Below are 144,179 nucleotides of genomic sequence, written 5' to 3'. Positions count from 1 at the left end.
AAGGTGTCACATTAGCATGGAGACCTCTGTCTTGAGCCTATGTGACATAGGCTCTTTTATGTCAACAGCATGGCCTGTGTTCCAAGTCAGGAGTCAGGCAAAGAGCTGGGAGCCACTAAGCCTCAGTTGTGTGCCCGATGAATCTCTGGGTCTCAACATGTTGTACCTTACCAAACTTCCTGGCATGGAGTTACATCCCATATATACATTTCTCTTTGACTATAACCCTACATTCTATTTTTTTTTCTTGGCAGATGTTTCTCTCCCAGTCTCTTGCTAGGTATTTAACTTCTGTAGTTATTCAGATTATAGCATATACACTGAAAATCTATCATTTGCATGTAAGAAAAACAAAAAAAAATATTTGTAATTTTGCATTTGGGTTACTTCACTCGGGATAATTTTTTAAAGCTCTATTTATCTACATATTTCATTATTTCATTTTTCTTTGCAGTTGAATGTTTTATTTCATAAATATAGCATATTTTCATTGTCTACTCATTAGTTGATGAATATCTAAGTTGTATCCAATTTCTTGTTATTAGGAATGAGTAACAATAATCACGGATAATCATGTGTCTGTTAGTAGAATACAGAGACCTTTTGGTATATGCTGAATAATGAGATAAATTGATTTTGAGTTTCTTGGGTGGCAGTATCACTCTGATTTCTCTAGTGGCTATACAAGTTTATACTTCAACCAAGTTGAGTGTTTCTTTTAATGACAATCCTCTTCAGCATGTACTGTTATTTGTTTAATTAACCCTAGCCATTCTGACTAGTATAAAATAAAATTCCAAAGTAATTTAAATTGATTTTCCATGATGGCTGATACTGAACATTTTAAGTGTTTCTCAGACATTTGCATTTCATCTTTTAAAAAGTCCATGCTCAGTACTACATTCTGTTTAAAATTGGATTTTGCTGTTGTTCCATTTTGAACATTACTTTTCTTATATTTTGGCATTAAATTACTAGAATGCCACCATCTTTAGAAGACTTAATCCCCAGCTATCTTCATGTTCATGCTTCTCAGTTTTGCAGGTCATAATAAGCATTGCTGATATTATATCTGGGTCTTTCTGTCTTCTTCCCTTTATCGTCTTTCTAGACTTGACCTCATCTTTTTCTGATTCTATTTTTTATTTTAGCTGGGATTGTATCTAAAGGGTACAACACATGTCCACCATCCAACAAATCTTGAGTTTAATTCTTAGTACTACAAAAAAATTATAACATTTCATTTATGGAGCTGCTTCTGGATTGCAGACATGTCATCGTATTTTATGTCCTGAACCTATACACACACCGCCAAGTTGTACCTGTCCCTGCCTTATGTTTTGTTAATTATAATTTATTCATAACCACACAGGTCAGGATCTATATTTCAAGCAAACTTTTATTGCAATATAACTAGCCTATAAACATTATAATTACTGAGGGTATAACTAAATGTATTTGTATATGCATACATCCAAAAGCACACAACCATGATATCCACAATCTAGATGAGGTAATAGAAAATTCCCTGTATTCTAGAAACATCCTTTATGCACTCTTGGTCACTGTATTGCTCCCAAAAGATTAACCACAAGCTTAGATAGTTTGTGCTTAGTTCTTATTTTTGTATGTAAATATATAAACTTATAAAACTTGCATGAAGAGAATGTGTATGTGAAGTTTCAGAGCCTCTACTGTCATTGGTCATCATTTTGACTTTAATTACCCTCCTCAGCTATTAACCTCTAAAATTCTAGGAGCTTCGTCTTCTTCCCCAGGACCGGCTTCCTTATTACTCCCACAAGTCTCAGTAACCAAGGCAAGTCTTCTGCCTTGGTTGCCCCATCACTCAGAATCTACCCTGCCCCATGCAAGGTAATAAAAAAGAAGTTGAAAAAAAGAGAAAATCATATCTGTAACATTTTTTATTTTAGGTACTGAAATATTCTGGATATGTGTGCATGTACATATAGATATTTTTCAAAATAATTTTGTATCTGTTAGTGAAAAATTCGAATTTGCTATTGATTTTAAACATATTACAAGTTCAAGTCCATGTTGGGTTCCTTGGATACCTGCTACAGCTGTGCTTATGATTATATTTTTTATTTTCTCTTAGTGTTATCTCTGGAGAAGGGTGGGGATTCCAAACATTTTTTAAAGGAATAGCAGATTTCTAATTATTCAGGAAAGGCTTATCTTGTGGATATAAGTCTATGTGTGATAAGCTCTTAATTCAGTAAATTCATTTAGGTTATTATTTACAGTGAGATGTGCAGACACACTGCATTAAACCTGGAATTGCCCTGACAGACCCAAAGCTTGTGAATACAGCTCTGAAGGCACTGGTTTGTAAGGTTGTAAAAACTTGCTGGCAGAAATTACAGGGGTGGGAATTGAAAGTTCGACCCATGTCTCATCTCAGTTAGTCTGTGTTACTTTGGTGAACACACAAGCACAATGATAGTCATGCATTTTTTTCTTTTTTTACTGCTGCTACCTGAGAACTGCAGCAATATTTTTCTAGTCTTGATGGATCTAAGATTATTACCAGCTTATTTTTTAATAGTTATCCCTGAAGTTACTCTGTCAGTACTTTTCCCCCTCAGATCAACAAGAAAAATAATTAAGACAGTAATAAAGCACCAATGTGGGACTAAGGCAGATGGAGGTTGATGACTATTCCAGTTTTTTCTGGTGCCTCTGTATGAAATCATGGGGAATTTACCCAAGTTCTACCACCTTGAAGTTCTCTGAGCTACAATTTATCATTCACAGCACAACAATGCTGGTGGCTCTGATCCTCTTGGCCCCCAACCATCATTTTCCTTCTATTTTTAACCTTTGCTTCTTTTATATTTTGAAGTATTATAAACACATAAAATGACACCTAGAGAGATAAAGATGAACAACCACATTTTCAGTTACCCAAAACTTTAACAAGAAATAAAACATGCATTGGAAAGTTTGTATAATTATTTCACTGTTTTACCAAAGATAACATTATCTGAATTGTATATTCATATCTATATATTTACCATAATTACCCAAGTAATGTGTATCTCTATTTTTAAATGTTTAATATAGGCCATGGTGTAAAATTCCAACATAGTTTTTTTATAAAGCCTCAATGAAATCTAACATATGGCTGATGTTATACATAGGATAACATACCCAAAATAGATAACAAAGCAAACTCATCAGTTTCATATTAACATGTTACTTTCCAAGGTAACAAGCTCTCATTAGAGACATTTGTTCATCTACCTGATTCATTTATAGTGTACAGTTATAAATGTCACAAAATTTAATAAGTGTTGATTCTGTTTTCTATCTACCATCATCAAATACATTTATTTTGATCATGATTTTGGACCACACTAATAAAAACCATTGCCCCTCTCTCTAGCATTGGTGGCAATCCAATCCAGGACTGCTTATTCCTTTGTTTTATTCTGTATTTACTTATGTTGTCCAGGTTTATTTGAACTCCTAAACTTATAGATTAGTCGAGGCTCAGTCTCCCCAATGCTGAGCGTACAAATTTGTGCTCTGTAGTTCCCAACAAAATTTTACATCACCAGAAACTTCATATGTTCCCCATGTTAGTTTAGATTCGAAGAAGTAGCAAAGATTTCTATAGTCAACTCTGGTTATCTCTGAACACAAAAACTCACACCTTTTCTTGAACCTATCAGAGTAAAGACACTAAAAAGAGTTTGAGTAACTAAGATAACCTATTTCTGCTTCTGAACTTTATGTTACCTGGACCATAGAACCTCATTACAACAGACAAAACAGGAATCTTCAAAATATTTTCTTCCAAAACACTTAAAATAATAGTAACTGTTGGTTTTAAGTATTAGGAAATCTTTGTAACAATATAAACACTAAATAGAATTAAAATTTTTTTTTACAATTTTGTTTAAAGAAGAGATACATGTACAGATTTTTTAAAAGCATTTTGGCAATTCTTTTAGAGGTTTGATACCATGCATTGAAATCCCACTAGTTACCAGAAGGATAAAGTACATGTAGAACAGAACAGAACATGGAAACAGTCAGAGTTTTCTTAGTGTGTACATCATGATACTTGAATACCAAAAATTACCACAAGTCTATATTCCTAGCTCTTGGATTATTAGTGATTTAAGGTTGAAATAAATTGAATTGTTACAAAGTAGATGTTGATTCATATTGGAAATACAAAAGAATATAAGAAGAAGAAACAAATAATAAATAAAATAAAATAAAATAAAATAAATAGAATGTTATGCTGAGAGAGAAAAATGGTAGTAAATACCTGAAATCCCTGGGTTAGGAAGGCTGAGACAAAAGGATGATGAATTTGAAAATGAACTTGGGGACCACAATTAGGGTGCTAAAGAAAGAGCCTAAGGAGCTAAAAAGGGTTGCAACCTCATGGGAAGACCAAATTATCAACCAATCAAACCCTCCAAAACTACCATGGACGAAAACACCAACCTTTGTGCACCCTTTGAGAGACCCATTGATCCAGATGCATACGTAGCTAAAGATAGTAGTTTTTGGCATCAATGTAAGAAGAGGCTTTTTTTCCAGGGAGGCCATGTTTTCCCAATGTAGGGCAATGCCAAGGCAATGGGGTGGAGAGAGTGATATGAAGACAGTTCACCTTTGTGAAGGCAACTGAATGGGGATGGGAGATGGGAACAGGGCAGAGTAAAGGGATAACCTCTCAAATGTAAATACAGAGTATCTAATAAAAAAATTAAAAAGAAAATGACTTGAAAATAAGAAATAACACATTTATTCCTTGAAATTTTTCAGCAAATAGAAAAGGATAAAAGAAAAAGTGACAGAGAAAAAGAAGGGAACATGATCAGGTATTTGGTGGGAGCACAGGGCTGAAACCCTTAGGGCCAGCATAAAGAATGGAAACAGCCAACAGGAGGTAGGAAGTAGAGGGACACTATAGAATCTACCATAGAGATGCTTAGGCCAAGAGTGGGACCTTAGAGGAAATGCCCTACAATGGGGAGAGGGAACTTCTAGAGACTACTTCCAGTGAAAAAACAAGTCATCAAGTAGAGGAATGAGTTTGCAATCCCACAATCAAAAAAATTGACCCAGTATTGTTCCTGTATAAAAGGAACAAAAATGGAGCAAAGTCTGAGGCAAAGGAGTTCCAGTTACAGGCCCAAATTGAGATCCAGCTCAGGGGTAGGTCCCAAGGCCTGAAAGTATTGTTAATGCTATGGTGTGCTTACAAACAGAGGCCTATCATGATCACCCACAAAATGGCCCAATAAGCAACTAAAAGACTCAGATGCAGATATTCATACCCGACAATTGGACAGAAGCTGATGAACCCTATGGTTGAATTAGAAAAACACTGGAAAAAACTCAGAATGAAGGCAAACAGATACAAAGACCACCAGTCTAAATCTGGACCTCCAATCAGACAGCATACACCAGCATATATGAGGGCCCCAACACATATACAGCAGAGGCCCACTGGGTCTGGACTCAGTCAGAGAAGATGGGCCTAATACTTGGCAGACTTGAGGCCCTAGGAATGGGGATGTCTGGTGGGGTAAAGAGTGTGAGGACATCCTCTTGGAGATGGGATGGGGTAGGGAGAGGAGGTGTGAGATGTGGAAAAGTCAGAGGGTTGACTGGAAAGGGAATAAAGTCTGAACTTCAGAAATAAAAAAGATGATTAAAGAATAAAAAATGGAAAAAAGAAAAAAAACTAAATATAAATCACTGAAGACAATCAGTAAATATTTTTGACTGGCTAAAAATGAGGATACAGAATAGAAAATGTGTGTGACACAGGTGAGGGAGTTGTGTGAAGAATGTGCACAGCCTTAACAGCTTACTTATATGGGCAGGGCACGGTGACACAGGGCACAGTGACACATGCTTTGATTCCCAGAGTTTGGGAGGCAGGTGTTGGTGAATGTCTGTGAAGAACTAAATTGTTCTACATAGGGAGTTCTAGACAAGCGAGAGATATACAGTAAGACTCTGTCTCAAAACAAAAACAAAACAAAATAAAAGGTTATTCCGATATGCAAATTTGTAGTACATGCCTAAAATCCATGGGTTAAGAAGGCTGAGACAAAAGAATAACAAGTTTAAAAATGAATTGAAACTAAGAAATAACACAAGTGTTCCTTAAAATTTTTTAGTAATTTGGAAAGGTAAAATGAAAAACAAAACAAAAGCATCTCCCTAAATAACATTTATATTTTGTTGTTATACTAACACTGAAATCTAGAAAGACAGGAAAAGAAAATACCAAATGTAAATATGACAGCAGTAAATAAAATTTACCATCACACACACACACACACACACACACACACACACACACACACACACACACACCACAGAGTTTTACTGAAACCCAAACTGAGAAAGACAGGAAGAAAAAATGCCAAATATTTTCCACAATAATGGATATGTCATTGTCCTCAATATGATATTATAAAATGAAATTCACAGCCCACACACACAAAGAGGGAGGTAGGGGGAGGGAGAAGGAGAGAGAGAGAGACCTTAGAACACAGAGCTCTAAACTGGATGTCTCCATCAAATTTCTTCACACAGAGTTTGGGACACCAAGCAAGAAGAAACAAAAATAGTAAAGTATAGGAGCTATATAGGGCATGGAAGATACCAGAAGATAAAGGCTCACTAAGTCAAATAAGCAAATCTTATATGAATGAGACTGAAGCATGAAGCACAGGGCTTATATGGGTCTACACCTGGTACTATGTGTGTTTGTGTGTGTGTGTGTGTGTGTGTGTGTGTTTGTATATGTTTAGACATACGTTTATGAGGCTATATACATTTATGTATACACATACATACTATATATTATAAAACTTTTTATTTTAGTGGTTTTATTTCTGAATGTGAAAACAAGTAGGTCTCTGGATTTGTGCCTGCTTAGGGGCTCTTTTCCTTCTGTTAGATTGTTTAGTCCAACCAGTATGTAGTAGTTTTTGTTTTATCTTATTAATTTTTATTTTGTTATGCTTTGCTGTCATCTCTTAGAAAATGACTGGACAGCTCTCATGCTAGCAATCTTCTAAGCACTCCTGAAAGATCTAGAAAAAAATTAAGCACCTCCAAGAGAAATAGAGAATAAGAAATAATCCAACTGAGGGCTGAAATCAAGAAAGCAGAACCAAATAGAACAGTACAAAGCCTCAATAAATCAAGAGTTGAATGTTTGGGAAAATTGACAAGATAGATAAACACTTAGCCAAACTAATTAAAAGACAGAGAAAGAATATCCAAAATAACAAATTCAAAGATGAATAGGGAAACACAACAGCATAAATGGAGAATATTCAAAGAATCATTACGTCTTATTTCAGAAACCTGTATTTCACAAAATTAGGAAATCCAAATGAAATAGTTTCTTTATAAATAACACTTACCAAAGTTAAATCAATATTAGGTAAATAAGTCAAATAGGCCTATAACTCTGAGTGAAATAAAAGCATTCATTAAGCCTTCCAATAAAGATAGCAGAGGGCCAGAAAGTTTTAGCATGGAATTCTACAAGGCTTTCAAAGAAGAGTTAATACCAATACTCCTCAAATTACTCCACAAAATAGAAAGGGAAGGAACATTGTCAAACTTATTACATGAGGCCACAGTAACCTCTATACATAATAATATAAAGACTCAAAAAATAGAGTTCAGACCAATTTCTGTTACAAACAGGCAAAAATTTTCAATAAAATATAGAAACCAAATCCAAAAACACACCAAGAAAATAATCCATTATGAACAAATAGGTTTCATTCTAGATATGCGGGATGGTTTAATGGATGAAAATCAGTAAATGTTCTGAACTACATAACAAATAAAGAAACTAAACACACACACACACACACACACACACACACACACACACACACACACACACATGCTTATCTCATTAAATCTAGAAAGGCCCCTTGACAAAATCCAACACCCTTTATGGAGATATTGGAGTTGCAAGCGTCATACCTCAACATATTAAAGGCAACTTACAGCAAGCCTATAACCAACATCAGATTAAATGGAGTGAAACTAAAGCAATTTCACTAAAATCAGGAATAAGTAAAGGCTTCCTCTATCTATTCCAGAGAGTACTTAAAAATTTAGCTAGCATAATAAGCCAACTAAATGAAATAAAGGGGATAAAAATTGGAAAAAAAGTCAAAGTATCCTTGTTTATAGATGATATAATAGCATACATAGGTGATCAGAAAAATTTTGTCAGGGAACATTAACAGTTATAAATCCTTTCAACTACATCGTTAGGAACACAACTTACTCAGAAAAACCAGTAGCCATCCTATATTCAAACAAGTAACACACTAAGAATGAAGTAAGAAAAACACCACCTTTCACAATAGCCTTAAATAATATAAATTGCAGTCCCAGACATAAATTTTCACACCTATAAAAAACTAGTTACCACAATGGAAAAATGAAAGCATCTTCAACAAGTGATGCTGGTCTAATTGGATATCTGCATGCAGAAGGATGCAAATAAATCTATCAACCTGCATGAAACTAAAGTACAATCAGATCAAGGACTTAAACAAATACTAGTTACACTCAACCTGATAGAAGTGGAGGATAATCTTGAACACATTGAAATGTGAGATCACTTACTAAACAGAACACCAATAGTGCAGGATGTAAGGTCAACAATTAGTAAGTGAGGACTCATGAAACTGAAAAGTTTCTGTAAGACGTAAGACAAAGTTCAAAATTCCAGAATAGGAAGAAGGTTTTTTGTTTTGGTTTGGATTGCTTTCTTTTCTTTTCTTTTTTTTTTTCTTTCTTTCCTTTTTATTATCAAATCCATGCACAATAGCAGACTGATATCTAAAATATGTAAAGAACTCAGGATATCAAGAACAAATGATCTAATTAAAAATGCTTATGGACCTAAATCGAGAATTCTCAGTAGCATAATCTCAACCAAATGGCTGAAAGATATTTTCTTAAAAAAAAATTCAACATCTTTATCATCAGGGAAATGCAAATGAAAACTACTGTGAGATTCTATCTCACATCTGTGAGGATGGCTACGATCAATAACAGAAGTGACAGCTATGTTGGTGAGGGTGTAAAGCAAGGGGATTTTCCTTAATTGCTCATGGGAGTGAATTTTGTACAGCCACTATGGAAATCAATAAGGTGGTTTCTCAGAAAATTGGGAATTGATCTACTTCAAGACCTAGCTATAACACTACTAGGTGTATATACCCAAAGGATTCTTTACCCCATCACAGGGTGAATTGCTGAACCACTTTCATTTAGCTTTATTCGGAATATTCAGAAACTGGGAACTAAGATGTCCCTCAAAAAAGAATGGTTAAAAAGAGGTGGTATATTTATACAATGGAATATTACTCAGCTTTAGAAAAAAACACTATGAAATTTGCAGGCAAATAGAAATAGATTAAATTACCTTGAATGGGATAATCCAGATACAGAAAAACAAGTGTGGTACTTAATCACTTCTAAGGGAACATTAGGTATTACATAGATGATGACCAGGCTACAGTAACAATTCCAGAGAAGTTTGGTGGTGAGTAGGGAACTAGGGGGTAATACAAGGCTTTATCTTGGAATGAAAACTAGAATAGAATATTTCTTAATAGTGTGCTATACTCATATTTTAATGCCTTGTTTAGAGATCATCAGAGAGGCTCGCTCAGGCAGCTGATGGGATCATATACAGAGACTCAGTATGAGAGAAAGTGATTCTTCTCTCTTCATGTGGCAAGAGTCTAAATTGGAGGTCTCTACTGGGTATTTCCCTTTGGAGATCTGGGAATATGTTAGAAGAGGGGGCAAGAATATTATAAAAGTCAGAGAGGATGGAGGAGTTCAGAAGTACATGGCCTATTGAATCAACTAAGCAGGGTGCATATATGCTCCCAGAGACAAAAGTAGCAAACACAGAGACTGCAAAGGCCTTTACCAGGTCCTCTGTGTATGTGTAATAGTTGATAGCTTATTTTTTGTGAGGTTCCTAATTGTGGGATTGGGTATGTCTTTGACATTTTGCCTTCTCTTAAGACATTTTTTTCCCTCCCATTGGGTTTCCTTGTCAAAATTTGGTTTGAGGGTTTTGTCTTGCCTTATTGTATTTTGTTTTTGGCATGTTTAATGTTGTCTCTTGTTGGCTTACTCTTTTCCATTTTTCATTGGAGACAGATCCATGGGACATTGGAGGTGGGAGGATCTTGGAGGAGTGGAGGGAGGAAAATTGATGGAAATATATCCTATGAGAGAAGAATCTATTTTTTAATCAAAATATTTTATCAAAAAGTAAAATTGATAAATTTGACTGGAGATCTGACAAAGTTGATTGAGACATGTGCTATCAAGCTTGGATTTCTGAGTTCAGTCTCTGGGAACTACATAAAGAATGAGAGATTTTACTCTAACAAGCTGTTCTGAAACTCAAACTTGTTATTTGTTATACAAATAAACTATTCCTGCATTTTGGCTGTATATGCTATGAAAGAAATTCCTGGAAAGAAGTTGTGTGGGCCAAGAAAACGTTGACTATTTCCAGGTTGCATCTTGTTTTACATGTACTTTATGTTCATTGTTACTGGTGGGATCTTTATCACATTATCCAACCTTAAAAAAAAAAGGTACTGACAAAAATGTATTGTATAATTTTATGTAAAAAATGCTTAAAATCTGTACATTGATCTTTGTTTTGTAAAATAAAGTTGTTAAAAAAATTCAGATGACATCAGATTCTGTTGAGGATGCAGAGAAAGAGGAACACTTCTCCAGTGCTGGTGGGGTTGTAAACTGGTACATCCACTTCTGGAATCAGTCTGGCGATTCCTCAGAAAATTGGACATAGTACTCCCTGAAGATTCAGTTATTCCACTTCTGGGCATATACCCCAGAGAAGCTCCAACATACAGCAAAGACACATGCACATAATGTTCATAGCTGCCATATTTATAATAGCTAGAAGCTGGAAAGAACTCAGATGTCCTTTAGATGAATGGACATATAAATTGTGGTATATTTACACAATGGAGTACTACTCACCTATCAGAAACATTTACTTTATGAAATTCTTAAGAAAATGGATACATCTAGGGAATATCATACTAAGTGAGGTAACCCAGTCACAAAAGAACAGACATGATATGCAGTCACTGATAATTGGATACTAACCCCAGGAAGCTCTGATCACCCCAGAAACAACTCACATACTATATGAAGTTCAAGAAAAATAAAGAAAAAATAAAATGAAAAACCATTATGCTTAATCTTTACACACCAAGAAAACTTTGACTAACTCCAGGTTACATCTTGTTTTACATGTACTTTATGTTCATTGTAACTAGTAAGATCTTCATACACACTATCAAACCTTTAAAAAAAAAACCAAGTACTGACAAAAATGTATTCATATACTTTTATGTATAAATGCTTAAAATCTGTACATTTATCTTTGTTTACAAAATAAAGTTGTTCAATTTAAAAAAAATAAAATAAAATCAAGATAAAAAAAAGAGGTTGTGAAGTTGTGTGGAAAAGCTGATAGACTGATTAAAACATCAATGAATGCAGTAGGTTTGGAATGCTGCTGTTTCTGAGCCTAATTTTACAGTTTATTTAAGGGTGATCTTTAGCCTACTAAACAACCAACTATTATTCACAACTGTGTCATAGCTAACATTTTGATCAACAGAGAAAAATATCAAAATATGTTAGCTTAGCCCTCTAAAATCCACCAATGGAATAGCTGAGAATGGTATCATTTAACCCCTGACCACCTGGCTCTCACCTGCTTCTCTGATGTACCCCCCCAATGTACTGGAAATTTGCCTTGATTTACAGCCCTCTCTGTTGTTACTAGAGAACTTAATAAAGTTGCTTGTTTACTCATCATAGAACCTAGGGTAACCCAGATTCATCTTTCAAGGCCTTTCCACTCCTGTTTGGTTCTAGAATAACCTAAACTTTTTATTCAAGTGAGAGATATGTTTTCTTACTTCTAGAATATACTTATTACTCCTTACCTATCTAGGATGTTTTTATTACTTTTGTTTATGTATAAATGGCATTATCTATTAATAACTGTTGCAATTATATTCATTATAGGTTCTTACAAAATATAAATAGAATATAAGTTAAAAATATCTAAAATATATAATACATTAAATACTTTCGCCATAATTAGTTTTTTTAAAATTTATTTAAATTAATATTATCTAATGGGTTTGAAGTCTTCATACACAGTACATTATTACATATGGTATGCAAATTCATTATTTATATTATTAATTGTAAAGATTAAGGTAAATTCTTTTAGTGGTTATTAATATTCATAAATATTTTTCTCTTATGTATATTATAATGATAAATTATTTTAATATAGATTCCTCTATTTGACCAACCTCACATCTTGTATTTAATTGTGCATTAGAGTTTTATCTTGCTAGTGAAGATTACTAATGTATTATTAATACACTATGGATCTGTAGTCTTTTAAAAAATTAGCCATTGAGTTCCTTGAACAATATACATGATTTATTATGATAATTATTCTTGATTTATATATTAAATTGAGAAGGGATTTGTTGTTGTGTGGAATACAGACAGTTTTAGAGTACTTGAACATTTGGTATTATAACACTTTTTTAGAACCTGCAGCTCTCAGGTCCCAGAACATTAAGAGATATTTTAAAAATTTCTCAGGTTCTTTATTTTTTTTAATTGAACAACTTCATTTTTTAAGACAAAGATAAATGTACAGATGTTAAAAGCATTTTTACATAACAGTGCGTGAATACATTTTTGTCAGTACTTGATTTTTTTAAAGGTTTGATAGTATGCCTTAAAATCTTACTAGTTACAATGAGCATGAAGTACATGTAAAACAAGATGTAACCTGGAAATAGTCAAAGTTTTCTTGGTGTGTAAAGATTAAGCATAATGATTTTTCTTTTTTTTTTTTTTTGGCCTTTGTTTTTCTTGAACTTTGTATAGTCTGTGAGTTGTTTCTGGGGTGTTCAGAGCTTTTTGGGGTTAGTATCCAATTATCAGTGACTGCATATTATGTCTGTTATTTTGTGACTGGGTTACTAACACTTGTTTGTTGAGAATAAGTTGGAAGAAGAAAACTTCACCGTGTGTACATGATCCAGTACTGTTAATGTTTCTGTAGAGTATTTTGCTTGAAAGGGTCTTCTATATTTGCATCACCTTGCAACTGTAGGAATTGGACACTTTTAATTTTCTAAATTTTATATGATTTTGTTATACATATACATATAAAAATGGCTGTTTTAATATAAATTAGAAACATTAGCTTTCCCAATTATTTATCTTTTTATCAGTTTTGCAATGTATTGCTTTCTATAATCATGTTTAATATTTATCTGAAGTTTTTCTTTTAAGAGAGTTATTATTGATAATTTTATTTCCTTTTCTTTAATAACTAAAGTATTTGAACTCATAAGTATTTTTCTTAAGACCAAATTTATTCCCTGTACATTTTCATAAGTGCTTATTATTGTGATTGGCATTAGTATCTGACTAATTCATTTTGATCCTTGAGCTCTTTGGTATTTGATTTTATTTCCATTTTTCACTTCAGTTTAATTGTAGCAACATGATTTAGAATTATCCTTTTATGACTTTCTTCTTTATTGTTGAGTAACTTAAGTTTCCTCCCTACTAAGATTTATGTCATTTGCTTTGCTATTATTAGATTACAACATGAGATTCATCCATTGACATCTTCAGCAGGTGGGCATATCCCCTTTTGTCACCCAATGGGTTAATCTAGAAGCCAGATTTCTAATTTGTGACTTAAATATCAACCTAAAAACATTTGATAGAATGTGTGCATGTTTTCAGTAGATTTTTCTTTTAATTTGTAGTCTAAGTGCCAAATGAAATTCTATAAATTACCATTAGTTTTCTCTAAAAAATATGGACAAAGTTATAGGAGATATACATGTAGTAATATTAGATAGAGAGAAATAGGGAGAGAGGCAGAAATAGAGATAAACATCAAGATAGATTGTTCTCTTTTCTGTACAAAAGCAAAACACAATTCCACCAACTTTTTAAAGTAAACCATTTGTGCTAAGATTAATTATTTGGTTATTGTAAAGAATAAATTGCTCCTCATAAGAGTTCCATTCTTCATCCTTTAAAATAAGAAAATGGCAGGAAGGCATTGAAACATAGCAGAGAGGGCTAGAACATTATTATACAGGAAAATCCATGGTTTACAGTACCTTTTAACTAGTTTTTTTTTTTTTTTTTTTTTTTGACCTTCCAGTAAAAGCTCATGTTTACCATGAGTAAGAGTTGGAAGAGCTATACCAATCTCTTGTTAGCAAACACTTCTTGGCATCAGCAAAGTACATTATGTACATTGTACATACATTTTAAAATTTTATTTCATGTACATTTATAATGTACATAAAATAAAATAACCAACAAAAAGAAACAAACAAACAAAAAGAGTTGGAATAGTATTTTCATGCTAGCTGCCATCAGGATTCCCATGGGTGCATCTGAAAGAAATCTAATTCCCTTTAAAATTGTACCTTCTAATGAGAAGATACTGGTGCTTTTTATTAGATACACAAGAAGAAAGTGATCCAAATTTCCAGAAGCTCGAGCCTCAAAATACAGCTTCAGTTTATTGAATGAGTCTCACCAAATCCTCACACTACAATCTTCATTCTAAAAGTCTTTATAATGTCTTGTATTTGTTGCAAGTAGCCATCACTGAATGAGGTAATCAGCTATTCAGTGATGGTGTTTAAAGTTAGGACTCTCTCTGAACAGTTCCTTTACTACTGATGTGATTAAAAACCCCAAGAGTGGGGCAAGTTATTCAGAAAAGCACGTAATTTGCACTCTTGGTTTCATGGAGTTAGACTGGATGATAGAAGAACAAACAGATGAGAATAGGAACAGCTGAGAGTTCAGAGCTTATACTGAAAGTAGGAGGCAGTAAGACATAACTGGACACATAACATTTCAAAGGCCAAATAACACCCCTACTAAGAATGTCCTCAAAGGAGGTCAGATCTCCTAACCTTTTCCAAACAACTCTATCAAGTGGCAACCAAGTATTCAAGCATGTAGACAGTGGGGATATTTTCAGTCAAATTATGGTAGTCACTCTCTTGATTTGTGAGTGCATCCCCACACATCTAGATAAAGGCAGTTCTTGCTCTTAGGTTCTACAGCAATTGCATTTTAATGAACAGCCATTTTTCTCATTATTTATTAGATATTCTGTATTTACATTTGAGATGTTATCCCTCCCTCCCCCTGCCGCCCTGCTCCCATCTCATCCCCGATCCTCCTCCATTTGACTTCAAAAAATGTGCACTTCCTCTTAATCACCCTCTCCACTCCATTGCCTTGGCATTTCTCCTATATTGTGAAAACATGCCCTCCCTGGAACAAAAGCCTCTTCTCACTTTGTTACCTGACACTGGTATTTTCAGTTACATATGCAACTGGATCAATAGGTCTCTCAATGTGTGCACAGAGGTTGATGTTTTAGTCCATGGGAGTTTTGGAGGGTTTGGTTAGTTGATAATGTTGTTCTTCCCATGAGGTTGCAACCTTTTTCAACTCCTTCAGCCCTTTCTTTAAAACCCTCATCAGAATCTCTGAGTTCAGTCTGATGGTTAGCTGCAAGCATGACTCTAACATAGTCCCTGAGGAGGCATCTCTATCTGGTTCCTGCCAGAATGTACTTCTTGGCACCAGCTATAGTGCTTGAATTTGGTGACTGCATATGTGGTGGCTCCCCAGGTGAGGCAACTTCTGAATGATTTTTTTTTAATCCCTGCTCCTCTATTTGTCCTTGTACTTACTCCCATGAACCTTTTGTTCTCCAGTCTAAGAAGGACTGAAGCATCCCCATTTTGGCCTTACTTCTTTTTGAGCTTCATAATGTCTGTGAATTTTTTCTTGGGTATTCAGAGCATTTGGAGGCTATTATCCACTTATCAATGAGTCATGTCATGTGTGTTCTTTTGTGACTGGGTTACCTCACTCAGTCTCTAGTTCCATCTATGTGCCTATGCATTTCATGAAGTCATTGTTCCTAATAGCTGAGTAGTACTCCATTGATTAAATTTACCACATTTTCTGTATTGATTCCTCTTTTGAAGGACATCTGGGTTCTTTCCAGCTTCTGGCTATTATAAATAAGGCTGCTATAAATGTGGTGGAGCATGTATCCTTGTTATATGTTGGAGCATCTTTGGGGTATATGCCCAGGAGTGAAATAGCTCAGTTTTCAGGTAGTACTACATCCAATTTTCTGAGGAACCACTGCCAGACTGATTTCCAGAGTGGTTGTACCAGCTTACAACCCCACAATGGAGGAGTAATGAACAGCTATTTATTCGATCTACATCAGAAGAGAACATACATAACTACTCCCAGTTTCCATATAACTTCATTAGAATAGAACCAGCAATTATTATATTGTCCTCCATCCTACAGGTACAATGTAGGAATATGACATTCATGCTTCTAGAAAAAGATTCAGAACTGAAATCTATGTGTCCTGTATTTTGTTTTGTGTGCTTTCTTGTCTAACATTTGTAATATAAGCCACCAAGTCAGACTATATGATTTATAAAAGAGGAGTTAAATTGAAATACATATGATAGAACTGAATCCTGCTTGTTCAACCCCCTTATCTATTTCTATTCTTATATCTCACAGTATCACAATTTGAAAACAACTGCTATGAGTGAAGCAAATATACAAACAAAGCAGTACTGTACATAAATGAGTAACTGCAAGCACAAAGGAGGGAAGATATCCTGGGATGGGCATAAATATTATAAACAGCTTAGTAAAGGCAAACATCACAAAATGACACACATTTATTTGTTTGTTTACTTTTTAATAGTAGATGATGGAGAAATATCATAAGAACACCATGATAGACAAAGTTCGTGTCAAGGAACATCCCAAATTCTGGACTTGTCATGAATACAGTGACAAGATACTGGGAGAATTATGAAGAGAGTGTTTCCCCTACTAACCCTCTGTTCCATGTATGCAGCCTTATTGAGTCTTAGAGCAGAAATTATAGTCAAACGTTTTAATACCAACTTCTTGATATGCAATTCATTTCTAACCTTGCCATTTAAGTAAAACTTACCAAACTTTAATTTTCATAAATATATTTTGTTTCTGTTTATATATCTATCAATAGTGAAAAATCCAATGAGCTTGTTCTAAACAATAGTGTGAATAGCTACTGTATATAAGCACTTTAGAATGTATTCCGGGAAGGCACCTACCACAATAAAGTCATAAAGCTTACTGAGAAGACACCTGACATGCATGTGGATCAGACCATAAACAAACATTAGTATTGTCTCTAGCGGTGCTGTCTTTATAATCTTCCTCATTGTTTTTGCAGGCTGAGAATTAGTATAATTCATTTAGCCAAAATTTGGGGAGTCCTTTTTCTTTCTTCTTGATTAAGGATTCATAAAACTATCCCTTATTCCACAAAGTGTTTTAGTCTTTTCCAAATGTCTACTGCTCCTTCATTAACCTAGTAATCTTCCAATAGTGTCTGATTATTTTAGAGAGTTTTTTACAGTAACCTTTATTATAGTCTATCTTGAAAATTATGGTTTACTTACATATAACTATCTCATGTATAGTTACTTTCCAATAGCCTCTTTTGTGAAGAGCAGACTCTATCCCTTTTCCTCTTTACTCTTCATTATTTCTCATTGTTCTCTTGCTCTTCTGTAGCACATGCAAAATTCACCACCAATATGTTTATCTGTGAATCTTTTCTACCCCATTGTGATATTCTTCAGGACAGATAACAAATAATTGATTAATTTTTGATTCGACATGCTCAAAGCAATGACTTTTATTCTCCACTCCAACTTTTAGGAGGAGGGTGTTGCAAGTCAACCAAATATTAGACAAGTACTTTCCAAGTGAGCCACATTGATACTCAATTTACTTTTAACTAGCATTGTGAGGTACTTCTGTAAACGTAGCACTCAAGGAGATTAGGAAAAAAAAGAACCACAAGTTCAAGGATATCATGTGTTACATAGCAAGTTCCAGGACAAATCTCCTAACTAATAAGAAAGCATTTTTTTCATTATTGTCAGTATCTATTAGTTTTGCACATCAGTGGATCTCACTGTGACTGATACTTATATGTTTATTATGTGCTTTCCTCATGGTCATTCTGTGTTACCCTTCCCCTCATCTCATCTCTATTTATTTCTTAACAAATTGACATATAACAAGTGGACAAATGTTGAACTAGTTTAGTTACATTATTCATGCTTACATTATCTAAACATGCAAATTGTATAACGTGGGGAAGATTTATATGTTGGAGATTAAGAAATGGAAAGTGTGTAGCTAGAGAAATGGCTTCTCTTCCACACTCAGTTCTATTCATGGCACCAACATTGAAGCACAGAAACAACTCTAAACTCAATTTCATAAAATCGAACACCCCCTTTTCCTTTCTATATGCATGAGTCAGAAAGGCATGCATTCAACAGAAGGTTTACACATACACAGAAAAATGAATAGAAAAATCGCTGAAATCATATAATTAAATTATGAGATTATTTATTGAATTTAAAATTAATTAATATGAAAAATGTACTTTGATATTGCACAACATGAAGTAAATTTGCAGAAAATATTTTTATTGTATTAGTACTAAAACTTCGAAATATTTTATTCTATTATGGCTGAAAATAAAATAATATTTTCTATCTAAGGACATGAAATTAGTCTTATCAAAATTCATCAATTTATTTAATCTTTTTACCACAATTTAATTCAGAAGCAGGCATATACTAGACATAAAGGACCCAGATCTCTGTTTTTATAAAGCTTGTCTTCCTGTAGTAAATAGAAATTTTTTTTTGTTAACATTTAATAGAGAAGAAGCTATGGTGCGGGTGAAATATGAGTTTTAGAAGTGGTCTTGAATGTAATACATATGGTCTGGAAAAAGGCTGCTTTATTTTTAGAGTATTCATTATTTGTTTTTATTTCTCTTCTATTTATTATCTTATTATAAAATTCACATTTATGTTGGTGGACAAAAGCAAACAAGTGCACTAAGTAGAGTTTTGTGACACAGTGAGCTCAATTGGATTTCATAAGTTGCATAGATCAAGGCCATTTACAAGACCATGGGTAATTCCAGAACAGATAGATCTCTGAAAAGTTCTATCCCAGCATGGGAAATGCCTTGAAAAACACTGTAACAATGGAATTCTATCCAGTGAATCATCTACCTCCTATGCTATAATTCTTTCTAAGGCCATGGTGCAAGTAATCATGATTTCATAGGCTGATCAAGTTGGATAAAATAGAATGACTATCCTTCAAAAGAGAATCAAAGGATCTTATCCCTATTCCTTCTATGAGATGTTGTTGATATGCTCAATGCTGTAGTCATAGGAACTTAGAGTTAAGATGCTACTAGTCAAGTCACATCTGGGCAGTGTACAACCCTCCAAGTTCCACCAGCTCATTGCAGGGTATATTACTCCTCTCCTATAATGTTCTCTGAGTCTAGCAAAAATTACTTTCTTCTATTTAGGACTTAGTAGTCTGATCTGACATAGAAAATGTCATTTTTTTCTAATGTTTTGACCCATTATGTCTGCCTGAAATGAGTGCTACTTTCTCCAAAAGGAAGCCTCATCGACCAAAGTCAGCAATAATCTACAGTTATAAAAACAAATAATGAAAAGTGAATGTTTCAGGGGCATTTTATTTCTTTTTCCCTTTCTTTTTCTATCATTTCTTTCTTCTTTTTCCTTTTAAAAGACAGAACAATGGCTTGAAGTTCCTTGTGCAGTAGGAAACAATCTTGAATAACATATATCCTCTTGCCAACATATCCCAGGTACTATATCATGCATAACTAGATGGCTATTTTAACACTCTGTTTCCATACATTTAACAAGAACAACAACAAAAAAATGGTAACACTTCCACTGAAATCCTATAGTCTCTTTTTGCCACATTTTTTTCCCTTGCAGTACCAACCCTGAGTTCCTTCCTGTAGAGCCAGTTCTATGTCCAATCAGACCAAAGGTGACCATAAACATAACAGTCATGTCACTGTTAAGTCAGCGAGCCTATCTTGCCTGAAGCTGATCAAAATGATTGGTGATATTCAGCATAGCAACTTTTGGTACTTAGAAACAACAACCAAAAAAATCTGAAACACCCATCTTGGTTCCTGTTTAATTTCTCTGGATCTTCAGTCAGAGACTTTGGTATCTTCAAATATTGGGGTCTGAACATCTAGTTCAAGCTATATCAATACCAGAAACACCAGTATCAGTAGCCTGTATTATAAGTGGAGCCTTGATGGTACCCTGAACAAAAATTTATAGGAAGGTAACCCACCTCTGATTTTTATTAAATAACATCATTCATAACAATGTACTCCTCTGTTTACATAGATTATCTTCTACTACCCTGTGTTGTTTTAACATTTAAAGGCATACAGGCTATTATGACGTTTTTTTCTAACACCTGTGTATCATCTGTGCCAGATTCAACCATACATATTTCAAGAATTTCACAGCTGTTCCTGTCCTTGTACCTTATACAATCAATTTTCATCCTTACTCATGTGGGTATACTTGCACAACTTCCAGATGCTATTCTTATTCTAAAATACTCAGAAGTTTGAATTATATAATTTGTATAAATGGAAAGAAATTAAGAATGAGTGGGCACTTCTCTGATGGCTTATCTACTGGAAGCAAGTGCCACTTAAATTTAGATCCAGTACAAGAAGAGATGTCAACAGCAGGGAAAAGAAAGGGGGAAGAAGATTCAAATGAAAGAACAAGACTCAATACATCATAAAATGATGTCATTTTTTGTATCAACTATTTCATCAAATGTGAGATGCTGTATAGAGTTAATGTGACTGGGTGATACTACCATACTTAGTGCTCTGTAATGACAGCCATCCTCAGTGTGACATTCTTTTTGCATATCTCCTGGCAATGCCATGAGGCCTCTCTCTGCATCTCCCCACCATAACAGGAGTTTTGCAAACCAGTTTGCATTGATCATCCTGACCTGTGTCCCAGTGTGACAGAAGCTATGTCTTTGCCCCACTTTCCCTTGTTAGCTATACAATAGAACACGTCAAATTTGTTGCTTTCTTTCCATTGGTTACATCTGGTTCCAGAAAGAGTCTGGGGTACCCAGACTGTTGAGAATCTCCATCTACAGTGAAGTTTCTTGCATGGGAGAAAAATACACAGCCTAATTTGGGGAGGGCTGTAATTGATCATCCTCAGAAGAAACTTAGTCTCCTCTGTCTGTCTCTCTCTGTCGCTGTCTCTCTCTCTTTCTCTAACTGTCTATTGTCTGTCTGTCTCTCACCTTGTCAGTTGTTCTGACATTCTATGAAATGCCGTCCCCGTTGTTAAAACTTTGGATAGGATCACTAATATTGAATTTGGTTTAGTTCCAATTTACTCCTTCAAACTCTACCTTGACACTAATTTTGACAAATTTGTTTTTGAGAAACCTAGGAAAGACTATTTGCCATTTAAACTCACCTTCATTTCTCAAATCTACTTTACCAGTTTAAGGCACCCAGATTCTCTATAGTCTCTTGCATTTCATAAAGTATCACAAACCATCATGGAGCTCAGCAAACATCATCACAGAGCTTACCAAACAAATAGTAATATTGACATCTCTGCTAAACTCATTTATTATTAGCAGCTTTCCTAACTTATGGGTGAGCCCAAAACTATTGGGTTATTGAACCAACCACAGACCACCTTTTTCCTATCCGATTATTTTACTAAAATTTCTATCTTGTTCATCTTTACTTTATCATGAGCTCTACTTTTTTCTTATTGAATGGCATGAGTAGACACAGGTGTAATTTGAACTGTTTTCTCCTTCCATCCACCTATAGCCATAAAAAAGCCAATACTTACAACTTACTACTCATCTCTTTTTTCTGCAACTTACCTACAAAAGTGTGGATAAGGCCACTTACAGGCTCACAGGTCTTTTTGTTATTGTAATTATTTCTTGGCTGAGTTCTTTTTGGATAGAATTCTGAGAATTGGTTGTATTTCTTGTCACCAATAATGGGAGAATTCCAACACAGAAAGCATACTATTCCATAGCTCATCATGAAGAACAGCCATATCAGAATTCATGCCATAGATGTTCCACCTTTGCCTTCAGTTGAATGTTGTACCATGTACAGTGGGGTTATATAGCTGATCCCAAATTTATCTTTGGTTCTTTTATACCCTCTTTGATGTACCAAGTGATGTAGGCTAAAAGTTATGATCAGACATCTATTTTTTATACATTAGGGCATCAACAATAGAGAAAAAAATCAATTTGATTCAAATTAGTTATGGTGAACTAATGAGTTCTTTGGTTTGCATACTAGAGTGTCTGAGAGGAATTAGGTACTGAAGCCTGGGTGGCCCTAAAGGCGTTACATCACCAAAAAGTCCCACACTGGTGTGGTATTCTCCCAATAACTGCATAGCTTTGAAGTTGCATCCTAAGTTAGCTCTCTACCTTCTATTTATTCTACCCCCTTCTAGACCATGTGCAGCTAAGGTAGGATTATGTGTAGTTGAAGGTTTGGGGAATCACTATAATTCCACAAAATAGTCTGATGATTGTTCACAATTCCTTCTGTTTAAGAATGTTAATAGGGCCAATCCTGTGAGCATCTCATGAGTACAGGTACATCTGCTCTGATTTCAAGATGGCAGCAACCATAGCCATGTTGTACCCAGAGGACAGAGTTCCACAACAGTGTACTAATTGGAGAGGTGGCCTTTGCACTTTTTAAAAGAATGCAGACCTCATAAGAGACTTCAGTTACACAGGGTTCCTATGACCCAGAAGCCCCTGAGCAATAGGCTCAGAAAAAGCCACTTAAATAGCTTAGCAAACCCAGAAAACATTCCTTGGAGCATTTGTTAAGTTCTTTCAGTAAAATTAGCCTGCAGAAATGACATCCATAAAATATTCTAATAGCATAGCCATCTCCAAGATGAATCTGGCCTGTGCCTTTTAAGAGATAGCAAAAAATATTTCCATCACCACAGTGCTTTGCAAATATTTTTAAAGATCAAGGAAATTGACCAATTTGCAAATGTTCAAAACAGAACACTTTTATATCACCTTGTATATTACCTATCCTTTAGCAATGCATTTTGTGCTTGTAGCAGGGGTACAGCTCTGACCCTTCCACCTCATGGGATGAACAAGCTGAATAAATGAGGTTGGTAAAACGCCCAGTGATGATTCACAAGTTCCCTGGAGGTTGCTGTGCTTAAGATAGGCTGATGTTCTCTTACTTTGCCAGCTCCTATCAGTTTTTGCCACTTGGAGAAAATTGACTTGGGCAGAACTATCATTATTATTACTATTATTTTATTCTCGCCAGAAACTGCCATTTCAAAGTGTTCCTTTCTGGATTGAAAAACAAAATAATGAGCCTGTACTTTTATTTCCTGGGAGGCCACATTCATTTCCATTCACTTACTGTTTAGACTCCCCAGGTTTAATAATTTCCATAGTGCTTCTAGAAACAGCCATATAATCACAGCAGAAGAAAAGAAGGTCCCTGAAGTCTAGAGTTTTCTGGCTGTCTAAGTTGTGCTCAAGTTGGCTGAGGGGTCTCATGCCTTATGTTCTACAAACACACACACAAGCACTTGGGCATTTGCAAACATACACATACACACACACAAATATGTATGTATGTATAATGTGTGTGTGTGTGTGTGTGTGTGTGTGTGTGTGTGTGTGTGTGTGTGTGTGTATGTGTGAGTGTACTTACTGAGACAAGGATAAAAATTGGATTTTAGTGTGTTGTGCTGAGTTTCTCAGGTATCTGTGTCTGAAAGATGATAAGACTCTTGTAGAGACCAAGCACTCTAAGTGGTTTCTGCTGGAAGCACCAGTAAAAACCCGTTTGTTTTCTATTTCTCTTGTGAAATGTTAATATACTAACACCAACATCCTTACTGGAATGGCTGGGTCTTTTACTCTATCCATGTGTTCTCAAGTATCATTTGTCCTGTGTAAAAAAATCCACTTTATTTCTTCTTACACTGTGGACAGTATCATGACTCGACCTGTTCCTTAGAGGCTCAGCTCTAAAAGGCATTCATAAAGGTTCCATGAGCTTCATAAGTCTTAGGTTCAGAACTGGCTGAGTGTCATTTCTAACATATTATGTTTCATGTAGGTCACACAAAGACATTAGCTCAGGAACACAATGTCAGGGATAGGTTAAGGCTGGTAAGGGGCTCTTGAGACAAACCTTAGTGGGCACATTAGTGGATTTTGCATGGTATGTCTCATCATGCCTCATCTAGTTCAGATTCTTTAGAATAACAACAAAAAGACAACCACAAAACCCAGACACTATTGCTGATTCCAGAAAGTGCATACTGACAGTAGCCTGATAATAGCTGTCTGGTGAGAGGCTGCCAGAGCCTGACAAATGCAGAGACAGATGCTTACAGCCAACCATTGAACTGAGAACAGGATCCCCAACGGAGGAGTTAGAGAAAGGATTGAAGGAGCTGAAGGAGTTTGCAACCCCATAAAAATAACACTATCAACCATTCCGCCCCCCCCCCGAGCTCCCAGGGTCTAAACCACTATCCAAAGAGTACAGATGGACAGATCCATGTCTAGCTTCATATATAGCAGAGGATGGCCATGTAGGGCATCAATGAGAGCAGCCCTTGGTACTATCAAGACTTGATGCCCCAGTGTAGGGGAATGCCAATGGGAGGCTGGAGGAGGTATGTGGGTAGGGGAGCACCCTTATAGAAGCAGGAGGAGGGGAGATGGGATAGCGGGTTGCTGGAATGTGAAACTGGGAAAGGGGATAACATTTGAAATGTAAATAAAAAATACCTAATAAAAGAAAAGGAAAAGGTGCATAATTGTGAAAGATAGGATTAATTGGTCCCCAACAAGGAAAAGAATGCTCCAGTCCTTCTTCAATTTAATCATGATTTACATATTTTCAAGGTAGAAGATGTACTCAATGTCTATTATACAGGGTTAAAATATTACGGCCACAAGTGTCATGCTGATTCTATTCACATGTGAGTGTCGTGTGGGCAGAAATGTATGTACAGTTTCTGAGGTTACTATGATACACAAATTCATAGCAGACTTTCTTATGAACTGACTCTTGCAATCTTTCCATCCTTTTTTCTACAGTTTTCTTTGCATCTTGGGTGCAAGAGTTCTTGTAGTTGTATTAAGTGGTCCAGGTTTCACAAGTCTACCTTGTGGATTGTTTTGGTTTACTCTTGTCTCCATAGCAAAAAAAAAAAAAAAAAAAAAAAAAAAAAAAAAAAAAATTCCTGGGTTAAGCCTGAAGTCAACACTTACCAGTGAGTATTAACAAAAATGTTTATACATTCTGGTTAAGGATTATGTTACTTTGGTAAATTAGAGGATGTTTTGTCTCCTTCAAAAGCCATGATGATTTTACTAGCATCATCTAAACTTATTTGCAAACATATATATTAGTAATGTTATACAGATTTAAATAGGTTTTAATAAAGAATAAATATTATATTATGAATGTATATGATATTATGAATACACATGTATATATATTCAGTAACAATTAGTGAAACACAGTGGGCATAAAATTCAAGGAGATCAGGCAGTTCTTTGAGGGAGGAAAGGAAATGGGGAAGATGTAGTTATAATATCAAAAGAATAAACTTGCAAATGAACAAAAAAAGGTTCCAGTATAGCCACCTCTTATCTCTATGCTAGATGAAAAACCCACACTGTTGTTTTATAAACCAGACTCAGACACGAGTGAGAATGTACGTGTGCTATTCTTCAGAGTTAATTAACTGAGTCCACATTTACTTCTCCTAAGACATTTAACCTGGTCCCGTGTACCTGCAGTTGTAACAGTTACTTAGACATGGTAGTTGGATGTCTTTAGAGAATGTATATATCCAAAAAGGAAAAAAAAATATCTGTGAACTGATTTGTCTTTAGTCTGCTTCCTTAACTGCTAGTTTTTCCTTCTACATTGTCCTTTCTTTAAAACATGCAAATGACCAATATTTGTACCCAAGGAGTAGTGGTCTTCTTTGTCAATTGTTATATAAAAGTTTTGTCATTGGGAAGTAGTCTGGTCACTTAAACCTGTCACTAATGTTTCTATCAGAATTATATCAATATATCTATAAGTCATATCAGTATTTTGTGGATAAAAGTTCTGTCTCCAGAAATTTCAAGATACACAATCATACTTCATTTTCGTCTAGTAGGAAATAATATTCCTACAATTTTTTCTTCTACTGGCTTTTAAAATAATTTTAATTGGATATTCTTTGCATTTACATTTCAGATGTTATCCCCTTGCCCCAATTTCATCTCTCCTTTACCTCCCATTGCCTATATACGGGTGATCCTTCTCTCAACCACCCGCTCTCACTTCAGTACTGTTCTTACAATTCTTACACACCTCCTTGTGTTATTGAACACACACACACACACACACACACACACATTAAATATTTCAAATTAAGCTCTTCTGGTGCTTACTAAGCACCACATGGTTCAATTTCTGTTTCGATTTTGATTCTGGGCCATCTTCATTGACAAACCTGAATCTGATTCTTATCTGTTTTCATCTCTTTCTTTGACCATCATTAGTGTGAAGGAAACTGAGAGAAATAGCAGCTTAGCTTTCTAACACAACATATTACAATTTGAGCATTTTTCTTTGTATTTTACCCAAAGTTAAACAATGTATTATTTAGCCCACCCTCTCAGAATGAAATGAAGGTGGAACAATACAGCTCTTGAAAATCTCCTTATTTGTCTAGACACAGTGGGCAAGTCTATGTCCCAGGTGACAACATTGCTGAATGTCCTTCCACAATGCAACATGACTTGTTTCTTCAGGCTCTTTATAATCCTAGCACCGGATTCAGGCTATTATTACCAACACATTTCTCTGTTTTCCACTGAAATGCATACCAGTATGTATTAGGTATTTGTTATGACATTACACTCATTTCGAGGTGCTGATTCAGTCTGTGCTCTCCATTACTGCAAAACCAAAAAGTTTAACACGATTTAGAGAATCACCATTTTATTTTATCTAGTCCTGTAAGCCAGAACTTGGCACATCTTCATAGCATGTTCACTCCATATGGCTTTGAATCAAAAATTCGCTTTTTTCATCTGGTGTATAGAATGAATAAACTATACAAGAAGACTTCATTTACATGTCTCCCTCAGTACTCCATTGTACCGTTCCATTTTCTTTGGGGATAGCCTATGCTTCCTGATGCATTTATGACATTAGAATAGTCATACCCTGGCCAGAATGCCTATTTTATAAGGAGGGTTATCCTAGAAATGTAAGGGGGTTATGGTATTCTCTAACGGAACCATTCTGAAAAGTCACCTAGCACTGCTTCAAATGTATTCTTTTGGCAAAGCAAGCCATAAATTCTGCATGCACTCTCATGAATCACTTGATCTTAGAGCTACTGATGTAACAAGTTATATATTGATCATGCCAGTTTCTTTCACAAATCCCTCCTCTGTAATAAAAGCTGGTCCCATCATGACTTGCAACTTACTTTACAATATTCTAGATTAGAACCTAGTGCTTCACTATGCCTTTAGTAATTCTCTACCATATATACCCCAAAGATGGCTACCATTGTCTAAACTCTAGCTTTAATGTTCTGTGAAAAAGCTAATAAATTACATCTTAATTTTATTTACTGATGCTGAGATTTTGTTTCTTTAATATTGATTTTTGTGTGTTTTTTTTCTTTTCTTTTCTTTTTTATTTTTTTTTGTCTCTAATTGTCAAGAATTAGGGGTTTGTGAAAATTAAGTCAGCTGATTTGAGAAAAGCAAATCTCCAAATCTCCTAAATTGCTTCCCACAGAGAAGATTTTAAATGCCCAGTATGATGATACTTAACAAATGCATTCACAAGCTACATCCTTGTCCAATTATTCTGAAGAACTTTGGCATCACTCTTTTACAAAGGCTTGCAACATGCATCCTTGCAGTTCTGTCCTCTATCAGTAGTTTTCATCTACAGGGGGGCTTGGATATTCTGTACTACCAAGAAATTAGTTTTGTCTCATATAGAATTTCATGTTTCATAAAATTGTGGCATGTTGCTTCTGTAAATCATAATCATTTGAAATCCATCTGTATGTTTCCGTGCATTTCTAGCCAACTCCTTAGCAATTTCAAGCAGCATTTGATTGTACAAATAAATACAAATTTGTGTGTTGATGAACTGACTGGTGAATACTCATTACATTTTCTAGTTTTGGACTGTTGTGAATTAAATATGTTCAGACAGTATCATCTCAATTTTTTTCATTTCTTTTGGATAAATACCTAGAAGGGCAAGAACTGCTCAGGTAATGGTAAATATTTTATCATTTCCATTTTCAATAGTGTTTGAGTATTATATTTGTTCTAGACCCTTATAAAATAGTACTATGATAAATCTTTTTAATTGCAGTCATTATAAAAATGGCAGCATGGTAAACCCTTATGGCATTAATCTGAAAGCTTATAATGGTAAAGAATGTTCAATATATATGTATGTACAAATTAATCCTTTGTGATTATTATTAATTCTTTGTTTTAATGAAATTTTATAAATGAGTACTATATTGACATCATTTACACTTCTTGTTTTCCCTCACTTTCTTCTGCATATCCTCTTCTCCTTTATTAAATATAATATGTAATATATAATGTATAATACTATTACACACACACACATGCAGAGAGAGAGAGAGAGAGAGAGAGAGAGAGAGAGAGAGAGAGAGAGAGAGAGAGAGAAAGAGAGAGAATATCCATTTATGCTCATATAATCACTTGCTATCAGCTAATTTCTCAGAAGTCATTGATTTCATGTAGCTCTTCATCTAAGGGTGATACCTGAAGAAATTTTCGCTATTTGATTCATCATTTTAGTTACTGTGGTCATTATGAACATCTTATTTATTCAACAATACTGTTGAAATTTTATATATGCAGCATCCTTTTCATGTCTTAAAGATAGAAGTAAGTTTTTTGTTCTCTGGTTCTTAATAAATATCTGCCTCCTCTTTCATGGAGTTTTTGGAGCCTTAGGTGAAAATACCATATTACAAACAAACTAAATGTGGCTGGGTTTCTCATAGTCACTAATTCTATGTAGTTTTACTACTTGTGGATGACTCTGTAGCAGCCTCTGTCTACTGAAAACTACACGTCTTTGGTAAGTATTTAAACTATACTTACATAGAGTTAACAAGATACAAATTTAGATTACAATCAGAAACTATACAAAACTATTGAAATGGCAGTACTAGGTACTGGGTCCTTAACTCCTCTATCCATGTATAGTTGGCTATGTTTAAAGTGCCAGTTTGAATTCCTACCTATAGAATGGACCTTGAGTTCAATTAGGCAATTGGTTACTCCCAGGATAATGGTGCCACTATTTCACCACTGTCAATATATTCACTGGCCAGTGAATATGGTGCTCCACAGGCTTTAAAGCAGGAAAGTCCACTGACAGATTTTTTTCCTCTTGGCAATTTGCATAGCAACAGTACTATTAAAGTTAGATTTTAGGAAGGAGGATACCAGCCCTTAAGAGCTCAATTCCTCCAAGTCAGCTGGCCAAAGTATAAGGTGCCTTCAGCAATAGGGTCTTATCTTGAGGAAAAAGGCAAAAGCAATGGAAATAGCCTATATTGTTTTTATATAATCTTGCATTGTCACCATAAAGAACAGTTAAATGGAAATATTTCCCTTGTCTGTATTTGTGGTTTTACTGGATTCTATGAAGCTTGCATGACCATTGTCATCACTTGTGGTATAACTCCATCTAACACTCCCTCTCTCAAAACACACACACAAACACACCAACACACACACACTGTCACACACACACTCACACATACACAATCACACATACACACAATCACACACATACACACCACACACACACACTCACTCACACACACACACACAATCACACATACACACTTAATCACACATAAACAATCACACATACACTCACACACACAATCACACATACACACACACTTCTCTTCCGTCGCAATCTTAAATATCTTTATTTATATCCCTCCTTCTCCTCTCCCTCTGTACTGCCTTCTCACCCCTTTTTCCAGTTAGTTCCTCTTTATTTCCTGCTTATTCCCCCATAGGCACTGTGTTTATGGGGAAAGGGGTAGAAATAGGGATTCCTGAAAATGGGACAGTAGAACAAGAGTGCTATTTATTCTTCAAAAAAGCCACTTAAATGGGTCAGTGTGTGAAAGCATTTACTGCCAAGCCTACCCATGTGAAGTCAATCACTGAATCCTCTTTAGTAGGAGGAGAAAATCAATTCCCAGGTACCAACAGATCACAGTGGACTTTTAAGATTATGTTAAGGGCTTTTGATTTTATCCTGAGTTTTATTTCACTCAAGGACCATTTTGATACCTTAATGAAAGTGATTTGATATGACTTATATCCCCAAACAATTACCCATTAGTAATATTCTAAAACGGTTATTCAGTGTTAGTAGTCAACTCCAGGGTACAAAGGACATAAACATAAGCTGTTTTTATTTCTTCCAAGATAAATGAGCATGGTTTCTTGCCCCAGTGAAACTTTATAAAGTTTTAAAACTGGAATTAAACACCACGATGTGATAACCTAATATTTTGTATGTAACTCCCATCAAAGTTGATCAGTGAATGAGTTCTTCTATGGTTAACACTCAGACATGGCATGATCTGTTGATGTGCACGTCAGCATGGGCAACATCTATCACTATTTGTCATGACCTAATATTGGCAAACATTCACACCATTTTTATACTTGGGATGCCAATTCCCATCACTACCTTAGATTCTTTTAATCATAAACATTTTAATAAAATGACATTATGGTTATATTCACATTTTCTCAATTTCAAGATGAAAAATTTAGGCACATTTTCTGGAGTTCTGGACAGCCATTTGCAATAAACTCCTTTAGTGCCCTCATTGTTGACCCATCTTTAAACCCATCATGAGCTAGCTACTGGGCATCCAATTGGCTAGCCAAATTATGCAAAGGTGGTCAAAGGGCGCCCCCTAGTGAAAGTAGGTGAGGCAATTTCTGAAAGCATTCCACAGGTCCCCTTATAGAACATATAGATAAAAGACAACTTATTTCCCATAGCACGTAGTTTTCTTCTCACCTTGGTGCTTGATAGTGTTCAAATCATCAGCTTAGGAATCCAACAACTTCTTTGCTGCCCTGTGGATTATTGCTTCACATATAGTTTATTGAAGACTTGAAATAAACATAGAGCCATTTGAAGTATTCAATATGTACAACCTATATATTAGATATTGAAGAGTAATTAAAAGTAAGAAAGTAAAATTGTTTTCTTAACTTTATTAATGACATTCTCTATCTACTTACCTATCTACCTACCTATCTATCTATCTATCTATCTATCTATCTATCTATCTATTCAAACTTACCAATTAAAGGATTTCTAGTTCTTACTTTCTTAATAAGTCTATGATGTATCCTATACTTCTTTAGTTTATCGCTGAGATGGAATCCTAATTTGTGTTTTGTGAATTAATAACACATGGAATGTGTATGAATATTTTCTCAAATATCTGTTTACTATTTTGAATGTTCTATGCTTGAAATTTTTTTCCCAGACAGATGTTCATTATAGCAAACTTCCTCTGCATGTTTGAGATTTTTTGTACATTCAAAGCATCCTCTAGCCATTACAAGTCTTCTACATAATTATTGATACCTAGCATTTGTGCTCTGAACTACAGTAAACTGTTATTGGAAACTACATTGGATATACATATGGGACCAAAAGTTTAGACTTGCCTGAAGCCACATCAGAAACTATTTTTTCTCACTATCTGTCATATTGCCCACTTGACTACATGTTCATCTTTAGAATATGAGCAAAATATAACAGTTCAATGGCAAGCTTTATCCCAGGGTCAACTCCTGGAGAACTTGCAAAGGCACTAAGTAATTTTCTTTATAGGCCATCTTGGACCAGTTGTTGACTTTATGTCTCTGAGAGTTATGGAATCTATAGAAACCTCTAACTTGAGAGCTCTGGTTAATAACACTATGTTTAAATTATGAGACATAGCAAGTATATGCATTACAGAAGGGCAACATCAGTTGTAACAGACCCCTTCTTTAGCTACTGAGAAAAGTAAGTTTTCTTTTACAGAGAAACCAACTTGATCTTGAAGAATCTCCTTTGGTTTACAGGAGATTTGGTTTGGACTATCTATCTCTGAATTTTATACAATACTGGAGATTGTCATGTTGAGAAAAAAAGAAAGACCAGACTCAGAAAATAAAAATCTTATTTATTTTCTTTTATATAAACTAGGGACAAAAAGCATGTCTTACTCATTTTTCTATTGTTCTGGTAGGAGATCATGACCAAGGTTACTTATAGAAGTAAAAGTTTAATGGGGTTAGCGATTTCAGAGGGTCATGACCATCCTCAGCCGATACTATGACAGCAGGAAGGTTGCCATGACACTGAAGCATTAGCAGAAAGCTCTCATCTTGAGATAATAAACATAAGGCAGACAGAACTAACTGGAAATTGTGTGGGATTTCAGAATTTCAAAGCTCATTCTAGTGACATACCTTCTTCAAAATTACACATCCAAGCCCTTATCAGACAGTTCCATCAACAAGAGACCAACCATTAAAATATGTGAACCTACTGAAGACATTCTCATTAAAATACCATTAAAACATGAAAGCAAAATGATGTAAGGTGAAAAGGAACAAAATTAGGTAATACAAAAGATAAGCACTAGATTAAAATGCTCAAGATACACTTATTTCACTGTGAAGTCAACGTAAGCTAAGGAAACTGGAGGAATGCCATGTGTAGATGTATATGTAAAATGTATGGAATAGATGGTCTCTCCTTATCTTACTGGCCATGTGTAGTATGACTTCCCAAGACTATCTCTCTTCCAATCTCTCTCTATAATATTTGTTATTTTTCGTTTTTGATTTCAATTTTATTAGATATTCTCTGTATTTACATTTCAAATGTTATCCCCTTCCCCCCAATCCCATCTCGTATCTCCCTCCCCTTGCTTCCATTAAGATGCTCCCTCTCTGAAAAAACCTTTGCACCTCAGTATCTTGGCATTCCCCTACACTGGGAAAAGTGTCTTCTCTGGACTAAAGGTCTCGTCTACTATTGATATCAGACAATACTATCCTTTTTTACACTTACAACTGGAGCCATGTGTCTCTCCATGTTTACTCACTGCTTGGTGTTTTAGTTACTGGGAACTCTGGAGAATTTAGATGGTTGATAATATTGTACATCCTGTGAGGTTGCAAACCCTTTCAGCTCTTTCAATCCTTTCTCTAGCTCATTCATTGGGGTCTTCATGTTCAGTTTGATGGTTAGCTGCAAGCACCCTTACTGTATCTGTATGACTCGGGAAGAGCCTCTGCGAGGGCATTTATATCTGGCTACTGCCAGTACTCACTTTCTGGCATCAGTAATAGTGCTTGAGTTTGGTGGCTGTATATGAGGTGGATCTCCAGATGAGGCAGTCTCTGAGTGATCTTTTCTTCAATCCCTGATCCTATATTTTTCCCTGTATATCCTCATATGTGTGTTTTGTTATCCCTTATAAGAGGGACTGAGGCATCCACATTCTGGCCTTCCTTCTTTTTGAGTTAAGAAATGGAAACTCATACAACCTGGCAACTTCAGAAACCAGTTCTCCCAACACAGTGAGTAGTGGATATCCCACCTCACCAGAGAAACAAGATTTAGTCTTAAAATCATACTTCATGATGATGATGAAGATTCTTAAGAAGCACATAAATAAGCCAATTAAAGAAATACAGAAAAGCCAGGAGAACACACTCAAACAAGTTGAAGCCCTTAAAAAAGGAAACACAAAAACAACAAAGATCACTTAAAGAGATAAAGGGATGCACAAATAAACAGGTGAAGGAACTAAAAACAGAAATAGAATCACTGAAGAAATCACAAATGAGACAACCCTGAATTTGGAAAACCTAGAAAAGGCATCAGGAGACACAGACATCAACAACAGAATACAAGAAATGGAAGAGACAATCTCAGGAACAGAATATGCCATAAAAATCGTTGAAATAACAGCCAGAGAAAATACATAAATTAACATTATTCCAAACTACAGCATCCAAGAAATCTAGAACACAATGAGAAGCCCAAACCTAAGGATAATAGGTGTAGAAGAGAGTGAAGAATCCCAACTAAAAGGCCTAGTAAATATCTTCAACAGAATTGTAGAAGAAGACTTCCTAAACCTAAAGAAATTGATGACCACTAACATACACGAAGGTATAGACCTCCAAATAGATTAGACCAGAAACAAAATTCTGCCTGACACATAACAGTCAAAACAACAAATGTTCAAAACAAAGGAAGAATGCTAAAAGCAGTAAGGGAAAAATGACATGTAACATATAAAGGCAGACTGATCAGAATTGCTCCAGACTTTTCAACATAGCATATAAAAGCTAGGAGATCCTGGACTAGTGTAACACAGACCCTAAGAAAACAGAAATGCCAGCCCAGGTTACTATATCCAGCAAAACACTCAATTACCATAATGGAAAAACCAAGATATTCCAGGACAAAAGCAAATTTACACAATATCTGTCTACAAATGCAGCACTACAAAGAATAATAGATGGAAAACTTCACCACTAAGAGGAAAAGTTCACCCTAGAAAAATCAAGAAACTAATCTTGCAACAAACACCAAAGAAGAAAAACACACAAACAATTCTACCTCTAGCAACAAACATAGCAAGAAAAAAATCACTATTCCTTAATATTTCTTAGCATCAATAAACTAAATTTTCTAATAAAAAAGACAGACTATCAGACTGGATACATAAACAGAATCCAGCATTTTGTTGCATACAGGAAACTCATCTCAGCAACAAGGACAGGTACTACCTCAGAGTAAAATTTTGAAAAAAAAAAAAAAAAAATCCAAGCAAATGGTACCAACTAACAAGCTGGAGTAGCTATCCTAATATCAAATAAAATAGATTTTCAACCAAAGGTCATCAAAAAGGACAAGAAAGAACATTTTTTACTCAGCAAAGAAAAAGATCCATCAAGATAAACTCTCCAACCTGAACATCTATGCTCCAAACACAAGAGAACCCACATTCATAAAAGAAACTCTACTAAAGCGCCAAGCATATATTGTACCACATACAATAATAGAGGGAGACTTCAACACCCCACTCTCATCAATGTACAGATCATGGAGTCAAAAACTGAACAGAGAGAGACAGTGAAAGTAACAGGTGTTATGAACCTAATGAATTTAGCAGACAACTATAGATCATTTCATCCAAAAACAAAAGAATATACATTTTTCTCAGGCACTTCTTCCAAAATTGACCACACAGTCAGCCACAAAACAGGCTTCAACAGATACAAGAACAAGAAAGTAATCCTATGCATCTTACCAGATCACCATGGACTAAGGCTGGACTTCAACAAGAACAACAACAACAACAAACCCACATACACATGAAAGTTAATCAATATTCTACTCAATGAACACTTGGCCAAGGAAGAAATTAAGAAAGAAATCAAAGATTGTTTTAATGAAAATGAAGGCACAACATACCCAAAATAATGCAATAAAATGAAAGGAGTGCTAAGGGGAAAACTAATAGTTCTGAGGTCTTCCAAAAACAAACAAACAAAAAAAAAAAAAAAAAAAAAAAAACAAAGAACAAAAAACAAACTGCAGAGAGCTTACACTAACAGCTTGACTTTATATCTGAAAGCTCTAGAATGAAAAGAAGCAGATACCCAAGAGGAGTAGATGGCATGAAGTAATCAAACTCAGAGCTGAAATTAACCAAATAGAAAACAAAAAGATAAAGAACTATACAAAAAATCAACAAAACCAAGAACTGTTTTTTTTTTTTTTTTTGAGAAAAATAAACAAGATCAATAAACCTTTTGGCAGTTTAAATAAAGGGTGCAGGGAGAGTATCCAGCTTAACAAAACAGAAATGAAAGGAAAGACATAACAACAGAAACTGAGGAAATTCAAGAAATCATCAGATCCAATTACAAAAGCCTATACTCAACAAAACTAGAAAATCTAGAGAAAATGGACAAATTTTAGAAAGATACCAGGTAGCAAATTAAATCAGGATCAGATAAACTACCTAAACAGTCCCATAACTCCTAAAGAAATAGAGGCAGTAATCAAAAGCCTCTCAACCAGAAATAGCCCAGGACTAGTGCAAAATTGTGTCAGACCTTCATAGATGATCTAATACCAATACTCTCCGAACTGTTCCAAAAGAATAGAAACAGAGAGATTACTATACAACTCATTCTTCGAATCCACAATTACTCTCATTTCTAAACCACACAATGACCCTACAAAGAAAAAGAACTTTAGACCAATAACCCTCATGAACATCGAGGCAAAAATACTCAATAAATTTCTTCCAAACCAAAGTCAAGAACACATAAAAATGATCTTTCATGATGATCAAGTAGGCTTTATCCAAGGGATGCAAGGATGGTTCAATATATAGAAATCCATCAATGTCATCCACTATATAAACAAATTCAGAGAAAAAATACCCCAAACAACCATCTCTCTAGATGCTGAGAAAGTATTTGGTAAAATGCAATACCTCTTCATGTTAAAAGTTTTGCAAAGTTCATGAACTTAAAACTCATACTTAAATTAAGTAAAAGCTATATACAGCAAACAAGTAGCCAACATCAAACTACATGGTAAGAAACTTCAAAGAACAAACTAAAACCAGGGACTAGACAAGGCTGCCCATTTTCTCCAGACCTATTCAATATCTTACAGCAATTACTAGCTAGAGCAATTAGACAGCAAAAAGAGGTCAAAGAAATACAAATTCAAAAGGAAGAAGTCAAAATATTACTATTTGCAGATGATATGATAGTATATATACTTAAGCGACCTCAAACATGCCACCAGAAAATTTTACAGCTGATAAACAACTTCAGCAAAGTAGCTAGATATAAACTTAACTCAAAAAATCAGAAGTCTTCCTATACTCAAAAGATAAACATGCAGGGAAAGAAATTAGAGAATTGACACCCTTCACAATAGTCACAAAGACTATAACATACCTTGGTGTTGACCATAAACTAGCAAGTGAAGGATCTTTATGACAAGAACTTTAACACTCTGAAGAAGGAAATTGAAGATCTCATTAGATAAAAAGATCTCCTATGCTCATGGATTGGAAGGATCAACATAGTAAAAATGGATATTTGCCTAACACAATCTACAAATTCAATACAATAGCCATCAAAATTCCAACTTAATTCTTCATAGAGTTAGAAAAACCAGTTTGCACATTCATCTGGAATAATAAAAATCCAGAATAGCAAAAACCATTCTCAACAATAAATTCTAGGGGAAATCATCATTCCTGACCTCAAGCTGTATTACAAGTTAATTGTGATAAAGCCAGCATGGTATTGGTACAGTGCCCGGCAGGTAGATCAATGGAAGAGAATCAAAGAACCAGAAATGAACCCACACACCTATAGCCACTTGATCTTTGACAAAGGAGCAAAAACATTCAATGGAAAAAAAAAAAAAAAAAAAAAACAGCATATTCAACAAGTGGTGTTGGTTAAACTGGCAGTCAACATGCAGAATAATGCAAATCTATCCTTTCTTAATTCCTTGTACAAAGCTCAAGTGCAAGTGGATCAAAGATCTACACATAAAACCAGGTACAGTGAAACTAATTGAACAGAAAGAGGATAAAAGCTTAGATAACATAGTCACAGGGGAAATTTTCCTGAACAGTACACCAAAGGTTTATTCTCTAAGATCAATAATCAGAAAAAGGAACATCATAAAATCACTAAGCTTTTTTAAGGCAAAGGACACTGTGAAAGGACAAAATGGAAACCAACAGATTGGGAAAAGATCCTTACCATTCCGACATCTAATAGAGAACTAGTATCTAATATATACAAAGAACTCAAGAAGTTAGACTCTAGAGAATCAGATAATACTATTAAAAATGGGGTACAGAGATAAACAAAGAATTCTCAACTGAGGACTATCAAACGGTTGAGAAGCACCTAAAGATATCTCAACATCCCTAGTCATCAAGAAAATGCAAATCAAAACAACCCTAAGATTCCACCTCACACCAGTCTAAATGGCCAAGATAAAAAATTCAGGTGATAGAAGATGCTGGTGAAGATGCTCACAAAGAGAAACACTCCTCCACTCTTGGTGGGATTGTAAACTAATATAACCACTCTGGAAATCAGTCTGGAAGTTCCTCAGAATATTGCATATAGTACTACCTGCTAACCCAACCATACCCCTTCTTGGCATAATTCCAAAAGTATCACCAATATCTCTCAATGACACATGTTCCACTATGATCATAGCAATCTTATTTATAATATTCAGATACTGTAAAGAACCCAGATGCCCTTCAACAGAGGGATGGATACAGAAATTGTGATACATTTACACTATGAAGTACTACTAAGCTATCAAAAACAATGACTTCATGAAATTCCTAGACAAATGGATGGAACTTGAAGCTATCATCCTGAGTGAGGTAAGGCAGTCACAAAATTTTCATAGCAGCCCTATTTATAGTAGCCAGAAGCTGGAAAAACCCAGATGTCCTGCAGTAGATGAATGGATACAAAAATGTGGTATATTTTCACAATGGAATAGTACTCAGCTATTACAAACAATGACTTTATGAAATTCCTAGGAAAGTGGATGCATATAGAGAATATTATCCTGAGTGAGGTAACCCAGCCACAAAAGAGAAGACATAATATGCAATCACTGATAATTGGATACTGACCCCAAAAATCTCTGAATACCCCAAGAAACAACTTGCAGGTCATATGAAGTTCAAGAATAACAAAGGCCAAATAGTGAAAGCCTCAGTGCTTCTAAGGAAAAAAAAAATAAGTGTATAGTATCCTTTCAGTGTGGTACACCTAGACCTTAAATCATTAATAATCTAAGAGCTAGGAATATAGCCTTGTGTCAATCTTTGGTATTCAAAGATCATTATGTTTAATCTATACACACCAAGAAATTTCTGACTGTTTCCACATTACATTCTGTTCTACAAGTACTTTATGCTTATGGTTACTAGTGGGATTTCAATGCATGCTATCAAAACTCTAAAAGAATTGCCAAAATGCTTTAAAATATCTGTACATGTATCTCTCTTTTTAAAATAAAGTTGTAAGGAAAAAAAAAGAAAATATCATCCAGTTGTAAAAGAACACATATTTTATGTACTCACTGATAAGAGAATATAAGTCCAAAAGCTCAGAATACCCAAGATACAATCCACAGACCGCATGAACTTCAAGAAGAAGAAAGACTAAAGCATGGATGTTTCAGTCCTTCTTAGAAGAGGGAACAAAGTTCTCAAGGGAGGGAATACAAAGACAAAGTGTGCAGCAGAAACTGAGAGAGGCCATCCACAGACTGCCCTACGTGGAGATCCATCCCACACAGTCACCAAACTCAGACACTATTGCTGATGCCAAGAAGTGCATACTGACAGAAACCTGTCTCCTGAGAGGCTCTTCTAAAGTCTGACAAACACAGAGGCCAATCTTTACAGCCAACCATTAGACTGAGAATGGGGTCCCTAATGGAAGAGTTAAGGAAAAAAAACTGAAGGAGCAGAAGAGGTTTGCAACTCCATAAGAAGAACAACAATATCAACCAACCAGAACCCCCAGACCTCCCAGGGACTAAAGTACTATCCAAAGAGTACAAATGGAGGAACCTATAGTTCCACCCTCATATGTAGCAAAGAATGGCCTTTTTGGACATCATTAAGAGGAGAGGCCCTTGGTCCTGGGAATGACAGGGTGGAAAGACAGGAGGGAATGGGTAAGTGGGTGGGGGAGTACCCTCCTACAAGCAGAAGAAGGGAGGATGGGATAGGAGTTTTCTGGAGGGGAAACTGGGAAAAGAGATAACATTTGAAGTTTTAAAAATTATTTAATAAAAGAAAAAAAAAGAATTTACTACCTCCAAAAGAAAAACAAGAACACTCATGGTCTATAAAAACCCAGATAGTAACCCAAAATATCTCAGAGTACTGAAGAAACCATCCTCAGAGCTTATAAAGCTCAAAGAGAAGAAAGGCCAGAAAGTGAATGCCTTGGTCTTTCATAGAAGGAAGAACAAAGCATTCATGGGAGGAAATAGAGGAGCAGAGATTGCAGAAATGATCATCCACAGACTGTCTTACCTGGGGATACAGCTCATACACACCCAATAAGTCCAAGCACTATTGCTGATGACAAATGGTGCTCACTCGCAAGAATTTGATATGGATGCCTTCTCAGAGGCTCTGACAGAGCCATACTGATACAAAGGAGGATGCTAGCAGCTAACCATCAGACTGAACACAAGAATCCCAATAAAGGATCTAGAAAAAGGACTGAAAGAGTTGAAAAGTTCTGCAACACCATGGAAAGAAGAAAATGATCAACTAGCCAAACCCATCAAAGCTCCCAGGGACTGAACACCAATGAGTCTGAATGGAAAGAGCCATGTCCCCATGTGCATAAGCATCAGAGGATAGCACTTTCTGACATCAGTGGGAGGAGAGGCTTTTGGTCCAGTGAAGGCTTGTTTTCTCAGTATAGGGAAATGCCAAAGTTCTGAGGAGGAGGAAGGTCTTTGAGAGAGGTAGCAGCTTCTTGTAGACAAAGGGAGGGAGAGGGGAATGTTATTATGGGAAGGGGATAACATCTGAAATGTAAAAGCAGAGAATATTCAATAAAATTTTTAAATTATAATAAAAGATATATAATATATTATAATTCCTGGTATAAAAAAAGAGTAAAACTTATTATCTGTCCTAAAGAATATTATTTGTTAGTTTAGTATCATAAGAAAACTTTTGTTCCTTTTCAGTTTAAGTGGATATTTCACCTGTGAATATTGTCCAGATTTCTTTGTTTCCCAACGTTGCCTTCAAATCACTTTCCACTTTTTAAGTATGGTTACACCAGAGCCAGAGCATCTGATGTTTAAAAATAACTAAGAAGCAACAGGAAAAACATATCGGCAACACCAGAAAATATCTGGGACGTTGCTTCCTTCTGTACACACAGCTGACACATTGGAATGACAGGAGAGGTTGAGTTTGCTCTGACTTACAGAAAGCTTAGGGTATTGTAGCTGGAACTGAAGAAATAGGCGAATATGTTTGCCTGAAAATGAAAAATTCCTTTTTTATAACAGCAAATATTTGCTTTCAGTTGAGAGCAAATCGATGTCACTACTCTCTGAAGTGGCTCTGCTTGTATCAAAAATGGAGACCCTGGGACGCTGTCTGCTCATTCTTCAGTTTGGTAACAGTGCACATCAGAAGAACACTTGTCCCTTGGGAATCTGTGAGCTCTGAGAATGAGGGGTGGTGACTTAAGGGTAGATACAGAGATTAAAATCAAACATCTAGATGAGTAGAAAGGTGTTAGCCAGCGATGGAAACAAGAGGCTTTTTCCAGGGAATGGATTCATTTAATTCATGGTAAGGTTGCCGTCTGTTAAACTCTCCCAGTTTATCTCACAAAGTTATTTGTTTGTTTGTTTGTTTTCCCAATGTGTGAAGGTAAGATGCTCAGTGCAGCTGAGTTTGCATCTCTAAAATCAATAGAAGTTTTCTGCCATTCTTTCTATAGCATCACAACCTACCCTGCTTCCTGCATTGCCCTCACTCGTTTGCCATAAAGGACAGGCTAACTTTAATTATTCTTAAGTGCTCATCATCATAATATAGCAACATACTGCATGTCTATGCTCTTGCAATAGAGCTCAGATTTGACGTAAAATAGTGGTTTCATCATTGATACTTTATAAGGCATACTTATTTGCTCAATATAACTATAGGTATAAAAATAATACCAGGATCCAGCTACATGTCCCATTGGGTATAGACACTTGCTGACAAGCTTGAAAACATGAGTCAATCTCCAGGATCCTCATCATGAAAGTACACAATTGACTCCTACAAGTTGCCTTTTAACCACCGGTATCAACCTTGCATACATGAATCTGAAATAACATTTAAATATTCTTATGAGATGTTATAGATATGCAATAGATACCTAATATTTTAATTGGAGTAGCAACATCATTTCTAGGTGCAATCGTTTTACTTGATAGTAAATAAATTAAATGGCCAAAGTTTAGTTTAGCTGGGCATATACTATGTTAACAGTTAATAGTTAATTAAAAGTATTTATTTTCATGCTTTATGTAAAGGTCTTTTGTATGTATGCTTGTACTGCATATACTCACAGTGCCTGTGGAGGCAAAAGAAAGGTTGTTGGATCCTCTAGAATTGAAATCACTGTTCTTAGCTACTCTTTGGGTGGCTCGAATCTCAACGTGGTTCCTGTTCAAAAGCAAAAACTTGCTCTGTATTGCTGAGCCATCTCTCTAGCCCAATGTGTTCATTTTAAATAATTTTGCTTGAGCATAGTTATAAAATCCTCATATTTCTCTCTTCTAGCCTTAAGCAAAGAATCAATAAAATTTCACTTTGACTTCACAATTCAAGTACTATCTTTATAGATCTTAATTATATTACCATCCCAGCAGCCACTGTGGAAAGGAAAATGTTTGCCTATACAGTAAAATATTCAAGAATTCTATATAAAGCTTCTCTGTGGCTTTTTCTTTGGTCTGTGAAGGTGTGTGTGTGTGTGTGTGTGTGTGTGTGTGTGTGTGTGTGTCTTATTTGTAGCTCCATTGGTTAGCTATTGTGAGTTGGGAAAGCAGATAAGAGAAACTATAAATTCTAGAGATACGAAAATATAAAAAATGCTGCCATTCTTATATTCCTTCTTATTTATTTTTTAACACCGCAAAGTAAATCATACCTTTTGAAATTTGTTTTCTTCATCTTAGAGTGGCTATAAGTGGACTTGCCTAACCAGGTTTATAGTATGACATGCAAATGTGGGAACCATAAGTGTTTATGAACGGCTTCTCCCTTTGTGTTTATATTACTGTGGACTTAATGTCTTTTGCTTTAAAAGTCTGAGAGAGCAAAAAAAAAAAAAAAAAAAAGCACACTAAAAGAAAAGAATTGAAACATTCGTGCATGCATGAAAGGAAGGCACCACTGCGGTGCTTCTATTTACTGAATTCTTGATTCTAGTTGGGGTGCATGGTTAAATTAATGACCACTCCTGGAAAGGAATTTCTAAATAGATGAGTTTTTCCATTCCCATGTAAGAGACATTGATCTCCTGGTTTAAGAAACAACACATGTATTTTTGAGCCAAAGGCAAATGCAGTCTCAGGTGAGACAGACTCATTTTGGTGTATGAATAGAAAAGGGTAAACTCACAGACTATATGAAGTTAAAGAAAGGAAAAAAAAAACAGAAAATGAAATAAAAAACCATTATGCTGAATCTTTACACACAAAGAAAACTTTTGCTATTTCCAGGTTACATCTTATTTTACATATATTTTATACTCATTGTAACTAGTAAGACTTTTTTTCTTCCTTTATTTGAAAAACTTTATTTTAAAAAATAGAGATAAATAACAATTTTAAGAATTTTTGCGTGAAAGTATACGAATACATTTTTATCCATGCTTGGCTTTATTTTTCCCAAAGGTTTGATAGTGTGCTTTAAGGTCTTACAGTTACAATGAGCAAAAAGTACATGTAAAACAGGATGTAACAGGGAATTAGTCAATGTTTTCTTGGTGTGTAAGGATTGAGCATAATGTTTTTATTTCTTTTCTTGAACTTCACACAGTCTGTGAGTTGTTTCTGGGGTGTTCAGAGCTTTCTGGAGTTAGTATCCCATTATCAGTGACTGCATATTATGTCTGATCATTTGTTACTGGGTTATCTCACTCAGGATGATATTCTCTAGATGCAACCATTTTCTAAAGAATTTCGTTAGGTCATTGTTTCTGATAGCTGAGTAGTACTCCATTGTGTAAATGTACCACAATTTTTGTATCCATTCATCTACTAAAGGACATCTGGGTTCTTTCCAGCTTTTGGCTATTATAAATAGAGCTGCTATAAACATTGTGGTACATGCATCTTTGTTGTATATTGGAGTGTATCTGGGATATATGCCAAAAAGTGCAATAGCTGGATCTTCAGGTAGTACTATGTCCATTTTTCTGAGGAACTGCCAGACTGATTTCCACAGTGGTTGTATCAGTTTACAACCCCACCAACAGTGGAGAAGTATTTCTCTTTCTCCACAACTTCACCGGAATCTGCTGTCAACTGAGTTTTGGATCTAGGCAAATCTGACTGGTGTGAGGTGGAATCTCAGGGTTGTTTTGATTTGCATTTCCCTGATGGCTAAGGATGTCAAGCAGTTCCTTAGATGTTTCTCAGCCATTAGATATTTCTCAATTGAGAACATTTTGTTTAGCTATGTACCCCATTTTTAATAGGGCTGTTTAATTCTCTGGTGTCTCACTTTTTGAGTTCTTTGTACACCTTGGATATTAGGCCTCTATCTGATGTGGGGTTGGTAAAGATCTTTTCCCACTCTATTGGCTGCCATTTTTTTTCTTGACAATGTCCTTAGCCTTACAGAAACTTTACAATCTCATTAATTCCCATTTGTCAATTTTTGACCTTAGAGCATGAGCCATTGGTGTTTTGTTCAAGAATATTTCTACTGTGCCTATGTGTTCTAAGGTTTTCCCTACTTTCTCTTATAATAGTTTCAGTGTACCTGGTTTAATGTGGAGATCTTTGATCCACTTGCACTTGAGCTTTGTATAAGGAGATAAGAAAGAGTCTATTTATATTCTTCTGCATGCTGAGTGCCAGTTGGACCAACACCATTTGTTGAATAGACTGTCCTTTTTCCTTGAAAGTTTACAGCTCCTTTGTCAAAAATCAGGTGACATGTGGGGGATCATTTCTGGATATTCTATTCTATTCCACTGTTACACATGCCTATTTCTGTACCAGCACCATGTGTTTTTTAGCACAAATGCATTGTAATATAGTTAAGGTCAGGGATGGTTATTCCCCCAGAAGTTTTCCTGTTGTTGAGGATGAAATTCATTATTCTAAGTCTTTTGTTATTCCAGATGAAATTGAACATTGCTCTTTCTAAGTCAATGAAGAACTGGGTTAGAATTTTGATGGGAATTGCATTGATTCTGTAGATTGCTTTTGGTAAGATGGCCATTTTTAAAACGTTGATCCTTCCAATCCATGAGCATGGGCGATCTTTCCATTTTCTGAGATCTTCCTCGATTTCCTTCTTTAGAGGTTTGAAGTTCTTGTCATAAAGGTCTTTCAATTGCTTAGTTACTCTCACATCAAGGTATTTCATAGTTTTTGTGACTATTGTCAAGGGTATCTTTTTCCTAATTTCTTTCTCCACAAGTTTGTCCTTTGAATATAGGAAGGCTACTGATTTGAGTTAATTTTGTATCCAGCCACTTTGATGAACTTGTTTCTCAGCTGTAGGATTTCTCTGGTGGAATTTGTAGTGTTGCTTAAGTACACTATTATGTCATCTGCAAATAGTGATGTTTTTACTTCTTCCTTTCCAGTTTGTATGCCTTTGATTTCCTTTTGCTGTCTAATTGCTCTGGCCAGCATTTCCACTACTATGTTGAATAGGTACGGGGAGAGTGGGCAGCCTTGTTGCGTCCCTAATTTTAGTGGGATTGCTTCAAGTTTCCCACTGTTAAGTTTGATGTTGGCTGTTGGTTTGCTGTATATTGCTTTTATTATGTTTAGGTATGGGCCTTGGATTCCTGTTCTTTCCAAGGCTTTTAACATGAAGGGGTGTTGAATTTTGTTAAATGCTTTCTCAGCATCTAATGAGATGACCATGTGGGTTTTTTTCTATGAGTTTGTTTATATGGTGTATTACATTGATGGATTTCCATATATTAAACCATCCCTGCATTCCAGGGATGAAGCCTACTTGATCATGTTGAATGATCATTTTGATGTGTTCTTGGATTTGGTTTGCAAAATTTTTTTGAGTAATTTTGCATCAGTATTGATAAGTGAGATTAGGCTAAACTTGTCTTTCCTTGTAGGGTCTTTGTTTGGTTTAGGAAAGAGGGTTATTGTAACCTCAAAAAATGAGTTACGTAGTATTCCATCTGATTCTATCTAGTGGAATAGTTTGGAGAGTATTGGTAGTATGTTGCCAATAAATGTCTGATAAAATTCTGTACTGAACCTATTTGGACATGTGCTTTTTTTGGTTGGGAGGCTTTTGATGACTGCTTATATTTCTTTAGGTGTTATGGAATTATTTAGATGGTTTACTTGGTCTTGGTTTAACTTAATATCTTGTATCTGTCTAGGAATTCATCCATTTCCTCCAGATTTTCCAGCTTATTTGAGTATATGCTTTTGTAGTAGGATCTGGCAATTTCTTGAATTTCCTCAGATTCAGTCTTTTTTTCTCCACTTTCCTTTCTGATTTTGTTAATTTGAATACTCTCTCTTTGCCCTCTAGTTCGTCTGGCTAAGAGTTTATCAATCTTGTTAATTTTCTCAAAGAACCAGCTCTTGGTTTTGTTGATTCTTTAAATGGTTCTTTTTGTTTCTATTTGGTCTATTTCTGCCCTAAGTTTATTTTTTGCCATCTATTCCTCTTGGGTGTATCTGCATTCTTTTGTTCCAGAGCTTTCAATTGTTCTGCCAGGTTGGTAGTGTATGCTCTCTCCAGTTTCTTTTTGGAAGCACTCAGAGCTATGAGTTTTCCTCTCAGTACTGCTTTCATTGCATCTCATAGGTTTGGGTATGTTGTTTTTTTTCATTTTCATTGAATTCTAGAAAATTCTTAATTTCTTTCTTTATTTCTTCTTTGTTCCTGCTATCGTTTAATAGAGCACTGTTTAGTTTCCTTGTGTACATGGGCTTTTTGTTGTCTTTGTTGTTATTAGAGACCAGCCTAAGACCATGATGATATGAAAGGATGCATGGGAGTATTTCAATTTTCTTATATCGATTGAGGCTCATTCTGTGTTTAATTATGTGATCAGTTTTTGAGAAGGTGCCGTGAGGTGCTGAGAAGAAGTGTATTCTTTTGTTTTGGATAATATTTTCTGTAGATTTCTTTTAATTTCAGTTGGTTCATAGTCTCTGCTAGTTTTGCAGTGTCTTTGTGCAGTTCTGTTTCCATGATCCGTCCATTGATTTGAGTGGGGATATTAAAGTCTCCCACTATTATTGTGTGGGGTGAAATGTATATTTTGAGCTTTAGTAGGGTTTCTTTAATGAATACTGGTGCTTTTGTATTTGGAGCATATATGTTAAGTTTTGAGAGTTCCTCCTGACAGATTACCCCTGTAATGAGTAAAAAGTCCTTCCTTATGTTTTTTGATAACCTTTGGTTGGAAATTTACTTTATTCGATATTAGAATAGCCACTCCAGCTTGCTTCTTGTTGCCGTTTGCTTGGAATTTTTTCCCAACTTTTTATTCTGAGATAGTGTCTGTCTTTGTCTTTGAGATCAGTTTCCTGTATGCAGCAAAATGCTGGGTTTTGTTTATGCATCCAGTCTGATAGAGTATATTGGGGAGTTGAGTCCATTTATGTTAATATCAAGGAATAGTGGTTGCTGTTTCCTGCTATTATTGATTTTGTAGTTTGAATTGTGCCTGTGTCCCTTTCTCCTTTTGGTTTTCCTTCTTAGGTGTTTTCTTGTTTTTACTAGGTTGTAGTTCCCCTCATTGTATTGGGTTTTTCACCTATAATTTGTTGTAGTGCTGGGTTTGGTCAGATATTGTTTAAATTTAGTTTTGTCTTGGAATATCTTCATCTCTCCTTCAATGCTGATTGAGAGTTTTGCTGGGTATTGCAGCTTTGGCTGGCACCTGTGCTCTCTTAGGGTCTGCGTCATTTCTGCCCAGGCACTTCTAACTTTCATAGTCTCTGTTGAGAAATCGGGTGTAAATCTGATTGGTCTGCCTTTATGTGTTATCTGACCTTTTTCCCTTACTGCTTTTAGTATTCTTTCTTTTCTTTGGGCACTTGGTGTTTTGACTATTATGTGTTGGGACGAATTTTTTTTCTGGTCCAACCTTTTGGAGTTCTTTAGGCTTCTTTTATGCTGATGGTCATCTCATTCTTAAGGGTAGGGAAGTTTTCTTCTTCAATTTTGTTGAAGATATTTATTGTGCCTCTTAGTTGATAGTCTTCTTCCTCTTCTATTCCTATTATCCTTAGGTTTGGTCTTCTCATTGTGTCCTGAATCTCCTGGACATTTATTGGTTAGGAGCTTTTTGGTTTTTGCATCTTCTCTGACTGTTTTGTTTGTTTTCAATGTAGTCTTCTGCCCCTGAGATTCTCTCTTCCATCTCTTGTAGTTTGTTGGAAATACTTGCATCTGTGACTCCTGATTTCTTTTCTAGGATTTCTACTTCTAGATTTGTCTCTTTTAGTATTTTCTTTATTGTGTCCATTTCTGTTTTGAATTCCTTCTTCCATTTTTTCATCTCTTTGGTTGTGTTTCCTTCTAGTTCTTTGAGATCTTTGATTTTTTTTTATTGTTTCCTCTTTAAAAGCTTCTAATTCTTTATGCTTTTCCTCCCGTTTTTGTTTAAGGATCTCTATCATCATCTTGAGGTAGAATTTTGTGTCTGAGTCTTCTTTTTCTGGAGTGTTTGGCATTCTGCTGTTTGCTGTGACGGGAGAGCAAACTGGGTTTTAGTGTTGCCAGGTTGCCTTGGTTTTCATGGGTTACGCTCTTTTGCTTTCCTCTTGCCATCATGTTGTTAGTGACTTGGTCTCACCTTTCCCTTGTACCTGGCCTGTGTCCCTGGATTTCTGCTGTTCCTGGTGGCAGATGTTCTGAGCCCTGATCTGTGCCCCAAAGTCGCCGGCAGGGAACAGAGGGCCCAATGTTGACTTCCTGGCACCTGGATCAGGCAGGGCAGGGGCACCCTTTTTATGTGAGCTTGGCAGAGATCTCTCTGCCCCCTGGCTAGTTGGAACCTCTTCTCACCAGGCCTGTATATCTGGGTCTCAGCTGATCATGGTGGTGGATGGACAGAGTCCTGTTCTGTGCCCCAAAGCTGCTGGCTGGGAACCAAGTGACCAGATGGTATGTTCCTGGTCCCTGGATGAGGCAGGGCAGGGGAGAGCTTTCTCTGTGCACTCGGCAGAGATCTCTCTGCCCCCTGGCTAGTCGAAACCCCTTCTCACCAAGCCTGTATATCTGTGTCTCTGCTGATCCTAGAACTAGTAAGATTTTAGTGCACACTATCAAACCTTTAAAAAACCCAAATATTGACAAAAATGTATTCCTATACTTTTATGTAAAATGCTTAAAATCTGTACATTTACCTTTGTTTTTTAAAATAAAGTTGTTTAATTAAAAAAGTTAAATTAATGATAATAATAATAAAATAATAATAAAGAAAAACATAATAAAAAATAGAAAAGGGCCATGTCATAAAGTTCATAATAAGATGTATTTGCTGAAATATCTATTACATGTTAATTCTGTTTCACTATGAGTCTGGATTCTAGGAAGTAAGAATCATTCAATCACAATCTAGTTTCATGAAGCTTCCTTGTATTTGTGTTTTATTACATAGTAAGTTGTGTTATGCTCCCCACAGAGATGTGGGAGCCAAGCTTTTCTTAAGATGTTCACAATGTTGCAGATAATGTATATACTGCAGAAAACCAGGACATAGAGCATGCATATGAAAGAATAACATAAGACCTCACAATCTTTATGTGTAAGAATGAACAGCACATGGACCACAGCTTGAGGCTTTGTTACTTCTATTCTTGCTTAGTAAAATGGGGGAATCTTCAAAATGTGACACTTCTTTTTCTTATATGAAAACTGTAGATAATCATTGCTGAACTTGTGTTAGAGAAGGCAAAACTGTCTCTACACTCTACCACCACTATGGCAGATATAAGGGGATGAGCTTTCTCTGCTTCTTTATTCTCAGTGCCCCGGGTAAAATCCGACTCCTAGAGAATGCCTAGTTATAAATTATTCAATGAGTGGCCCAGTTAAAAATAGGTTTAAAAAGTGTTAAAACTCTAAATTTTAATTTAGAGAGTGATATGATTCCTTTTAAATTTAAACATTAAAAAAAGAAAAACATTCATTATACACATATAAAGCTGCAATGCAATAAAACGTTAAAATATCACTCAATTTGCACTGCAGTTATTTTTTCAAACTCCTCTAGATGACATTAGCCTGTTGTAACATTCACTGCAGTCATGCAGGAATCAGATAAGATGCTATTCTCTTCCTTTATTTGAGAATCTTCCCTTCATAGTCAACAGTGGTAAAGACTCATGGCTGTTCAAGGCTCAGAGAATAAGGAAAGGGCAAGTGCCCAGCCTTTAACAAGACATTTATAGCACTTCCTCCAAGGCTCAGGGAATGTCATGGAAGAAAGTTCAGATGGAATTCAGGCAGCAAAGGATAAGAAAAAAAGATAATTCTACCATTTAGGCATGAGACACTGCAACCATGATCTCATAACATCTGCAGTTTCTTGCAAATAGGCTGTACAAGACTGGTCTCTCCATAGTCACTCATGGAAGTTGGAGGAGTTTATAAGGTTTTATTCTCTTTTTGAACTATTGGCTACTGATGTATTCTCAGAAAGAGATAGTATCTTTAGTATGAGTTATGTATATTGGTAAGATCACCAGGTTCCAGTGATAGTTACAAACACAATAGTCACACAAAAGGTCCTGAAAAAACTCAGTGTGTCATAAACAAACAAAAATACATTAACTTAGGAAAATAGACTAATGGAAGAGGCAACTTGGAAGAAAATAACATAAAGAAAAGATAAAAATAATCAGAATTAAATATATACATGTGTATAAATATGTATGTGTTTATGTATGTATATAATTGCTGTCAAAAATAAATTTATGTAATATAAAATAAAATCACAGCCAAGGGTACATGGGTCACATTCTCTGTAAAACAATACAGGAAAAGTAAAAAAGAAATACAGTGATTTGCATGAACATGTTATAATAGTGCTTATGGTGTATTTCCATTTTTCCAATGAGAAGAACTTTCCATTAAAGTAGCTCATAAGTTACTTTAGTGAATCAGTTGGCTCAGAATGCAAAATGTATTAAAATTTTCACTTTCAAAGATTATCATGAGAAATAGGAGGTGTCTGAGGAAGACTTATCTTTCCTCTCTATTGTGCTCACATTAAAGATGAACGCTGAGTCTCAGAGGCAGGTATTTTGCTGATATTCCCTATCCAGGGAGCACTATTTCACTCTTCCCTTAGACTGGGAAACAAATCTAGCCATGCTGAGTTCTGAGTAAACTTCCCTTGACTCATTCAGACTAAGTCAGGTGCGCGATCTACTTTTGATTCTTCTTGTTGGTCTCATAGCAACCAAAACAAAGTTTTTTTGTTTTTTTTCTTGAGCATGAGCATCAACTGGATATTCATGAAAAGCTCGTCTTAGTTTGCACTACTTTGCTGTGATAAACACCATGGCCAAAAGCAACTTGGGGAGGACAAGGCCTTGTTTGGTCTGAGAGTGTATAGTTCTTTATTAAAGGAATTCAGTGCCAGAAATAATGCAGAAACAAAAGGAAAGCCCATGACAAAAGTGCTGCTTATTGGTTTGATTCCCCTGGTTTGTTCAACTAAACTTTTTTTTACACCCTATCACTACCTGCCTAGAGACTGGGCACACCCCATTATCACCTGCCCAGAGACTGGGCACACCCCATCTCCACCTGTGTAGAGATTGAACACACCCAAAAACCACCTGCCCAGAAGCTGAGCATTCTAGCATTAATCATTAATCAAGAAAATACTGGTGCCTTTACACCAGTCTGATGAAGGCATTTTCTTAACTTTGGTTCTCTTTCCAAGATCACCATATCTGTGTCAATTGGCAAAATCATAATCATCACAAGGGTCTCACAGGTAAGCTCCACACAGAATCCGTGGTGAGAATCTCAGAAGTTTATTCCAGAGTCTGTTTTAAATTTAAATCTGATGGGGGATGTTGCTATTATAAAACATGGGAAGCATTAACTTGAATCTCTATGCAGTTAGGATAGTATTGGGTGTAAGTATTGAAAAATTATCATCAGATGGGTTGAAGCATAATTTGTAAGAAAGCTTACATGACAGAAGAACCAGAGGCAACCTGGGAAAGATTTGGTTTAATTTTTTCGATGATTTAAGGCATGTGGGAAGCAAAGTCCTTCTCTTGCGTGTTCTATGATAGCAGCTTTAAAATTATCCTAAATCTGGTTTGAATTATATGTAGTGTGTTCTCTGAAGACCATGATGCATTTCTCCACAGTGCTCTGAAAAACCAGTCCTAATATTTTAATATTCCAAATTGGTAGGTTGTAAGACTCCCAATAGCAATGGAATACGGTAGGGAATGAGATTGATATAATTGACTAGAAGTAATCAATTGTAGGTAGCAACCATCAAGCTTTTTAGGAAACAAATAAATATATTTGTAAGCAATACCTGCCCCTGCTCTGCCAGGTCTAACTGAGGTCAAGAAACATGTCATATTTGTTTTTTATCTATAACAGCAATCATAGCACGTACTTAATGTTTGATGAATGGTTGTGAGGGGAATCACAGAGTTTAGTGGGAGCTTTTAGAGCCAACAGGTTTCACACCCTTATTCTTACTCTCACCTATGCAGCAAGATAGATTGGAGCTCCTTCAAGGAGGATTCTGCAGCATGAAGGGGAGTTGGAAATTGTACTCATGCTAGGCCTCCTAGTTCTACAGTTCTCCCACTGAACTTGACAATGCAAGAGATAAAAACACTACTCTGCTTTAAATGCTCAGGAGTGAAAGCAGTGAATATTGGACTCCTCTCCGTTCTCACTATACATTTTCTAATTCTTCCTCTTGATCATGCCTCCGTAATGGGCTTTACATAATCATGCATCCGTTAATCCAAACACTTTTTAAGAGGTAATCAAAATAACTTGCCTAGATCTAATGTTATAGAGAAACATTTTATGGCCCTAGGATACATTTTCCTCCAAGTTATTAAAGTCCAATTACATCATGTTTTCTTCCAAGGAATGCCAAGTACTTAAGGGACAACACTGCAGTCCCTCTTACACTCTCTTAGAAATAATTATATAGATCCAGCCTTAGTGTCGCAGATAAAGCCATCTGCCCTCCTGCCCTACCTCCCTAATGGAATAGAAAGATGTGTTTCCATGCCTAGAATTCTTCAATCAATCCAAAGGAGGAAAGTGAGACCAGAATTCAAACTTGTTCTTTTTCATAAGCTAACACTGTATTTTCTGCTTTTGATGAAAAAGTTATGAGGTGCAGTGAACAACCAAACAGAATCAAACTTGTTGTTTTCCCAATAACATAGCTTTTAAGCTGTAACACGGTTACACATTGCCTCAGCCCACCTATTAGAAATATTAATACAATAACAAGATTTGTATTGTGGTATTAGGATTATGAATATTATCACTGTTATATTATAATTGCATACTAAAGCTAACTACATTTGACTTGGGGGGAATTGAATGTCAGTGCTATCATGTGGGAGGTGGAAACCATAAGGTTGCTTTGGTACCCTGTAGTACTGTATCCTCCCATTTCCAACTCTCTGCCACTTCAGACTGCTGTGGAGTAGCTGAACTGGGAATTCAACAGTTGAACCTGCATAAGTCATTTCACATCTCAAGAATTAATTTCAAATGAGGATACATTCTCCATTTTGAATTTTACAAATGTATAGCTAAACATAAGAAATGTAGCATTCCTACAAGGAGAAGCAAGGCTTTTTTACAAATTGGACCCAATAAAGCATTTAATCCTCACCTATGTAACAGTCAACACCCATCTCTCAGTTTCCTCACTCAGAATAAACTGTGTGCCAAAATCTTCATGAGCAAATGAAAGATCAATTCACTACCTTCCTATTAACTGCTTGAGGTGTTTCCAACATTGAAAAGGCCTTGAGCTAGTTTTAATCAGATGTAATTCCTTCTGTTTCAGTGTGAATAATGATAGACCATAGTGTGTGTGAGGCAGAAGTCTGAGATGCTTATGACTTGGGACATAATTGAATGTACATGAAAGATTCTCCAAGAAGCAAAAAGTTCATGAGCTTGTCTATGCTTCATCCAGCCTTTCCTTCTTACCAGACCTTTGAGATAACAGAGCACACACATTTAAATTTGCAAAGGTTTTATGATTATTTAATAAAATGAGGATGAAGTAAGCAAATAAATGTTGAGAACTAACATTTAATTTCCAAGAGTGCCCTGAGAGACATATCATGGAGTGTAGCCATTTCAATTACTTGGGAATTTATTGTCAGAAACATTGAACTAATTCAGGCTACAGGAACACAGCCGACAGTATTATGAAGTAAATTTAAGTGGCCTTGGTTAGAAATAAAGAATTAGAGCCACAGCATATAGTACAAGGTTGAAAATTAGACATTCAAAATAAAAGGGAAAACAGTCAGTCAATTATCTATCTCCCAGGCTAAAATCTTACAGCACCAAAGTGCAGTGGTAAGAAGATATGTGAGACATCCAAGGGCAATTGGCTCCCTGTAGGTAAGTGGGTATTCCTGAACTAACGGATCCTGAGGCATATTTCCCCATTTCGTTATTTATTTAGCTCCCAATTTGGTCTGCTCTATTGCTCAAAATGCTAATGTTTTCTATTGACCAAATTGAACATAATTAGGAAAGTATATAAACATGTTTCCACCCTGTGTTAGCATCAGTGATTTAATGGAGGAAAGGACAGGATTCAGCCTCAGATAACTTTGAGCACTCTCACCTTTGGTCCTCAGCCATCCATCATTAGCTTTTACATCACTGAGATGTAAGGTCCACTTACTAGTTGATTGTAAGTAATTTCCTTCTAGTTCAAGCATTTTGTCTTACTGTTAGAATTCCAGTCTTAACTGTATTGCACCATATATTTAGTATTTTAGGTTAAATAAATTTTCTTTTTTACATATTTTATTGGTAATTTTGCTTATTAATATTTCAAATGTTATCCCCCTTTTAGGTTTCCTTTCTGAGACTCTCCTCTCACATGCCTCCATGAGGGCTCTGTTCCACCCACCCGCACACTTCTGCTCCACCACTAAAGCATCCCTCTACTTGGGGGCATCAAGCTTTCACAGAACCAAGGGCCTCTTTCCCTTTGATGGTAGACAAGGCCATTCTCTGCTACATATGGAGTTGGAGCCATGGGTTCCTTCATGTGGATATTTTTGTTGGTGGTTTAGTCCCTGCAAGCCGTGGGGGTCTGGTTGGTTTGCTTCACTTTAAAACATCAGAAACCTAGTTGATGTGAGAAATGAGAAAACTAAAAAATTAGCTTTATGCTGTTTTGTCTTAATTTTTGACACAAAATATCAGTACATATCTCAGGTGACCTTGAAATTCAAGCTTTCTATCTTGACCTCTTAAATGTTGGTACTTGTCTCAGTCAGGATTTCTGTTCCTTCACAAACATTATGACCAAGAAGCAAGTTGGTAAGAAAGGGTTTATTCAGCTTATGCTTCCACTTTGCTGTTTATCACCAAAGGAAGTCAGGAGTCAAACTCAAGCATAACAGGAAGCAGGAGCTGAAGCAGAGGCCATGGAGAGATGTTACTTACTACCTTGCATACCCTGACTTGCTCAGCTTGCTTTCTTATAGAACCCAGGTCTACCAGCCCAGGGATGGCACCACCCACAATGGGCTGGACCCTACCACCTTAATCACTAGTTGAGAAAATGCCTTATAGCTGGATCTCATGGAGGCATTTTCTCATGAGGTTCCTTTCTCTGTGATAAATCTAGTTGTGTCAAGTTGCCACATAACCAGCCGGTACAGAACTGTAGGGCTATACCACTAGACTTGGCTTTGCCTGGATCTTTTGGCTTGCTTAAATAAATAGTGATGTAGTCCTGTAAGTGTGTGTGTGTGTGTGTGTGTGTGTGTGTGTGTGTGTGTGTGTGAATTTGGAGGGGAGTCTTAGGGTAAATAATGTATAGGATCACATTGATTGATTTTTTTGGACATTTATAATTCCAAATAGAGCTGTCACTATTAAAAAATTAGAGATAGTAACCTCTATTGCGCCTTTTATAAACCTCAACAGCATAAAATTAAATTGGCTATTGTTTTCTATTTTAGGTTTTATGGGGCATAGCTCTACAGAAAGCAAATGGAATATGTACCAGCATGTTCTCATCTTAGAAACTTTGATGACTCTTTTATAAATTCTCTACAAAGTAATTAGAGCCAATTAATTGGAAAAACATACACAATGGGTATTCTAATATTATATCTTCTATAGAAGCAGATTTTATTACCTTGAACACGTGATTGAACCAAGGCTACAAGTTTAAATTTTGAGCTCCTGAGGAAATATTTCAGAAAATACACTTTTGCACTTTTGTGATAACTAAATAAACGCATCTCCAGTGGAGAGTTATCTCTCTAGCCTTGGGAATCTATTAGAGTGTAGTTTGTTTGGAAAGCATGCTGACCCCTTAGAATGTAATGATTAGACCCACAAGTTTATGCTGCCAATGCAGTTCTTTACAATGGATAAGAAAAGCTGGACACTGATAGGAACCCAGCAAAACTTTTATAGACAAATTATGAACAAGTATCTGTTCTGACTCTAGACTTTTACTTAGTTTTAGATTTTGATTTATTTTTTAAAGTGTTCTCTCTCTCTCTCTCTCTCTCTCTCTCTCTCTCTCTCTCTCTCTTTCTCTCTCTTTCTCTCTCTGTCTGTCTCTATGTAGATGTGTGTGTGTGTGTGTGTGTGTGTGTGTGTGTGTGTGTGTGTGTGTGCACTTTTACATCCAAATGTCTATGGTGGCCAGAAAAGGGTATCAGAGTTGCAGGTAGTTAGGAGCCAGTAAGCATGGGTATTGAAAACCAAAATCAGATCCTCTTCAAAAGGAGTACCCGTACTATACTTAACCACTGACCCATTTCTCTAGCCTGTTTTCTTTTTATCCTCTACACATAAATTCAACCTTCACTTCCAGTACATCCTTATCATTTTTCCATTTATGTTCATAATGAAAAGTGTGGCTATAATGCATATTCTCTGTTGACTAGCACACTTCAAGTTTATCTTCCTTTTATTTCTAATTTCAATGGCTACAGCATGTGGGTGGGCATCTGTTCCATGCAACCATTTAGGGACTTAACCCTTTGTCACATGGTTAGTTTACTTTAATTCATGGCTCAGAGTTGTGATAAGAAGGCATATTTTAACTGAAAATGACATTCTTTCCATTTGTAAATCATTGGTAGAAAAGTTACTTATATTGTCTCTCTCATAGAAAGATGTTTACAAAAGTTAATTTATCTTCACTTATAGAAAGAAGAAAATGGTGCTAGATATTTCATCAGGCTTTGCTGCCTGTTCTAGTTTGGAGACAATTTGGCCTATCTGTCTCTTTTTCTAGTTGTATTAAGGTTCTCCTTATTGACAGAAACCGAACAATGAATTGATAGATACATAGGTATGTAGGTAACAGATATATGTTAGAAAGTCACATGATATTTATCAGCTAGAAAGAGGATAAATATGATAGATGATAGTTAGATACTACATAGATTATTAAAAGAAGTATTCACACGAAAACGAGGGCAAAACAATTTTAATGTGAGAGATGGTTCAGTAGGAACATCTATTATTTCACGAGGACCTTAATTTGGAACCCTAGACTCATTTAAGACCAGGTGTGATGGTCTGCCATTTGTAATATGAAAATATGAATGACAGAGACTGAAAGTCCAAAGTCAGTGATCTGGTATATGAGATGTATCAGAGGCTCCATATCAAACGAGGCAGAAGAGTACTGCTGGGCAAATGTTGTGCTATGGCCTCAATATGCAAGCTGCACACAGATCAAGGAGGAGGAGTCTCAGGGGAGGGAGGGAGGGAGGGAGAGAGAGAGAGAGAGAGAGAGAGAGAGAGAGAGAGAGATTTCCACAGTAGGCTATCTGGCTTAAATCTTGAGAGCAATAGAAGGTAGTGATCTGACTTCTAGATCTAAAACACAGACTTAAAATCTTTGGAAAAAAATTATTATTGGTAGAAAAAGACAGCCAACACATGTCATAGAACTCAAGGATTATCCTCCTTCAGATCTGATGCCTAGGATCAAAAAGAAGGGGACAAGTTTCAGAGAAATCAAAGTCATCTTTCCTTTACCTTGTTCTTCTGATGGGCTCTTGTTTGAGTGAATGTGCTCTCACATAAGGGAAAGCATTCTTCAGACTCTGGTCCACTGAGATTCCTTCTCAAGAAATACTTTCAGAGGCACACTCACAAATAATTCCTTAGCATCTAAACATCTATTCCTTAATCAATTAAATATGTATATGAACAACTATACTATCCGCTTCTTCAACAGATCCATCTTTTATGAAAAGGCGACAATCCAAATTCCCTACTTATAACTTCTCTTTTCCCTTTTAAAGAGGTTACAGATATGCAGCTGCATATTCCTTGACTATCAGTAAGAACATGTTGGTCAGCTACAGAAATGATATTTGTACTAGGACACTCAATATTGAGACACCCACTATCAACTCAGTTTTAAGATAATGAATCTGAGGGTGGCTAGCCTAGTTGCTTTCAGGAAGGATTCCTCCAGAAATTGATGGGCATAGATGTAGAGACCCATGAAAAATTAGCCAGAGAACCAGAACCTCACATAAAAAACAAAAAACAAACAAACAAAAAACAAAACAAAAAACAAACAAACAAACAAACAAAAAGGGTGAAAGTATTGTAGAAGCCAGAAGAGTTGAGGATACCAGGAGAAATGGCCCTAGAATTACCTAAGCAGCACTCAGAGCACTCTTTGGAAATCAGGCTCATAGAGACTGAAGCAACAGTCAAAGAGCTTGCATGGGTCGGTGCTAAATGCTCAGCACATCCATCATTGTTGTTTAGCAGCATTTTGGGGGGACTCCTCATGGTGGGGATTGGGTGTCTGTAATTCTTTTGAATGTTCTTAGGATCCTTTTTCTCCTTTTAGGTTGCCTTCTCCCTTAATATGAGAGGAGGTGCCTAGTCATACTGCATCTTGTTATGTCTTGTTTAGTTGATGCCTCTGGGAGGTCTGATCTTTTCTGAAAAAAAAAAACAGAGGATCTGGGGGAAAGGGGGAGATGCAGGTAGATTTAAGGAATAGAAGGAAGGGGACACTTCTGGTGGAATTTACTATAGGAGGGAATATTTAAAGTAAAAGATTATAAATCTGAGATACTGAAAGTGAGTGGGCATCTACAGATTAAATGCACACAGCATTCTTTTTTGTTCATGTAATACATCCTTAGACGTCTAACTGAGCTGACATTTAACCAAAACACTGTGTTCCTTGTAACATTTTTGTCTTAATTCTTTTCCTTTTTGTATTTTCCTTACAATTTCTTATTTATTTTTCTCTAAACTGTAACACCTAACCCACACTGTGTCTATTCATGTCTTTTATGGACAGAACTTGTGCTAGCAATAGATTGGTACCAAAAGAGTTTTTTTTTTTTTTTTTTTTTTTTTTTTTTTTTTTTTTTTTTTTTTTTTTTTGTATATAACAGTGTTAGAGGTAACAATACAGATATTAGAAGTAACAACACAGTGATATCAATTCTAAAGCTCTCACCAAAGTCCAGTTCTCCACACAATTCCCATTAGAAGTAGTTTCCTTGAGGAAATAATTTAGTTAAGCAATTGGTTTTTCTACCTTACTGGCTTCATTTTGCCATTTTATCTAATGTGTATCATTATTTTCATTACAAGTGTGCAGTAATTTAGTGGCATTATTGTCAGCTCTAGTCCTAGCTAGCTTTGAAAGCTGGTAGTCATATAAAGCATCCTTTTCCTGGAAAAAAAAAGAAACATGCTAAACGTGCTAGCTATTGTAAAACATTTTTAGAAAATAACTACTAACTTTTTAAGAAAGAAAAATAAAAATTTCTAGGCCCTCTGTGTGTGTGTGTGTGTGTGTGTGTGTGTGTATTCTTTGTGTACCTTCACTTGTTAGTAGTTTTCCATTTTCGCTAAAGTGACATATACAAATACCATGGCTCATTTCTTCTTTGCATTTTCTCGTTCTCTGGTGTATCTCATTCTTAATCCATTGAAACATTCCTCTCATTCCATTCTTTATGGGCTAAAGTTCTCATTTGTAATACTTTTTCTTTATGACCGTAGAGATTGAGATAGCCTCTCTGAAGAGCTTTAGTCACCTTGGCTTTCACTATTCAGAGATGTGCCAAAACCTTGCCTCATAGAGCAGTTGTTAAAAACAAATTAAATTCCACATTTATTTTGGATGTCCTATTGTTGGACACCAAGTAGACACTCCACAGATGTAACCTTCTAGAAATCACTTTTTTTTCAAATTAACAACTTACATCAAGCATAGTACCTAAAATTCGACACAGTTGCTAACTTTCATTCAGTATTTTTTTCATGACTTCTCTTAATTGTTTACTTCACATTCTCTAAATTATATAATTAAGATGTTGTCTAGGATTATCAGCTTTATCTGAAGGCTGATGGGAAAAAAATCAATGTCCAACTGACTCACTGGACTTGCAGAAGGTAGTTCTTTAACTGTGGTACAGTAAGTGCCACACACGATCTTAACGAAAATACTACAAATCAATGGAGGACCTAGTTCCCATAATGGCTGTTGGAGAGAAACTGCATTCAGTTCTTCTTCTTTTTTTTTTTTTTTTTTTTTTTTAAGCTTTCCAGTATGGCAACACGTGTTTTGAAAACCACAAGGGAGATATTCAGTAGAAAATTCCTAGAAATATGGAAATTAGAAGCTATTGACATGAGTCATTAACATGTTTCTACTTAGTAAGAAAATGTCTTTAGGCTAGACAATACACAGATGAGAGGCATCACACCTCTAGTTTGATGTTAAGGATTAAGGATAAAGAATAGGAGTCAATAAGGTTATCTTAGAAGCTACTGGTATTCCCTTTCACCAGTATGTTTCCCCCAGAACATTATAGAACTCTGTCTCTCTCAGTAGCTCTCTCTTTGTCTCCTTGACTCCCGCTGTCTCTAACATGTATTTTCATATACATATAAATTTATATATTATCTTGACATATTTAATTTTGCATATACTAATAAAGGCATAAATACAAAGGTTATTTGAAACAAATAAAATTGATACATATGAACAAAGTATGTCTAGAAATGCACATGGGAAGTGTTTAGCAGATAAAGAAGTATCAAATTTATATTTTTTGTCACTGAAGGACACATACCTCAGAGGTTTGTATTAGTTTTTCCATTAATTCCCTTATATAAAAGCAGCAGAGGGTATTGAGACCATGGGCTTTGCAAACAAGCTTAATGACTCTCTCTGTGTAGTATAATAATCAGACACTGAGAGCCCAGGAGAAGAAAAGTAACCAAGCTAGTCAGTCAATCATAAAATCATAGACTAAATCATCAACTAATCAATCAATATCTATTCTGTGCTTTCTTTTTACAAAGTCCTTGCTGGTTACCGAAATCCCAAAACTGAAGAGAGTAGGGAAATCCACAAGAATGGAAAAGGAGCCTGGAAAATTGAAGCCGAGAATTAATTTAGTTTCCAATTATTTTTATATATAAACAAATGCTGTAGCAGTCTCCTAAGGGGCAGGGGGAATTGAACAAGAGGTTGTATCAAGAAAGAGATGGTGCAAAGCATGCCATAAGACTGATAGGATGCAGGAGGAGAGGGCACTGGCAGGAGGCCATAGGGACCTGTGGTGACTCTAATTAAGGAAGTTGGACATGTATTTGGTTATCTGAGACTCAATGTATGGAAATAAGGCATTGGCATGCCTAGTTAGACTACAGAGTGGCCTGGGACCAGAAAATATGATTAGATCACATACAAATCATTTGAGTTCAGAAGGTTAATGCTAGAGGGAATGGGTTCATTCTGCAATGTATAATTGAACAAACAGGAATCAAAACAAGAAGAAAGAATAATCAGCTGGGCATTTTTTTCCTTTTTATTTCATCTTTTGATTTTTGCTTTTCAATGAAAGCTTTGGAGAGATGCTTAATTTTAAGATTCTAAAAAAAGCAAGTTTAATTATAAATATTTTTCAGCATATTATTTTTAAAATAATATTGAAAGCAAATATACAATGCTTTATTAAAATGAAAAAATAATAAAATTTTATTCTTAGGTATTTACATATTTTAGTATCTTAGTTGCGGTGGATTCACAATTTTTTTTATTTTGGTTCAGCTGAAATATGTAAAGTATGAATAATAGAATGGATATTGAATGTAAGTAATATTTATCAAGCCAAACTACACATTAGATTCTCAAGCAACAATTCAGACTCTGACCTAATGTACTCACATTTTTGTTAGTTTGTATTAGTTATATTTTCATTGTTGTGTTCCAACACCCAATAAAAAAAAAACTTAAGGAAGAAAGAACATGTTTTGCTTCTCAGTTCAGAATGGCTCATTCATCCTGACTACAGCATTATGGCAATCTATAGACAAATGTAGACTGAGACAAGATATCATCAAGGACATCGACCTTTCCATGAGCCTACTCCCAGCACTCTACTTGTTCCAGCTAATCTCCCTGTTCTAAGATTCCCAGAAACATCTAAGACAGCACCCCAGAGTGGGGACACAGCATGCAAACCATGCGTATATCAGAAATATTTTATATTCAAACCATGACTGATTAAGATGACATCAAATATTTAGTAATAAAATAAACCCAACCAGCAATTCTACTCCTACTTATATGCCCAATTAAAATGCATACACACACTCAGACAATCACAGCAATTGGATTCATAGCAATACATAATATCTATATTTCCATCAATGATAGAAAGCAGAGATGAACTGAGCAGGTCACGGGATGAAATCTTATCATTGAGAGAAAGAATAAGGGCAACTTTACAAGTCAATCTCCAAAGGCATAGCTGACAGAAAGTTGTTATTCTGTTGATATGAAGTACAAAAGAAGGCAAAATTAAAGTAGTGTTGGGGGAAAGAGAGTATACATCTTTTTTATAATTTACTTTATTTTTCACTCAAGCAATAATTGCATAATTTCCCCCTTCTACTTCTTTCTCCAACCATATCTATGTAGTCCATTTACACCCTCTAGAGCTTATGATCTTGTAGAATTCTTCTTCTCTTTCTCCATCTTCTTCCCTCTCCTTCTCCTTCTTTTCTCCTTCTCCTACTTTCTCCTTCTCCTACTCTTCTTTTCTTCCTCCTCCTCCTTTCTTCTTCCTCCTCCTCCTTCCATCCAGTTATTTTTGACAGTGCTAGGAAAGGGTAACACATAATGAACAATAGCTCTCTGAGTCACACCTCGGTTCACAGCAGCATTAATAGCAGATATCTGTTATTATAGGCATGGGTGCACCTGTTATAAGAGTTGTCATGTAAGTCTATAAAGTTCACTGGTCACAGGGTACCTGTTGCTAGCCAGAAAAGCTACTGGCAGGACGGTGGAAAGATGGTCATTCTACTCACACTGTTCCCAGTGGTAGGATCTAGTAGGTTTAAGAACACCATCAATGGGTGTGGAGAGCTGTTGGGTTCCCTTGGCAAGAATTTGACTTTGGACCAGGACAAGAAAGTAAGGCTACTCAGTGCAGGAATTTGACATTGGGCTAGGACAGTAATCTCAGAGAGGAATCTAATTTTGGGATAGAACAAAGAAGTAGGCTTCAGGCAAGAGTATGACCTTGCATAGGACTGGGAAGTAGGCTCAGATAATCCTGTCATCTTTACAAGCCCTTAGAAACAGTGATTATGGGATTTTGTTTATGGCTGTGCTTGTTTTCTGTTTATTTGTGTTTATGGTCTTGCTTGTTCCCTTAACCTCAAACTGACCTTATTATTAGTTTCATGTAATTAAAGTGGTATAAAAGGAAATTGGAAGAATTAAAACTGTCCTCTTCAGCCCCAGAGCTGGCTGGGGTTATGCTGCAGTTTTGTCTAACCATCTCTTTCTTTTGTAATTCTTGCTCTGCCACTGGAGAACCTTGTTGATTGACTAAGCTGGCTTGGTCAAATGGACAGTTGCTGTGCTGGCCAGATTGGTTTTTAGACTGAAAGCCCTTAGCCTGGATCCCTTATATCTAGCAGAGCTTATCCCCTTTCCAGAAATAGAAGACTCTTCTTGCTCCTTAAAAAAGGTGCTGAGTGCCCTGAATGAAACCTACTATACTCATTGTTAAGTGGTAGCACAGGTACTGATTCTGCAGCACACTCATCAATTCCAATGATGCTTTACCTCCCCTGAACCTAGACCACTATCCAATGCCCATATCTAACCATTCTACCTCAGCACGCATGTTCAGGACCAGGACCTGATAGTCCAGGAGGAAGTTCTAGCAGTTCATATGCCTCAGGCCTGCAGTCATGGCTCTGAAAATGCTCACCAGAGACAGAGCACCTGCTGTGCAGAGACTTGACAGGCCTCATAACCCCACCCCACTGTCCCTGGACTGAGAAGTCACAGCAGTAGGATGGGGCTAAGCATACTCTCTGCAGTGGTGTTGAGTGGCAGTTGGTACTAGGTGGTCTGCAGCAATGCTCTCCCATTTGCATTTTACCATGATGTAAAGCCTCATTGATGCCTTAGCATCATGGAATGAACAACGTTCTGCCTGGTAGACCCCGATCCCCAGAATTTTCTCAGACAGTCATTTCAGAGATGGTCGTCTACTCTATTATTACTATTTTTTAAACCAGGTACTGTGTATTTACATTTCAGATGTTATCCCTCTCCCCCTCCACTTCAATTCATGAAGATGGACTCTCTCCTAATCACCCTCTCCACTGCATTGCCTTGGCATTCTCTTACATTGGGAAAACATGCTCTCCAAAGGCCTCTTCCCACATTGATGCCAGACACTGCTATCTTCAGCTACATATGTAACTGAATCAATATATCTTTCAGTGTGTGCTCAGTGGTTGGTGTTTTAGTCCATGGGAATGTTGGAGGGTTTGGTTGGTTGATAATGTTCTTTTTCACATGAGGTTGCAAACCCTTTCAGTTCTTTCAGTCCTTTGTTTAGCACCTTCATTGAGGTCGCCATGTTCAGTCCGGTGGTAAGCTGCAAGCATGCTTAGCTATATCTTCATGACTTTGGTAGATTCCCTGATGAGGGATCTCTATCTGGTTCCTGCCAGCAAGTACTTCTTGGCATCATTAATACTGCTTGGATTTGGGGGCTGCATATGTGGTAGATCCCCAAGTGAATCTTCTTTTCTTCAATCTCTGTTCATCTATTTGACCTTGTATTTTTCCCCTGTGAGCCTTTTTGCTCTCCCTTCTAAGAAGAACTAAGGCATCTTCATTTTGACCTTCCTTCTTTTTGAGCTTCATAAGGTCTGTGAAGTTTTTCTTGGCATTCTGAGCTTTCTGGGGGCTACTATCCACATACAATGTGTGTTATTTTGTGATTAGGTTACATCACTCAGGATGATAGTCTCTAGTTCCATCCATTTTCCTATAAATTTCATGAAGTCATTGTTTTTAATAGCTGAGTAGTACTTCATTGTGTAAATGTACCACACTTTCTGCATCCATCCCACTGTTGAAAGACATCTGGGTTCTTTCTAATTTCTGGCTATTACAAATAAGGCTGCTATGAACATGGTAGGACATGTGTCCTTATTATATGTTGGAGCATTTTTGGGGTGTATGCCCAGGAGTGGAATATCTGTATCTTTAGGTAGTACTATGTCCAATTTTCTAAGAATCCACTGCCAGACTAATTTTCTGAATGGTTGGACCAGCTTACGACCCCATCAACAGTGGAGGAGTGTTCCTCTTTTTCCACATCCTTACCATCATTTGCTGTCACCTACGTTTTTGATCTTGTCCATTCTAACTGGTATGAGGTGGAATATTAGGGTTGTTTTGATTTTAATTTTCCTGATGACTATTTATTAGGATGTTGAACATTTATTTAGGTGTTTCTCAGTCAATCAATAATCCTCAGTTGAGAATTCTTTGGTTAGCTCTGCACCCTATTTTCTTAATAGGATTATTTGATTCTCTAGACTCCAACTTCTTGAGTTCTTTGTATATATTGGATATTAGCCCTCTGTCAGATGTAGAATTGGTGAAGATTCTTTCCCAATCTGTTGGCTGCCATTTTGTCTTCTTGACAGTGCCCTGGCCTTACAGAAACTTGACAATTTCATCAGGTCCATTTTGTTGATTCTTGATCTTAGAGCATAAGCCATTGATATTCTGGTCAGGAAAATTTCCCCAGTGCCTCTTTGTTCTAAGCTCTTCTCCACTTACTGCTCTAATAGTTTCCGTGTACCTGGTTTTAAGTGGAGGTCTTTGATCCACTTGGACTTGAGCTTTGTAAAAGGAGATAAGAAAGGATCATTTCTCACGACTGCCAGTTAAACCAACACCGCTTGTTGAAGATGCTATTATTGTTCCATTGAAAGTTTTTTGCTCCTTTGTCAAAGATCAAGTGAATATAGGTAGGTGGGTTCATTTCTGGGTCTTCAATTCTGTTCCGTTGATCTACCTGCCTTCAACTCCTGAATGGTTTGAATATGTAGATGTCTCTAATTTTCTTCTTCTTTTTTTAATGGTTAAGGAGCAGAACTTTTAAATCATTGTGCAGAGCATGCTCCACCAGGATTATGCCCTTCAACATTTCTGCCATGTACTTTTTCATAATTCAAAACTCTTCTCTCTGCTTTAGTTTTTCAGGCCCAATCCCACTGACTGTTGTACTGGAGTCAGTCACCGGATCAGTTAGCTTGACATACTTGTCATAAATATACTTCCTATACTGGTTCACAATGAACACATAGGATGCGATGCTCTCTTCCCTTTTGGGACCGAAGCCTACCATCTCACAATCCAGGGCCAAAACTTTTGTCAGGCTGCTAAAGGTCTGTTTCTTCACCAGGGAGATGGTACTTTTGCTCTGCTGTAGTCTACTCTGTACTAGCATGGCTGCCTCTTGGCCTATAGCAGCCTCAATATCTGGATCCACTTCATCAAACCAAATGTCTTTCCAGTGGGCATGGGCTGATTCAATATGCTGTATCCTTAGCTTTCCACTTATGCCCAATATCCCCTTGATAAGAGATGTTGTTATATGTCCTCTTCTTGACTTCTTTCTTCTACGCCATTCCAGAGATATTTGTGGAAGGTATTAGTATCTTTCTGTCCTTAGCTGCATATTTAACAGAACCTCTACTGGTCTTTTCTTTCTTTTTCTGTCCTTTTTATTTTTGTCTCCCTTTCATTTTCCTGAGTTTTTTTTTTTTTTTTTTTTTTTTTTTTTTTTTTTTTTTTTTTTTTTTGCTTGTTTGTTTATTCTGCTGAATGATTTGGGGATATACTTTATCATCCATCTGAGAGACAAGAGGTTTCTCTTGAGCCTGTGGCTTTTGTTTCAACAGCTCTTGTAGTACCTTCCAATTTTATAAAATTTCCCTGGTGCCCTCAATGGTAGGTCTACAACAACTACTAGATGGTTTCCCAGAGTCCCACTTCCTACCAGAGCTTTGCTCTTCCTGAACTTTATTTTGGCTTTCTTCCTAGCAAGCTTTCTGATAGGTGCAGGTTGGGGCACCAGTGCAGTGACCTTCATTTTAATCTTCTCTCTTTGCAGTTGGAGGCAGCAGGGGAGGGACTCTTACTCTGAAGATCATGGAAGTATACCCCAGAATTCTTCTTCTTCTTCTTCTTCTTCTTCTTCTTCTTCTTCTTCTTCTTCTTCTTCTTCTTCTTCTTCTTCTTCTTCTTCTTCTTCTTCTTCTTCTTCTTCTTCTTCTTCTTCTTCTTCTTCTTCTTCTTCTTCTTCTTCTTCTTCTTCTCCTTCTCCTTCTCCTTCTCCTTCTCCTTCTCCTTCTCCTTCTCCTTCTCCTTCTCCTTCTCCTTCTCCTCCTTCTCCTTCTCCTTCTCCTTCTCCTTCTCCTTCTCCTCCTCCTCCTCCTCCTCCTCCTCCTCCTCCTCCTCCTCCTTCTTTCTCTTGCTCTTCTTCTTCATCTTCCTCTTCCTCCTTCTCTTCCTTTTCTTCTTTGTCCTCTTCCTCTTTTTCCTCCTCCTCGCCATCTATACATTTATATGAAGAAATGCAACCTAGTCAATCTTTTTAACAGTGCTTTTTTGTATATGTTTTAAAAACTGTTCACTTTGTTTTGATTACTAAATAATGGGTATTTTTCTTTGAAAAAAATTAACTCATTCTCTCCCAGTGTTCATTAATTACCTATATCTTTTCATCTAAGAGTAGGGGCTGGTGAGATTTGGTTTTTATTTTTTGGTTTTTTTGTCTGTTTGTTTGTTTTTACTTTGGGATCTATATTGGCATATCAACAAGTATTTTCATTGTTTAAGCCTTGTTTCAGAAGCCATATGTGGAGATGTTGTGTGTGTAGGTTTCTTGTCCTTCCTAAAAAGAGCTTCTGGTTTTTACAGTATTAATATCTCTGCCTGACTGTCTATTTTATTTCTTGAGCTTGAAATGCAAGGACTGTATTTTAGGTATATCAGATAGTGCTGAGTATCTCATGGCTAGTTGTTCTTTACATTTTGGTTAATGAGAGCTTTCTATAAAGTCTATGTTCACTCTAAAGAAAGGTTTTTGGTGAGTGAGAGCTATGCTTACCTTTAGATATAAGGACACATATTTAGAATACAGTTTGACATTATCCTGATACACATTTTTAAGTATATAATTTGTTTCAGGGAGGGTTCTGGGTACTTGATGAGCCACTTTTTGATGGATCCTTGGTAGTACTTTTTCCACATCTTACAAGTTTTATCCCCATAGTATACTTATTTTTTTCTGCATATATTTCAGTAAAAATTATGTAAATCAATTTAAAAACAGTTTTAAAAATTTATGACAGGGACCTGCAGAAAACAGAAAAATACAATTATGCTGAAAGAAACTGTTAAAGAAGCTCACAAGAGAAGACCACTCAGACAAAGTTCATGGTCTACTGAAAGTCTCTATTTCATCCAGTTAGATGTGATTATTCCCAGGTATCTGAGACCTAAGTGTAGTACTGAATGTTTAGAGTAAAAGTCTTTTAAAGGCAAGGTTACCCCATCGTGGTATCTCACTTTGCAGTTTCAGCTCTGCAATTTAGCTGGAGGTGGAGGTTTGCACAAGCCAGCAGTTTCACAGAAGCTAAGGTAAGTTAGCTGAGGTATCTTGACCTTGGGTTCCTGGAATAGATTTGGATAAATTTCCATGGGATTCCACATCAAGGAGACCAAATTCTCATTTAAATTTAAAATGGCTTCAGCAAAAATGCAAGACGGAGGAAGCCCTGCACTGTCTTACCCTATCACAAAGCTCATGATTTCAGGTGACTAAAATTGGATGCACAATGTAATATTTCCCCACTTGTGTTAAAAATAACTTCAGAATGATAAGCAGAAGCCTCATAAAATCAGAACCTGAGGGTTAGAAGACAGAAACCTGTTATCAAGACAGACTACTGGAGATCATCTTCCATGTCCAAAATGGTGAGGTCAGGTGCTATCCTCTGAGAATAACAGCACATGAAATTTAGTTCTTGGAGAGAATTTTTTTCAATTAAACAAAATAAAGCATAATTGTAATATATATTACAAGTATGTATATATATATATATCAGGATCCAGTCATTAATATTGCCATATCCTTTGTTACCTAGTCATTCTTGGCAACACACCACAATGAGAGAGCAATGCTTTTCTGAAGAACAATTCTGAGACATTTCTCCCTAGGTGAGACACAAGATCCAGCAGGCGGCAGGTGGCTGGTCACTGAGAAACAAATATAACAATAGATCATTTTCTGTGCTCAGTACAATATTCCAAGCTGTGGCTTAATGAAGGAGGGGGAAGTGGAATGTTAAAGATTTCAAGTTAAATGCATTTTCTGCATTATAATTCAAACATTTGTTGAATACTAAATGTGAACTTGTTAGGGGAGATATTAACAAAACCTAATCTGATAGTCTCAATTTTACTCTCAGTCTATAGGACATTTTTAGTCAGACTGTATTCTAAGTCTTAGTTTAGAATAAAAAATGCTAAGGTAGAGAGGCTGCATGACTTTGATGATTATGATGATTATAGTAGGACCTGTTCTCAGCCATAATACGTGAAGAAACTATGCTGGAATGTGATGGTAGTAGATGCAGGCACAAATATATGTGAATTTGTACACTTAAAGATCTTGTGTACATAGATGAGACACAGATACTTGTTTTGAATAAGAGCTTCATTTTTCTAACCTCTCCCTTGTATCTCATCCACATTTACTTTTCCTTTCCATGAAAAGAAAATCTTCCTGCTGAGATTGAATTCATTCTGAGTTATGTTTCCATGTTACTAAACATTGTCATATTATATTACTGTAAACATATGTAGACCATGAAACACATATAAGAACACTACTATTGTCAAAATACAGTTCTAAGGTAGCTGTCTACCACTATCTTACATTACATAAACACATATATACGTTAGAATAAAACTCTGATGTCTAGCTCTGGCTATCAGAGTTAGATCTGACATCTTCAAATAATTTAGATTTGATTTATGCACCAGTCAGATCTTCTCAAATCTAAAAAACATAATGAGTTGGATTAGAGACAAAATTCAGGGTCATGGTTCTTTATGACAAAAATTAAACAACAACAACAACAACAAATAATAAATCAACCCATTTTTCTTTGTATTAGTATACATGTGCCAACTTGGGGACATAATATTGTACAAGAGTATGTTTTATAAATAGCAAACATTTTAACATGAAAATATAACTATAGTATACATTTATACATATGCTCCATTCTCTGTAATATTTCAAAATAAGGTTTTGAGAAATATAACTCTAAAGTTACATTTAACTCTAGAGTGTTAAGGTATAACTCTAAAGTGAGTGAAAACATTTGATATCTTAGTTTGTTTTCTATTGCTGTGATAAACACTAGGATGAAAGGCAACTCACAAATGAAAGGATTTATTTGGTTTATATTCCAATCATAGTCCATCAATGAAACAAGTATGTGCAAGAACTAAAGCAGTAGTAGAGGCATGAACCTTGGAGGAAGCCTTCTTACTGACTTGCTTTCCATGTCTTCTTCATCTAGATGTTCTATATACCCCTAAATTGCCAACCCAGAAATAGCACCATTGATAGACAGCTAATTGGGCTCTACCACACCAATCATTAATCACTTAACCAACCTGATGGAGGCAATTACTGGATCGAGGTTCCCTACCTCCAAGTGTCTCTTGTTTGTGTCAACTTGATGAAACTAACAAGCACAGGAATCTAGGAGACTTAGAAGGCATCATTCCAGTAGAAAAACAAATGAAAATTGCCAAGCATGTACAAGCTGTTCTGATGAGATGAAGGAATTTAACACTGATTGACAGCTTTCTGCAGAGAACTTGGTAGTCTATGCCATCTGAACAAAGCTCCAGAGAGTGTTATTAAAATAACAGCACACACACATACAGAAAGGTAAAACACAGAACAGGAAACCTTCTTCTACCATTCACCATAAATTTAAATGGAGATTTTGAATATTAAGAATTGATCATTCAGCATGAGTGGGGAGGGAGAATATAGCAATAGCTAGGGAGCTCTGATGCTACCTCCTGGTGTTAGAAGAGACACAGGAAATCTAGATGTCTTCTATAAAAAGAAATGGTAGCAATAACAGAAGAATAAACTATACCGCCTTCCTGTTTACCTTCACTGGAGGAAAAAAAAAAAAAAAGAAAAAGAAATTCTGTGCCCATTGCAGAGGTTGAGATTTTTATTATATGAAACACATCCTGAAATTTTAGAAAATGAAAACACCTCTAACATTTCCAAATGAAATAGGGACCAAGTGTAAACACTGCCTCCCTGTTCAATTCCCGTCTTCCGGAGAACCCCCACTGCATTTGTTGGTGGCTTTGGACACTTGATGGTGCCTTCTTTTGAGAGAATGTTGTTGTTTTCAGATTTTCAATCCATTCCAGAAACTTTGTTAAGCAAATTAAAAGAGTCTCCTTACCCTATTTCTACCTTATTTCTCAAATAAACTGAAGTTAATTGTTTCTACATTTGATGTTAGTGTTAGTTAATGAATTGAGTGACTTTCTAGGGAGCTCTTCACAAAGGGCATGGAAAATGGTAATTATTACAGAGAATATTTAGTATAAAATATCAGTTGCATGTCTAAAATGGTGAGCTATCTGGGATGTTCACACTATTAGTCCAGAATAGTGACATTCACAATGCCGTTCCCTCTTACTTGGGTTTCACCTGCTTGTGTTTTGGGCCTCATAAACCCTATCATCCACAAAGTAGTGTACTCAGAGTCTCCATCAATTTTTCAACCATGCAAATGTCTTACCTCTCAGCTCTAACCTCACCACCAGACTTTATCAACTTCAGAAAAGAAAACAACAATATTCCAGCTGCATGCAGAGCCTCTTATTGTCTACATCCTGCAGAACCAGAAGTGAGACTGCCTCTTTGCACACTCCTTCCTACTCAAGCTGATGTCAGTTGCTCAGCAATAACCTGGAACAACTGGTTCTTCAGGCTTCTGATTCGGGGTATTTGCACATGTTATTTCCATTGCCTGGGAAAAATTTTCTGAGTATGGACAGACTTTTATTTTTATTTCATTTTTATATATTTTCTAAACAATCACTTTTATCAAATAAATAACTGTAGATAACCTCTCTAAAGAAGTACTCACCTAGCTCATCTTATGCTATTTTGATTCAAACTGTGCAGTTATATTCTGTACTTTGTATGCATGTGCATATATGTATTTGCTTATTGTATTTGTGTACATGTATGTGCATGTACATATATGTATGAGCTCAAAACAATAGTTTCATTTAAAAATATTTTAGTGTCTTCCAATTTACTGATTAAAAGAGAAAGAGAGAAAGGTAAAAAGAAATTTGTTAAAAGAGAAACTTTATAGCACATGGTTATTCTTTTTTTTTTTTACAGATATGACTATGATTATACTTATTATCTATAATTTTATGTATATATATGTATATAGCAGATATATGAAAGACATAGAAATGTATGCCATGATGTAGAGTCTGGAAGATCAAGAGTTAAAAGGCTATTCAAAAATTATTATGGAAAATAGAATTATAATATAGTCAATGTATCACACACTTGATGCATGCTCTATTATTCTTCTCAGATATATAAAATAAACTTCAACTATGCTCTTAAGATACATGCACTCTCCACTTAAGTTCTCACTCAAGAATCTCCTTTATTTCCATGCTGGGCTTGGAGTCTTAGCTAACAGGTTTCTTCTTTGTTTCTATAGTTTCATAATCCTAGATCTCAGACTTAAGTCTGCAGACCCGAATTCCTGTCAACTGACCTTTGATCACATAATGATGTTCCTTACTGGAGGGGATACTTGGCATACAGTCACTGAACATGAACAATGATTTTAAATGTTAAGGCAACATTTTACCTAAGCAGGGTAATGAGAGGCCTCTCTATCTGCATCACCTGCCTTCTGAGTTTGTTACAGGCTGTTATTATCAGTCCCTCTTTGTTGGCAAAATTAAAAAAAAAAAAAACTACTTCTCCATCTTTTTTTGATAGCTTTTAATTAAAAGTATATTTCTATTCTGGCTTTTAGAGTCTCTGGTGAGAACTCTAGTATAATTCTGATAGGTCTGTCTTTATATGTTACTTGACCATTTTCTCTTACTGCCTTCAGTATATTTCTTTATGCTGAGCATTTGGTGTTTTTATTATTATGTGATGAGGGGAATTTCTTTTCTGGTCCCATATGTTTGGTGTTCTGTTGCTTTCTTGTATGTTTATGGACATTACTTTCTTTAGGTCAGGAAATTTTTTCTACAATATTTTTGATGATGTTTGCTGGCTCTTTGTGTCTATTACATCCACTTTTCTAAGTTGTGTCTTTTCATTTTATCCTGGATTTCTTGAATGTTTTGAGATAGATCATTTTGCTTCTGTATTTTTCTTGAATAAAGTGTCTTTTCTTGATGTCTTCTACTATGTCTTCTGCCGTCTACCTTTGTGATTATTTTATAGTTTCTATTTCCATTTTTAGATCCTAGGTGGTTTTGTTAAATTTCTTAACTTGTTTGATTATGTTCTCCTATATATTTTAAAAGATTTGTGTGTTATTTATTTAAGGGCTTCTGCTTGTTCTGTATTTTGTTAAGGGAGTTATTTATGTCCTCCTTTAAGACCTCTGTCATCTTCATGAAATGGGAGTTTAGATCTGAGTCCTACTTTATGTGTATTTTGGGGTATCCATGACTTGATATGGTTGGAGAATAGCTTCTGATGTCAAGTTAAACTGGTTTCTGTTGTATATGCTCTCACACTTGCTTCATGCCATCTGGTTATCGCTGTTGTTATCTGGCCTTCCTATTTCTGACTGGAGCCTGTCCTTGTAAGCCTATGATCTTGGATGTGTCAGCATACCCGGGCAGTTGAGCTGTAACTGGAGTGTGGGCTATGTGTGTTTGAGTTAAGTGCTGAGGCTCCACTCCTAGCACAGCTGAGAACAGGAAGGCATAAGGGTCTCTGGCTGTGCAGAGAATCACCATCCCCAGATTGCAGGAATCCCAGTATGACAGGTATTGGGGCAGGATTTAGGGTCTCACCTGTAAATCTGGATGTGTCAGAATACCTGGGGGAGTCCAGCTTCAAATGTGGTGTAGGCTATGTGGGATCAGATCTAGCAATGGGGCTCTGCTCCCAGCATAAGTCGAGAATGAGTATCCTAATAATAAAATACTTATCATACATTTGTTAGCAGGAAATTCCCTTAGCTTCGTAAAAAGTACTTCCCCAAACTCAACCAACTGTGCAAAGCTTCAGCTCAAAGCTTCACTCACAAGCTTCAGCAATGCTTTAAACACACGCGTGTGCGTGCACACACACACACACACACACACACAAACACACACACACATACACACAGGGAGAGAGAGAGACAGAGACCTAAGAAAGTAGTTTATTTCCAAACCTTTACTTTGTAATTAATTTATTCTTATCTGACAAAAAAAAAAAAAAAAGGAATGCAAACAAATACCTTTCATATGGAACCTCCAAAGATGTCAACCTGAGAATATTAATTACCTGTTTAAAGAAGCTGGAGTTCCCAAAGGTTAAGGACTGGTAAGAAGGGGATCTGAGCAGCCAGGGAGCAGAGAGACCTCTGCCAAGTGTGCACGGAAAGTGCGCCCCTGCCCTGCCTGATCCAGGGACCAGGAACCCAGCCAGCAATGGGACCTCTGTTCCCACCTGGCGGCTTTGGGGCTCAGAACAGGGCTCGGATCATCTGCCACCTGGACCAGTGGAGATCCAGGGACACAGACCAGGAACAAGGGAAAGGCAAGAACACATCACTGAAAACAAGATGGTAAAATGCAAGCGAAAAAGCATATCTGAAGGAAACCAAAACAACCTAACAACACAAGTACCCAGCACTCCCATTACAGCAAACATTGGAGTGCCAAACACTGCAGAAAAAGAAGATGCAGACCTAAAATCATACCTCAAGACACTGATAGAGATCCTTAGACAAGAATGGGAAGAAAAGCAAAAAGAATCAGAAGCTTTTAAAGAGGATACATGAAAAACACTCAAAGAACTAGAAGAAAAAAGAAACAAAGAGATGAAAAAATGGAAGAAAGAATTTAAAACGGAAATTGACACAATAAAGAAAACACTAAAAGAGATAACCCTAGAGGTAGAACACCTAAAAAAGAAATCAGGAGTCACAGAAGCAAGCATTTCCAATAGACTAGAGGAGATGGAAGAGAGAATCTCAGGGGCCGAAGACAACATTGAAAACATAGACAAAACAGCCAGAGAAGATGCTAAAACCAAAAGCTTCTAAACCAAAATGTCCAGGAGATCCAGGACACAATGAGAAGACCAAACCTAGGAATTATAGGAATAGAAGAGGGAAAAGAATATCAACTAAGAGGCACAATAAATATCTTCAACAAAATTGTAGAAGAAAACTTCCCTACCCTTAAGAATGAAATGACCATGAGCATAAAAGAAGCCTCAGAACCCCAAATAGGTTGGACCAGAAAAGAAATTCCTCCTGACACATAATAGTCAAAACACCAAGTGCCCAAAGCAAACAAAGAATACTAAAAGCAGTAAGGGAAAAAGGTCAGGTAACATATAAAGGCAGACCAATCAGACTCACACCCAATTTCTCAACAGAGACTATGAAAGCGAGAAGAGCCTAGACAGACATCATGCAGACCCTAAGAGAGCACAAGTGCCAGCCCAAGCTGCTATACCCAGCAAAACTATCAATCACCATAGATGGAGAGATGAAGATATTTCAAGACAAATCAAATTTAAACAATATCTGACCACAAACCCAACACTACAAGGAATTATAGGCGGAAAACCCAATTCAATGAGGGGAACTACATCTTAGTAAAAACAAGAAAACTCCTAAGCAAGAAAACCAAAATAAGAAAGAGACACAGACACAACTCAATATACAAAAGCAATTATAACAGGAAACAGAAACCACTATTCCTTGTTATCTATTAACATAAATGGACTCAACTCCCAAATAAAGTGGCTGGATACAAAATTAACTCAAACAAATCAGTAGCCTTCCTACACTCAAAGGACAAACATGTGGAGAAAAAAATTAGGGAAAAGGTACCCTTCACAATAGTCACAAAAACTATGAAATACCTTGGTGTGACTCTAACTAAGCAAGTGAAGGACCTGTATGACAAGAACTTCAAACCTCTAAAGAAGGAAATCGAGGAAGATCTCAGAAAATGAAAAGATCTCCCATGCTCATGGATTGGAAGGATCAACATTTTAAAAATGGCCATCCTACCAAAAGCAATCTACAGATTCAATGCAATCTCCATCAAAATTCCAACCCAGTTCTTCATTGAGTTGGAAAGAGCAATGTGCAATTTCATCTGGAATAACAAAAGACCTAGAATAGCGAAATCCATACTCAACCTCAGGAAAACATCTGCAGGAATCACTATCCCTGACCACAAGCTGTATTAAAAGGCAATTGTGCTGAAAACTGCTTGGTACTGGTACAGAAATAGGCATGTGGATCAATGGAATAGAAAAGAAGATCCAGAAATGAGCCCTCACGTATATGGTCACCTGATTTTTGACAAAGGAGCTGTAAACATGCAATGGAAAAAGGACAGCCTATTCAACAAGTGGTGCTGGTCCAACTGGCACTCAGCATACAAAAGAATAGAAATACTCCCTTTCTTATCTCCTTGTACAAAGCTCAAGTGTAAGTGGATCAAAGATCTCCACATTAAACCAGATACACTGAAACTATTAGATGAAAAAGTAGGGAAAACCTTAGAACAAATAGACACAGGAGAAAATTTTCTGAACAAAACACCAATGGCTCAAGCTCTAAGGTCAAAGATTAACAAATGGGATGTAATGAGATTTCAAAGTTTTTGTAAGTCTAAGGACATTGTCAAGAAAACAAAATGGCAGCCCATAGAATTGGAAAAGATCTCTACCAACTCCACATCAGATAGAGGCCTAATATCCAAGGTATACAACGAACTCAAAAAGCAAGACACCAGAGAATCAAACAACCCTTAAAAATGGGGTACAGAGCTAAACAAAACGTTCTCAGTTGAGGAACACCGAATGGCCGAGAAACATCTGAGGAAGTGCTGGACATCCTTCACCATCAGGAAAATGCAAATCAAAACAACCCTGAGATTCCAGCTCACACCAGTCAGATTGGCCAAGATCCAAAATTCAAATGACAGCAGATGCTGGCGAGGTTGTGGAGAAAGAGGAACACTTCTCCACTGTTGGTGGGGTTGTAAACTGATACAATCACTCTGGAAATCACTCTGGCGATACCTCAGAAAATTGGACATAGTACTACCTGAAGACCCAGCTATTCTACTTCTGGGCATATACCCCAGCGATACTTTAATATACAACAAAGATAAATGTACCCCAATCTTCATAGCAGCTCTATTTATAATAGCCAGAAGCTGGAAAGAACCAAGATGTCTTTCAGTAGATGAATGGATACAAAAATTGTGGTACATTTACTCAATGGAATACTACTCAGCCATGAGAAAAAATGACTTATCCAAATTCTTAAGAAAATGGCTGCATCTAGAGAATATCATCCTGAGTGAGATAACCCAGTCACAAAAGAACAGACATAATATACAGTCACTGATATTGGGATGCTAACCCCAGAGGCTCTAACTGCCCCAGAAAGAACTCACAGACTATGTGAAGTTCAAGAAAAAAAGAAAAAAAAAATGTCATGCTCAACCCTTTCACACCAAGAAAACGTTGACTAATTCCAGGTTACACCCTGTTTTACAGGTACTTTTTGCTCATTGTAACTAGTAAGACCTTAATCCATAGTGTCAAACCTTAAAAAAAAGAAAAAAAAAAAAAAAAACCAAGCACTGACAGAATTGCATTTGTATACATTTATGCAAAAATTTTTAAATTTTTTTCTTTTATCTTTGTTTTTTAAAATAAAATTAAAAAAAAAGAAGCTGAAGATTTCAAAGTCAATTCTTGAATTCTTTAATTTAATCCCAATAAAATTCTTATGTGGCTTCTGGTCATAAATGTAAAACATAAAATAAAGTACATTCTTTTATATTTTATAAAAACTTCAGTCCATTATTATATTCATATAATACACAGTAAAATGGCTGCTTTCAATGTCCTATTTACAAATGTCAAAACACTAAAAACTTAACAAATGAATAAATCTAACAATGCAGATACATGTAGAAATTATAAATCTTGATGCCATAATATTAAGTAGGAAATAATAAGTGGCGTTTAATATGATAATATCCTGCAGATGAATAGCGACTTTAGAAAACAGAAATAAAAACCAAGACTTACAGGAAAAATTATAAAGGAAATAACACTCATTTTCCACAATGGTACTGTAGTTTGAATAGATCATTCTATGGTCCAACAAAACAGTAAAATTCAGAGTTCTAAGCATTTAGTATATAAAACAAAAAAAAAAACAGGTTTTATTTACGTCTTGAATATATATGGGACAACTTCTTTGGAAACAAAGTCAGCATTGTCTTATATAGCTAACAAGATGTTATTGTTGTGTGATCTTACAATAACCTCTTTCTTGGTTTATTCCCAGTGTAAGTACATGTGTAGCTTTTACCCAGCAGTTCCACTCTTGCAAATCTGAAAATAGAAAACTCACACTTGTTTACAAAAAAGCCTGTAAAAATGTTTGTAATGAAGTTTGCAATTTTAAAATGTAGTAATCAAAACAATCCTGTTTGGCCAGGATCATTAAAATAAATTTTACTTGCATACAAATAGTTTGCTAGTAGTAATACAATATAAGGTATTAATGAATGACTATTTGTGATATTTTGTCTATGGAATTATGTATACCTACAATATAGAAAAATTGTCCAATGAAATACCATGAGATAATCAGATTCTATTAATATGGATGAAGAAGTATTTTATATTCACAGACTTAAGAGGAAATATAATAATATAAATTGAAATATCAGAAGACTAGATAAAAGTGGATATCTGTAACTAATAATAACATTTTTTTTTTTAATTTACTAGAAACTAGAAGTAGAAAAGGCATTTTCTTAACCTTCCAAATACTATTATGAAAGGCCAGAAAAATGATATAGAAAGACAATTCATAAAATGTCAACAAGGAAACAAAAGACATATAGATTAGAACAAGAGTCACCTGTATTACCTGAGCACAATAAAGTCATTAACATAGAAACTCCTGAGAAATTAATAAAGTACTTACTAGAACTCTAGTCAGTATATCAGGGGAGCTAGGGTATGAAAATCAATACCATTATAAACCAACTGTCAACTTAGAGATTAATGAGAAGAATTGACAATGGAAGTGAAACTCGATCATCAAACTACAGATTATTAATGGATAGCTTTAACAAAACATGCAGACCTGGACAGTGAAAATCATAGTGCTGCAGAGTTAAGGTCAATACATATAAATGGAGCTTTATGCAATGCTTGAATGTCAAAAATATCTAACATAACTATCTCTAAACAGCTATCTACAGACTCAATACAGTTAAACAGTTGTGACAGGCTTCCTCCTCCTGGACTGCCTTCGTCTTTTCTTCATCCTCAGTTCCAGTATTTTTTTCTGATGAAATGTTTGATTTGATGCTACAATGTGTATTGATAGATGACATTCTTACAATAGCCAAAACAGGTTTGAAACTGAGTTAAACCGAACAACGTCAGATTTAAAGTTATCAAGAAAACATTGGCAAAATATAAATGCATTTCCTGTTCAGCTACACATGTGCTATTATGGGTAATGGCTAATCTGATTGCTCAATTAAATAAGAGTTATATATTTAATTATTTTGTGTTTGTGTATGCCTGTGCATGTGTGTATGAAGATGTGTGTTTGCATGGTATATGCATATATGTTTGCGTGTTTTTAACATTCTACCCCACTTCACTATCCATTTTTTTTGTTTGTTTCTTTGTTTATGAAACACTGCTTCTTGATGAATCTGGATGATGTTAGGCTAGACTGGAAGCTAGCCAACCCTAGTAATTCTCCTGTATTTGGACTCAATACCATTCCTCCTGAGTTCTTGGGTATGTGTTGGATCTCACCTAGCTTTTAGGTGGCTACAAGGTTCTTACCTCTGATCTTTAGTCTCATACTGTTTGGTTATCTTGAAAACTCTCTGTCTATGATCCACGATATAGTTCACTTCATTTACAGAATCAAAATAGGTAGACTTCTGAGGGATAGAAAATATAGAATATTGAATCTGGTGGGAAAAAAAGGATTCCTGATTGTGTGTCTTGTTGGGGCTATACCTTCTCTTGTCCCTGTCAATTAATGCTGTATTTAGATCACTGGACATAAGCATTTCTGCCACCATGATACTCAAATTCATCATAGTTTCAGAACAGACAGCCAATATGTGGACTGAAATCCTCCAAGGAATTAAAATAAGGCTTTCTGCTTTGCATTGATCAGTCAGATATTTTTCAATTATAGCCATGCAAAAACCATGCATACGGACACACATAAATACACATACAAACATACACAATTTCTTCCCAATATATTTAGTACAGTTTGGAAAATAGTTCAAAACAGGTTTATAAAGAGGGCTAGTATAGCTTCTATGATGCCCTGGAGTTAGTCCTCATAAACTGAATATCATAGTCAAGAGCCCTTTATCTCAGCAGTCAGGAGACAGGTAAGAGAATACGAAGTTTAGTTGCTGTATAACAAGATTGACTCCAGCCTAGTCTACACAAGCTGTTGAAAGAAGGAAAGAAAGAAAGAAAGAAAGAAAGAAAGAAAGAAAGAAAGAAAGAAAGAAGAGGTTAAACCATTTCAACTGATTTTTATAACATTTTCCAGGGAATAAACAAATGGCTATATTATTTTTAATAAATTTTGTCAGAGCAACTGCATACAGAGATGAATTCAAAACTCAAAAAATATAAAGCTAAATCTAAAAAGGAAAGTAGAGCAATAAGCATGGGAAATATTTATAAATTAGACAACAACAACATGATCAAGAAGTGTGCAAATTCAACTTCATTAGAATTAAATGCAAAATTTCTCTTCGAAAGAGACCATTGAGATAATTAAAAGTCAAGTCCCAAAATGGGAGAACTCATTGGTAAATACGTATCTGATGATATACTTTAGCCAAACAAAATCCTTACAAATAGAAAATGAGAAAATAAGAACACAAACAACTCAATATAGAATGGGCAACATCTTGAATAGACACACTGCCAAAGAAGTTGCAGAGATGGCACATCAGCGTGTGAAAGGCTTCTGTACAGCATCAGAGGGAAGCAAATTAAAACCATAATAAAATGTCACTGCATACACATTAGCATGCTAAAATTATAAAAGCTGATGATGCCAAGTGCTGGTGAAATATAAAGCAAGTGAAATCCTCATAAATTGCTGATGGGAGTGTAAATGCTACAATGATGAGGAAATCATTAGGCGCTTTTTGATTATATTTGAGTAACTGACAAGATGAACAAGCCATTGAGTCACTAGACACTTCTCCAAGGAGAATGAAAATATAGTTGTCTGCACATAGGTTTGTGGTTGAATATTTAAAGCAGCCTTTAAATGCAGGCACATGCACACACACACACACACACACACACACACACACACACACACACACACACACACACGCAAACACACTCATACTCACAGACAAAACTCAGCTGATAATATCCAAACACCAGCTAGTAAGACAGTAATTTGTACACTGGAGTACTTTCTATAGTAAAAAGGAATATGCTCTGAAACCAGGCTTCATCAAGGAAGGGCACTCCTGACCCAGTCATTGCATACTAACAAATAAATGAATGAATAAATAAAAGCTTAGTGTTTCCAAATATAAAGTCTAGAAAAGCCAAACTAATCAATTTAGATAAAAGGGATGTAGGTCATTGGATGTAGGATGATATTCCTGAGATCTGAACTCTGGGCCTCATGTTTACCCATCATGTATTCTTTTTTTTTCCTCTCTCTCATACAACTTTATTTTTAAAAAAGAGGAATACATATACAGATTTTAAAGCTATTTTGGCACAACACTATATGAATATATTTTGTCAGTACTTAATTCTTTTAGAGGTTTGTATCTTAACCATCAAGCCTATTTTTAGCCCTTTTCTATGATGTACATGAGAGTTTTCCCAGAAATGAGTATCTGATAAGTGTCCTGAGCTCGTTAATAGTTTAGCACAGTTATAGAGGTTTGAGGAGACTGTGGAGGGGTGGTGGCCTGCTAAGGTCAACAACAGGTAGAAGCATTTTGTACAGCTTTTATGTTGGTAGCAGTGTAAATAGTGTATGTGTCTGTCAAATCTTATCCAATCACATACCTTAAGTTGCTGTGATTATTATACATCTTAATGCACTTGAAAGAATGGCATCATTGTTATGTAGGAGTTTTCTTCAAGATTGAAAATTCTATCTTGTCTCCACATTTCCTCCTGTGAGTATTTTGTTTCCCCTTCTAAGAAGGATTAGAGCAGTCCTGAGCAGAGACTGAAGGAAAGGTCACACAGAGGCTGCCCCACCTGGGGATCCACACCATGTCCAGTCTCCAAGCCCAGACAATATTGCAGATGCCAACAAGTGCCTCATATAGCTGATATAGCAGTCTCCTGAATGGCTCTGCCAGAGCCTGAAAAATACAGAGGCAGGTGCTTGTTGCCAACCATTGAATCGAGCACTAGCACTGGGTCCTCAAGGACTGAGTGAGCTGAAGGAGTTAGCAACACCATAGGAAGAACAGCAATATCAAACAAGCCCTTCCTCTGAGCTCCCAAGGCTAAACAACCATCCAATGAATACACAGGGATGGACCCATGGTTCCAACAGATCATGGCCTTGCTGGGAATCAAAGGGAGGAGAGGCCCTTGGTCCTGTGAAGGCTCCATGCCCCAGTGTAGGAGAATGTCAGGACAAGGAGGGGGAGTAAGTGAGTGAATGAGTGTGAGTGTAGAGAGGTGGGGGTAGGGGGAGCACCCTCATAGAAACAGGGGAAGGAAGAATGGGATAGGGGCTTTCTGGGGGAAAACCAGAGAGGAAAACTGGAAAGGGGATAACATTTGGAATGTGAATAAAGAAAATATCCAATAAAAAAGGAAAAAATTATCTTGGAAGGAAACTTCTTAAAACAAGAAGTAAATAAGGTATAATAGCTTCGGGAAGTCCCTGAAACTGATCAAATTCATTTGTACTCTCCCTCCGCAAGAGTAAATAAACAGTAATTACTGCTTAAAGACACTCTTTGGCAAGTCAAAAATTAAAAAAAGAACAAAGTCCCAGACAAATCCAACTGCCTGGAAGAAGCTCAGACCACTAGGAAGGACACTCTCACTCCTATTAAAGTCAACATTGAGTTGCACAGTGTGTTTCAGGTTTCAAGGTTGGAGAGCTGTTACCCCACTGTGCTGGGTTTTTGTGACACAGTTACCTCTGAGTTATTCATGGTCTTCAAAGTAACCTTTCATTCCCATTCCTCTAAGTAATCGTATTAACTCATAGGTTTACCAAGGGAAATACTGGTATCATCACCACTTTGGTCTGTTTTGAGCTTTTTTAAAGGTGAACAGATGTGTGTGTGTGTGTGTGTGTGTGTGTGTGTGTGTGTGTGTGTGTGTGTGTGTGTAAGTGTGTGTGCTGCATTTTCCCAAAAACTCTTGATTGTATAACAATTATTCAGAAATTACCTTACTTTAGAAAACAAACAAAACTTCAAAAGCAACATGGTAAAAGATGATATATTTATGACAAGCAAGGGCGTAAAATTTATTTCCATCATTATCCTTTAGGAATTGTGGATTTAAACTACAAAAACAAGCTTAAATTCATGCCAAATACTGAACTAAACTAAACTTTTGAATATGAATTATCTGATTCAAACATTTCTTGTGGGAACGTAGCATGAGTAATAAAATGTTTACCCTGTTTTGAAGGTAAACCTACACTTGCCATACAAGAGTTTCTGTTCTAGGCAATCACTGAGACAAAGCAAAACATACATGTTTAAAACTATATATCTAAACCTGTATACAAACATTTATTTTATCGACATGTATAATAGCCATTTTGAAACATTATTTATCATATTTAATTGGTACAACAACATATATTCATTACATAAATAAGCTACATAATGATTACTTGAAATAGTACATTATCTTATTGTGAACTTCTAAATAATATTAATAGCACATAACGTCAGTAAGAACTCAAAGTATTTAAGTAAAATGATGTTCAGGTACCTATTTAGTATGGAGTCCATGTTGTTGCATTTGTGCCTGTTGGAATATATATTTCTTTCTATTTCTGAGCCAAATGAAAGAGGCATATTTTCTAAACAAATCACTTTCGTATTTCTGTTTCATCTGAAAATGTGTGATGGAAGCTTATGACCTGAGAGAAATGGAACTTACTTTTAAAATACCATTGCCAGAGGATTACACTTTACAGGCAAGCTGCTTTAGTGAGATTTTCCAGGTCATTTCTCCTTCACAATTTTTGTAGTCACAATGCTGTGTGAAACTGACTCTGACATTTATACACCACTACTCTTTTCTGTAATGTTCCCCCAGGTAGGAATATCTTTCATTCAAAGAGACCATCAAATACAGTTCCAGATTTCTCTCTCTCTCTCTCTCTCTCTCTCTCTCTCTCTTTCTGTCCACTTACATCAGTTTGGGTTTAAGAAGAAAGAATTGTTCACTGACTTGGTTTTATAATAATAATAATAATAATAATAATAATAATAATAATAATAATAATAATAATAATAATAATAATAATAAATAGCAATAATAGCAATAATGAAGAATTCAGCACAAAGAGAGAAATGGAGACAGCACCTTACTGTGTAAATCTGGCTGATCTGGAACTTTCTATGCAACCAGGCAAACCTTCAGCTCATGGAGATCCACCTGTCTCTGACTCCTGAGTGCTAGGATTAAAAGTGTGCACAACCATGCCCTGCAAAGGTTCTCTAGCTTTGAATACTTCCATTCTAATAAATTCTCAGACCATTTTGGGGAGGTTCTGTCTAGGGGACAGCCTATGAGTAAGTAGCATGAAGCAGATGCATATAGTAAAACTTCACCGAATCATGTTCTTCCATATCCAGCAGGAAAGGCTGACACAGTCACACTGGAGTCTCCAGCTGAGATATTTCCATGCAGAGCAGGGCAGTCAAACTGTGGGTGAGCATCTGGCTTCTCATTCTTTTATACCATGAGATAAACAACTTAGGAATGTTTTGTCTTTTCTCTACCATAAAATGTGCATGGTAGGGTGTTTGTTTTGGAAATACTTTAAGCTCTCTGTTGTTCTTGTTCCTCTCTGGGTACAGGGGCCAGCCTGTCATTACATGCTGAGTCTGCAAAGATGCTTGATATGTCATACAAAGAAGGTGAGTACTAGAGAAATTGAGGAAAGGGGGCATCTTAAATTCAGTGTGAAATTTCGGGCAAGCTCAAATAGCACATTGCAATTCACCAGTATACCTTACATTACAGAAGAGCTGAGCTTTAAAGAAGAGATTGGGGGAAGAATGTGCTAAATGCTTAATGGTTAAAACATTTATTAGTAAGTTCCAGAGATAACCATCTGGCAGATTTTTCCCTAGTGGCAGGTAATTGAAGATGGGCAAAACTGGTTAACTTAGAGGAACAAAAGTTTAGGATCAAGCAGTTATGAGGGGGAAGATGCTGCTTTCAAGATTGACTGTAAAAATCTCTTATGTATTTTTAAAGTTGTTTCTTTTTATAGACGATAATGTAACTGTGTCATTTCTCCTTTTCCCCTTTCTTTCAAATCTTCTTGTATTCACCTCATGGTTCTTCTTAAAACTCATGGCCTTCTATGGAAATCAGTCTGGAAGTTTCTCAGAAAATTGGACATAGTCCTACCTGAAGACCCAGTTATTCCACTTCTGGGCATATACCCCAGAGATGCTCCAACATAAAATAAGGACACATGCACTACAATGTTCATAGCAGCCCTATTTATAATAGCCAGAAGCTGCAAAGAACCCAGATGTCCTTCAGTAGATGAATGAATACAAAAATGTAGTATATTTTCACAATGCAGTACTACTTAGCTATTAGAAACAAAGACTTTATGAAATTCCTAGGAAATGGATGCATCCAGAGAATATCATCTCTAATAAGGTAACCCAGTCACAAAAGAGCAGGCATATATGCAGTTACTGATAATTGGATACTAGCCCCAGAAAGCTCTGAATACTCCAAGAAACAACTCGAAGGCCATATGAAGCTTAAGAAAAACAAAGGTCACACTGTATGAAGTCCAAGAAATAAAGAAATAAAGAAAACAAAACAAAACAAAAAAATTTACAAAACAGGAAAACTTTAACTATTTCCATGTTACATTTTGTTTTACATGTACTTTAGCTCATTGTAACTATTAAGTTTTCAAGGCATACAACCAAACCTTGAAAAAAATCAAGTACTGACTAAAAAATATATTCATATAGTTTTATATAAAAATTATGTTAAAATCTGAAAAAAAGTACTGACAAAAAATGTATAATTTTAAGCAAAAATGTTTAAAATCTGTACATTTATCTTTGTTTTGTAAAATAAAGTTGTTTAAAAAAATTAAAATTAAAAAAAAATCAGATAATATATAAAGAATATACAGATGACATACAGGTTGATGGATATATAATAAACGTATATGTATCTTTGTATATTAAAAAAAAAGAATAACAAAGGTCAAATAGTGAAAGCCTCCGTCCTTCTTAGGAAAAAAAAATAAGTGTATAGCACCCTCTCATAGTGTGGTACACCTAGACCTTAAATCATTAATAATCCTACAGCCTTGTGCCAATTTTTGATATTCAAAGATCATTATGTTTAATCTATACATACCAAGAAAACTGTTTTCATATTATTTTCTTTTCTACATGTACTTTATGCTTATGGTAGCTAATGGGATTTCAATGCATACTATCAAACCTCTAAAAGAATTGCCAAAATGCTTTTAAAATCTGTACATGTATCTCTCTTCTTTAAATAAATTTGTAAGAAAAAAATTAATAGCCTTTTTTATAATTTTTGTTGTATTCATATGTATACTATAGCACAAACATACATATACAGACACACATACACACATAACACATAAATGCATAACACATACACACATATACACATATACAAACATATATACACATACACACATAAAGAAAGAGACACACACATACATATACATACACATGCATATACACATTCATTCCTTTGATTGTTTGAGATGAGACTTCCTGGAAAAGGCAAGAAAGAACTGGCTTTAGTGAACTGCCCCACACTCTTCCAGGTAAGAACATGCTTTGCTCTTCACAATGCTAAGGTTCCAGCATCACAGGACCCAGCTGCCATTTTAAAATATGCAAGTACAGACAAGCATGATTATGCACTACACACTACCGCAACATACTCATATTTCAGGCAATGAGAATTGAAGATCTACAATATGGCTGTGAACATCTTTGCAATAAAATTAGCTTTGCTTAAAAAGATGTTTCTTGGGGTGTTATCCTCTGAGCTTCCTTTTCTTCATTCCCAAAACTGAAGTTGCCTGAAAAAGCCACACCTGTGCTAAAGAAACTAATTGGCTTGTTAGAACTTCTGTGAGGATTGGAATGTTGCAGACTGGGAGCCAAAAGTGTGTTTTGCTGTCTTTGGACATTAAGGGTAATAGACCTGCATTACCTACCTCTTGGTCTCTAGTCCATTAATTTTCTTTTTAAAATTATAATTTGGGCTGGAGAGATGGCTCAGTGGCTAAGAGCACTGACTGCTCTTCCAGAGGTCCAGAGTTCAAATCCACATGGTGGCTAACAACCATCTGTAATAAGATCGCATGCCCTCTCTGGTGTGTCTGAAGACTGCTACAGTGTACTTATATATAATGAATAAATACAACTTTATGAAAATAAAATTATGATTTAAATTTTTTGTTTCTTATATGTGTATGTGCTGCATGAATTATATATGCATGCATGCTGTGTAAATGGATGACACATGTGCCCCGGTGCCCGGTAACAGTCAGAGGACAACTTTAGGTTTGTTTGAGACAGGGTCTCTTGTTTTGCACTGCCGCATACAGCAGACTCACTGACTCCCAAACATCCAGGGATTCACCTGGTTCTGATTCCCATCTTCCCGTGGGAGCGTGCTGGTGTTACAATGCATGTGCTCCTCTGATCAGGTTTTGACATGGGTTCTGGGGATCCCATGACTAAGCTATGAACAGGCTTCTGCAGTAAGCACCTTGATCACTGAGCCATCTCTCAGATCCCCAACATCCATTTGAGTATCAGGAAAAACTTTAGCAATGCATTCTTAGCAGACCATGAATGTAGCCTCTAAAACCTACCAAAAGATCTCTCCATTTTCTGTTACCTGCCTAACTAATGTTTACACCTATGTATGTGGAAAAAGCTTTGGTTTGTGAAATTCTTATTCTTTTTATCAAATGTTTATTTTATTTTGCTACTGTATTATTTATTTTATTTTCTATTAAGTTATATTTTTATCTATATGCCAAATGTTGCTTCCCTTCCCTGACCTGGCTCCCAGAGTTCTTCCAGCCATATCCCCTCCTCTCTGCTTCTGAAAGGGAGTTCCCCTATTCAACCACCTCCACCTCAGCCCCCACCACTCCACTTCCGAGGGCATCAAGTCTCTTCAGGATTATTTTATAAACCACCTCCACAGTGAACATTTTATTTGAAAGAGCCTAAATCAGTGTTCCCCAACTATAACCATGTGCAAGTTTTCTTTCAATATTGGCTCATTCAGCTTCACATATCTAAAACACTGTGAGAAATCATGTTCTTCATTGCATAGTAGTACATCAACAGAGAAGGGTGCCTGTCATTGAAAACATCAGAACATAATGCATGCTTTATGATGCGAGATATGCCTTTTGTTAGAGGTAAGGTAGCTATGAATTTTTGCTGGCTTCTTCAGCCTTGTTCCACAATCATGTCACCATAATGGATTTTCTTTTTAAAATAAGAGATGCTAATTCTTCAGGGTTCATGCTTGAAATTATGAGATGGACATATATTTTACATTTTAGTAGTTTAAGAATAACTATCCAAAATTGATGAACATGGTTTTATTTTTAACGAGGAGTTTGACCAAAGCAAAACTCCTCATTACAAGTAAGATTTTAACCCTGAGGGCTATGAGACAGGGAATGGGATGTAAGCTTTCTAAGCCATTGACTGCAGCAGTGGCCACAGGTTCAACAACATAGAGAGAATTTTCGTCGGTCTAGGTGTGAATGTGTGAAGCCACGACTCATTAAGTTGTTGCTGTCAGCATATTAACTCTGTTCTTCACCTTTCATAGATTGCTTCTTACCAGGGCCAATAGGCCATGTAATTTCAGATGTGTTTGCAATAAGAGAATAGTCTGAGAACCAGAAGGGCAAAGAGCTTGGGTGTCTCTGAGTCTGAGAGGTCTTGGTGCTTGTTTATCAGGTTACTAGTTAACCAGGAACAAGCACTGATTCATCTCATAGTCCTCTGAAGGCATATATACACCCCAGCAACACTCTAATTGCCAGGGCTACTTTGGCCCCATGTGCCTTATCCATTTCCTTTCCTACAGCTAGTTATTTATTTCAGTCAATACTTTGGTTCTAAATCAATACATGTTCAAGTGATAAGCTTGAACTAAAGCTTATCACTCTCTATGTATTTTAATTTTATCCTGAAATTGTTACTTGCAACCCAGCTCAATAGCTAAACGTGACCAAGTCTCAGCCAATCACAAGAGGCCATCTGCTTAAGTCATTAGACAGGCATATGCCAAACTCACCAATGGGATTTTCTCTGTACCTTCTGTTTTATATATAGAAAATTTTTTCCCTTATTATAAATACAGAAAAGCTATGTTATAGAAATAGATATCCTAAACCAATGTTTATTGAAATCTTAACATCTAAAGATTTGAGTCATGACTGTGAGGTTGCATATCTGAACAATGAGGTTCTGAAAGGTGTGTCAACATTAAAAATTCTATGACTGCACAATGGTCATATCAAATTTAAAATCCAAAGCACAATAAGTCCAAGGAGTTTGTGGCAGTGATACTCTGTGTTGCACGATGTGACAGACATCACACACCCTTCCTTCTTCCCACACAGTATAGGCCCTTTGCACTGTGGTGTATTTTAGTGTGTATGCAAAGTGTTAAGCTTTAATTAAATATTATGAATAACTATAGAAAACACAGTTTAACTATAGAAAACTGATTTTCACCATTAATGTCATATAAGCATAAAATTAATTTATCTTTGTATTTATGTGTTAGAGTGTTTAATTTTAAAAACTGCTTTTTGAGTTGCTGATTTTGAATTTCATATAAATATTCAATTAATTTGGGTTTGGGATTAGGTCAAAATTTTTAAATTCTAAAATAGTCCAAAACATACTTAGGATCTTGCAGTGTGTGAAATTATTCCTCAGATTAACAATTTTAAAATCAAAATATTGTTAAATTTAGAAAGCCACCTAAGATGCTTTACTTCCTACAATATCAAGTATTCAGTCTATGATTAATTTTAATATAATTAAACAAGCCCATATCATTAATATGTAAATTGCATTAGTGTCTAATAATAAAATTATATATATCAAAGAACTGTTTTAAAATTCATAATTCATTCATTATTTATTATCTGTAACATTATGATTCCCATATTTCTATTTTATTAGCCTGTATATCGGGTATTGTGTAAAAAATGTTTTAAATTAAAAGGGATTGTGAGTTGAAACATTTACAAGCCCCATTCTAGCCTGTTACCTAATTCATTTATTAAAAAATAAAGTGGTCAATATCTAGAAAAAAAGGGCTTGGCATAATTTTTGTCTCTTAGCAGCAGGCTTCCTTTGATACCATCTCTGTATGTTGGATCTATTCCATAAACCCTGAGTTTGGTTTGAGAGATTCTGTAGCATGTAGCCATCCTCCAGAATTGGTTTATTGGTCTGAATTCCTCTGATAAATTTGACTTATTTTCTACTGTTCTGCCTGTAGATACTTAGGAGTCCCATTAGTGTGCCTGACATCACAGAACTTACATGACAGATAATTTATTTTCTTCCCTCAGTATGGTTAATTCAATCCACACTATTCCCCTGAGGTAAGAAAAGACTCTTCTTCCATTTTCAAGGCCTCTGGGCATTTCCTAAGAGTTGTTTCAAGTCTGTGTATAGAATTTCCAGTGTGAAAGCTTCTCTCTAACTCTTAACCACATCAAAGGCAAATAGCCAACAGGATGTTAGTAACAGATTATAAATTTGGCTACTGGAGTTAGTCATGCATATTCATAAATGGATCACAAAAGATAACATTAATTTTAAAACATTGCTGACTTTGGTCTAAAGATAATTATTTTATAAAATACAGTCACAATGATAAACTTCAAACTATGACTGCTTCCAAGAGTGTACCACTATAACTTTGGCACAACATAAAACTGTAAATTTACATAAAAGGTTATGAGATATATTTTGCAATTTCTGGTTCGTGACTGTGAGATTTTTGATGGTATCTCTTTATAATTTCAAAAGGTGTAATGTGTGAGAGGCAATAGTTTTGAAAAGCATCACTCTTTTATTTTAAACATCTATGACAATGAGAAATAGAATGATCCATCCAAGTTACTGTATCTGTAAATACAAATTTACCTTAATTAAATACCATAGAAGCCACTTTAACTTATGTGCAAAGTTCAGCTTTCATTTACTCACATATTACTTAATATTTACCTGATATTAAAACTAATATGAGAAATAGTCACCCATAAAAATGTTGCAAATTTATGATGTTTGTAATAAAATTATATCTTGAAGAGATACAACAACAGAAAGGAAGTGCTGAAGAATCGATTTGACAGACATACAGTGGTTAGAAAGGGAAATGAATTGCTTTTTGAGACATACAAAAGGCACAAATCCAATCCTAAAATGGATTAACAACCTCACTGAAACTTTAGGAGTTAATTTTATCTATAAAAGTTAACTGTATCAGGGCTGAAGAAATAGCTCAGAGGTTAAGAGTTATTACATCCCTTGTAGAATACCCGAGTTCAGTTCCCAGAAACTTTGTTAGGAGGCTCAAAAGAGCATGTGAAGCCTTTTTCAGTGAGCCAAATGTCTTCCTCTGGCCTTCATGCATCATGTTGCTCACAAATATGCATAGACACAAAATTAAACATAAAAATAATATTTAAAAAGTGTTTATAATTCAAAATCAATATAATACCTTTAAGTAATATGAAAGGATAATGAATTTACCACATATCATAATATTACAAAATTATATAAATGAAGTTTTTGACTTAGAATTTCAGTTCATTGAGATCATGTGTTTATAAGAATTATTGTGTGAATAGTGGTAGATAAGGAAAAGATATTAATGTAAAGAATCCAACCAGTAAATATGAAAATGAAGCAAGCAATTCCTTCTCAAGGGACTAAGTGTTGTATAATTCTGATGTATTAAAATGAAAAAAGTGAAAATTATTTACATAAAAAAATTTCCTCTGGGAAATGCAAATCAAAATCTCATATGGGACACAGTAGAAAAAAAATCGGTCATGAGAAAGGAGAGGATCCTATCACCACTGAGTCTGGTTAAAGCTTGCATCAGTGTTGACTCTAGAACAGCAGCAGAGTTAGTAAGAGAGCTTGTGAGGTTTACTGAAAAAGCTTGGATTTTTTTTTTTTCATGTAGATATTCTACTTTGAAAGAGAAATTAATCCCATTTAAGGTGGTGTGTGTGTGTGTGTGTGTGTGTGTGTGTGTGTATGCGTGTGTGTGAGGCTAAATTATCCTATGAATTGCAATCTGGTCAGCTGCTCCTCAGGAACCTTCTGAATTTCTCACTTAGATTCTTCAGTAACCTTTTAAGACAATAGTTTCCAACCCCACTGTCTTAGTTGGGGTTTGTATTCCTTCACAACACATCATAACCAAGAATCAAGTTATGGAGGAAAGAGTTTATTCAGCTTACACTTCCTCATTGCAGCTCATCACCAAACAAAGTCAGGAGAGGAACCCACAAAGGCAAGGAACTTGGAGGCAGGAGCTGATGCACAGGCCATGGAGGAGTGATGTTTACTGGCTTGCTTGCCCTGTCTGCTTTCTTATAGAACCCCGGTTTACTAGCCTAAGGATGGCATCCCCACACACAACGGGCTGGGCCCATTGATCAGTAATTGGGAAATACCTTAGAACTGGATCTCATAAAAGCATTTGCTCACAGGAAGATTCTTTTTCTGTGATAACTCCTGCTTGTATCAAGTTCACACACACACACACACACAAACACACACACACACACACACACACACACACACACACACATACACACAGCCAGTAAACCCACCTAAAAACGTTTCATGTTCTATGGCAATGTCAATCAAAAAGAACCAACCTTTGAGAAGCCCATATATGTGTTCTCAGGTATGTCTTACTTGCTCTCTAAGTGCTCTTCGTTTCTCTTAACTCTTGTGCTTCGGAAAACACATAATTAAAATGTACATATACAGCATTAACTACTTTTACACCATCAAAAATAAAATTATGATGTTTGTAGATATATGAAGCTCTCCTCAAGGAATGTTCTCTTCGCAACAAACAGAAAACATTATAGAAATTACAACCAAGGAATATGCAGCGCTGTGCAGCTTAGTCCCTACTGACTCATCTACAACATCATTTCTCTGCCTAGGCTCAGGGATCACTGAGGAAGAGGGTGGCAGAACAATTCTTAAGAACCGTAGAAACAGGAAGTTTGCCTTTCCTAGAAAGTTTAGAAGCTACACACATGGAGTCTCACCAATGTGTTTGCTTAAACATGACTTGGAGAAGGACAATATCAGTATATATGTTAACATACAAGGCAGAAAGTTTAGAAACTTGAACTCTAGACAAAAAGCTCCAGGAAGCTAAGGAATGCTGAAAGACAAATGAACAGTCTTTCCCAAAGAAGAGCACAGCAACTGAATATCTGATACCCAATGGTCAGCCTTGAAATATACTTGGACAAGTAACAAGAGATGGAATGATGCAGGTTATATTTATGTATTCGGAACACAGGCATAAACACACACACACACACACACACACACACACACACTTGAGTTTTATTCATCTACCAAAAAGAATGGAATTCTATCAACTACAAGAAAACTGATAGAAATGGAGGTAAGCACATTAAGACTCAAAAAACAAATATGCATGCTTTCTATGTGGAAATGGACATAAAAAACTCATTTGAAAAATGGAACAAGATTATTGGGGCAGGCAACCAAAGGCACAGGAGACAATTGCAATGAGTAATTACGGACAAAGCAAATGTATTTTATTTTTCAAACTGACATTTCGTAACGAAATTTATTATTATATACCAATAAATAAAATTGACATTTTACACTTAAAAGTTAGTTGATAGATCAATGAGAAACATTGAGAAAGAATATTACCGTATAACTTTTGCTAATATAAATATGGAATTTTTATTAGGACATAAAATACATGCACAAAAGAAAACACCTGATAAGAACACTAAGATGTATTTTGCATTGTGTTAAAAATGCTTACTGTACACAAAATGCTATGTCAGAGTCAAAGGGGTCAACACATTTGAAACATATATAATATGCTGAAAATATAGTTATCAACATCTTTGAAACATATTTAAAGACCCTTAGGCGCCAGAGAGATGACTTAAAACTACAGCACTCTAGGATAAAGATCTGATATTTTATCTCAAGAACCTGCATTTACAAAGCCTGAATTCTAGTGCTGGACATGCTGAGACAGAAGCCCTGGGCCTTGCTGGACAGTCAGTACAAGATAATCAACAAGTTTTAGGTTCAGTGACAGAGCTTTTCTTAGAAAACTATGGTGAAAATGTCTGAAGACACTCAGTGTCTGATACTCAGATACTTCACAGGCATACATACATACATAAGTATGCATGTGAACACGCAAATATACACATGAACCTATCGTGAATCACCAATAAATAATAAAAATATCTGGAGTGAGAAAATATGTTTGTATAGTGGTAGTTATAGCAACATGTTCATGTGTGTGTTTATGCTAAATTAAATACTACACTAAAAAAATAAAATTAAAATATAGATTTTATTGATGGAAAAATTCTTAAAAAATAGAAATAATATTGTAAGAATGCATGGAGCCTGGCCCAACAGCCAGCCGGAAAGGCAACTCGAACAGGCTGAGCAACTGGTGAGTGGGAGACCTAGGCTGCAGGGGAGCAGAGGGATCTCTGCAGAGTGCACACGGAAAGGGCACCCCCTGCCCTGACCTGCCCTGTCCTCCGCGATCCAGTGACCAGGAACAGATCTTAGGAATTTCTGTTCCCACCCTGAGAGGACTTCAGGACACAGAGCAGAGCATGGCCCACCTGCCAGCCGGAAAGGTGGCTCAAAGAGGCTGAGCATCTGTGAGCAGGAACAGATCTTAGGAACGTCTGTTTCCACCTGGAGGCAACTTCAGTATGCAGAGCGGAGCCTGGCCCAGCTGCCACCCGGAACCTGGGCTGCCGGGGAGTAGACAGATCTCTGCGGAGTACACACGGAAAGTGTACCAGGGACATAGACCAGATACAAGGGAAAGGCAAGAACATATCACTGACAACAAAATGGCAAGAGGAAAGAGAAAGATTATATCCCAAGGAAACCAAGACAATCTAGGAACACCAGAACCCAGCTCTCCGATAGTAGCAAACATCGGAATTCCAAACACTCCAGAGAAAGAAGACACAGACCTGAAATCATGCCTCAAGACGCTGATAGAGTTACTTAAACAAGAAAAGGAGGAAAAGCAAAAAGATTCAGAAGCTTTTAAAAAAGAAACAAGAAAAACACTCAAAAAACTCAAAGAACGAGACGAAAACAGAACCAAAGAAATAAAGGAATGGAAGAGGGAAATTAAAACAGAAATAAACACAATAAAGGAAGCACTAAAAGAGATAACCCTGGAGTCAGAACACCAAAAAAAGAAATCAGGAGTCACAGAAGCAAGAATTTCCAACAGATTACAAGAGATCGAGAAGAGAATCTCGGGGGAAGAAGACAACATTGCAAACATAGACAAAACAGCCAGAGAAGATGCAAAAAACAAAAAGCTCCTAACCCAAAATGTCCAAAAAATACAAGACACAATGAGAAGACTGAACCTAAGGATAATAGGAATAGAAGAGGGAGAAGAGTATCAACTAAGAGGCACAGTAAATATCTTCAACAAAATCATAGAAGAAAACTTCCCTACCCTCAAGAATGAGATGACCACGAGCATAAAAGAAGCCTTCAGAACTCCAAATAGGTTGGACCAGAAAAGAAATACCTCCCGACACATAATAGTAAAAACATCAAGTACCCAAAGTAAAGAAAGAATACTAAAAGCAGTAAGGGAAAAAGGTCAGGTAACATATAAAGGCAGACCAATCAGACTCACACCCGATTTCTTAACAGAGACTATGAAAGCTAGAAGAGCCTGGACAGACATCATGCACTCCTTAAGAGAGCACAAGTGCCAGCCCAAGCTGCTATACCCAGCAAAACTATCAATCACCATCGATGGAGAGACAAAGATATTTCAAGACAAATCAAAATTCACACAATATCTGACCACAAACCCAGCACTACAACGAATTATAGGTGGAAAACCCAATACAAGGAGGGAAAATACAGCCTAGTAAAAACAAGAAAACTCCTAAACAAGAAAACTAAAAGAAGAAAAAAACACAGACACAACTCAACCAAAAAAGCAAAAATGGCAGGAAACAGAAGCAATTATTCATTGATATCTATTAATATAAATGGTCTCAACTCCCCAATAAAGAGACATAGACTATCAGACTGGATACATAAACAAAATCCAGCCTTTTGCTGCTTACAGGAAACTCATCTCAGAGACAGAGACAGACCCTATCTCAGATTAAAAGTGTGGGAAAAAAACTTCCAAGCAAACAGCTCCAAGAAGCAAGCTGGAGTGGCTATTCTAATATCGAATAAAGTAAATTTCCAACCAAAAGTTATCAAAAAAGATAAAGAAGGACACTTTTTACTCATTACCGGGGAAATCTGTCAGGAGGAACTCTCAATCCTTAACATATATGCTCCAAATAAAAAATCACCCACATTCATAAAAGAAACTCTACTAAAGCTCAAAAAATACATTTCACCCCACACAATAATAGTGGGAGACTTTAACACCCCACTCTCACCAATGGACAGATCAGGAAAACAGAAACTGAACAAGGACACTGCAAAACTAGCAGAGACTTTGAACCAACTAGAATTAATAGATATATACAGAACATACTATCCTAAAGTAAAAGAATACACCTTCTTCTCACCACCCCATGGCACCTTCTCAAAAATTGACCACATAATTGGACACAGAACGAGCCTTCATCGATATAAGAAGATTGAAATACTCTCATGCATCCTCTCAGATCACCATGGTCTACGGCTGGTCTTTAACAACAACAAAGACAACAAAATGCCCACATACACATGGAAACTAAACAACGCTCTGTTAAAGGATAGCAGGGTCAAAGAAGAAATAAAGAAAGAAATTAAGGACTTTCTAGAATTCAACGAAAATGATAACACAACATACCCAAACCTATGGGATGCAAAGAAAGCAGTATTGAGAGAAAAACTCATTACCCTAAGTGCTTCCAAGAAGAAACTGGAGAGAGCTCACATCAGCAACCTAACAGCACAGCTAAAAGCCCTAGAACAAAAGGAAGCAGATATACCCAAAAAGAGTAGACGGCAAGAAATAATCAAAATTAGGGCAGAAATAGACCAAATAAAAACAAAAAAAAAACCATTGAAAAAATCAACAAAACAAAAAGTTGGTTCTTTGAGAAAATCAACAAGATTGATAAACCCCTAGCCAGACTAACTAAAGGGCAAAGAGAGAGTATCCAAATTAACAAAATCAGAAAGGAAAGTGGTGACATAACAACTGAAACTAAGGAAATTCAAGAAATCATCAGATCCTACTACAAAAACTTATACTCCACACAATTGGAAAATCTGGAGGAAATAGACGAATTCCTAGACAGATACAAGGTCCCAAAGTTTAACCAGGACCAAGTAAACCATCTAAATAACCCTATAACACCTAAAGAAATAGAAGAAGCCATCAATAGCCTCCCAACCAAAAAAAGCCCAGGTCCAGACGGGTTCAGTGCAGAATTTTATCAGACATTTATTGGGGATATAACACCAATATTCGCCAAAATATTCCAAAAGATAGAATCAGATGGAATATTACCCACCTCATTTTTTGAGGCTACAATAACCCTCGTACCTAAGCCACACAAAGACCCTACAAGGAAAGAGAACTACAGTCCAATCTCACTTATGAACATTGATGCAAAAATACTCAACAAAATCCTTGCAAACTGAATCCAAGAATACATCAAAACCATCATTCATCATGACCAAGTAGGCTTCATCCCTGGGATGCAGGGATGGTTTAACATAAGGAAATCCATCAATGTAATCCACCATATAAACAAACTTAAAGACCAAAATCACATGGTCATCTCAGTAGACGCTGAGAAAGCATTCGACAAAATCCAACACCCCTTCATGTTAAAAGTCCTGGAAAAAACAGGAATCCAAGGCCCATACTTAAACATAATAAAAGCAATATACAGCAAACCAACAGCCAACATCAAACTTAATGGCGAGAAACTTGAAGCAATCCCACTAAAATCAGGGACTCGACAAGGCTGCACACTCTCTCCCTACCTATTCAACATAGTACTGGAAATCCTGGCTGGAGCAATTAGACAGCAAAAGGAGATCAAGGGGATACAAATCGGAAAGGAAGAGATAAAAACATCACTCTTTGCCGATGACATGATAGTGTACTTGAGTGACCCCAAAAATTCCAAGAGAACTCCTACAGCTGGTAAACAAGTTCAGCAAAGTGGCTGGATACAAAATTAACTCAAACAAATCAGTAGCCTTCCTATACTCAAAGGACAAACATGTGGAGAAAGAAATTAGGGAAAAGGTACCCTTCACAATAGTTACAAAAACTATGAAATACCTTGGTGTGACTCTAACTAAGGAAGTGAAGTACCTGTAGGACAAGAACTTCAAACCTCTAAAGAAAGAAATTGAGGAGGATCTCAGAAAATGGAAAGATCTCCCATGCTCATGGATTGGAAAGATCAACATCTTAAAAATGGCCATCCTACCAAAAGCAATCTACAGATTCAATGCAATCCCCATCAAAATTCCAACCCAGTTCTTCATGGAATTGGAAAGATCAAAGTGCAATTTCATATGGAATAACAAAAGACCTAGAATAGCGAAATCCATCCTCAACAACAAAAAAACATCTGCGGGAATCACTATCCCTGACCTCAAGCTATATTACAAGGCAATTGTGCTGAAAACTGCATGGTACTGGTACAGAAATAGGCAAGTGGATCAATGGAATAGAATAGAAGATCCAGAAATGAGCCCTCATGTATATGGTCACCTGATTTTTGACAAAGGAGCAGTAAACATTCAATGGAAAAAGGACAGCCTATTCAACAAATGGTGCTGGTCCAACTGGCACTCAACATGCAAAAGAATGAAAATAGACCCGTTCTTATCTCCTTGTACAAAGCTCAAGTTTATTTGGATTAAAGATCTCCACATTAAACCAGATACACTGGAACTATTAAATGAGAAAGTAGGGAAAACCTTAGAAGACATAGGCACAGGAGAAAATTTCCTGAACAAAACACCAATGGCTCCAGCTCTAAGGTCAAAGATTAACAAATGGGACTTAATGAGATTGCAAAGTTTCTGTAAGGCTAAGGACATCGTCAAGAAAACAAAACGGCAACCAACAGAATGGGAAAAGATCTTTACCAACACCACATCAGATAGAGGCCTAATATCCAAGGTGTACAAGGAACTCAAAAAGCTAGACACCAGAGAATCAAATAATCCTATTAAAAAATGGGGTACAGAGCTAAACAAATCATTTTCAGTCGAGGAACACCGAATGGCCGAAAAACATCTGAGGAAGTGCTCGACATCTTTAGCCATCAGGGAAATGCTAATCAAAACAACCCTAAGATTCCACCTCACACCACTCAGATTGGCCAAGATCCAAAACTCAGATGACAGCAGATGCTGGCGAGACTGCGGAGAAATAGGAACACTTCTCCACTGTTGGTGGGGTTTCAAGCTAATACAACCACTCTGGAAATCACTCTGGCGATACCTCAGAAAATTGGATATAGTACTACCTGAAGACCCAGCTATTCCACTTCTGGGCATATACCCCAGAGACACTTTAATACACAACAAAGATATATGCACCACAATGTTCATAGCGGCTCTATTTATAATAGCCAGAAGCTGGAAGGAACCCAGATGTCCTTCAGAAGATGAATGGATACAAAAATTGTGGTACATATACACAATGGAATACTACTCAGCCACCAGAAACAATGACTTAACCAAATTCTTAAGAAAATGGCTGCATCTAGAGAAGATCATCCTGAGTGAGATAACCCAGTCACAAAAGAACAGATATAATATGCAGTCACTGATAGTGCGATGCTAACCCCAGAGGCTTGCACTCCCCCAGAAACAACTCACAGACTGTATGAAGTTCAAGAAATAAAGAAAACAAAAAATATACATATATTCACAAAACAAGAAGACTTTGACTATTTCCATGTTGCGTTTTGTTTTGCATGTACTTTACGCTTATTGCAACTAGTATGTTTTCAATGCATACTGTCAAGCCCTTGAAAAAAATCAAGTACGGACTAAAAAACATATTCACATGGTTTTATGTAAAAAAAAAAAAAAAAAGAGATAAAGTAAAATAAAAAACTCAGAATTGTTTGATATAGAAAAACTAAAAAAAAAAAAAAAAAAAAAAAGAATGCATATGTGTGGAGATTTCTTAATTTCAGTACTTGGAGAATGTTGTGGAATCATTTGCCTTTTATGGGCAATTTGGCAATACATATCAAAATATCAGACTCCATTTATGCTTTATAAACTAACAGTAAGAAAAAGGTTGTATAAATTTGAGCAAAACAGTTGTTTACTATAGCACGTTTATAATAAAATATTTATGTACATATGACAAGTATAAGCTATTAAATAACTAAATCGCTATGCTCGAAAAAAACTGCATAGTACAACATAGCTATGAGGAATGATTTTAGGACTAGGAACATAGATCAGATGGCTCAATGACTAACTGACCTGCAAGAGGCCTTGGGTTTGAGCACACAAGTGCATAAACTGAATGTGGTGGCCAGCCCTTGAAATACAGAGGCAGAATGACCAGAAATTCGGGTTTATTGTAGGCTACCTGTGGGCTCAAGGAAAAATCAGGTTGCATGAGACTGTCTCCAAATTAATAAACAACCCATACACAAAGGTAAGGAATAAAAGATGTGTGGATTTATGTTAAATTTATACATGATTGGACAGTGGAGAGGTAGCCGGGTAAAAAGTTAGGAAAACAGAATAGAAAGAGAGATTAGGAAAAAAATCAAAATGGATCCTGATGGTTGTAATTTGCAGTAGGTAGATAGGAATATTTTAAGGGATTCTATAGGTCTTCTATCTCATATAGAAGGACAGTTTATATCTTTGTCCATTTGATGTAATTTTATTGTGTAGAGGGTTTGTGGATTGAGAATTCAATATATAAGTCTGCATGAAAAGCTACCAGACCTTAGAATCATGTTTGTGCTGGGAGGTGGGGTAAAGAAACAAGCCAGGGCAGAAGCACCAGGGCAGGCAGAGTGAACTGCCTGGGAAGGGAATCTTGTGAAGACTGTAGCTCATGTACCAAGTGACAGAGTCTCAGTGCTCTGCTCCCTGCTACAGCAGTGTCTGTAAAGTGAGACACAGGGGCCAGCACGATAAGGAATTAAGTTATCTATCTTTTTAATAATTACTGCAACGAAGATGTAATTAAATAATAATTTCAGAAAAAAACATTTTTAAAGGAAAATCTTATAAACAAGTAGTGACTACTGAAAGCAGAATTAGTCTCTTCACGGGATCAGCCTCCTAAAGGGTTATAGGCTACCAAGGGGTCATGTCTGAAATAGTGTCTGTAAAATCAAATTAGGACTGACTCAGAAGGCCATATTTATATATTTTGTGTGTGTGTGTGTGTGCTTAACAATGATATTTCTTAAAAGCCATTAATTGGATTGGGAGCAGAGAAAAGATGTATGGGAGAGATTACAGAGAATGGATGGAGAGAGAAGTGATATACTTGTACTTTAATTTTAAAAATTACAGAAAACTAAAATATATACAATGTACAATAAGCTCAATTACTTACAGCAAACATACACCAATAAAAATACAAAGTATTAAATAATAATAGATTATTTCAGAAATTTGATAACTTGAAATTTCTTTTAAAGATTTCCTTTGATTATGTCTACTTATGTAAGTCTTGTGTCTCTGTGACAGGGAGGAACTTATGTTTGTGACGTCAAAAGCCAGAGGAGTTTAATTCTCTGGAACTGTATTTACAAGTATACTTTATGCTTATGGTAACTAGTGGGATTTCAGTGCATGCTATCAAACCTCTAAAAGAATTAAGTACTGACAAAAATATTCATACAGTGTTATGCCAAAATGCCTTTAAAATCTGTATATGTATCCTTTTTTTTTAAAATAAAGTTAAAAAAAACAAGTACTTTGGTGCCACATGCCTTTGATCAACTGAGCTTGGGTCAATGTCCACAGTGTCTTCTAAAGAAACTGAAAAACTCCTGTGTGACAAAGGACACCACCATTAAAACAAGCATCAGGCTAGAGAATAGGGAAAGATTTTTTCCAATTACACATCTGATCGAAGTCTAATATTCAAATGTATAAAGATCTCAAAAGCAGGACATCATAAAACAAATAATCTAACTTATAAAGGATGTCTACATCTAAACAGAGAATTTCTGAAAAAGGAACATCAAGTGACTGAGGAATATGTAAAGAAATGTGTGTCATTCTCAGTCATCAGTAAAATGAAAATGAGAACTGCTTTAGAAATTTTATCTTATACCAATTAGAGTTAGAGTTATTAAGATCAAGAAAACATGTGGAAGCTCGTGTTGGCCAAGATGTGGAGTAAAGGGAGCATGTATATCTTCCTGGTTCAGAAAGCTGAGAACCTATTTACCCCAAAATCCAGGGATAACACTTTTTTTTCTCAGTTATCAGAGTTATTAATTAATTTATTTATTTTTAACTAAGGGTAAAAACCAATTTTTTATTTTTACACACCAGATTTTATTTCCCTCCTGCTCCAACCTCCCACTCTTACACATCATATACCTCATTCCTGCCTCTCAGTCTCCCCAGGGATATCCCTACTCTACCACCCAACCAGATATCTGAACACCCTGAGACCTTCAGTCTATTCAGGGTTAGGTGCATTTTCTCTGACTGAACCCAGACCCAGCAGTCTCCTGATATTTATTTGTTGAAAGACTCATATCAGCTGGTGTATGCTGTCTGGTAGGTGGTCCAGTGTCTGAGAAGTCTCAGGGATCCAGATTAATTGAGACCTCCTCCTACGGGGTCAACCTCTACCTCAACTTCTTCCAGCTTTTCCCTAATGCAACCGCAGAGTTCAACAGCTTCTATCCATTGGTTGGGGGTCAATATCAGCATCTGACTCTTCTAACTGGTTGTTGGGTCTTTAGAGGGCAGTCATGATAGGTCCCTTTGGTGAGTACTCCATCGCCTCAGCAATAATGTCAGGACTTGGGGCCTCCCCTTGAGCTGGCTCCCACTTTGGGCCTGCTGCTGGACCTTCTCTTCCTCAGGCATCTATCCATTTCCATCCCTGCTGTTCTTTGATACAGGAACAATTATGTCTCAATTTTGACTGTGGGATGGTAAACCCATCCCTCACTTGATACTTTGTCTTTCTGCTGGAAGTGGGCTCTATAAGTTCCCTCTCTCCACTGTAGGACATTTTATCTAAGGTCCCTCCTTTTGAGTCTTGAGAGTCCCTCAACTCCCAGGTCTCTGGTAAATTCTGGATGGTCACTCCAACCTCCTATCTCCTGAGGTTGCCTGTTTCCATTATTTCTGCGGGCCCTCAGGGTTTCAGTCCTTTTCCTCTCTTCTCCCTTATCCCACCTCCACCCACTTTCCCTCGAAGGTCCTTCCCCCTCCCTGCTTGTGATTGCCTTCTCTCTTCCAAGTGGGACTGAGGTGTCCTCATTTGGGCTCCTCAGCTTATTGAACTTATCTGTGGTATTCTGTACTTTCTTCTTTGTCTAATATCTACCTATTAGTGAGTACATACAATAGATGTCCTTTTGGGTCTGAGTTACCTCACTCAGGATCTTAATTATATCCCCAAAGCACACTTCATCCTACTAAAGAGACACTTGACCTACCACAGTCTTTATTGTTCTATTCATAATAGCTATAAATTGAAAACAACCTAAATGTTTATCATCAAATGGATGGAAAGAGAGAATATTGTCTATTTACAAAATAAAATATTAACCATTCATTTAAAAAATCAGGAAATTCACAAGGATATGGATGAAGGTAGAGAAGAATCATCCTGAGTGAAGTAGACCCAGACCCAGAAAGACAAATGTAATACATATGCATGTGGATGTGATTTCACCTGTGGATGCTAGGGGCTGAGTCATTGATAAACAAGCTGTCATCTGTAAACTCACAGGAGGGAAGGATGGGACACTCAAAGAAGGGGAATTAGAATAGGTAACTATGGGGAGATGAAGTGGTAGTGCTGGAATGGAAGGATCAGATGTGGAGCCAGATGAGAAAAAAAGGATGAAGGGATGATGGAGGAAAATACATACAGGGGTAACAGGGAATGGCTAAAACTAAGGGCCATTTGAGGGGTTGTGAGGAAACCTAATATAGTAGAATAGATACTATACCACATATGTGCTTTCTCCTGCAGCAGATTGTAACAAATACAGAAACTTACAGGCAGATAAATTGTGGAGGATGTGACCTTAGATCACTCAAAACTAAATATGACTTTTCCATTAAATCCCTCCATTCAGGGCTCAGTGGACCCTGTAGTAGAGGAGTCAGAAAGATTGGAAAAGCCAAGAAGGACTTCAAGCAAGCAAGGTTTCAACAGTAGGACTGATGTACAAATGAACTCACAGAAACTGAGGTAGTGTGCACAGAATTGTCATGGGTTATGGTTCTGTACCAGATTGGGTTCTAGAATTGATCAGAAAAGTGGACACACACCTCCCACCCTAACCTAAAAGCTATCATCAGTGAATCAGCATTTGCAAATAAAAATCAATTCTCAAGAGAATCAAACCTCTCTTAGAAGTCAACAGTATACACCAAATGAACTAACTCAGTGTCACCATTGGCAGTTATATTTCTCATAATGTTATGTCAGGGAGGATTTTCTTTGTTTTTAACCATACAACTATTTTGTATTTATATGAAGGCTTCAGTTTTTGTGTTGAGAACTTGTGTGTTTCTGCCTCTCTATAAGTTTCTTGTGCCTTTTCTTTGGCTCTTTTTGTTCATTGCCTTTTTTCTGTTCTAATTTTTATTTTTCATCTTATTTTACTTTATTGAGCTTTATTGTTACTTCTGAGATGGCTGTCTGTTTTCTAAAGAAAAGCTGACATGTTGTGGATCCAGATCAGAGGGGAATGTGAAGAAGTGGGAGGAATGGCAGAGGGGAAACTGCACTCAGAATCTAGCATATGAACCAAATCCATTTTCCAGAAACGTATATAAAGGAACAGTTTATGCTCATAGTCACTGAGCTGTCTCTTCAGCCATCCTTGATTTTTTCAATTTATTTTTATTATTTTAAAAAAGTTTCTTTATCATCCACAAATGATCTTATGGCAACAAATATCCAGTAATACAAAACCATATGTAGAGAAATTGTTAGATATGCCTAAATATGTACTGTAAGAACATATATTGATGGGATAAACTATAATATTTGAAATGAGTTATTTTTAAAAGCATTAATAAAATATTTTTAAAAGTATGTTAAGAGATAGTGAATCATTATTTCTATGTGATAGAAATAAAGTATTTTGTCTGATTTATTCTTTTACATTTTAAACTTTTTCTACATAGACTGTATAACTATTAGATGAAATACTAAATTCTAACTTTGTATATATAGTTAGATTATATCCTCCTTTGCTTGCTTCTACATTCAATAATGACTCTTCAATATCTGTGATCATTAATAAGTCCCAGAAAAAAGTGCCTCTGAAACCTCGAGCTTTGCTGTTGAGTCTGCCATCCAGGTCACAGAAGCCTAAAGGAATTCCATAATTTCCATCAAATGGCCCAGATGAAACATTGACCAGCAGCTCCTGATATTTTAAAACAATCATCTGATTTTTTTTTGGACATTCAATTGATACTTTCCTGAAAAAATGATATCCCAACTAAAGGCTGGAAGAGGACTTTAGATCACCTAGACAGAATGTAAGGGTATAAGATCTCAGACAGAGGCACTAACATTTTCTGCCTGCCCACAGAGAGGCCCAGTCATGGAACAGGAAAACTGAAGATGCTTACAGGTGTGGTTACAAAGGGGCATTCTATTAGAAAATAAGGTACAGGTTTCATTCATACCCTAGAACTATGGATATTGGGAGAAATTTTCTTTTCATTGTTCCTATTCAAACACTCTATTTGGGAAGGTTTATAGTTGGTTTTATCCAGAGCTTTAAGTGTGATTAAGAAATGAATTGAAGAAACCCTCTAAGAATGGACTCTAGAGGGCCCTCATTCAGCTGCCAAAAATCTCAGCATCACACAAAGACCCTGGTCTACTTTGATTCATTCCTCTCCACATTCTCATTCAAGTGCTACACACAAATTGCCCCAAAGTATGATTTTTCTCTTTTCACCTATGTTGATTTTGACTATTATCAACACAAAATAATTATTAACCTACCTACACCAAACTTACATGAAATTCTTTTTCTTAATCCAGGGAAGATTAGATATTTACAATTCTCTATTCTTGCTCATATACTCTCTGGTTTATTCATTTTGAAATTGAAGGAATATTTTTTTTAGAAAATAATATGCAAATATTTATGGCCAATTGTAGGAATTGTCAAAGTGTGAACGTTAAGAGCTGGGCTGATTTCATAATATTAGTTTTTCAATGAAGAAACAAATTTTGAGATTTATATTGGAATGATAAAGGACAGACCTGAGAAAAACAAGTTCCTTCAAGAGTTACAGAATGCTCCTCTTACTACAACACACTAATCCCCATGAAGTCCAAGGATTCTTTAGCTTTCTCCCTAGCAAATACAAATTACCACATTTCTGGACTATATATATATATAGTTTGTTATGTAAAGAACTAGCACAACATTCTCGTCAATACATAATAATTAAACATTTGTAATTGATAGCCAAGGTGGGATCTTTTACTGAGCAAGCTATGCCAGGCTGTCAAGTGAGGTCTGGGAGAACTAGTTCCCTGGAGAGCAGGTAGTGACTAGCACTGAGTGACATGAAGTCAGCTGAAATTGCAGCCAGAGTGCAAATGCCCTTTTAAGTAATTATATGCAAAGTAGATGTCTCACCATCGAAATTTTCCTCTATTGATAGTATGCAACTAACAATAGCTGATTAAGTCTTAAAGGCAAGTTCAAGTCTCATGGGGAAAAGATCATTAGGGCCATGATGGCATTCATATGTCACCATGTTCTCCATGTGGTAATTTAATGTCACTGGAGTTGTAAAAAGGAAATAATGATAATAGATAGTATGCACTAAGTGCTAACTAATGGAGGTGCTAAGCACATCTATTCATCATTTCACCATATTCTCAAGATCACAGCACTACTCATGCAAACTTTCAGCAGCACCTGTGTCTGACAGACATTTTGAGATTCTATGAGAGTTACACAAACAAAGTTACAAAGATCTCAATTTTTCTGGTACAATTTTGCTCCTCTGACTGTTCATCTATTATTTAAACCAAATCTCAGTAAAAGAAATATGTTGCTTCTCTAGATATTCAGTACAAGATAGAGCTTTTTGAGTCACTAGGTCTATGAGATATCGGAGAGGGAAAATAAAGATTCAGGAATGCCCAATACTAAACATTAAGATATTAAAAAAACATAACTTCAAAATATTAATGGAGAATAAAAGTGAGAAGCAAGTTTTGTAAATAGATGTATATTGGCATTATCTGTGTGTTCTTTCCCTTTGTAGGAATGAAAAGAAAAGCAACTTGGAGATATTTGATGGCCCTAGAAGAGACAATGACAAACAAGCTTGGTAATTCCAAGATTTGGAGACATCTCGGCAAAAGTTTGGTGCATTGATGCATAAAACGAAAATGACCTTGGCTTACACAGTGAGAATATAGTGGACAGGATTCCATTTTTCAATTTAGAGTTCATAATTTAATAATCCAGTAAATAAAATGCTTCATTTAAGATAACCATCTTATTCAACAATAAACGATTCATCTCCAAGCCAGGGTGAAACCTATGCCTTGCTCTGTCATAGAACATGAAAACTGTGGACCACTTATTTAAGATGCCAGAGTTTTACCTCTTATTAACATGCTTAAACAATTCAGCTGATTTTAATAATCTCAAAATTACATCTGTGCTTTCTCTCCTCAATCTATTGTTCTATAGAATTGGGAAAGTAGAGTTCATAAAATGATACCTCTCTGTTAGCAGTGACCTTGTGAAAAGATGTGTTTAGAATTCTGAGATCTTAGACAAGGTGACAAAAAGTACTTAGAGTAACTGGCAAGAGAGAAAGAAAGCTATAGCCTAAGTAGTGATGGCAAGCCAAGAAGAGGAGACTAATAAGTCTTACTTTCTAAATAATACATCAGTAACTGAAGTACCAATAAATGTGTATCTTTTCCTCAGTGTTTAGGGTTCATTTTTATTTGTTTTCTACTTCTGGATATTTTATGAAAGAAGCTATCTTCTTCCTCCCAGATCTATCTGGGTGAGTTGAAGTAGTATTAATGAGGCATAGATTAAAGTTTAGGACATTTAGTGGGTTTAATGAGCATGTCTTTCTTCTCATGTTATATGATTTTCAGAGAATGGTGAAGAGACAAATTAGTTGGAATTTGTCTGCAAATGTGTGCAAGAATAGGACTACAAATAAAAATATCCCCATGAAGCTGTAAAATAAAGATGTTGCTTTTAGTTTTAACTCAGTGTCAGTTTGGTATCAATATATGATACTATAGAAATTACAGAAATGTGGGGAGGGTAAAGAGTCAAAATTAGCCATCTTCAACTTGGATTCTTAGGCTTCTTATTTTGGTCATGAATGTTTTGGTCTATAATATTCTGCCAATCAGAAAGATAACTGTAAGTTTCAGCTAACTCAATCTCATCTATAAGTAGAGAATAAATGTGGTTAGTCTATGTTGAATTGGGTGAATCATTTCTTCCATTACTTGGTTTTACTATTGTACATTGTTTGCTGTGCTATCAAATAAAATCAAAGCAGAAAGATTTGTTCAGAGAAACAACCCAGGAAATAAACACAACTTGAAACACATCATACCCTAGTTCAAACCATGCTTTCATTCCTGATTTACACATTATCATATCTTCAATTGCACATAGTAAAGAGGCTCAAATACAATTGGAAATCATAAAGCAGTATGAACAAAGAATACTGAATGAGAAAAACCACTGAATAGATTCTTACTCATGTGCTAATGTTCACATGAAAATCAGACTGATTGTTATGGCAGGCAGAGACTTAAGACCGTTTGTCATGGTACTTCTAGAACACTGCATTCATCATAAAAGTATAAAATAACATTGTGTTATGAATATTGTTTGAAAGAACAATCACCTCTGTCCTTTTCAATCCTTGTAAAATGCTAGGCAAGCAATCTCCTGTTGTCTCTGAGGCAGTAATGTTGATGTTTGAAGGAATCAAATCCATGACCAAGTTTGTGTGTATATTTTTTTCACTGAACATTGAATTTAAATAACCCTCATAATCTGACAATGGCACTGACACATCTGGCATTTTGCAGAACTGAAGTGTGAAAACAAAGGTAAAAGTTGAGTGTTGAAAAGACAGAAACCATTTATGAAGATTGGGGATCAAAACCACTCCCTGGCTTTGGTGTCTTTTCACCTAAACATTTAGGAATGGGTACTCTTTACTCATGAATCTAAGCAAACCAGAAAAGAGAATCCGTACTTTGTTGTAAAAGCTTCAGTCTCTCATCTGAATTAAAACTCAACATCCAGATACCATGTAACTCTCTCAGAAAACTTTATTTTTGTATTGGGTTATAAAATGATATAAACTACCTTATAACTTGACTATATCTCTTATTGTTATGGATAGTTTTGTTTATGATTAGGCAGAAAATTACAAATGAACAAATTACAAGACAGTAAACAGCCTAAGAACCCTCTCCATTTTCCTTGACTCATTATTTGAATTGCAGTTATACTTAGGTTATTATTTTAAGAATCATAAAGGTGCCCTTTAGGGAAAACCAACTTTGTAGAAGATGATGTCTAAATGGAGAAGCAGGATTTTTCTGACAGGTGAATGTTCCTGTTCAGTTCTTCAGAGAACTCAGACACCACTGATTTCTACTATAATAGTGGGCTGTCAGGAGACAAGGAAATGGCAAGTTTGTGTTACTCTCAGTTTCTCATAAAAACTGATGGGGCAGCCAATTGGATTCTTCAAGGAAATGTAGAAGGTGGTAGAGTATGAGGCCATGAGACGTGGGATGAAAGACATGGAGTGTCCAGGGCAGGAAGACATGTGCAATCGGAGAAGAGAAATATCCTTGTACTTATCTCCAACCCTCCTCTCTCCCTCACACTAGTTTGGTTTGCCACTTTCCCATGATGTTTCTTAGTCTGTCAAAAGACACTTTGTTTCTAGCAAGAGATAATATTGAGATTTCTCACTTAAAAGGTTCAACCCTTAACCATGTCTAGCCTAACTACAGTGACTTCCTGTATTGCTCTTTCCTCTCTCAGCCCCAACCTTTCAGCTCACAAAGACAATATGATTGTTTTTCTGCCACTTTTCCTTTGGATGTTGAACAATTTCTGAATTTTTCTAGATTCAGATATTTTTCCAATATCCAAGAAAGGACAGACTCTGCAGTGAATGCAATAGTCCACCTGCATTTCCAAAGACTATAAAGTGCTCAATGGGTGATTGTAGACATTCGTAATTTTAAATCCTTCTCTACACCCTGTCCCAGCATGTACTATTCACTCTTTGAATGATGCGGACTTTCTATTTTTGGTGTCCATAAACCTTATAATTTATTTTCAACTTAGTATTTTGTCTCCATGACAAGTTCCTTGATTTACACTCTCATCATACTGTGGAGTTATTTCCACCATATCATTGTTTTAGAAACTTATTTCTTAATATTTTATAACATCATACATTATAGGCTTGGAATGATCCTTTAATCAAAACCAGGGACTTATATAAGACTTTAGTAACATAGGGTTATGTTGAACACAGCTAAGGGCTAAACTGGGTATAATAATTTGTCTATAATCCCAGCAGTTTTGAAGACAGTAGATCAGAAATTTAAGGTCACCTGTGGACACATAGACCAGCTATGGTTACATAAGGCACTATATCAAAACTTAAAAGGCAAAATTTTCCGATTGCTATACCTATCTATCTATCTATCTATCTATCTATCTATCTATCTATCTATCTATCTATCTCTATATCTGTCTATATCATACACACACACACACACACACACACACATCTGTGGCTATAACTTGAATTTTAAATCAAAGTTCTGTTTATCTTGGGCATTGCATCTTAGATTTTGCTAGCTGAAATTCTTGATTATAGTGTTAGAAAACTATAGTTAGATACAAGGTAGTTTCCTTTGAAAGGTACCTGAGCAACCTATGTAATTAAATGAGGCGAAGTCATTTCAATATTTGTTTGTTTTCTTGTTTGTATATTTATTGATTAGAAATGGATTCTTCTATCAGGCAGTACATTCAAAACACAATTTCTATCCCTCCTCTCTTCCAAGCTTCTCCCACCTCCTCTCTTCAGTAGAATCACTCATACTCTGTTTCCTTCTGAGGAAAAAAACAGGCTTCTAAGGGACAACAGACACACAGAAACAAAAATATGCAACAGCAAAAACATATGCAAAGGATCTGGTGCAGTTACATATAGGTTCCATGATGGCTGTTTCAGTTGCTGCTCTTATTTTGCCCAGAGAACGCATTCTTTAGGCAAATTCTAATGGTCCCTTCTTTAGCTCTGTGCCCGCCTCAATTTTCTCTTTTTTGCAAGGAGATAGACTTATATTATATCTCATAGCATTTTCCCATCTGAGTCAAGAAGCAGAAAATACATCTTGATTATGGTTGTTTCTCCTCCCTTTATCACTACCAGCTCCTCCCCTACAACTCCTCTCCTCCAGATCCATTCTTTCTTCATTTCTCTTAAGAAAGAAAAAATAAGAGGAGGCCTCCCAAATATATTCACCAAACAAGACCTAACAAAATATAGTAAGACTAGGCCCAAACATTCGTATCAAGGCTGAATGACAAAACCAAGTAAGAGGAAATGTGTCCCAAGTACAGGCAAAGGAGTAAGAGACACCCCTACTGCTGAGAGTTCCCCAAGAACACCAAGCTATACACCCATGAGGTATGTGCAGAAGAACCATAAAGTATCTGTGTTTGTCCTTTCAGTCCCTGAAAGCCCCTACCATATATGAGTCATAATTCTGTATGCAATTGCAACTTTCAAGTGATAGGTAAGTTCTCTAACTTGACAGATTAGTATTACAGATCTTCCAAACTACTTGGAGAAATACCCCTCCACACACACACACACACACACACACACACACACACACACACACAAGAGAGAGAGAGAGAGAGAGAGAGAGAGACAGAGACAGAGACAGAGACAGAGAGACAGAGAGACAGAGAGATGGAGACAGAAACAGAGACAAATAGATAGACAGAATATAGAGAGGCAGAAAACAGTTATGTTATAGATCAGCTACTATTCTATTAGCTTACAACTTTTTTCTATTATTAAACAATACCAATGCTTTACTCTCTGTATCATTCATAATACTTTATCCAAACTTCTCCCTGTCTTTACAAGGACAAATTTGAGCCCAGTTTCATACTAGAAAATGCTAGGAAAAAAGTCAGACACTCAACTATGAGAAAGCTGCAGTCTTCAAAAAACCATTGTTCAGTAAACCACTGAATACTAGTTGAAGAAGAAAGTCAGTAGCGCACAAAAGACTCACACAATGACTTCACTCTCAGGCCCATACCTCCAGCTCATCCTACCTAATTTTGAGTTATTTGAAACTACATAGAAAATTTTTCTAGATTCTTAACCATACCATAACAGCTAATATTTATTATGTCCATATTTATAGAATTTTATAATACAACTTAGAAATATTTCTGCCTCCAACATCTTAGATTACACATAATTAATTTCATATACTTGATTATGTGGTTTGAATTATAAAGTTTTTTAACTACCTTATCTAGCCCTAATATAGTACTAATTCAAAATAAACATTTGAAATTTATTGAATTAACTAGTGACTGTTAAAATAGATATTTTATACTATTAGAGTATGTGTCAAATTGTCACTGATCCAAATGAGAAGCATGAATAATATCAAAGTTCTATATTGAAGGTGACAATATAACAATAGTAAATTTATATGAACTGCTTTCATCTTATTTAGCAAACTCTTCTCATTTACGGTCCTATCTTCATCTTTGGCCTTCCTGATATTTCATTACTGTATGCTGATACAATTGTGATATTAAAAGTGTTTAAACAAACTTCTCACATATACAAGACTAATGTCCTATTTTAATATGTTTTTTTTTACTTTGAAGTTAACTGTTATTGGTACTCAAATTCTAAAAGATAAATATAATTAACATTGATTATGATCATATTAATTTGTATTTTTATATGAATGTAGATATGCATGAAATCCACATACTGAAGAAGGGTATCTTCTAAAGTACTTTCTTTAAATGAATTTATTTAGGTGCAAATATTATGTCTTCAACTTTCCAAGATTTATTATTTTTTTATGTTTTTTAATTGAACAACATTATTTTAAAAAAACAGAGATAAATGTACAGATTTTAAAGGCAATTTTGCATAAAAGTATATAAATATATTTTTGTCAGTAGTTGATTTTTTAAAAGGTTTGATAGTATGCATTAAAATTTTACTAGTTACAATGAGCATAAAGTACATGTAAAACAAGATGTAGCCTGGAAATAGTCAAAGTTTACTTGGTGTGTAAAGATTAAGCATAAAGACTTTTCTTTTTTCTTTATTTTTTCTCCTCTGTTTTTCTTGAGCTTCATATAGTCTGTGAGTTGTTTATGGGGTGTTCAGAGCTTTCTGGGTTTAGTATCCAATTATCAGTGACTGCATATTATATCTGTTCTTATGTGACTGGGTTACCTCACTCATGATGATGTTTTGTATCCATTCATCTACTGAAGGACATCTGGCTTCTTTCCAGCTTCTGGCTACTATAAATAGGGCTGCTATGAACATTGTAGTGCATATGTCTTTGTTGTATGTTGGAACTTCTGTGGGGTGTATGCCCAGAAGTGAAATAACTGGGTCTTCAGGTAGTCCATTTTTCTAAGGAACCACAAGACTGATTTCCAGAGTGATTGTATTGTTTACAACCCCACCAACAGTGGAGAAGTTTTCCTCTTTCTCTGCAACCTCATCTGCATCTGCTGTCATCTGAATTTATGATCTTACCCATTCTGGTTGGTGTAAGGTGGAATCTCAGAGTTATTTTGATTTGCATTTCCCTGATGACGAAGGATGTCAAGCACTTCCTTAGATGCATCTCAGTCATTTGATATTCCTCAACTGAGAACTTTTTGTTGAGCTCTGTACCCCATTTTTAATAGGGTTGTTTGATTCTCTGGTGTCTAACTTCTTGAGTTCTTTGTATACCTTGAATGTTAGGCCTCTATCTGATGTGGGGTTAGTAAAGATCTTATCCCAATCTGTTGGCTGCCATTTTGTTTTCTTGACAGTGTCCTTAGCCTTACAGAAACTTTGCAATCTCATTAAGTCCCATTTGCCAATCTTTGACCTTAGAGCACGAGCCATTGGTGTTTTGTTCAGGAAATTATCTCATGTGCCTATGTGTTCTAAGGTTTTCCCTACTTTCTCTTCTAATAGTTTCAGTGTAACTGATTTAATGTGGAGATCTTTGATCCACATAGAGCTTTGTACAAGGAGATAAGAATGGGTCTATTTTCATTCTTTTGCATGCTGAGTGCCAGTTAGACCAACACTATTTGTTGAATAGGCTGTCCTTTTTCCATTGAATGTTTACAGCTCCTTTGTCAAAAATCAGGTGACCATATACGTGAGGGCTCATTTCTGTATCTTCTATTATATTCCAATGATCCACTAACTATCTCTGTACCAGTACCATACAATTGTTAACACAATTGCATTGTAATATCGCTTGAGGTCAGGGATGGTGATTCCAGCAGATGTTTTTTTGTTGTTGAGGGTGGGTTTTGCTATTCTAGGTCTTTTGTTATTCCAGATGAAATTGCACATTGTTCTTTTCAACTCTATGAAGAATTGGGTTGGAATTTTGATGGAGATTTCATTGAATCTGCAGATTGCTTTTGGTAAGATGAACATTTTTACAATGTTGTTCCATCTAATCCAGGAGCATGGGAGATCTTCCTCAATTTCCTTCTTCAGAGATTTCAAGTTCTTGTCACACAGGTTCTTCACTTGCTTATTTAGAGTCAGACCAAGATATTTCATATTGTTTGTTACTATTGTGAATGGTATCTTTTCCCTAATTTTTTTCTCTGAATGTTTGTCCTTTGAGTAGGGGAAGGCTACTGATTTGTTTGAGTTAATTTTATTTCCAGCCACTTTGAGGAAATTGTTCATCATCTGTAAAAATTCTCTGGTGGAATTTTTGGGGCCGCTTAAGTACACTATCATGTCATCTGCAAAAAGTGATGTTTTTATTTCTTCCTTTCCAATTTATATCCCTTTGATTTCCTTTTGCTGTCTAATTGTTCTAGCCAAGACTTTCAGTACTATGTTGGATAATAGGTAGGGGGAGAGTGGGCAGCCTTGTCTAGTCCCTGATTTTAGTGGGATTGTTTCAAGTTCCTCAGTATTAAGTTAGATGTTGGCTGTAGGTTTGCTGTATATTGCTTTTATTATGTTTAGTTATGGGCCTTGAATTCCTGTTCTATCAAAGCATTCTAACATGAAGGGGTGTTGAATTTAATCAAATGCTATCTCAGCATCTATTGAGACGATCATGTGTGTGTTTTTTTTTTTTTTTTTGAGGTTGTTTATATGGTGGATTACATTGATGGATTTCCTTATATTAAACCATCACTGCATCCCTGGGATGAAGCCCATTGATCATAGTGAATAATAGTTTTGATCTGTTCTTGGATTCTGTTTGCAAGGATTTTGTTGAGGATTTTTGCCTCAATGTTCATAAGTGAGAATGATCTGAAGTTCTCTTTCCTTGTAGGGTCATTGTGTGGTTTAGGAACAATGGTAATTATGGTCTTGAAAAAGAAGTTAGGTAGTGTTCCATCTCATTATATTATGTGGAAAAGTGTGGAGACTATATATGTCTGATAAAATTCTCCACTGAACCCATGTGGACCTGGGCCTATTTTTTTTTTTTTTTTTTTTTTTGGGAAGGTTTTGATGACTGCTTCTATTTCTTTAGGTGTTATGAAATTATTTAGATGGATTTTGTGGTCCTGGTTTACTTTAGTATCTTATGTCTGTCTAGGAATTTATCCATTTCCTCCAGATTTTCCAGCTTTGTTGAGTATAGGCTTTTGTAGTAGGATCTGATGATTTTTTGATTTCCTCAGTTTTAGTTATTATTTTCACATTTCCATTCTGATTTTGTTAATTTGAATACTCCCTCTTTGCCCTCTAGTTAGTCTGGCTAAGGGTTTATCAATCTTGTTAATTTTCTCAATGAATGAGCTCTTAGTTTGTTGATACTTTGAATGGTTCTTTTTGCTTCTATTTGGTCTATTTCTGCTCTGATTTTAATTATTTCTTGTCCTCTACTCCTCCTGGGTGTATCTGCTTCCTTTTGTTCTAGAGCTTTCAACTGTGCTGCCAAGCTGCTAGTGTATGCTCTCTCCAGTTTCTTTTTGGAAGCACTCAGAACTATGAGTTTTTCTCTCAGTGCTGCTTTCATTGTATCCCATAGGATTGGGTATGTTGTGTTTTCATTTTCATTAAATTCTTGAAAATCATTTACTTTTTCTTTGATCATGCTATCATTTAATAGAGCATTGTTTAGTTTCCATGTGTATAAGACTTTTTTTTGTCTTTGTTGTAATTAAAAACCAGTCTTAGAACATGGTGATCTGACAGGATGCATGGAAGTATTTCAATTTTCTTATATCTATTGAGGCTTGTTTTGTGACTGATTATATGGGCAGTTTTGTAGAGGGTGCTGTGAGGTGCTGAGGAGAATGTGTATTCTTTTGTTTTAGGTTGAAAGGTTCTGTGGATGTCTATTAATTCCAATTGGTTCATAACTTCTGCGAGTTTCACTGTGTCCTTGTTCAGTTTCTATTTTCATGATCTGTCCATTGGTGAGAATGGGTTGTTTTTTTTTTTTTTTTTTTTTTTTTTTTTTTTTTTTTTAACAACCTTTTACTCTGAGATAGTGTCTGTCTTTGTCACTGAGATGAGTTTCCTATATGCATCAAAATGCTGTATTCTGTTAATGTATCCAGTCAGAAAACCTATTTCTTTTTATTGGGGAATGAGTTCATTTAGTTTAACAGATATTAAGTAATAGTCATTGCTGTTTCCTGCTATTTTTGCTTTTAGAGGTAGAATTGTGCCTGCATGTCTTTCTTCTTTTGGTTACCTCGCTTAGGTATTTACTTGTTTTTACTAGGATGTGGTTTCGTTCTTTGTATTGGGTTTTCCACTTATAATTCATTGTAGTGCTGGGTTTGTGGTCAGATATTGTGTAAATTTAGTTTTGTCCTGGAATATCTTGGTCTCTCCATCTATGGTGATTGAGAGATTTGCTGGTTTTAGCAGCTTGGGCTGACACTTGTATTCTCTTAGGGTTTGCATGATGTCTGTCCAGGGTCTTCTAGCTTTCACAGTCTCTGTTGAGAAGTTTGGTGTGATTCTGATTGGTCTGCCTTTATATATTTCATGACCTTTTTCCCTTACTGCTTTTAGTAGTCTTTCTTTGTTTTGAACACTTGGTGTTTTGACTAATATGTGTCAGAAAGAATTTCTTCTCTGGTCCACTCTATTTGGAGTTCTTTAGGCTTCTTTATGCTCATGGTCATCTCATTCTTAAGGGTAGGGATGATTTCTTCTCTGATTTTGTTGAAGATATTTACTGTGCTTCTTACTTGATATTCTTCACCCTTTTCTATTCCTATTATCCTTAAGTGTTGTCTTTTCATTTTGTCATGGATCTCCTGGACATTTTGGATTAGGAGATTTTGGCTTTTGCATCTTCTCTGACTCTTTTGTCTATGTTTTCAATGTTATCTTCTGCCCCTGAGATTCTCTCTTTCATCTCTTTTAGTCTGTTGGAGATGCTTGCATCTGTGACTCTTGATTTCTTTTTTAGGTTTTCTACCTCCAGAGTTGTCTCTTTTTGTGTTTTCTTTATTGCTTCCATTTCCATTTTAAATTTCTTCTTTAATTCCTTTATCTCTTTGGTTCTGTTTTCCTCTAGTTCTTTGATTTCTTTGAGTGTTTTTCATGTTTCCTCTTTAAATGCTTCTATTTCTTTATGCTTTTCCTCCTGTTCTGGTTTAAAGATCACCATCATCATCTTGAGGTATGATTTCACGTCTGAGTCTTCTTTTTGTCGAGCGTTTGGCATTCTGCTGTTTGCTGTGATGGGAGAGCTGGGTTCTGTTGTTGACAAGTTGTCTTGGTTTCCACTGGGTAAGTTTTTTCACTTTCCTCTTGCCATCTTGTTGTCAATGATTGGTTCCCATCTCTCCGGTGTACCTGGCCTGTTTCCCTGGATCTCCCCTGTTTTAGCTGGTAAATAGCTTGAGTGTTTTTTCCACACGATAGGGCCTTCCGGCCAGAAACCTAGTTTCTATGGTAGAGCTCTTGCTCCCCTGAACCAATTGGTGAGCTGTGCTTTCTGTGTGCTCAACCAGACCACTCTGCACCCGGCTACTTGCAGCACAGTCTCACCAGGCCTGAGTCCCTGGATCTCTGCTGTTCCTGATGGCAAATGGCCTGAGCTTCTCATCCGCACGCCAGGGCCTCTAGGTGGAAACTGAGTCCCTACGACAGAGTTCCTGCTCTCCTGAATCAATCGGGAGGCCGTGCTTTCCGCGTGCGAGGTCTAGTCCTCCCTGTGCTCCAGCTACTCGCAGTGCAGTCTCACCAAGCCTGCATCCCTGGATCTGCTGATTTATTCTTTTAAAGGATAAGCTTGGCAAATGAAATGTTCTTAGGATAAAAAGTTGGTCCAGTCAGTAAAGTGTCTGATAAGAAATCACAAGAGCCTGAGCTCAGATCATGAAAAGGCAAGGCAATGTGATTGATGCCTATAGCCCAAGATTTATGAAGACAAGAGAAAAACAAATCCCTAAACCTTAATGTTCTACTAGCCTGGCAAAGAGAATGAGCATCAGATTCCAAAAGATGTGTGATCTCTATCTCTTTAACACACATACAAAAGTAGAAAATGAATGAGGAAAGGCAACTGACTTCAATGATTGTTCTCTATACCCATGTGCACAGTCATTCACAGACATGTATTAGCAAGGATAAATACTTGTGTACATGTTCATGTACAAAAATGCTTATTAACAAGTGCAAATACAATATAGAAATTATAACACTCACACTCACAAAGGTCTGCAAACAATCATTATAAGAAATGTTCATTAACATTAATTTTACAAAATAATTAGCTTTGTTATTACAATCCCTGGTGTGCAAAGAGTTTATGTTGATTTCTTACCCATTTATTAGCTACTGTCATATTTCCTCAAACTTCCTTCTCTGCCCCACATACTTTAAGATATAATTAATATTGGGAAGACTGACCAAATAACATAAAGCGACTTGTCATTAGGAATATTTGGAGTCTCATACATGTTTATGACCTAATAAATAACCATAATAAACTGTTTCCTGATTGATTCATGCTCCTTTGGGCATTTGAAAAAAAAAAGTTCTTTTGTAGATCAGTGTGCCTTTAACCTTACTTTATACCTGTGGATACATTTGAACTTCTGATCATTAAGCCTTATCTCCTGTTTACATGTAAGAGACACTATGCCTGTTTTTATTTTATTTTATTTTATTTTTTGTGTTATGAATCAAATTCAGCATTTTCTTTCTGCTAGATAGAAATTCTGTCAACTGTGTCCCTTCTTCATCTTTGGAATATCACATTGGATTGCTTTTACAGAGGATACACAACACCAGAAATGTATGAATACCACTAAAACCCCTCACCTCCTTACTGGTTCCTGACTTGAAACTTTGAATTTTACATTTTTCTGAGGCTTATGGTAATGGTCTTGTATCTACTTATGTGTTGGTAAGCCTGAGTGCAACTTGTCCTGCTTTTCAAGCCCTCCGAAGCTTATTGGTTGGCTTCTCCAGGATAATTGAATTTGAGAATTGAATTTGTGATTTGTTATAGAAAATGGTAACATCATATGACTATAAATGAGGTCTTGCTAACACATCTCTAGATATCTGGTTAATGTTTTATGGGGAGAAATGATGCAATTGATGATTTATTCTCACATCCAAGCTTTACAAGAATTACACTGTAAAGTAGGCTTCCAATCCATCTGAGAGCAATGTCTGTTCCACAGCAACTCCTGTTCTCTTCACAGGAGCTTATTCAAATCATCTCAGTCTCCAGTAGGAAAGGTCACTGTACCATTGACCACTGGAAAGTACTTAGGAGTTCCATAGTGCAGCTACAGTGTGAAATTTATTATTGTTTGTCTTTTCTTCAGAAAAATAAAGAGGGGGAGTGAGGGAAGGAGAGAAGGAAGGAGAGGGGGGAAGGGAAGAAAGAGAGTCGCTGAAGCACAGAGTGAGTTTATAAAGACTCAAAACAGGTTAGGGTTCTCTGTCTTTCTATCTTTACTGAGGCACTATTGATAAATAAAAAGTACAAATATCTAAGGAATACAACATGAACATGTATCTGTAAACATTGGAAAATGGACTACCATCAAGTTAATCAACCTATCAACCATCTCCCATGCTTGTTATTAATAGGAGAGTCTGTGGTGGTGAGCATGTAGAAATCTATTTTCCACCAAATTTCCATGTATAATACTGGATTGTTACATGTAGCTAGTGTGGATTTTATGTCTTTTAGTCTGACTTACATTTAACTGCTACTCTTCTATAATTCCATAAGTTTAACATTCCAGGTTGCTCACATTGGTAAAGCCTGAAATCAACAGATATGGTGTTTGTGTGTATGTGTGTGTTGTCTCATTTAGCATAAGATTCTCTATGTTCATCCATGCTCTAAAAACTAGTAAGTTCTTTTTTTTTCAGTGATTGGATAAAATTCCACTGCCTATGTACGGGATGCTGTAAACACACACACACACACACACACACACACACACACACAAAACAATTTATTTTCTAATTTCTTAAGGGACACGTTATACTCATGTCTCAATGTGATAATGTTGCAAGGTATATGAGAGTCCAGATACCTCCTTGAGAAAGGCATATACATACATTAGTGGGATATCTGTACCCTTTGGAAGGTGTAGAAGGGGAAATAGTGATGCGGTATGCTTGGGCCAGAGGGCTCAAGAGATCAGAGAAGTGCACACAAGAGACCATTTTTCCCTCCAGCCTTGTGATCTTAGAATGGAAACTCAGGTTGTCAGGCTTTGTAGCAAACACTTTAAATCCTAAGAGAATCTTAGCAACTCAGTGCTTAATGATGCCTCTGTACACTTGTCTGTGGTACTTGTGACTTGTATTTTTACAACTCAAATAAGTATTCTGTTTACTCTACAGACATAATGTCAGTTGTTATCTTCAGGCTGGTAGAAAATTGATGGCTCCAGTCCCAGTCTTGAAAATGGTTGACTCTTTTGCCAAATCTCAACTAGAATTTGACTTATGTCCTCTGGAAATACAGTGAGTCATGGATTTGGTCTTCTAATGCAATGATTCGGTGACTTGTATTTCTAAATACTATGGAGTTATTTTTTAGTTTATACCTTTTTGTAGTAAACAGAAATTTTTTTATTCTCAATTTATATGAGCTAACAAATGAAGGCTTAGTTTATGATTATTTTGCCAATATTTCAAAATAGATTTCAGTGAGTCATAAATCACCAAAAAAGTATATACGCTGAGTTGTTTACTAATTTTTTAAACTTTACTTTTTTTTTCTTTTTTATGAACAACTTTATTTTAAAGAACAAATATAAATGAATAAATTCTAAGCACTTTTGCATAAAAGTATATAAATAGATTTTTATTGAAAAGCTTTATTTTAAGAAAGGAAGATAAATGTACATTTTTTTTTTTTTGCTTTTGTGATTTCGTTGTGCACTTTATTTTTTTTCCTTTTTTTTAAACGACTTTATTTTACAAAACAAAGATAAATGTACAAATTTTAAACATTTTTGCTTAAAATTATACATTTTTGTCAGTACTGTTTTTTCAGACATTGAAATAATTTTTACATAAAACCATGTGAATATATTTTTTTAGTCAGTACTTGATTTTTTTCATGGGCTTGACAGTATGCATTGAAAACCTAATAGTTACAATAAGCGTAGAGTACATGCAAAACAAAACGCAACATGGAAATAGTCAAATTCTTCTTGTTTTGTAAATATATGTATATTTTTTTGTTTTCTTTATTTCTTGGACTTCATACAGTCTGTGAGTTGTTTCTGGGGGAGTGCAAGCCTCTGGGTTTAGCATCCCACTATAAGTGACTGCATATTATGTCTGTTCTTTTGTGACTGGGTTATCTCACTCAGGATGATATTCTCTAGATGCAGCCATTTTCTTAAGAATTTGGTTAAGTCATTGTTTCTGGTGGCTGAGTAGTATTCCATTGTGTATATGTACCACAATTTTTGTATCCATTCATCTTCTGAAGGACATCTGGGTTCCTTCCAACTTCTGGCTATTATAAATAGAGACGCTATGAACATTGTGGTGCATATATCTTTGTTGTGTGTTACAGTGTCTCTGGGGTATATGCCCAGAAGTGGAATAGCTGGGACTTCAGGTAGTACTATATCCAATTTTCTGAGGTATCGACAGACAGATTTCCAGAGTGGTTGTATTAGCTTGCAACCCCACCAACAGTGGAGAAGTGTTCCTCTTTCCCCACAGTCTCGCCAGCATCTGCTGTCATCTAAGTTTTGGATCTTGGCCAATCTGACTGGTGTGAGGTGGAATCTCAGGGTTGTTTTGATTTGCATTTCCCTGATGGCTAAGGATGTCGAGCACTTCCTCAGGTGTTTCTCGGCCATTCTGAGTTCCTCAACTGAAAACGTTTTGTTTATCTCTGTACCCCATTTTTTAAAAGGGTTATTTGATTCTCTGGTGTCTAGCTTTTTGAGTTCCTTGTACACCTTGGATATTAGGCCTCTCTCTGATGGGGTGTTGGGAAAGATCTTTTCCCATTCTGTTGGTTGCCATTTTGTTTTCTTGACAATGTCTTTAGCCTTACAGAAACTTTGCAATCTCATTAAGTCCCATTTGTTAATCTTTGACCTTAGAGCTTGAGCCATTGGTGTTTTGTTCAGGAAATTTTCTCCTGTACCTATGTTCTAAGGTTTTCCCTACTTTCTCATCTAATAGTTTCAGTGTATCTGGTTTAATGTGGAGATTTTGATCCACTTGCACTTGAGCTTTGTACAAGGAGATAAGAACGGGTCTATTTTCATTCTTTTGCATGCTGAGTGCTAGTTGGACCAGCACCATTTGTTGAATAGGCTGTCCTTTTTCCATTGGATGTTTACTGCTCCTTTGTCAAAAATCAGGTGACCATATACATGAGGGTTCATTTCTGGATCTTCTATTCTATTCCATTGATCCACATGCCTATTTCTGTACCAGTACTATGCAGTTTTCAGCACAATTGCCTTGTAATATAGCTTGAGGTCAGGGATAGTGATTCCCGCAGATGTTTTTTTTTTGTTGTTGAGGAAGGATTTTGCTATTCTAGGTCATTAGTTATTCCATATGAAATTGCACATTGATCTTTCCAACTCCATGAAGAACTGGGTTGGAATTTTGATGGGGATTGCATTGAATCTGTAGATTGCTTTTGGTAGGATGGCCATTTTTAAGATGTTGATTTTTCCAATCCATGAGCATGGGAGATCTTTCCATTTTCTGAGATCCTCCTCAATTTATTTCTTTAGAGGTTTGAAGTTCTTGTCATACAGGTCCTTCACTTGCTTAGTTAGATCATACGAAGGTATTTCATAGTTTTTGTAACGATTGTGAAGGGTACATTTTCCCTAATTTCTTTCTCCACATGTTTGTCCTTTGAGTACAGGAAGGCTACTGATTTGTTTGAGTTAATTTTGTATCCAGCCACTTTGCTGAACTTGTTTATCAGCTGTAGGAGTTCTCTTGGAATTTTTGGGGTCACTCAAGTACACTATCATGTCATCGGCAAAGAGTGATGTTTTTATCTCTTCCTTTCCGATTTGTATCCCCTTGATCTCCTTTTGCTGTCTAATTGCTCCAGCCAGGACTTCCAGTACTATGTTGAATAGGTAGGAGGAGACTGGGCAGCCTTGTCGAGTCCCTGATTTTAGTGGGATTGCTTCAAGTTTCTCGCCATTAAGTTTGATGTTGGCTGTTGGTTTGCTGTATATTGCTTTTATTATGTTTAAATATGGGCCTTGGATTCCTGTTCTTTCCAGGACTTTTAACATGAAGGGGTGTTGGATTTTGTCGAATGCTTTCTCAGCGTCTAGTGAGATGACCATGTGATTTTGGTCTTTAAGTTTGTTTATATGGTGGATTACATTGATGGATTTCCTTATGTTAAACCATCCCTGCATCCCAGGGATGAAGCCTACTTGGTCATGATGAATGATGGTTTTGATGTATTCTTGGATTCAGTTTGCAAGGATTTTGTTGAGTATTTTTGCATCAATGTTCATAAGTGAGATTGGTCTGAAGTTCTCTTTCCTTGTATGGTATTAGTGTGGTTTCGGTACGAGGGTTATTGTAGCTTCAAAAAATGAGTTGGGTAATATTCCATCTCATTCTATCTTTTGGAATAGTTTGGCGAGTATTGGTGTTATATCCTCAATAAAATTCTGATAATATTCTGCACTAAACCCATCTGGAGCTGGGCTTTTTTGGTTGGGAGGCTTTTGATGACTTCTTCTATTTCTTTAGGTGTTGTAGGGTAATTTAGATAGTTTACTTGGTCCTGGTTTAACTTTGGGACCTTGTATCTGTCTAGGAATTCATCCATTTCCTCCAGATTTTCCAATTGTGTGGAGTATAAGTTTTTGTAGTAGGATCTGATGATTTCTTGAATTTCCTCAATTTCAGTTGTTATGTCGCCACTTTTTTTTCTGATTTTGTTAATTGGTATACTCTCTCTTTGCCCTCTAGTTAGTTTGGATAGGGGTTTATCAATCTTGTTGATTTTCTCAAAGAACCAACTCTTGGTTTTGTTGATTTTTTCAATGGTTCTTGTTGTTTTTATTTGGTTTATTTCTGCCCTAATTTTGATTATTTCTTGCTGTCTACTCTTTTTAGGTATATCTGCTTCCTTTTGTTCTAGGGCTTTTAGCTGTGCTGTCAGGTTGCTGATGTGAGCTCTCTCCATTTTCTTTTTGGAAGCACTTAGGGCTATGAGTTTTCCTCTCAATACTGCTTTCATTGCATCCCATAGGTTTGGGTATGTTGTGTTTTAGTTTTCGTTGAATTCTAGAAAATCCTTAATTTCTTTCTTTATTTCTTCTTTGACCCTGCTATCTTTTAACAGAACATTGTTTAGTTTCCATGTGTATGTGGGCATTTTGTTGTCTTTGTTGTTGTTAAAGACCAGCCGTAGACCATGGTGATCTGAGAGGATGCATGGGAGTATTTCAATCTTCTCATATCGATGAAGGCTCGTTCTGTGTCCAATTATGTGGTCAATTTTCGAGAAGGTGCCATGGGGTGGTGAGAAGAAGGTGTATTCTTTTACTTTGGGATAGTATGTTCTGTATATATCTATTAATTCTAGTTGGTTCAAAGTCTCTGCTAGTTTTGCAGTGTCCTTGTTCAGTTTCTGTTTTCCTGATCTGTCCATTGGTGAGAGTGGGGTATTAAAGTCTCCCACTATTATTGTGTGGGGTGAAATGTATTATTTGAGCTTTAGTAGGGTTTCTTTTATGAATGTGGGTGATTTTTTATTTGGAGCATATATGTTAATGATTGAGAGTTCCTCCTGACAGATTTTCCCGGTAATGAGTAAAAAGTGTCCTTCCTTATCTTTTTTGATAACTTTTATTTGGAAATTTACTTTATTCAATATTAGAATAGCCACTCCAGCTTGCTTCTTGGAGCTGTTTGCTTGGAAGTTTTTTTCCCACCCTTTTACTCTGAGATAGTGTCTGTCTTTGTCTCTGAGATGAGTTTCCTGTATGCAGCAAAAGGCTGGATTTTGTTTATGTATCCAGTCTCATATTCTATGTCTCTTTATTGGGGAGTTGAGACCATTTATGTTAATAGATATCAAGGAATAGTTGTTTCTGTTTGCTGCTATTATTGTTTTTTTGGATTGAGTTGTGTCTGTGTTTTTTTTCTTCTTTTAGTTTTCTTTTTTAGGAGTTTTCTTGTTCTTACTAGGCTGTATTTTCCCCCATTGTATTGGGTTTTACACCTATAATTCATTGTAGTGCTGGGTTTGTGGTCAGATATTGTGTGAATTTTGATTTGTCTTGAAATATCTTCATCTCTCAATCAATGGTGATTGATAGTTTTACTTGGTGTAGCAGCTTGGGCTGGCACTTGTGCTCTCTTAAGGAGTGCATGATGTCTGTCAGACTCTTCTAGCTTTCATAGTCTCTGTTGAGAAATCGGGTGTGAGTCTGATTGGTCTGCCTCTATATGTTACCTGACCTTTTTCCCTTACTGCTTTTAGTATTCTTTCTTTACTTTGGCCGCTTGTTTTTTTTACTATTATGTGTCGGGAGGTATTTCTTTTCTGGTCCAACCTATTTGGAGTTCTGAAGGCTTCTTTTATGCTCATGGTCATCTCATTCTTGAGGGTAGGGAAGTTTTCTTCTATGATTTTGTTGAAGATATTTACTGTGCCCCTTAGTTGATACTCTTCTCCCTCTTCTATTCCTATTATCCTTAGGTTTGGTCTTCTCATTGTGTCTTGGATTTCCTGGACATTTTGTGTTAGGAGCTTTTTGTTTTTTGCATCTTCTCTAGCTGTTTTGTCTATGTTTGCAATGTTGTCTTCTGCCCCCGAGATTCTCTCTTCGATCTCTTGTAATCTATTGGGCAATGCTTGCTTCTGTGACTCCTGATTTTTTTTTTTTGGTGTTCTGAATCTAGGGTTATCTCTTTTAGTGTTTTCTTTATTGTGTCAATCTCTGTTTTAATTTCCCTCTTCCTTTCCTTTATTTCTTTGGTTCTGTTTTCCTCTCGTTCTTTGAGTTCTTTTAGTGTTTTTCTTGTTTCTTCTTTAAAAGCTTCTGAATCTTTTTGCTTTTCCTCCATTTCTTTTTTAAGTAACTCCATCAGCGTCTTGAGGCATGATTTCAGGTCTGTGTCTTCTTTTTCTGGAGTGTTTGGAGTTCTGATGTTTGCTGTTATGGGAGAGCTGGGCTCTGGTGTTGCTAGATTGTCTTGGTTCCCTTGGGATATACTATTTCTCTTTCCTCTTGCCATTTTGTTGTCAGTGATATGTTCTTACCTTTCCCTTGTATCTGGTCTGTATCCCTGGTTCTCCACTGGTTGAGGTGTCAGATGGGTCAAGCCCTGTTTTATGCCTCAGAGTCGTCGGGTGTGAGCAGAAGTTCCAACGTTCTGTTTCTGTTTGCTGGTTCAGGCACAGTTGCTCAGCCTCTATGAGCCACTGTTCCACCTGGCAGGTAGGCCAGGCTCCGCTCTGTGTTCGGAAGTCACCTCCGAGTGGAAGCAGAAGTTCTAATTTTCTGTTCCCTATCGCAGTTGCTCAGCCTCTATGAGCCGCCGCTCCACCTGGCAGGTAGGCCAGGCTCTGCTCTGCATCCGGATGTTGCCTCCGGGTGGAAAGAGAAGTTCTAATTTTCTGTCCCCAATCGCAGTTGCAGAGCCTCTATGAGCCGCTGCTCTGCCTGGCAGGTAGACCAGGCTCCGCTCTGCATCCGGAAGTTGCCTACGGGTGGAAACAGTAGTTCTGATTTTCTGTTTCCAATCACAGTTGCTCAGCCTCTATGAGCCGCCGTTCCGCCTGGCAGGTAGGCCAGGCTCCACTCTAAATGTACATTTTTTGCATAGAAGTATATGAATACATTTTTTGAGGTTGTAATTAAATATTTGTGGGTACACATACATACACATATGTATATATGTAACAATAATATAGGAAAAGAGGGTATTAGTTTGAAGGGAGGGGAGAAAAACTGGGAGGGGTTGTGGGAAGGAAAGGTGGATATGATACAGTTCTATTTTAATTAAAATATATTCTTTTTTTTTCTTGAAGTTGACTCAGTCTGTGAGTTGTTTCTAGGGTGTTCAGAGCTTTCCGGGTTAGTAACCCATTTTCAGTGACTGAATATAATGTCTGTTCTTTTGTGACTGGGTTATCTCACTCAGGATGATATTCTCTAGATGCATCCATTTTCTTATGAATTTTGTTAAGTAACTGTTTCTGATAGCTGAGTAGTACTCCATTGTGTAAATGTACCACAATTTTTGTATCCATTCATCTACTGAGGGGCATCTGGGTTCTTTCCAGCTTCTGGTTATTATAAATAGAGTTGCAATGAACATTGTGGTGCTTGTGTCTTTGTTGTAAGTTGGAGCATCTCTGGGGTAAACTCCCAGAAGTGGAATAACTGTGTCTTCAGGTAGTACTATGTCCATTATTCTGAGGAACCGCCAGAATGATTTCCAGAGTGGTTGTATCAGTTTACAACCCCACCAACAGTGGAGAAGTGTTCCTCTTTCTCCACAACCTTGACAGTATCTTCTGTCATCTGAGTTTTGGGTCTTGGCCAATCTGATTGGTGTGAGGTGGAATTTCAGGGTTTTTTGATTTGCATTTTCCTGATGGCTAAGGATGTTGAGCATTTCCTTAGATGTTTCTCAACTATTCAGTATTCCACAATTGAGAACTTTTTGTTTAAGTCTGTACTCCATTCATTAATAGGGTTGTTTGATTCTCTGGTGTCTAGCTTTTTGAGTTCTTTGTACACCTTGGATATTAGGCTTCTATCTGATGTGGAGTTAGTAAATATCTTTTCCCACTCTGTTGGCTGCCGTTTTGTTTTCATGATAGTGTCTTTAGCTTTACAGAAACTTCGCAATCTCATTAAGTCCCTTTGTCAATTTTTGACATTAGACCTCTAGCCATTGGTGTTCTGTTCAGGAATTTTTCTCCTGTGCCTATGTGTTCTAAGGTTTTCCCTACTTTCTCATCTAATAGTTTCAGTGTACCTGGTTTAATGTAGAGATGTTTGATCCACTTGCACTTGAGCTTTCTACAAGAAGATAAAAAAGGGTCAATTTACATTCTTCTGTATGCTGAGTGCCAGTTGGACCAACACCATTTGTTGAATAGGCTGGCATTTTTTTTGTTGAATGTTTACAGCTCCTTTGTCAAAGATCAGGTGACCATATATGTGAGGGCTCATTTTTGGATCTTCTATTCTATTCCATTGATACTTGTGCCTATTTCTGTACCAGTACCATGCAGTTTTCAGCACAATTACCTTGTAATATAGCTTGATGTCAGGGATAGTGATTCCCGCAGATATTTTCTTGTTGTTGAGGATGGATTTCACTATTCTAGGTCTTTTGTTATTCCAGATGAAATTGCACATTGCTCTTTCCAACTCCATGAAAAACTGGGTTAGAATTTTGATGGGGATTGCATTGAAACTGTAGATTGCTTTTGGTAAGATGTCCATTTTTAAAATGTTGATCCTTCCAATCCATGAGCATGGGAGATCTTTCTATTTTCTGAGATCTTCCTTGATTTCCTTCTTTAGAGGTTTGAAGTTCTTGTCATATAGGTTCATTTTTATCAGTGCTTGACTCTTTTTTATAAGGTTAGATAGTATGCATTGGTGAGGTTCTAAACTGATACAACCACTCTGGAAATCATTCTGGCGATTCCTCAGAAAATTCAACATAGTATTACCTGAAGATCCATCTATTCCACTTCTGGGCATATACGCCAGAGATACTCCAATATACAACAAAGACACATGCACCACAATATTAATTGCCCCTATATTTATAATAGCCAGAAGCTGGAAAGAACCCAGATGTCCTTCAGTAGATGAATGGATACAAAAATTGTGGTACATTTATTCAATGGAGTTCTACTCAGCTATCAGAAACAATGACTTAACAAAATTCTTAACAAAATTGATGCATTTAGAGAATATCATCCTGAGTGAGATAACCCAGTCACAAAAGAACAGACATAATATGCAGTCACTGATAATGGAATACTAACCCCAGAAAGCTCTGAACTGAACACCCAAGAAACAAGTCACAGACTGTGTAAGGTTCAAGAAAAAAATGAAAAAAAGAATAAAATAGAAAAGGAAAACCATTTTGCTTAATCCTTACACACCACTAAAACTTTGGCTAATTTCAGGTTACATCCTGTTTTATATGTACTTTATGCTCATTGTAACTAGTAACGCCTCAATGCACACTCTCAAACCTTTGAATATATACCTTTTGAGTGAGTAATTAATATAAAGAAAAGTAAGTTGCAAAATAGGGTAATCATTATTTGATATAGAGATGTGGTTGTAAGGGAAGACATGAGTAAGCAAGTCCCATCCCTTAATCCCATCTGTTTATTAGCTATAAGTTTAACAAGACAGACTGTGTGGAGAGCAGCATAAACAGTAGTCTATATTTTCATGTTTTTCTATTCCTTTCAATTCAGTAGAGAAAATTTAAAAAGTGACTTTCAACTACTTTTTCAAAATTTGTAAAATACATTCATTCTACACTCCCTCAGACTCTAAAAAGTTCCTGTGTGCCTTTAATGATGACACAATTACAGAGCTAATCCCTTTTCCTAGAACAAGACAAATGAGCAGAGTAATAAAGACCCAGTGTGGCCATGTATACATAGATCAATGATCCACTGGTTAAGTAGACTCCATTCTGGAGATAGGAAAGTGGAAAGAGACTTAGATAAGAATAATGGGCATCGTTATTTTGGCTTTGGAAGGAAAAGATAAGTCTAGTGGAAAGACATTAAAGCAACTGAGATCAACCTTAAATGTATTGGGGTAAGAAAAAGAAGAAAAGAGTAAAGAAGAAGAGAAAAATAAAGAAGAAGTCATTAATCATCAGGAAAAATAGGGTGGCTGTGTCAATTATCTGAAACATGAAATTTAAATTTTGTCATTATTGTTTAAATGTTATTAAAAAAATGAACAATTTTTTTTTAGGGGTGGGGATTCTCTCCAAGTAGAAGGACAAGATTCATATTGTAGGTTAGTTTCCCTAGCGATGTGTAACTTCTGCTGGTAAAACCAAAGAACTTTCATCTATCACAGAGAGAAATATCCTTGGGGGTTCTTTGAAACACTACAGGACTTTGAAACTCTCCTTTGTGTTTTTAGATCTAATTTTATCCCTAAGCATTAGAGAAAAGCTCCTCAATTAATGAGGTAGTCAGAACTGGCAATGCCTTTTTACTAGTATTGAATTTTCAAGTATAAGATACAGGGAATGAGAAACATGTTACATTTGACAATCAAGTATGTTAAAAACATGAAAATTGCCATATACAGCAGTAGTCTTTAGCGGATGCACCGGATGAATATCTTTATTTATGCTTGCATGCGAACCATAAATGTGTTTGGCTTTGCATACACATGGGGGCCTAGGGCTAAATTTTGGGAGTCTTCCTTGATCAGTTTTCACCTTATATGTTGATGTAGTACATCATATTTTTATTTATAATAGAGGTACTTATTTGGGCTTATTGTTTAAGATAGCAAGTCCATAATCACCAAGTCGGACAAGAAGCTGGCCATTCATGTTTCACTGGCATACCATAATCAGGGGGTAAAGAATCAACTGGAAGTGAGGGGAAGGCTGTAAATTCTCAAAGTTCATTCACTATGATGTACTCCTGCCAGTAAAGCTTCATGTCCTAAAAGTTGTACAACCTTCCTAAACAGAGCTCACAACCAGGGACTAAGTGTTCAAACACACAAGTCTATATAGTGAGATATCATGAGTTAATCCACCATATCTCATACTAAGGGTTTTACTTATCTCAACCATGGCACAGACAAGTGTGTGGTTTCTATATTTCTGATAGGAAAATTGAGTCTCTGAAGTACTAATGTGCTAAAGCAAGTTCATGTTGGCTGGTCAGAACTGATATATCTTTGGAGATTACTGCGTGGGTTGATATTGCATTTAAATTGTCTATGATGGGAGCTCTAAGACTGCAGAAATTTGAAATTTACAAATCAAATGGTTTTGTTATTGTTGTTGTTGTTTTGGTTTGGTTTTGAGAGTCACTGATACATGCTCATTCAAAGTCCTGCTTGGGGACAGGGTGGAAAATTCGAAATAGCTTCAGGGTCTCGAAGTAAAGAGAGACAAACCTCATTCTCCTAGTTTAAATCCCGTTCTTTCTTTTCTTTTACCGTAATTTTCTGTAACTGAATAAAAGCAAGTGGTGAAAGAATTCTTGGCTTTGGGTGTAATGTATGGAAAGTCTATTTCTCTAAACTACTTAAGGCAAGGTGGCTGCCACTCTCAGCTTCAGCCAAATGACTTTCTGCTCTGCTGCCTCTGGCATTAACATACAGACCACAGTATTGTGGGGAGTTTCCTAGGCTTACCCAAACTTTACTGCTAGGAGTTTCAACGGTGTATTGATCCATTTTGATGGTGTCTTCTGATGTGAGCACATGGTGCTGTGTCAACAAACATCTGTGCATTGGATACTACATGTTGCTTCAGACTTTGATGACATCTTGTCTACATTCTTTTTTTAACTTATTCGGGTAATTTTTTTTCCCAGTCACTAATTCCTTCTCATGCCAGTCATATATATATTTAGTGTGAATCCCCTTTTTTTAATTGAACAACTTTATTTTAAAAAACAAAGATAAATGTACAGATTTTAAGCATTTTTGCATAAAAGTGTATGAATACAGTTTTGTCAGTACTTGGTTTTTTTTAAAGGTTTGATAGTGTGCATTAAGTTCTTACTAGTTCCGCGGCACTGCCTGATTGCGCAGACCCCGAGTGTGGCCGCAGCGAAGAGTACAGTGATGACAAGGTGCAGCTGGCCATCAGACCTATGAGATGTTGGACAAACACATTAGGCTTGATGTTGACCTGGCACGCTTCCAGGCTGACCTGAAGGACAGGGTGGAAGGGTGACTTTGAGAGCGCCGGCCCACAGAGCTTGACAACAGGTCGAAGTCAGAAAGAAAAAAGAAGTTCCTGGGCCGAGACAGAAGGACATCAGAAGAGAACACTCCAAAGAAGAAGAAGCATAAAAGCGGGTCTGAGTTTACCGACAGCGTCCTCTCTGAGCACCCATCTGATGTGCTGGACATGCCTATGGGGAGATGATCGGCTGTGACAATCAGGATTGTCCTGTTGAGTGGTTTCACTTTGTCTGCGTGGATCTCACCACAAAGGCCAAAGGAAAGTGGTTTTGTCCACGGTGTGTTCAGGAAAAGAGGAAGAAGTAAAGAAGAGGTTGTTGTGCCAGACCTAAGAGCGAGCTAATATATTTCTTCACTCATGTTGCAAGATGATCTTTCATTTTAAAACTACCTTACTTTGACTGATATTTAATAATTCAGTGGCCAGTTGTAATTCTGGATATTTCCTAAAACAAGAAGCCACTGCACCGTTTGCACAGAACAATCTCATAGGGACTTGCCACAGTGACTTTAGGAACAGGCTCCCCCATCCTACAACCTCCCAGCACTGGGAATGGCCACGCCACTAGTGAGTGGTGTGTGTCAGTTTGAGCTGTAGGCAAAGTGCATGGTGCAGGGTGGATATATTTTAACCTGTAACTGCCACTGCTTTGTGACTAGAGGGTCAGCCGTGAGTGTCCATAGTTTCCAGGACTGTCTGTAGCAGCAAGGAAGCACAGCTGTTGCTCTGGGAGTGAAGTGTGATCAGGCACTGCCCCATGCTGCGCTCTGACCCTGACCGGAGACCAGGGACTCTTGGCCAAAATACCTGTGATGTGTCTGGAAGGGACTGGGGTTGCTTCCCAGGTAGAAGTTCCCTCCGTTGTCTTATCCACCACCCTTTCTTGTGAACTTCCTTCCCTCCCTGGAGATTGAACTTCCATTAGCCTCGGACTGTCAGTTCTCACAACCAGCACTGCCCAACAGCGGACAGCCAGGCAGGCTGAACTTCCAACTCTCTGGGATTCCCAGCTACTTTTTTTTTTTTTTTTTTTTTTTACTGTGAAGATGTAATTATTGTATTAGCATGAAGGTGATGGGTCTGTGTGTCTATGAAGTGAGTCTGTCTTCTGTGAGATGATTGTAGTACTCTGGTATGTTGCATCACACTAGGCCAGGGGACTCTGATTATGTGACATGATTTGTGATTTTGTGTGCCCAATAGCAGTTATGGAATGAAGGTAGGAAACTAGAGTACTCTGTTTAACCACTGCCCACAAAACCAGTGTTGAAATAGTTGGGGGGGATGTATACACAGGGCCTGCTGAGATGCATCCGTGGTGGTTCCTCAAATGTGACAGGATCCTGAGAGCTACCATTGACTTAGAATTCCTCTGGCATGTTCTGCAGTAACTCAGGCTCTGAGAAGAATTAGAGAGCCCAGCTGGTTCCTGGCCTCACCTCACAAAAGGACCTGCAAGACAGAGCTGGGTTATGCAGTCGCTGATATAAGAAGAGGCTGGTTTCTATATAATGACAGGCACATTGTTTTCTTATGATAGCCACAAGCAAAGCAGAAAGAATTTGTCTGTGCCCCATATTGTGTTGTCATGGCCATGTTCCTACTGGACAGAATGTCTTGCGTAGCCTGTCATGGTGAAAGAGGGAGACAGGAGTGGCTTGTGTTTGTGCTACTGAATAAATTGGTCCATGTTGACCTTTCCTGGGAAGCAGGTTCCAGGCAGGTTTGCTGCAGTTGATAAGCTTGTCCCTAGGCTAGGAAGAGGTTTGGGAATGGGGCTGACATTCTTCTTGGGGACCTCTCTCAGGGTCAGACTACATAGATATAACTAATTCTTTAAAGATTGTGAGGGTAAATTACAGGAATCCCCCCCCTTAAAGACTAGACATCATGTATACTAGGCAGGCTTTGAACCCACAATGTAGCTGAGAATAACATTGATCTTTTGATCTTCCTTCACCTCCCAAATGCTGAGGTTATAGCTGTGCACCAAGAGGTCTGGTTTTGCAATGTTAGGGACCAAACCCAGACTTTTTTCTTTCTTTTCTTTCTTTTTTTTTAGTTTGTTTTTTTAAGACAGGCTTTCTCTGTATAGCCCTGGCTGTCCTGGAACTCACTCCATAGACCAGGTTGACCTCAAACTCAGAGATTCTCCTGCCTCTCTGCTTTCCAAGTACTGGGACTAGACGCATGCCCCACCGCTGCCAGCTCCAACCTAGAAGTGTGCATTAGGCAAGCATTCTGCAGGTTAAGTCACACCCCAGCCCTTTCTTTATTTTTACCATTTGTTTGTTTTATGCAGTGCTGGGGTCGGGTTCCTTTTAATCTTACATTTTAGATTATTTGTTTATTTATGGGGAGGAGGAGCTTTATTAGTTATTATTAGGTAAAACTTGCAGTGATCCTGCTGGAGCCTGGAAATGTTGGGATTACCAATGTGTGCCATCACGTCTGGACCACTTTTTACTATTTCTGTAAGTACAGGAAGTTTTTAATCAGATCCTGCCTGATAATGCCTTAGAATCCAGGCCAATACTTGAGATTCAGTCTGAGGCAGCTGAGTCATTTGATGGTCAGGAGGAAGTGTTTACTGGTGGAGGTGTGCGAGGCTGAATGAGCTCCATCTTCTGGCATCCTGAGGTCGTGCTGGCTTTTCCCAAGTTCTTCCTGGGGGAAGTTCTACATATTGGCTTCTGACTTTTCTTTATTTTCTAAGTTTCAATGATTATCTGCTTTTTCTCTTTGACAGTTATCAAGTCATGAAAATAAGATGTATAGAGCTTGGGGGAAAAAAAAAAAACAGAATTCATGAGTTTGGGAATTTAAGTCAGTGGTGGAAAAACTTGCTAACAGGTGTGAAGCTCAGTGTGGCATTGGCTGTATGTAGGTGAACAAAGCTGCCTTCCAAAAGTGATGGTCTGAGTTTGATCCCTGGCAACAAAACGGGGGTGGGGTGGGGGTAGGGGAAGGAGAGCAGAAAGGAAAACCATTGGGTCATTGTTGGTACTCTGACAGAAGGCTTGTCCCCATGGTTACTCTGTGAGCAAGGAGGAAACTCAATGAAAAGTGTCTCAGCACCAGCTCTGCCTCAGGTGCTGGGAACCCATGTGCACCCCGTGAAGCCCTGTTCTAGAAGCCCGAGTGTCTCCATCGTAGTACCAGACACTCTTTCATGCCTTCCCATCAAGACCTGGCTCTTAAGCTGTTTCATAAACCCACACAGGTCACTTTGGCAGCTGCTTCACCTGAGGCCAGGCTGGGTCCTCCTTCTGTAATTCCCCTTGTAAGTATGTGAGTGTTGCTTAGAGGAGAGGTCATTTTTCTTGTTTTCTGTGCACATTATCAATAGTTTCCTATAGAAAAACATGATGAATTAGTAAACTGAGCCCCCAGATCTGTGAACATGTTAGTGGTGTGGTGGTCCAAGCAGCACTAACCATTTACCTATCCAGCCCGTGGGGTCAGTAGGAGGCAGGCTACCATCATGTCTTCTGCTCTGCAGTGAAGAGCCCTGTGGTTTGAGGATTTATGGGTGGCTGGGGAAGTGAGCACCTGCTTGCTCCTGTGTCTACAGCATCTTGCCTCTGTCCCTCACCTGTCCCCAGCAGGCCTTGGTGGGAATGCTTTAAGCAATGACACTATCTGGAGAGCAACTTCATGTGATCATGGTGCCGAGGCTGGCACGGTTAGGGGTCTGGGAGGCTAGATAGGTCTTCAGGGTTTGAAATCAAACAGTGAAAAACTTTAGTTTCATGCTTTGAAACCCTGTTTTCTATGAACAGAGATTGGTCTTCACTGACTATACCGAGGGGAGCTTTAAAGTAGGGGAGGTCTAAGAAGTGTCTTTTCCCTCAGAATGTGTTGTGGTTGTCTGCTCTTTGACATGCTCCATTCATCGGGATGATCCCGCTTTAACATGAATGTCACCTTTTATTTTCAAGGAATTATTACCTATGTCCCTTTTGTAAAGGAGAGATACTATTGTAAATCTTTTTATTACATAATGTAAAGATGTATATCTGTATTTTTGGATCATGGATTATGGATATATTGTTTAATAAAGTATTTTTGGGAAGAAAAAAAAGATCTTACTAGTTACAATAAGCATAAAGTTAAACAAGATGTAACCTGGAATTAGTCCAAGTTTTCTTGGTGTGTAAAGATTAAGCATAATGGTTTTTCATTTTCTTTTCTTTCTTTTTTTTCTTGAACTTCATATAGCCAACTATTAAAAATCCACACCACTCACTGAACATTAGCTTAAAGTGGCTGTCCATTCTATTCTTGAAAAAATAAAAAAATAAAAGAGCATGTATTCCTAGAGAGGTCTCATGACTCTCATAATCTATTTTTGTCTGGCACCTCACAATTTACTTTCCATTAACTTCTCCACATTCCCTGTGCCTTAAATAATTCCCAACATGTTCCCAGAAGAGAGGACATGTCTGCTTTACTTAGAATCCCTCATTCTCCCAGCAGAGGAAGGTCTCTCTGTGAACCTGGAGCCGAACATTTTGGCTAGTCTGTTAGCCAGGTTGCAGAGAGGAACTCCTGTCTTCACTTCCCAGCAACGGGATCACATTCCACATTTCCATCTTTGTCTAGGAGAGACCGGAGTCAAGGCCTAGTGCACAGCCCAGGCTCCTCTGCCAGCAAGTCTCGCAGCTTTTATGCAGGGTTCTAGGAATCGCAACACTTTGTCCTGCTTGTCTGCCAAGGGCTTTACCACTGAGCCACATCTGCAGCCTCCAAAGCCTTTTCTTCATTACAAGCTCGGGTTCAATTTTAATTAAACTAAAGCATCATCTCTACATTCTTCCCTTTCCTACAAGAATTAAACATTTTCCTCTCATTCCAGGTATTTATTATGTAGTTAAAAATAAACACTCGGCACTACCGTTTTGAGCATCTTAGCATATTAAATACAATTTTCCTCCATGTCTGCATTACGACTTGCTTTCATGGTCATAGCGATAATCAAATCTTTCTTAATTCACTTTACTAGACACAGAGTACCCCACTGTATTAAAATAGGAAGCTTAATCATCTTATTAACAAACAGTAAAATTGTGTGCATGCTTTTACTCTTATAATCTTTGCCAAATGAATATTGTATTAAATAACTCTTTGAATATATTTGTCTAGATTTTTCAGGGTGGATCCATAGACATGAAAAAGCTGGCAAAAGTATGTGTTACTTATTTTTGCTAAAAGGTGTTTACAATGCTGGTTTAATCACTTTGGAAAGAATTTTTTAGTTTCTTAGAAATGTATTTCATTTGTTGTTTTTACATAATTAGGTAATTGTCTAGGTATCTGTATTGAATATTATCATACATTTATGCTAGCACACTTATATATCCCCATTATCTATGGATGTGTCTTTTTCTTGTGTATTCCTTTTAACAGTTAGCTTATTTTAACATATTTAACTATTCTTCTATTAACACCAAATATCTAAACAATGTTCTCAATGGTGAATGATTTTACATATGGCATTTCAACCTTCACTTCGGTGGTAGTGAGAGGACAGAGGCACTGTCAACTACAACATTCTCCCACACCTCACACTAGAATACTTCAGTTTGCCATTTTATTTACTCAGAATTAAGATGAATTTGCTTGTATTTTAAAGCTTTGTATAAATTTTATAATCAAACTTTTAAATTTCAGAAGCATACTACTTAAAATTTTCATGGAATAAAATTTTAATTAATTGGTAATTATTGCAAAAGTCAAGTTTATCGTATTAATTTTTAATCTTTATCATATGTGTGTGTGTGTATTTCTGTAAATGATTACTCAGTTTTTTGATGAAGATCAATATTCTAAAGTTTATCCTTTTAGTCCTAAACATCAGTCATATCTGAAATATGTGCTACAGAAGGATTAGTCCATTGATTATATTGTTTCATAGGATATGTTCATATTTTCAAATACCTGCATTATTGTTTGTTATTGTTGCATAAGAATGTAACTAATTTTATCTATGCATATTTTATATTATATTTCATATTGATATGATAACATTGTGTAATTAGCTTATTTCATCAATATTTTCTATAACTTCTCTTAGTTTCTTATCAGATAATATATCTCAGAATATTAAGAATTTTTTAGATTTTTATCAATCACTTAAATGCTATTTTAATTTTTTCTTTCTGAGTTATTACGTCTCTACCCCATTGTGATGACCGAGGAAGAGGTGGCTTGACCTACAGGAGTGAATTGGTTTGACTTCTTAGGTGTATATCTTAGTTATTTTTCTATGTACCATGACAAAGACAACTTGCAGAACTGAAATCATTCAGTGGGGTCTTACAGTGTGGGGGAGAGTAGGATACATGATCACCACCATGGAAAGCATAGCTTCATACAAGCAAGCATGACCTATGATCAACAAACATAAGGGACTGACACACACACACACACACACACAAACACAGACACACTCATTGCGTGGTAGGGGAGAGACAGACAGACAGAGAAAGTAAAAGAGAGACAGGCACAAGACAGACAGAGACAAAGACACACGGGGACAGAAAGAATCCTAACTGGGACTGATATAGGCTTTTGACCCTCCAAGCTCACCTCCAAGTGACATACCTCCTTCAACAAAGCCACACATCTGACTCTTTCCAAAAAAAGTCCCACCAATTTTGGAACAAGCATTCAAACATATGAACACTTTATGGTCCTTCTTTGTCAAAGCTTTATAATATATTGACAAATTTTATTCAGTGGCCTTTGATTTTATGGCATAGTTCAACTACTATATGTCATGCTTGATATTGTACTTCATGGACATAAATCTCATTAGCCTGTGTAGTCAGTTCATAATCAATGGTGTTCTCCATGTGATACATCTCTTTATGTCTCCTTTTCTTTTACTTGTTCTATTGCCTTCACATCCCCTATCCTAGATGCTCAATTTAGTGTTGGCAATCTAAGCCACTTCAATTCATTCTGTATATGAATACCTCTTGTATCTGTGTAGTGTGATATATTACACTATGTAACTTAAAAAATGGCATGTTAGTCTTTACGGCTTCCTCATAGTATCACTTCTGAGATATTGTTATATGGCTTGATGCAAATGGAACTCACTATGTTTTAACAATACACAGTAGTCCACCTTTTGTGTACGTGATTAATTTTGTGTGTCAATTATACTAAACACTTTTTTAATCATCTATTTTGTCAAGATGTTATTATAAAATAGTTTAGATGTATTAAACATTTAAAATTAGTTGGATTTAAGCTTAAAAAATTGTCCTACATGATATTATTAAGGAGCCGAGACTTGTGTGTCTCAAATAACGAACCTTGCTTCTAGGGTTCCACATGACAAATCTCTCTTGGTCCCCAGCCTCCAGCCTTGGGATTACAACATGAACTTTCAAGTGAACTTATACCCAACTGGTACAAGTTCTCACAAGGGTGGTGAGAACGACAGGCTTTAGCATCATAGACTTCACAATATTTTAGGTATTTAAAATGATTTCTCTCTCCTCCCCTATTCTCTCATCTTTTCCCTTAGTGTTCTCTGTTCTTCTGCAGACATGCCTGTGATCTATCCCATGTACACATATATATTGGGGAAGTAGAGCGTACATGGTAATTCTGAAGTCTTTCATGTTATGTAAGAGAATGAAGTATTCTGCACCTGTCTTCATCAGGAAATATCCAGGAACATGAATGATTAATGCTTTGTCAACAGGCTGAGCATACAGTACTCAAATGAAAACACCTGATATGAACTATGCTTATGAGAACAGTTTTACTTTTTCCATTTATTTTCCCTTTTGTCATTTTTATTATTACATTCTCTCTGTCTCTCTCTCTCTCCCTTCCTTAGTTCCTTCCTCCCTCCTTCCCCCGTCTCTCTCTCTCTCTCTCTCTCTCTCTCTCTCTCTCTCTCTCTCTCTCTCTCTCTGTGTGTGTGTGTGGGGGGGGGGGTGTAATTATACATTCTGTTCTGTGGAAACTATTGGCAACCATTTTCCTTATCTGTTTTCCTGATAAATGTATATATAAATTTCCTATAATCTTTTGTCCCTACAAATGATGCTTTTGGGTTGGGTTTTGCCAGGTTACATATGAGCAGAGCTGTTTACAGTTCATACTATATGTGTATACTAGATTTTGTAAGCTTGCTTTCTAGAACTATCATTCTTTATCTTACTCCCATCAGAGTACAGGAAGGTGTAGCTTCCTTCATGATTTCAATATCATATATATTATTGAATTTTTATATTTTTAATATTTTCAGTTTAGTGTATTTTTTAAAATCTTGAGAAAGGCTTAGAATGTCATTTCAATAGACTAAAATACAGTTACATTTATTTAAATTTCTTTCCTCTTCAAAATCTGGGTACTAATGTATTTTCAGCAGTTAATTCATTTCCTCAATTTTAGGTATTTAATCATGTATATTTCATAGTACCTTCTCGGCAGATTAAATAGCTCTGTTAATTTTGTCATTATAACTGATTTATATTCACCATTTATTTAAATGTTTGTCTCACCTAATCATGCTTGTGGAAAGATTTTTTCTTCTCCTTTTTAATTTTTTACACACCACATCTGAGTCTCACTTTTACTGCCCCATGCAGTCTAATGTTCAAGAGGTCCTTCAACCATTTTCTTTGGATTTACCCATATTTGCTTACTTATGTATTTATTTATTTACTTATTTTTATGAATTCTTAGCTTCCTGGTTACAGATCTTGATGCCCTCCTCACCAATTTGATCACCAGGTGCTGTTACTGCTGGGAGGAGCCTTCTAAAAGAGCCTAGGAGAGAGAATTAGCACCCCCACTGTGGGGGGCATACTATTGAAGGGAACATTGAGACACAGATCATCCTTCTCATTGTACTCCAGGACACAAGGTGTCAGAATCTATCTCTCTCTTTGTTTTGTCTCTCTGTCTCTCTCTATCTCTCTCTGTCTTTTCCCTTCCTCTTCTCTGTGTGTGTGTGTGTGTGTGTGTGTGTGTGTGTGTGTGTGTGTGTGTGTGAGAGAGAGAGAGAGAGAGAGAGAGAGAGAGAGAGAGAGAGAGAGGAGTGGGGGAGGTCTGCCTTTCTGTCTATGTCTGTTTTCCTGTTTGTATCTTTCTTCCAGCCTTTTCATGGCTACTCTGAGGTGAACTGGTGTCTTCCACCATGAACTCTCACAATAATACAGTGCAGCCATGGCCAAAGTGAAATGAACAAATGACTCTAGATTAAATCCTCTAAGACCATTAATCAAATGATTCACTCAACCTTTAAATTTGACCAACCCAGCAATTTGTAGTTAAAGAGTCTTTTAAATTCCTGGTGAGTAACAAGTATTTTAACCCTTTCAAGGGTGAATTATAGGGCATCTGCATCATGTGGCTTTTGTAGGTCACACTGATATATACCAAGGGATCTGTGTCAGTTACCAAATGTCCTAGCTCTGTTCATCATGAATATTTAACATCAGGCTCCAGGGGATCCTGGGATTGGCAAG

General features: G+C 36.4%; 1 pseudogene across 1 annotated transcript; it reads right to left on the bottom strand.

Annotated features, from left to right (window-relative positions):
* Positions 1-64,792: 64,792 nt before the first annotated feature.
* On the bottom strand, positions 64,793-134,849 carry LOC308418953 (RNA exonuclease 4-like; annotated as a pseudogene). The gene is made up of 4 exons: positions 134,647-134,849; positions 134,497-134,585; positions 66,896-67,346; positions 64,793-64,987 (listed from the first exon to the last, which is right to left on the bottom strand). The product of its transcript is annotated as an RNA exonuclease 4-like (transcript).
* Positions 134,850-144,179: the final 9,330 nt, after the last annotated feature.

The sequence above is a fragment of the Micromys minutus genome (genome assembly GCF_963924665.1).
Source record: "Micromys minutus genome assembly, chromosome: 3".
NCBI classification, from domain to species: domain Eukaryota; kingdom Metazoa; phylum Chordata; class Mammalia; order Rodentia; family Muridae; genus Micromys; species Micromys minutus.
Note: the sequence above shows the minus strand (reverse complement) of the source record. Positions and strands in the feature narration are given on the sequence as shown.